At 50.7% G+C, this 134,345-nt stretch overlaps 2 protein-coding genes across 6 annotated transcripts; one reads left to right on the top strand and one right to left on the bottom strand.

Annotated features, from left to right (window-relative positions):
- The first annotated feature begins 69,717 nt into the window (after positions 1–69,717).
- On the top strand, positions 69,718–93,461 carry FAM222A (family with sequence similarity 222 member A). The gene is made up of 2 exons (XM_063084699.1): positions 69,718–69,799; positions 92,185–93,461. The coding sequence occupies exons 1-2, from the start codon at positions 69,718–69,720 to the stop codon at positions 93,459–93,461; spliced, it is 1,359 nt and encodes a 452-aa protein (XP_062940769.1).
- Positions 93,462–109,745: 16,284 nt separating this feature from the next.
- On the bottom strand, positions 109,746–132,329 carry TRPV4 (transient receptor potential cation channel subfamily V member 4). 5 transcript variants are annotated; one of them, XM_063086728.1, is made up of 16 exons: positions 132,256–132,329; positions 131,944–132,153; positions 128,002–128,174; positions 123,082–123,234; positions 122,156–122,296; positions 121,141–121,439; positions 119,547–119,726; positions 117,794–117,952; positions 117,428–117,520; positions 117,027–117,100; positions 116,170–116,335; positions 115,913–115,979; positions 113,750–114,066; positions 112,223–112,350; positions 110,656–110,777; positions 109,746–109,903 (listed from the first exon to the last, which is right to left on the bottom strand). In XM_063086728.1, exons 1-16 carry the CDS (start codon positions 132,327–132,329, stop codon positions 109,746–109,748), a joined length of 2,514 nt encoding a protein of 837 aa, XP_062942798.1. The 5 variants fall into 5 exon arrangements, with proteins under 5 accessions (XP_062942798.1, XP_062942796.1, XP_062942799.1 ...); XM_063086726.1 differs by having other exon boundaries at positions 131,944–132,329; XM_063086729.1 differs by lacking the exon at positions 119,547–119,726 and having other exon boundaries at positions 131,944–132,329.
- Positions 132,330–134,345: the final 2,016 nt, after the last annotated feature.

The raw sequence follows: 134,345 nt of genomic DNA, 5'->3' as shown, positions 1-134,345 counted from the left end.
ATGAACATTTGGTGAACCTCAAGCAAGGGATCTTTCACAACAAAACATATGGATAGAAGGATGGACGGGTGGATGCTGGATGGATGAGCGCTGGCTGGCTGGCTGGGTAGGTAGGTGGGTGGTGGGTGAGTTGATGGAGAGAACGAAAGATAGAAGAAAACGCTTCTGACTGGTGAGGATGCTAAGAGTTGGGAAGGGACAATTCAGTTTCCGTGGATGTTGGACAGGTGGGGTGGGAGGCCTGTCACTCTGACCCTCACTCCGTCCACTCAGCAGCCATGGCTGCAGCTGACTGGCTGCAGGGTCTGGTTCCCGATGGGATGGTGGGATATTCTGGAGATAGACCCCTTCCTTCAAGTGAATTGTCCAAGAGGAGATGGTTAGGAACATAGCGCCTCAGAGAGCTAGCACAGGTTACTCCCAGCCCTGCCTCCATACTAGACACCCGCCTGAGTCTTCCTGGAACTCCACCTCTCAGCCCTCCCTGCCCTTCAGTGGCCCCCTGTTGCCTACTAGGCAGAGTCCAAACTACTATGACTATCACTGTTACTACCACCACTATTAATACTATCACTACCACCACTGTAACTACCACTATTGCTATTACCACCACCACAATTACTATAATTACTACTATCATTTCCACCATTGCTACTATTACTGTCACTATTACTACTATTACTACCACAACTGTTGCTACTATTACCACCACTATTGCTGCTATTACTATTACTGTATTACCCACTGCTACCAATATTACTACTATTACTGCTATTACCAATACTGCTATTACTATTACTACAGTATCAATGACTACTACCTCTCTTCCTTCTTCCTTTTTTTCTGCAGTAATTTTTATTATTATTTTAAAATTCTTACTACAAAGGTAACATATTTATTATAGAAAAATATAAAAATTAGAGATGACTTCAAAGAATAAAATAAAACTCAGCCCCAAATACCACCCTCCAGAGATGCCAGCCCCCATTAGGTCCCCATTCCTCAGCAGGGTCTGCCGACCCTCCGTGGCCAGCCACCAGCCACCCTCCTATCCCATCTCATCTCTGACTGTGCGCTCCAGTCAGACCAACTTCTAATTCCCCCAGACCCACCTGCCCTCTTTTTCCTTGTCACTGGGGCTTTGCATGTGCTATTCCTTCTGTGTGGCGTGTCCTTCCTCCTGGACTCTGTCTGGCTGGCCCCCACGCTTCCTGGGCTCTGAGCATAGACATCAAGCCCTCTAGGGAGCCTCCTCTGAGGGCCCACACCCCTTAGGCTGGGTCAGGGGCTGCCTCTAGGCCCCGACAGTCCCCAAGCATCCCCTGTTGAAGCATACTTCACTCCATATGGTAAGTTCCCGTTTGCCTGTCTTTTCCACTGTAGAAAGCAGGGACCATGGTTGGGCCACCTTTGTGTGCCCAGCATGGGCCTGCCCCACAGTAGGGGCCTCCATATGTGTTTGTTGAGTGAATGAGTGAATACATCAGTCTGGGAGGCTTTTTAGAAGAGGTGGCATTCAAGCCATGCTCTCAGAGATGGTCTGGGGGAAGAAAATACACAGGGTACAGGGTGGGGCAGCTTTTTCTGCACCAAATGATGGGTCTTCTGCATGCACTTCGACCTGGGCTGTCACCTGGGCCCAGGAGCCCCATGTTTGCAGACCCATCAAGCTCCTGGTGGCATGTTTGAAGAGGCCAAGGGGCTCCCACCCCACCCACACCACCAAACAGATAGCATCAGATGTGAGGAGCAGGGTTCCTCTGTGTGCTATTGATTTTTCATTACCACCCACCGACAGACAAGGTGAACAGTTCACTTTTATGAATCCTTGTTAACAGTGCAGCAGGAGATATTTCACTTTAAGTGTCCCTTTTCTGCTGAAAAAGAAAAATAACAGAAAATGTAAATTATCTCATCATGGAGAGATGCTAAGAGCTCTGAGCCAGGCCTTCAGAAGAGACAGAGCAGAGACTGGCTGGATCGTGGTGGAGGGGAGGGCCTTCAATACCCGGCTAGTGGGCAGGGCTGGCTCAGGGGCCTTCCCAAAGCAGAGATTGGTGGGAAAGCCAAACCTGGCAGGGACGGTGTGGCTGAGCAGCAAGGGCAGCATGGCAAGCAGGTGGTTACTGTAAGAAAGTTGACTCTGTACATCCAAATGGGCAAAGGGAAAACTACAAGGATGTTTACAGTAGCCTTTTTTTTAAAAAGTGCATAAATCTGGAAACAAACTAAATGTCCATCGATAGGGAACTCATTAAATACAAATTACAATACATCCATTAAAGTAGAGTACCATGCAGGAAAAAGAAATCAGGTAGGAAAAAGAAATGAGGTAGTTCTGTGTGGACCCATAGAGAGGAATGTATATGAGATACTACAGGGCAACTTAGCACCATGGTGGTGTGCCACCATTTATGTAAAAGAAGCATATACGTGCCTGATGTGCAAAAAGTATGTGGAAACAGTTACACAAAAATCTACTCACAGTGGTATGCTCTCAGAAGGAAAAGAGTAAGTGAGGGATGGGGGACAGCTTTTGATCTTCATTTCACTCTTGTTCTGGCTTTATTTTTTACTGTGTGCAGTATTACTTCTATAATTTTAAAAGCTTACATCTTCTAAAATGTTAACTTGAGTGTTATACTTTAATTTTTTTTCCTTTACATTCTTCTCTATTATTTGAACTTTTTTTTATAACAATCAACTATTATGTCTATAAATACAAAAATATAATACAAATTGTTTAAACAAAAAAAAAAAATTGGTTTCGGAGTCAGGCAGACTTGGTTCTTAATCTCGATCTTTCCTTTGCTAGCTGGGTGACATTAGGCAAGTCACTTAACCTCCCTGAGTATCAATTTCCTCTGCAGCAAAATTGGATATTAATAGTATGTGCAGAGCAAGCATGCAGTGAATAGTAGCTTTATCATGATAGTTATTATTATCCCATCAAGGTAGATGGCAAACCCTCATGTGCCAGCCCAGTTGGTGAGTTATTGCCCATCCTGTGACAGATCTATGAAGCTATCTCAAATGTTGTAGACCGTGTTCCTCAAAAAGCTTTTTGGAATGTAATTCAGTTACACGTGAAATCTTAGGTAGGAACCCAGCATGTGAAAAAAGGATCAGGGACGTTTTATTGGTATTTAAAATGTGATATTTATATTCAGCTGGATGTTTGCTGCTTTCTGGAGGTCCTACATTCTAGCCCCTTCTTTTGGTGACAACACCTGACCTTCCTTAGGAGGAAATTGTCTCTCCTCGTCCTCCACAGCACCAGAGGTAGTCATGGACCCAATGCCTAAGGCATCCTCTGGCCACAGGGAAAGCTTCAGGGACCATATTGTGAGAAGTAGGGGCCAGTCAGCCTTGTGACTCCCATGCAAACTACGGATGGAGAGAAGTTCCTTTCCCCCCTGGATTTGAGCCCAGGATGGGAGTGGGACAAGCCCAAAGCTGCCAGAGGCCACCCTCAAAGCCTAAGAATGAAGCTAATAACTGTGAAATGTGGACCAGAGATTGTGAAAACTTGAGCCCTAGTGACGTCAGGGGAAAGCCCCTTGTAGTGGATTGAACTATGTCCTCCCAAAACTCCCTGAAGCTCGAATTGTGTCCCCCAAGTTTTATGTATTAGAAACTTAACTTGTGTCCTCCAAGTTATATATATTAGAAACTTTTATATATTAGAAACTGTGACTGTTAAGAAGATGGGAGATCCTATTACGGTAATTGAAAGGTGGAGCCTTGAAGAGGTGATTGGATTGTAGGATCGTGCAGTAGTGAATGGATTAAAAATGGTGGTCAGGGGCTTCCAGAGAGGTGCTCTCTCTGCTTCCACCATCTTGCAATGTGAGACCACTGGGTCAGTGTCACTGCCACCACCACATGGACTTTGGACTTCCCAGCATCAGAAACTGTAAGCAATAAATGTCGTTTTCTTTATAAATCACCTAGTTCCATGTATTCTGTTATAAGCAACATAAACAGACTGATACACCCCTGAATCACACTGTTCCTAAAGTCAGCGCCACCCTCTGGAGTTTTTTGCTACATGAGTCATGCTCTAGCTGGTTGGGTTTTCTGTCACCTGCAACCAAAGGAGAGGTAAATGATATAATATATTTATTCATAAAGCCATTTAGGAAGAACAATGAAGGTGCTTTGGTGGACATTAATATTTGAAATCAGGAGTTAGGGATGACAGCCGCTGTCATATCAGCTCTGCATCCAGTATATTTCTGTATTTGGTTATGGTTGCCCCATATCAGTTGCCCACAATATAGCTTGTTTGCAGTTTAATGTAGGGCTTAAGTGCCCAGATGCTGGAGCAAGACAGTCTGAGTTCAAATACTCAGCAGCTGTGGGTCCTGGGGCAAGCCACTTGACCTCTCTGATTTTCAGTTTCCTCATTGGAGAGTTGGGAGATGAGTTGCATGACACAGGTGAAAGCATTTAGATAGTGCCTGACACCTGGTATGGGTGAACTGTTATTATTCTGCCACATTCTAACTCACTGGAGCACCTGTGTGCTGCCTTGGGCTGACATTCACTGGAAAAAATCTTCGCCTGCTGTGCTAGTGTCATTGACAAGCATCCTGAGATGGCAGGGCATGCTTTTATGAAACTTACTTGCAACTGCTTTTCTGTGATTGGGATTTTCTGGATAGGAACCTCAGAGCCATGCTACAGGGACAAGGAAATCTCTGGAGAAGTTTCAGGGAAATGAGTTTTAGCTCAACACACAGAACATGCTCCAATGCATGGGGCTGTCTAAAGATGGACCAGGCTGCCCTCCAGGAAAGGAGTCTCCTGTGTCAGGAAAGGGTTCACAATGAGGCTGGACTCTCATGCGGTCAGCATCGTAATAGGGATGCCAGCACTAGACAGAAGGAAGGCTTTATTCACTCATTCATTCATTCATCAAATATGTACTGAGCTCTTACGAGGATGCAGGCACCTCAGATTAGGTCATTTCAGAAATGATTTCTTGCTAATGTACAAGTGACTCCTGCCAGCCTTCTGGAAGCCGTTTTCATTTTTAAAGAGGATCAAGTGTCAATGCTTCATGCTGAGGAATGGGTTTCTAACGAGGGATTCTCAGGCACCACGGCACCTCATCTGGGAGTAGAGATGGGAGGCAGCCCCACTCACCTCGTTTCACATCTTACTCAACCAGTTTGGACAGGATGAGAGGCAGGGACATGCCCCCACCACCTCCCAGGTGGGGTTTCAGATCAGAAGTCTTAAAATGACCATCTAAGCATGTGATGCGTGTGATCACAAAAGCCCTGGGGGAGTTTGTGGGGACCCAGGCAGACAGTTTGGAGGCAGAAAGTCCTCCCCTTTACACCTCCTACCCCTCAGAAACCCCTCTCCCAGAAATCCTCCATCTCCTTCACACCTGGGTGAACAAACAGGCAAGCCGGAGGGCAGATGGTGGCACCAGCAGCAGGCACAACAGATCAATCCAATCATCTTCACGGAGAGCCCAGGTCACGTGCCCAGTGAGAACACATCAGGTAAGGGATAGAGCCAAGGCCCCAAGGGTGCCCAGTAGACCCTAGAAGGTCCTAACTCCCTGGAACAGAAGAACATCTCTAGTGAGCATTTTCTTTGTGCCTCATAACAGCAGCAACAATAGTAGCTGGCATTTATTAAGTGCCCACTATATGGCACACTCAGTTTAATCCTCATAGATCTTCTGTGTGGTGATACTTTTATCTTTCCAGGTTCAGATGAGAAACCTGAGGCCCAGAGAGGCAAAGTGTCTTGCCCAGGTAGCAGGCCTGTCTGGCTGCAGAGCTCCTGCTACCTTGCACTCTACAACTCCCTCAATCCTCCCCACACCTCCAAGGGTGGCTTGATGCCCCTTTCACAGGTGCAGAAACAGAGAGGCAAAGCCAGTTGCCCAAAGTCCCACATGAGCTGAGTCAGACCTCGGCCCAGTTCCATCTGACCTCCAAACCTGGGGGTTCCCTTTCCTGGTGGCCTCCCTGAGCAAGACCCTGAAGGAGACAGAGTGGGGGACACGGGCTCATGTCTGGCTCAGGGGACAGTGTGTGCAAGGGAGGGGGCAGACTCCAGGCCCGTGGAGGAAAACATAGACTCCCCCCACTTCCTCCCATAGGGGCTGCTGGTGTAGCAAACCAATCTTTATGTTTTTCCCTCTAAATGTAAATAGCTGGTGAGTGGGATGTTATGGGTTTTGGAAAAATAAGAAGCAAGACAAAAGTAATTTGTGTTAGATATGTATGCAGCTCTTGAAGAAATCCCAGAGACAAAGATTCCCCTGTCCTCCATTCAGTTCTGGGCCTCCACTTTGCAGGGTGGTGAGGGCTCTCTGAGGAATGAACGGGCCCTTCACATCCCACTACTGCTTGGCAAGATAGCCTCTCCTCCCTTCCTCTCACCTATGCTCTCCCTCAATAACCTCTCCTCCCTTCCCCAGCTCTCTGCTTCTCTCTCCCCAACCCCCAAGAACCCCGCTGGTGCACTGCACCAAGATGCAATTTATAAAGCAGATGTTTACTGCAAGGTTTTACATGCGCTTGGTGCCTCGCCAAATGTTATAGTAATTGGAGGCTGCGTTTAATTACTGATCAATGGAAAGTTAGAATGAGACAAGCCTGGAAATGCCTTTGGTCTAGACTTTCCTCAATGTTCCAGAGGAAGCAAGGGCTCCTCGCCCTCCATGGCTCAGCATCTCCCAAGCAGAGGCCCAGGTCAGCGGTAAGGATGGAGAATGTGGGCTTGCAAATAGCTCCTGACCCACTGGCTTTCAGGAAATGGCATTGGGAAGAGGAGACCAGATTCTGCTATGACCTTTCTTCTTCTTACCATCCCATTATTGTGGATGCCTATTCTGTGCCAGGCACTGTGCTGGGCACTGGGCTCACATGGATTAATGAATTTCTCCCAGTGCCTGGGCTAGGTGATTTACATATATTATTGTTCAATCCAACACGAGACAGATGTGGTAACCCAGCTCCAAGTGCAGAAGTGACAGCTTGTAACTTTTAAGGCTACATCATTAAAGACACTGCAGCCTCTGTCCTGCTCTCTTAGATCATTTGCTCCAGGGGAAGCTAGCCACCATGTCATGAGGGCACCCAAACAGCCTTATGGGGATATCTATATGAGGAGGAACTAAGGAGCCACCTTGGGGACTGGATCCTCCAGCACCAGTCAAGCCTTCAGCTGGCTGCAGCCCTGGCTGGCATCATCGTTGCAACTTCATGAGGGACACCAAACCAGAGCCATCCACTAAGCCACTAAGCCACTCCCAGGTTCCTGACCCACAGATAGCATGAGATACTAAATGTTTATTGTGATAAGCCATTAATTTTTAGACTAATAGATAATTAATACAACAGCCATAGGAAAAAAGGAAACATATGGAAACCTGATAAATAGGAATCAGACACAAATGTGGCAAGAAAGATCCCAGCCATATAGTCATATAATTCTATAATAAATATATAAAAGATAGATATATATGTATATGGCTATAGATACTTTGGTATATTGATATATATTTTATATATGATGTTATAATTATGTAATCACAATAAATGTGAATGAGTTAAATTCACTAATTAAAAGAAAAAATATTTCATTCTTTCCTCACAATAACCCCATGAGATAGGCATTATTATACCCACTCTACGGATGAAGAACTTGAGACTCAGAACGCAGATGAAACTTGCTCAAGGTCTCCCAACTCAAGATTAGTAAGATTGGGATTCAAACCCAGGCCCTTCTGACTGCAAAGCCCAAAGCTTCCAGCATCGTACTGTACTGTATTATTATTTCCTTTGGATAGACAAGGAAACTGAGATTTAGAAAGGGAGAGTGACTTGCTCATGGTCACATAGCAAGTTATTTCAAAGCTGGAGCCACAACCAAGCATCTGACTCATTGACTGGTGGCCTTTGGAGCTCTGCCATAAAAGCACAAGGATCCCAAGGGTCTTTTGTCTTCACAGCATTTAAGACAGCTGGGGACCTGTGACCATGGCCAGAGAGATTCTTACCTTTCTGCACAGGGTCTCTCTCAGGGGAGGACAACAGCACAAAGCAACATGCAGTGGTGCAGGATGGGGGTGACTCCATTCATCGAGCTGAACTCTGGTAATGACGTCAAGGCTGGCAGTGTTGTATCTGGGTGATGAATATCTGTATTTTGGGGCCTGATTGCCCTATTTACATTTGGAATTTGCTGATCTATTATTAGTGTCTCCTGGAGGGCAGGACAACAAGTATGTGAAGCTGAGGAGTCCCTTTTCCCACCCTCCCCACCCTGATCAAGGGGACATTAACTCTTAGGCTCTGGTTACTCAAAGCCCAATGCCATACCCTCCTTGTGTGACCCTGACCTTCATGGGGCTCTCTTGAACCAACTGGCAGTGGGGCTGACCTGGGATGAGATTTCCCAAACTTTTATAGACCTGTGCACACACACTCAGATGTACAAATGGAATGGCAACTGCATACACACACATACTGGCACATATATATACACCCATAGACATCTTCACACAAGCATGCACATACATGAAATGCATATGCATGGGCATACAAACACTCATGTGTACATTCACACTCATGCATGTGTACATGCACACATATACAGCATGCACACACACCATCATGTGTCCCTACCATACTGGGAGCAGCACAGCAGCTTGCCAAGTTCTCCCAACTTGAGAGTGGTAATGGTTGGGTCCATGAACCATGGGCCCAGATGGCCTAAGTTTTTTTGTTTGTTTGTTTGTTTGTTTTGTCTTTTTCGTGACCGGTAAGGGGATTGCAACCCTTGGCATGGTGTTGCCCGCACCGCATTCAGCCAGTGAGCACACCGGCCAGTCCTATATAGGATCCGAACCCGCGGCGGGAGCAGCGCTGCGCTCCCAGCGCTGCACTCTCCTGAGTGCACCACGGGGCCGGCCCAGATGGCCTGAGTTTTAATCCCTATTCTTTGACTTACATGCTGTGTGACCTGGAGCAGGTTACTTTGCCTCTCTGAGCTCTGTTTCTCCATATGTAAAATAGGGATGATAAACTTTCCCATCTCATGGGATTGTTGTGAAGATTAAATGAGTTAATGGAACACACTTACCTGATGCACTATAAGCACTAGACACACATTTGTTATGTCATTATTATTAGTATTGTTTATATGCCTGAAATGTATTAGACTCTGAGTCATTTTGTTGAAGGAATGATTAAATACACCCTTCCATGCCCATGTACACATAACACACACCCACATGCAGGTGTGCACACACAGAGTCACCCTGCCCCTCCCCTCCTCCAACTCTGCTTTTTTAACCCCTCCTGAGCCTTCAAGGGCAAGCTCCACAGCCTCTTCTCCCTGAACCCCCTCCTGACTGCCCACGCCTCCATGTCCACCTCAAGGCTGCAGGCAGGATGGAACTGTGGAAAGAACACTGGATTTGGAGTCCCCAGACTAAGTATCAGACCTCAGCTCTGCCACTTGCTCGCAGCATGACACTGGCTTGATGATTCTAAGCTTTAGTGTCATGATCTGCATGATGGGGGTCAGGAGAGAAACCACCTCACAGAAACTGAAGCTCCAATGGGTGGCTAATGGTGGAGGTATAGGCAGTGTAGGGATCAGCATGCTTATCCCCTGGCCAGGATGGGCCCTGCTGGGGGATGGTTGTGGAGGGGGAGTGGCTGCACTGTTATGCAAATAAGCATGCAAATTCATTAATCTCTTAAGAGGTGGAAAGCCAGAGACTACCCAAGCTAAAAGGCTCCCTTCTCCAACCAGCTCTTTGCTGAAAGAGGTAGGGGCAAAAGAGCACTGGACGGTGAGTCAAAAGATGCATTCCGTGGATGATACGCACAGGGACAGCATGTTGCACACATGCACACACTTGCACATGCACAGGCACCCACATCTTTACGTCGGCACCTTTGCCCAAACATGCACATACATGGAAAGGAATGCATGGGCATTCCAAACACACATGGTGCAGCCATGTGGGAAGAGCTGGGACTTGGAGGGGGTGGTGCTGTGTGGCCTCGCCCGAGTCTCTGTACCTCTCTGAGCCTCTGTTTTTCTTCCTTTGTAAAAGGCGATCAGCCACACCTGACCCATGTTCGGTTGCAGTGACGACCAAATGAGACATGAATGGCAAATCATGATTGTGGTGCCTGGTATACAGTAAGCACTTAATACATGCCAGCCATGTTATGAGCTTTTTCATCCATGAAGGTCAAGGCTGGAAGAGGTGCTATGTGAGATCCCTGCCAGCTCCAAGGTCCTGTGTTCTGTGATTTCATCCACCACTATCTCAGAGTCTGCCAGCCATCAGACTGGAGGGCCCTTGTGTAGGTTCCAGAAAGTGGCCACCAAAAGGTGATTCTGTCATTCCTTGCCTATGCTGGAAGCTTTGGCCTGTGGCGACTATGAGTGCTGTGCTGGTGGGCCCAGTGTCAGATGAGGAAACTGAGGCCCAGTCTGAGGGAAGAGTCACCAAGGCCAGCCCAGAGTTGAAGGTGGGTCTGACACTGCCACCCAGACTCCTGGTTATTCCGGGCTGGGCTCCTACAGCCAGCAGTTTCTGCAGTCTTGTCTGCTCAGGGCAGAAGCAGGGTATGGTGGCCCAGTCTGGGTGTCCTTCTACTTCAAGATGTGACCTATCTCAGGACCCAAGCAATGGTCCCCGTCCCCCAAAATTAAATAAAATGGTATATGAAACCCTCAAAACAGGAGTAGGCACTACCCTGTACTAAGTATCATAGTAAGCATTTCCCATATGAGATAGTCTGTTTTATCTCATTTCGTCCTCACAGGCAGGAAGCTGAGGCAAAGAACACCCTCAGGCTTAGACAGCTCAGAAGTAGCAGAGTCGAGACTCGATCCTGGGTCTTTCTGGCTCCAGAGCCGCTGCCCTTAGCTTTTACGCTCCAGTGCCTCTCCAGTGAACGACAGCAGAGAAAAACGGGTTTCCGAACTGCAACAGGCTGGGCCAACCTGACAGCAGTGGCCTCCGTTGCTCCTGGGGGCAGTGGCGTGGCCCAGAGGCTGCAGTAGCGAGGGTCGTCCGCTGTGACCTACAGAAAGGGTTCCCCGTTTCCCTGCGATGCAGGAGAAGGTCGGGCAGCAAGCACATTAAATAAGGCCATAAATTTGTCATGAAGCCCTGGAAGTGAACGGGGCTTATCATTTATGGATGGAATAATTAAGCTTCTGCTCTTGGCGGATTGGCCGAGGCCTGCGCCCGGATTCTAGGCGTCACTTGCAGCTGGGCCAGGGACCATTCTGGGGCCTTCGCTGTCACCCCTCGCACCCCAGCATTTCACACCAGACCCTGAGCCCAGCGCTCAGTTGCCTGTGCAAGTCAGTGCAGACTGCCCCGCCCTCGTGATGTCATAAAAGCCCTGGCCAATCCCAGGGAGGCTCCTCTCCGAAGCTCCGCCCATGGGAGTTGCGCCCATCTCCTTAGAAGTGGTGGGCCTGGCTTCTTAGGACAAAAAGAGGCCAGTGATATGACAGCAAGTGTGAAGAATTTGGACGAATCTGGGTTCAAGTGTTGACTCACGCTCCAGCGGTGTGCCTCTGGGCCAGTCACTTCACTTCTCTGAGCCTTGGTTTTTCTCCTCTCGAAAATGGGCAAAATCATGTTTTATAGGTTATGTGGAAGATCAAATTAATAGCTATAAAGTACCTAGTGAAGGTCTGGCATACAGTAAGTGCTTCATGAATCCAGCGTTTCATTCCCTTCTTCCAAAAGAGCGGTCAGGCAGGAATCAAAGGCTCAGAGAGGCAATGGGACTTGATATTGAAGCACAGCTAGTGAGCAAAACGTGGGTGCCTACTTTCCTCCCCTGGAGTTCCCTGTCATCTATCACTCATGGGAGGGGTCAGCCCATTCCCCAACGAAAGGTTGAGGCTCCTGTCCCCTCCCTGTCACCTGCTACCCCAGGTCAGGAGAGGAGAGGTCATTATAAAGGTGACCCTAGCTGTTAACATTTATAGAGCTCTTGCAGTGGACCAGGCACTATGCTAGGTATTGTGCAGTTATGATTTCACTTTATTCTCCAAACAACCCTTGGAAGTAAGAACCATTATTATTCTCCCCATTTTAGAGGTGAGGAAACTGAGACTCATGCTCAGATCCTTGACTTGAGTTACTCAGCCAAGAAGTGGAATTTGTGTGTGATTTCCTGGGTCCCAGCACTGTCAAGCTTGGGGCAAGGATGGCAAATTAAAAACTATTTGGAGGCTGGCCAGTTAGCTCAGATGGTTAGAGCACAGTGTTATAACACCAAAGTCAAGTGTTCGGATCCCAGTACCGGCCAGCCACCAAAAAAAGAAAAGAAAAGACTATTTGGATTCTGCTGGCACGTTCCAGAATTCCAGCTTTGATATTCCATGCTCTTAAATGGATTCAAGCCCTCATTTTACAGCTGGGAAGACTGAGGCCCAGCCATGAAGGCAGAACCTCAAAACTTGGCCAGTTCCCCAGTGCCTGTCCCACTGGTGGTGGACACCAAGGCTGATGCAATCAGAGGCCTCTGCCACCTGTCTTGGGGAAGGGTCTGGACCCTCCTTGCCTCCCCATCCCACCCACCCTCCCTCACTATGGCAACCGTGCAGGTGAGCCTCATCACCACTAATCCTCTAATTACCAGCCACCTCTTCAATCGGCTGTAATTACTTTGGGGACACAGTTAACCTCTCATTAGGAACGCACGGCCGCTTTCTCCAAAAGCACAGCAGTGACATGCCTAGTAATTTACCGCCCCGGCTCGCGGGCCGCTTTGTGTTTAACTGGGGCGCCATCGCATCCCTGTCATTACTCCAACCCGGTTGTCATGACGATTAATCATTCAATCCCTCATCAGCAACTTTTGCCAAATGTCACCCTGCTCTTGATCAAAATCCATCCTACAGCCCGACACTGGGGAACTAATGACTTGGAAAGAGGCTTCCTGGTTCCTGCGAGCTTTTCCCCAAGACTCCTTTCAGCTCCCTCCAGGAAAGGGAGAAGAGGACCTGAGCTCTGTGTGGTGGTGGTGGGGGGGTGAAGTTGGCAGAAAATTTGGCATGGGTTGAGTGCTTACTCTGTGCTAGGCACCTGAGGGACATTGATGCGCTTAACCCTGATGACAACCCACTTCCTGGAAACTGGGGCTAGGGGAAGCCAAGTGGTTTACCAGGAAGGAAGTACGGAAAGATTCTTATTTAGACCTGTCTGACTCCAAAGCTGGGCTCTTTTTACCAGACCTCAAAAATATTGAGTTTCACTAAATAGCAAGGATCCTAGAATGCCAGAATTTGGGCAGCATTGTAGAAATTTGCTGGCCCATTAAATTCAGGGCAAAAAGCATTAAGAGACAAACCTGGTACTTTATGATAAGGAGCCCAATCCAGGGTGAGCAGCTAACTGTTATGAACACCTATGCCCTCCAAAACATGGCAACAACATCTGGCAGACAGCAACCTCAGAACCCAGATGGAGAAATAGGCTAAAACATATTGGTGGTAGGTTCATGAAATTATCTAGACTGAGATTCTTGACCTGGGGTCCTTGGAGCTTCATGATGAACGTCAGTAGCCTGTGAGTGCCCTGAAAATGCATGCTATGTTTTAATTGGATGTGAGTATGTGCATTTTTCTAGGGAGATGCTACAGAAAATGTTAAGAACTACTGCTCTAGTACATTTCTCTCATCTTTCCCCACATCTCTATTTTACAGAAAGGGATACTGAGGCCCAGAGAGGAGCCATGACTTGCCGAAAGTTCTACAACAATTCAGGTTGGTAACCACAGATCCACCATGGATGAATTCTTTCTTAGATGCCCAGGGCAGCCAAGTAGGGTAGGGCAGGCTGTGCAGTGTACAACCCCAGGGGGTTATTCATGAGGACAATAATGTGAGTGGCACACTCCTCTCTGGGTCCTGCTAGATTAAGGGGAGAAGTTTTTTTCTCCCTCGCAATAGCTTCCAGCCCCTCAGTCTTCTGGAGGAAAACAAGCCCCCCCCCAAAGGAATCTTTCCTAGGCCCCTCCCAGGGAATGTTCCTGCTGGCTGGGCCGCCAGCTTGTGTGAGACATAATTACAGCACGTTGTAAATGGCATTAACAGACTGTCACAGCAGCCACATGGTATTAGCAAACGGCTCTGTCTTCATCATGGAGTCCCTGCAGCCCCCAGGCTGGAGCACTTCCCAAGGGGTCTTCTTCCAGGTCCAGTTGCAGAAATCTCTTGGTGGGGGATTGGGGATGGGGGCAGTGATTCAACTCACAGAGGCCTGGAGATTCCCAAGGCTTTCTGAAGTCTCAGCAAAGAACTGTGTAGAAAGTCAGGAAATCTGATTTGTAAACCTGGTTCAGCCTCAAACTTTCTGTGGGGGAAGAAATAACCTTTATCAGGCAGATACTTATGTGCCAGATATTCTGGAATTTAATTTTGTTTAAACCTCAAAGCCACAACTGAATGATTATATTCTTCACTCCGCTTTACTGAGGCTCAGAGGGGAAAGGTGACTTGCCCAAGTCCCCTCAGTGAATGAGTGGCAACTGTAGGATTCAAACCAAGATCTGATGCCTCTAAAACCTGGGCTTTTCCATACATCATGTTGCCTCCTTGGAAAATTCTTTGGTCAGTTTTCTGCCAGTAGATACTATAGCCTTGAAGGCAATTCCCTAACTGCTACCAGCCCACTTGAAATTTACCAGCCTCTGAGCTCTGCTCAGTGGGGCTTCCATGAAAGCAACATAATAACAAATAGTAAGGGAGATTATAACAAGGGTTATGTGTTTCCATACAATTTCTCCTGTGAGCCTTTGTAACAAATCCATGAGGGGAAAAGGAACAATTAGTCCTATTCGAGAAAGTTGAGAACTAAGGCCCAGAAGGGAAAAGGGACTTGCCCAATGCACCACAGCAAGTCTGTAGTGAGGCCAGGATGAACTCCCTTGTTCCCTAATTTCCAGTCCTGGTTCTTTTCCACAAGCTACTGAGAAAGGTGTCCATAGGCCTGCAGCTGGAGACTGAGCATGGGGGCATTCACTCTTCTGGCACTTCCTGCGCTTCCATCTGCCCTGTGGGCACCATTGATTTATGCTTTATCCAGGAGGCCTCCAGGCTGCAGGCAGCAGGATGGGCTGCCTCAGGACTGGTAAGCAAATCCCCTGCTGAGCAGGCCACATTTTATCTGGGAGGCCACCTGCCTGCTCATTTGCTTACAGATACAGGTGCTTCATCAGGGAGGAATTAGTGATTACTTAGCCCTGAGACCCTGGCAGACAGAGAGCAAGCCAAGCTGTCTATGAGGTCTCTGTCTCCCCCCAGGCCCCTCAGCCCTGCTCTGGAACCAAAGGGTAGGAGTCAAGGATAGAAGGAAGGATTGCCCTGCTCTGGGGGAAGGAAGCTGATCCCCCACTCCCAGCCCCATCCGAATTCTACCAGTTCTCCAAGGCTTGGTGCCAATGTCCCTATTTTCTGTAGCCTTCTAAGATTTTCCACTGACCTTGCCGAAAATAATAATATAGTAAATCTAACAGTCCCAGAGTATTTATTGGTGCCAAGTACTTTATATACATTTATACATTGCCTCATTTAATCCAAATCAGCAAATAGGAGGCATTTTTAAATCCCTATTTAACTATTTAACGTATAAAGAAACTAAAGCTCAGAAAGATGAAGCAACTTGCCCAAGGTCACACAATGAGTGAGGTATAAACACAGGTTTCTCTGATTTCACATCTCCCTCCTCAGCAGGACATATTGCCTCCCCGGGGCTGTTCTCCAAAACACACACTTTGCTTTTTCAAAGCTTCGTTTACTTGTTACTTTATTTAAAAATATTTTTAAAATATTTCTTCCATTACAAATTTACAGAAAATGTCTCATTTTTAGATTTACAGAAAAAAATACATAGATAGTACAAAGAGTTTCCATATACTCTGTACCTGTTTCCCCTATTATTAACCTCTTACATTAAAGCGGTGTATTTGTCACAATGAATGAACCAATATCGACACATTATTATTAACTACACTCCAAACTTTATTTCAATTTCCTTTGTTTTTACCTATTGTCCTTTTTCTGTTCCAGGAACCCATCCAGGATACCACATTATACTTAGTAGTCACTTTTTCTTAGGCTCCTCTTCGCTGTGATAGTTTCTCGAACTTTCCTTGTTTTGATGACCCTGATGGTTCTGTAGAGTGCTGGTCAGGTAGTTGGTAGAATGTTCCTCAGCTGGGATTAGTCTGATGTTTTTCTCAAATTAGGCGGGGGTTATCTGTTTTGCAAGGAAGATCAATGATGCAAATGTCATTCTCATTAAGTCACATCAAAGGTACATACTATCAACACGAGCTGTCACTGTTGATCTTGACCTTGTCATGCAGTGAGGTAGTCGTTTGTCAGCCTTCTCCACTGTAAGGTTACTCTTTTTTCCTCCTTTTCATACTGTACTCTTTAAAAGGAAGTCACCATATGCATCCCAAACTTAAAGAGTAGGAAGTTACATTACACCTCCTTGAAGGCAGAGTATCTACATAAATTATTCAGAATTATTCTGCCCGGGAGATTTGTATGTTCTTCTCTTTGTTTATTGAGTCAGTCATTTATTTGTATCAGCACGGACTCATGGACATTTGTTTTATACTTTGAGTTATAATCCAATACTACTCTGCGCTTTTAAATGACACTTGGTTCTTTCTTCCTTGGTTTAAACAGCATTTCCCTAAAATCTGTTCTGACGCAATCTCATTCCATGGGGTTTTAACAGGCCATCCCCTTAAAATGGGTTTTGAAGGCAAATCATTTGGGGTAATAGTGGTCGAAAAGGGTCGAAAAGAGATCTTAACTGCAGGACTTGTCAGATCTTTTAATGTGCAAATAATATGAATAGTGAATCACTCAGAGGAGGATCTAATAGGCAATATTTCCCTCATTTATTTACCTGAGAAAATCATCTGACTACTACATGTCCCATCTTCCCATGGAAGCCAGGAGTTCTTAAGAGCAAAGATTATGTTTTATTCTCTTCTTCATCTCCAGCAATGAGTACTGAGAAGATACTAAGGAAAAGTAGTTGGACAGTGGAAGGATGGATAGATGAATGGATGTGTGAGTGAAAGGATGAATGGATGGATGGATGGGTAAGTGAATGGTTATAGAAATGAATAGATGGATACATGGGTAGATGAACAGACAGGATTTGTGGTGGGCAGATGGATGAATAAATGGTTGGGTTGGTAAGGTGGATGGATGGATGAATGGATAAAGAGGTTGATAGGCAGATAGATGGGATAGACAGATGGATTGATAGGTGGGTGAGTGGATGGATGGATGGACAGATTGGTAGGTAAATGATTGGTAGACGTGGACTTCTGGTTTTGACAGTTCCCTTTGTTAGCACTAAGAATATCCCTCACCTCTCAGTTACCTGCAAGCTCTGAGTTATGGCTTCAGATAACTGACTGTTCACTGCTGACAGAAGGCAGCAAAAGCAGTGATCACTGATTATACCCTGACTGTGTGCGGGGCACTTTACGTCCCCTTTCAGCCTCACAACAACCTGGGAGGTAGGTATTATTATTCTCCCCCATTATTCAAAGACAGAAACTGGGGATCACAGAAGTCAAGAAGCTTGGACAAAGTCCCCTAATAGGAAAAAGTGATGGAGCTGGAACTGGGGCTGAGATCTGTCTACTTCCTGGAATTCCCACAATGGCCCTGGGTCTGCAGGCCCATAATCATTTTCAATTCCCTTTGCTGGGCCCCACTGGTTCTGTGGGAAAATGACAGAGATATTCAAGGACCTGGGGAAGAGGGAGGCAATGTGATAGGACTTGTCATATCTTTTTATCCAGCACTCGGCTCCAGAATGTTCCCAGTTGAGAGAGGGCAGAGCATGGACAAGCCAGAGTCCCACCCAGGAAGTGAAGAGCCAGGGGGTCTTCAGACCACGTGTACGTGTATGCATTGCATTTATGAGTACGTGTGTGTGTGTCTGTGCATTACAGACAGGTAGTGTTTTATATAGGGGCCTGTGTTGCTTCCAAAAACTGATTTGAAATAGGTGACAGGAAAAAAAAAAAAAACTCCCTGCCTAGTTAAAATTATACCATTAATATTAGAAATAAAATACAAGTGTCAAGTATAAAGGGGGTTGGGAGCAAAGAGGTATCCAGATTCTCACATCAGAGGGAGTGAGCCAGGGGAAAGGCGTAAGCTATCAGATGGGGGTTTGGGGGATATGCACAGAAAAGGCTCCATTTTTTGGCTACCCTCTCTGCTCCTCATAGTCTTGCCAGGTCAGCATATTCCCTTAGAAACTGTTTAAAAGGCACCTTTTTTGAAGAATGTGGGTTTTTTTTTTTTTTTTTTTTTCTGGCAGTATGTGAGGAGACAAATTACATCAGAAAATGTAGGTTACGATAAATGATAGCAATTAAAATCTAAATCTGATCCTGAGCTTCCTAGCAGCCATAGCAAAAAGGCAAACAAGTTGGTTTCCCTAGTTCTCATTATCTACCAAAAGCAAAGTTTAGTGGAAATAAAATGACAGGTTTTTCAGCAAAAGAGACTTTTCTCAGGTGCTAAATTCTGAGAGTTATGTGTCCCCTGGGCCATTCTAGACTTCATATGACAGATAACATCATGCTTTCCACATGTGATTCTCACTGAGGGCCATCAAGAGCTCCACCAGTTCGTGGTGCTGGGTGGGATAGTTCTCCCAGGGAAAGAGTAATGTGATCTGACTTGATCCACAGACAAAGCTTGGATAATCTGGAGGATGGAGTTTGGATATCTTCTGGCAGCAGGAGCGGCTACAACAAATAAAACCAGAAGCCCTGAGAGCAACAGGAGGGTGTAGGAGGAGTTGGACACAGAGCAGTTAACATTCTCTAGCATTTAGGATGAGACCAGAGAAACCAGGCCTTTGCCTTCCCCTTTCTCCCTGGAAAGGCATAACCAGGGCATTTGCCCACCAGAAAAAGGCCTTGGCCAAATCCAATAGAATGAGCTTTAAAATCAGACAATCAAGACTCAAGTCCTGGCTCTGTCACTATCTAGCTCTGTGACCTTGAACAAGTCTCTTATCCTTGTTGAGTGTCAGTTTCCTCACCTGTAAGGTGGGGATAGTTACTACCCCCTAGGGCTGCTGAGAGCCCTAGATAAGGTAATACATGTAACGTCAGCTTAGTAGTTACCGACTTCCTTCTTTCCTTCCTTTTCTTCGCTCCTTGTCCTGTGGAAGAATCCAGTGCCCTGTGGCCCCCTGAGGGAGAACAACATGATGCAGCTAGAGTGGGGGTCTTTGGGATCCATTGGTAGGTTTTACTGTGTCCAGGAGGCCCCGAAACAATATGCAAGATTGTGTGTGCATATGCATTTTTCTAGATAGAGAGTCTATAGATTCTATGAAATGCCTAAGTGGTTCATGACCCCCAAAGCCAAGGACCACAGTGGTGAAGGCTGGGTCTGGCTTCCTGACCTGTGCTACCCCAGTCCCAGACTCTAGGCCCAGTCCTTGGGTCATCTGCCAGCCTTGCTAGTCATCAGGCCCCAGCCTGAGTTCTTTCGCCACAGGGAGGGCAGATCTGGTTCTGAGGAAGGCACAGCCCTGGATCTGGGCTGGTGCCTGGAAACAGAGGCCCAAAAGTGTATTGAGAATTCATGGTGGGCCACATATGGTTGCACTTGCAATCCGCAATCGGCCCTGAGCCCTGGGATGGAAGGGCTGTTACCATCCCTGATATAGAGATGAGGAAACTGAGGCCCAGAGAGGGGAGTGGCAGGGTACACAGGGAGCTAGAGGCAGTGCTGGGATTTGGACCCAGTGCTAGCTTATTCCAGAGCCCATGCTCTTTCCATGGTGTCGCAGGGGACCCAGGACATCCTTGGGGGTCTGAAGATGGGAACAGATCCGCAGGGTAGAGTTGTTTGGGTTGTGCACTACCCAGGAGCACCTGCTTGAGGGAGTAGGATTGGAGGTAAATGCATCTAAAATTCACCTTGAGGTCAACTAGCCAAGGTTAGTTCCAAGGGTCTTCAACAGCCTGGTTTTGGTAATTATTGCACACCCAGAGGGGTGCTTTTTCCTAGTTGGTCTGCCCAAATGGGTGCCTGTTTCTAATTCCAACAAAGTCCCCAGAAGGGCTCCCTATAATCCTGGTGGAAACACATTTAAAAAGTCGAGCACACTGGCACGAGCTAAGAAACTCTGTCCAGCTTCTAAGATGATACTTTCAAGGTGGAGTCTTATGGGACCTACCTGTCCAGAAGAGCCAGCCCAGCCTCAGCAGGAGGTAGACATTTCCTGACCTTCACCCAGGCAAGCCAGGGCCAAGGAGGAGCGGCAGGGGTTGGGACACCATTCACTCTGCTTAGCCATCCTCATTCCATCTCCCACCCACTTCTAACCTCTCACATCCAGGCATGGGAGACAGGGACCCATCTGTGAAGACATCAGGCCTGTGGTCATTTTCCCAGCCACAGTGACCTATAAACCAGTGCTGTCTTTCTAGGTAAGGATGGCCAGGCCCTTCAGAACCTCCCTTTCCCCAACCCCCCGCCCCCGCCATGCCACTGGCATCTCCCAGGAGCATCCTCCCTAGGCAGGAAGGGCTGACCACCCGGCTCCTCCACCACTCAGCACCCATAGTCCCCTTTCTCCTTTTTTCATGCTCCCCCTCCCTGCCACCACCTCTGGCCTGATTAATTCCCCCAAATCTGCCATGCCACAATGACTAATCAGGCTCGTGCCCTACTAATTGGCACTCAGAGACCTGACAAATGGCTCAGCTTGTGGGATTCCAGGGTTTGGCTTGGTTAATTTCCTGTACCCAAACAACCCCAGGTTTTCCCCTAGGACAAGTGGGCCCTGGTGGAGAGAGGGAAGCAGAGGACCCAGGCAGAAGGAAGAGACCCCCAGCAACCTTCTAATTAACTCACCTCTGCCACTTCCTGGCTGTGTGTCTTAGAGCAAGTTGTGTCCCTCTCTGAGTCTGGCATAGACTCTGCAGTATCCAAACTGGGCCTCATCTCCAGCTTTAGCTCCTCAGGTATCCTGTCCCTTCTGCTTTATCCAAACTGCCCAATCACAGTGGCCTAGGCGCAGCTCTCTGGGGAAAAAAATAAAGTGTATGTATTATATGTGTGCGTGTGTACATAAGTTTATTATAAAATGTAGTGCTATAAAGGGTGTGTAGCACACAATTTAAAACTAATAGTAAAATATGCAGTAGTCTTTTATTATTAATTTCATAGAGCCCATTGATTCTCAAAAAATGCTTTCATTGATTTTTGCCAAACTCTCATATTAGGTAACCAACCTATGGTCAGAATTGATGAATAAGTATAGCTCAGGCATGAATATTGGTTGATATTTTCATCTGAGTGTTAATGAGGAAGCTGAAAGTGAAACAATACAGATGTGTGTCAAGTTTTACTTGTTCATCCATGATGTGAGCAACTTCTTTGCTGAGTTGCATAACTTTGTGAGTGCAGTACTGGAAGAATATTTCCTCAGTCGTTTATGCTAGTCACATGCAATGGCTATAAACACAGATAGAAGTTTAATATGTGTTATTAACATTTTCCCCTTTACTTTCTAAGTTGACACAGTCAGCGAAACAATAAATCATGCCATTATTTGTAGCACTTGCCAATTCCTGTGGTGTAAATACACTGATTTCTTTTTTTTTTTTTTTTGTCTTTTTCCATGACTGGCACTCAGCCAGGGAGTGCACCGGCCATTCCTATATAGGATCCGAACCCGCGGCGGGAGCGTCGCTGAGCTCCCAGCGCCGCACTCTCCCAAGTGCGCCACGGGCTCGGCCCTAAATACACTGATTTCAAACTACCAACATGTTAGTGAACGCAGAGTTAGGGAGAGATGGGTAGGTACCATACAGTATCTTCATTATATAGATACATAGATGTAGATAATCTTGAATGCACAGATGATAGCAAAATGTAGTAAAACACTAAGAAATGATGAGTTGTAAGTATTGCTGTTATGATATGATTTATTTAGCTATAAGTTTATGTAATTTAAATTTCAATAATCACTGTGTGTGTTGTATAATAAAGAAGATGACTGGTCTTTGCCCCAGGCTCCTGGGAGGGAGACTCTAAAACACCTGGAATTTCTGGTGTCATGGAAGTGTCCTTGTTATTCATGAGGCCCTTGGGCCACACCTGAGTTTGCGCTAAGAGATGAGATGACTCAGAATGGGGGACTGGTCATAAGAAAAAACAACCATGTGATTAGAAGTTTGGGGCTTCAAGCCCCCTGACCTCCAACCAGGAGAGAAGTCTGGAGATTGCATTCAGTTATGTAGCCAATGATTCAATCATGCCTTCATAATGAAACCCCCATAAAAACTCTGGACACCAAAGCTCAGTAGGGCTTCCTGGTTGGTGAGCACACAGAGGGTGACATGCCATGATTCTATGGGGAGAAGTCATGGAAGCTCTGAGTAAAGAACCCTCTCACACCCCACCCTAAGTGTCTCTTCCTCTAGCTGGTCCTGATTTTATCCTTCATAATAAAACTGTAAGCTTATGTACAGCGCTTTCCTAAGCTCTTTGAGCCACTCTAGCAAAATATCCATCATGAGGGAGTTCATGGGAATCCTTGAATTTGTAGCCACTTGGTCACAGATATGAGTGATCCAGGGACCCCTGAACTAGCAGCTGGCATCTGAAGTGAGGGCAGTCTTGTTGGGGACTGTGCTCCTTTGCCTGTGGAATCAGATGCTAACTCTGGATGGTCAGCATCAGAATTGGATTGAACTGCAAGACACCAGTTAGTGTCAGAATACTGTGTTTAACAACTGGTTCACAAAGTTCCTGAAAATGTAACCACTGGCTGTCACTGGATTGGTATAGTCCATCTCTTCACCTTTGCTTGTGCCTTTCCTTCTACCAAAATGCTCTCCCTACACTTAAGTTCATTCCTTCATTCATTCACTTATCCACCAAATCTTTCTTGAGTGCGTGCTCTGTGCCAAGAGCTATGCCAGGTGCTTGGAAGAACACAGACATCATCTGCAGTGGGCACTATCAATGTCCCACTCAGACCGCCTAGGGCCCCTTTGTTCATTTCTACAGGCCCCTGCACAGCTTCTGTGTGCGTTCCTTCCATTTGTCTACACTTGTGATTGTTCTTCAAAAGGACTATCTTCAGGCTTCTGGAGTCACTTTGCTGGCATGTGCAGAGAACCATGGGGTCCCCCTTTCACTTTCATGCTGGGGCAGTTCTTAGTCAATGGCTGACAGTGAGAATGAAAGCCCAGCTCCCCTGCTAACTCTCTGGTGTAATTCACATTCCGGAGCTCCCGTTCGGGATTGGGCTGAGGCCACCTGCATGGGACTGGGCCTGATATTGCACCCTACTTGGCTTTTTTCCTTTCCCTGTCCTGCTTCCCCTGCTCACTTACCTCCTGTGAGATCACTTGCTCAGACAATCATTTGCACATCAGTCCTTGTCTCAGGGTTCAACCCAAGACCCCATCTCTGCCCTGTGGAGCTCTTAGTCTAGTGGGAAGGCAGGCATTGTTTACAGGATACCAAAATAATTTTCTTTATATATGGAGATCAGTGGTCTGAAGGAAAGCAACAGGAACAGGGTCTCTGAATGCTGAAGCACAGACATGCCCACTGAAAGCAACCTGGGGAGGCTCCCTGGAGGGAGAAGTGCTTCCTACAGAATGAATTCTGAACGATGAGAGGGAGTTTATCCAGGTGAAGGGGATAGGAGGAGGGAGGAAGCTTTGCAAGCAGGTGGCATAGCAGGTGCAAAGGCCCTGTGGTAGGAGAAAGTGGTCAGTGTGTCTGGAGCACAGAGTGAGATGGAGCCTGAGAAACTGACAGAGGCAGGACCGTGTAGCTTGTCAGCCCGAGTGGAGATTTGAGTCCATTTTCTGACAGGACTGGAGACACATCTCAAATGTTAAGCAAAGGGCTAACTTGAGAGATCTTAATTTTGAACATTATCAAATTTTGAAATATGAAGACTCTGACTTACAGGAATTTATCATGTGAATCAACCCACCCGATGAATAAAGCTGCGTGAACAAGGATGTTCATTGCAGCTCTGTGTGTGACAGAAAAGGAAACACAGAGCCAACCTATATGTCCTCCAAGAGAGGACAGGTTTAGTAAGTTTGGTTCACCCATTAATGAACTCCCGTATAGCCTTTACAAAGCATGAGGGAGAAGTGAATGTGCTCACACAAGATTCTCTCTAGGCTGGGCTGTCTGGTGTGGAAAAAACGTGCAAAACAGATGGTTATATGTTCACATTCACTAAAAACCAAGGAATGTCCGGAAATGTTTATAGAGAGTTGCACACATACACATGATTGTTAAAAGTAGCTACAGTGGTGTATGGCACATAATAGTCAATAGGTAGTAGTTGAGTGACTGACTAAATGAGTAAATGGATGCCTTGTTGCTTCTGGAGAGTACAAATGATGGTAGAAGAGAGTTTTACTTGCTTACTTTTTTATCTTATGTGCTTCCATAATGGTTAATTGTTTTCTATTTGCACGTTTTTCTTTTTAACTTTTTTATTTTTAGCTTTATGAAGTGTCATTTACATACAACAAATGCATACAGTCACAATCATGATATAGAACATTTCCATGACCCCCCAAATCTCCCTCTCCCTGGGGCTCCAGTTTGCCTCCTTCTGTGCCTTGGTCCTGAGAAATGAAGCTCGACCTGCAGAAGGAGGCACAAGGCACCACTGGCTCCTTAGAGGGCTACTAAGCAACCCACATGCTCTTGAGAACAACCTCGTTTAATTCCTACACCACCTTGCATGGTATGAGGCTCCCCATTTTTGTAAATGGGAAGGGCAGCTCAGAGAGGGAAAGGGCTTGCCCAAGACCACACAGCTCAGAGGGGGGCAAGCTGGGACTTCACTTCTTCACCTGCTATCAGCTACTGGGATGCTTGGGGATCCCATAAGATCCAGAGAGAGCGAGGGAGAAAACATTCTAGAAGTGCTCAGGCTGCTGTGGATGTACGAATTGAGCCAGGCAAGGTCATCCTGTCCACCCCTCTGGCCTCACGCCGCTGGGGCGTTGCAGGCAGCAGGGAACACTGCTGCTTCTCTGGACTGTCTACTTGGGTTCATGTCTCCACTGCTCCTGTGAGCTAGCCTAAACCTCTACAGCTATGACCAGACTGACTACAGGGGAAGAAACAAATGAGGGGTCCCTTCCTACTAGCCAGGTGGAAGGTTAGACCCCAGGGCTGGGAGGACAGGAGTAGACAGTCTCAGGAAATCCAGCCTGCTGCCTTACTAAGAGCTGTTCTTTCTACCTTCCTATTTACATTCCCTGTCCCCCTTCCCCCCAATAAATGAGTAATAGTAATCAATTTTTTTAAAACCCCCACATTCCCTTCTGCTGTGCTCAGGGACACAAGATAGCAGCCTCTGGCCATCCATAAACATGAGAGACAGATGTTGCCAACATCTGGAGACCAGGGAGGCCCAGTTTGTGCCTGGGGCTGGGAAGAATGGCCAGCTGGGAGAAGTATTCAGGGGGAGGAGGCACCTACCTGTCACTCACCTAAACAGGGGCCACTTCCACCCCAAAGGAGGGCCCCTAGGCCCTGGCCAGGGCTCCCAGGCTTGGAGGCCATTTGGAGGGGAAGCTGGGCGGGCACTGCCTGCCAGAAGGGGACTTCAAAGGCTCCCCTAATCCCCATGACATTTTCAGACGCAGGAGTTTGCTTTTTTATGCTGCGGATCAAAGCCCAGAGCTTTATAAATAACCCTCATAAAAGCCAAGGGGCTTGTAAAGTTAAACAATAAGTCACAAAGAGTGTGAGCATTTGGGGGCAGGAGAGAGGCCGGGCGAGTGCAGCCCCTACCCCTGCTCTGCCTCACCAGATGTTCACCCACTCCCACCCCCAGATGAGCCAAGAGATCGAAGGCCTTGTGGGAGGTCAGGTGGCCTGGGGGGCCTGGGGGACCTGGGCTGTGGACCTGGGCAGGCTTCTCTCCCATCCTTGCCACCTACTGTAGGCATCCTAGAACTGGCCATTCATTCATTAAATCATTCCTCCATTCATTTATTCTTTGTCAGTTAGTCAGTCAACAAATGCTTCCTGATGCCATCCCTGTACAAGGCCCCTGGCCAAGGAGCATGAGTTTTGGAGTTACTGGGGTTCAGATCACAGCACTGTCACTTCAGAGCTGGGTGATTTCCAGAAAATTGCCTAACCTCTCTGAGCCTCAGTTTTCTCATCTTAAAAATAAGATACATTTTGAAACTGTTCTAAGAGGATTGTTGGGGGACCTCAATGGGTAAGGGCTCAAAATGCAGATTATTCTTACTATTAATCAGACAGCAATAGTCGTAATCAGTGGTAGTCAGTCTACAGAAAGCTCCTTTGCCTGGCTCCTACTCCTCCCAAAATAATTTCCCCTTCTGCAGCCAGGGCCCAAGTTGGGAGGTAGGTTTTGGTTTATGTTTTCTGTGAATCATAAGGGCCATGAGCCATCACCCAAGAACAGGCTGTTTCAGAACCATGGGAACATGAGTTCAAGTCCCCTGTCCGGCACTTCCCAGCTTCATGTCCTTAGGCCTCTGTCCTCCCTCTCTGAGCCTCGATTTTCTCATCTGTAAAATTGGGGGCAGCCAGGAGGATCAGTGAGGGTAGGAATACCCAGTGCTTGGCACATCGTAGGTGCTCAGCAAATGATTGTGGATACTTCTGGCTCTTCTCCCAATGTAAATTTCCAGGGGGAGAGCTCAGCATCAATGCAGAAGGAGGAGGGATAGGATCAGCAGACAATGAGGGTCCCTTAAGCTCAGCACATTGGGAGCTGGGGCCTGGGCCTTCCCTTGGGTGAGAAGGCCAGGAAGTGAGACAGAGTAGCCTATGTGTGGCTCTCACCTAATCAAAGGGCCTTCGCTAATTGCAGGCAGCAGCTTCAGGATGACAACAAATCCATTTCATACATGAGAAAAACGATGGCCCAAGATCATGAAGGCATTTGGACTGGGATTCAAACCCGAGTCTGGCTGATTCTGCATCAGCCTTTTCTGCTGCTCCTGTAGGCACCAAAGGTGGGCAGCCCAGATCCAGCTTCTCCCCAGCAGCATCTACCCGACCTGGCCATTCCAGAGAAAGAAAAATTAGCACTCAGAGCTGAGAACCTGGCTTTACATCTGGGCAGTTCCTATAACGGGGGATTCAAATTTGACTGCTGCCACCCAAGCTGCCAGCATCTTGGTTCTCTGCAAAGAGGGATGAGGGTTAGGGATCTGGGAGAGGTGGGAATGCCAGTGAAGTCCATTCATTGGTTTGGCCATTCATTCATTCAGTGAGTGAGTCAGTCATTGAACAAATGTTTATTAGCCCTACTGTATGCCAGGACCCATGTTAGATGCCAGGGCTTCGGTGCAAACCAGATAAGCACACACAGTGCCTCATCTGGCCCCCAGAGCTCACAGCAGGTAAGCAGGTGATAATGTCCAGTGTGATGGGCTGGGGCCAGGAGTGCAGAGGCAGAACTCAGCCTACTGTAGGGCAGGGTTAGCAGGAGCTTCCTGGTGACAACTGAGCTGGGACCAATCAATGAGTAGAAGCTAGACAGAAAAAGGGACCAGAAAAGGCATTTCAGGCAGAGGGAACAACCTGGGCAAAGGTGAGAAGGCACACAGTATAGACACAGAAGGGTCCCTCTCCCCAAGCACTTCTTTGTCCTGTTTCAAAAATCCTCTGAGTGACTGGTGTGTCTGGCTTTCTGTAATCCTCACATCCACTCAGTCCCCCATCCCCCAGGTGGATACTATTATTCCCATATGGCATCTGAGGCAAGGGAAGCTCAGAGGGGTTGAGTAACTGGCTCAAGGCCACACAGCAAAGACACTTTTGATCCAGACCAGCCTGATGAATGTGGGTGTTGGGGAACTGTTTATCTGGGACCCTCCCAGAGGCTCCAAGGTTTACGGTCTGCACCCTCAGCAAGTCACCTCACCTTGCTGAACCTTTGTTTTCTCTTCTGCAAAATGAAACCCAGGTGGCTGACTTAGCCCTGGAAAAGCTCCCCCGCCCCCACCACCTGTTACAGCCACATCTCCCACTGACCTCATTAGGGCAGGTGGCCTGGAAGCAGTGGTCCCTGGAGGAGGCACAGCCACAAAACCTGTCCCAACTAGGGCAGGGACAATGGGATCCCCATGTGGGCATCTGGCCTAATTGGTGGCAAACTCCAGGGAGCTGTGCCGGCTTTGTTATGATGATTTCATGACTCAGAAAACACATGTTGGGTTGGGAGCTCCTCCAGGCCAGGTACTAGCTCCTCCTTGGCCAGAGGATGGGCTCCAAACACCTGACCTGCCAGGCCCATGCTGGTGCCTCTCACAGATGCTCTCTATGGATTCCCAAAGCACCCTGTGAGGTGACTACCTACATGCCCACATCCCAGAGGAGTCATCCCAGGGAGGCAGCAGTGCCCACAGAGTCCTCAGCATGTCGGAGCAGCCCTTGAGGGGTTCCCTGATGTCCCGGACCTCAGTTCCCCCATCTGGAAAAAGGATGATGAGGCCCACCTCGTGGGCAAGGCACTGGCCCTGAGCCTCAGTTTCCTCATCTGTAAAATGGCGTGTATAAATCTACCACCAAATAACAACAGTGCACAATTATTGAGGACTTACTATGCCCTGGTTACTTTTAGGGGCTCTGCATGTACTGACTCTTTTAATCCTCACAGCAATCTCAGGAGGTAGCTGCTGCTATTATCACCATTTCACCCTTGAGCAAACAGAAGCTAAGAAACTCACCCAAACACATAGTCATATAAAACGCTTAGCACAGAAGAAGCCTCCATAAAGATTAGCTTTTTGTTCTGCTCCATTCCCTCTGGTATCCAAAGCCAGCCCCTTACCCCATGCTCCCTCCTTTCCAGTATCCTCAGGTCCTTTTGGACAGCAACAGAGGGTGTCATTTGTGGGATCACCTGGAGGACAGAGTTGCAAGTGCTTTTACCTTAACTAAAGTTAGACACAAAAGGAACTTCCCAGCCATGGGGGCTGTGAGCAGAAGAGTGTGTCCCCCATGGTCAAGGTCAGGAGATGCTGAGATAGAAATCTATCCTGAGACAGAAATAGGGACAAGGTTCATTTCCGATTTCTTTTCAGCCTTAGGATTCTAGAAGTAGGACTTCGGTGTGGCCTGCGTGGTACCATTTCTCTTATACATTTCTTCCTGGGGTTGGGAATGCCAGGCTATTGTCTGGCACTGGGGGGAGGGGAGTTCCTCAGTGACAAGATCCTGGGATGGCAAGAACATCCCCCTTCCCCACCCCAAGTACGCCAGCGCCCTAGAGCAGCTGGGTAGCATTTCTGCTGTCTGTGGTCTCATTTATCATTCCGAGGGGGGCATTGCCGCTGTGAGGTCCCCAGGGACAGCTCTGCCGTGGCCCCATCTGATTGAAATCCAGGCCCAGAGCACACTCAGCAAGGGCAGTGGCCACCCGGAACCCGAAATAAATAACACCACGGGCAGGAGGCACAAATCTACTGCTAATTACGGCATGTCCTGATAAATGGGGTACGTAAATAAATATTTCAGTTTGGAAGGTGAATCGGCAGAGAAGGCTGTCACGGCCACCTCTGCTCCAAGCTCCTCTTTCCCTGCTTCTTCCTTGTAGGAACAAAGCACAGGGCCTTGGCTCAGTTTGCTGTGTGGCTCAGCATCAGTCACTCTCCCTCTCTGGGCCTCAGTTTCTTCTTCTATCTAACAGGGTGTTGATGATCACCCCTTAGCCAATCTCACAGGTCTGGGGTGAGAATACGAAAAGGGCATTTGGGGTGATTGGATTGGAGCTGAGGCGGCAGTGATCATGAATGGTAAAAAATAAGGAATTCAGAGTGAGGCAGTCTCTGTGCCTCAGTTTCCCCCTCTGTAAATTGTGGGTATGTGAAGAGCCAATGAACCCTCTGAGCCATGCCTAGCACATGGTATGTTCAGCAGGTGGAAGACACGATTAATGATAACCAACACCATACACTTGAGTCTTGGTGGTTTTGTCATTAAACATGGAGATCCCAAGAAGACCCAGCCCTGGACAAGGCCCACGCTCTCTGCACCCACTTGGAGGTCCTGCCTAGAGACCTCTGTGCTTGCGCTCACAGATGCCACCAGCTCATTTCCACTCAGCAGAGCGATAATAGAATCGGGGGCCCCGGGGAGGGAGGGGGGAGGCAGAATCGTCCTGGAAAAGTTTAAATCAATTAACTCCCTTCCAGAAAACAGGCTGGGAAATGTAATGGAGAAATAATGACTTTTCCCCACAGGATTAAATGACATAGACCAGGGCCCAGTGAAAAAATCTGGGAGGTAGGCACGGGAGCCTCGTCTCTGCCTGTGAGGTCTTGGGCAAGTCTCAGTCCTTCTCAGAGCCTTAGTTTCCCCATCTGTACAACAAGAGGGAGGGCTTGGACCAGCATCAGGAATGGCTAATCAATGGCATACCTCCCATCACTCTCCCCTCCCTTGCCCCGGCAGGCATCACTAATCTTTTACAGTACTGTTCTCAGTGAGCCAAGATGAGATAGCAAAACCAATCCAAACCAAAGCCTTTTCTCCCCGTGGGTCAGAGTTGGCACCCAGGCAACAGACTGGGTTTTAGATGGTCTCCAAGTCCTCTAGCACTAGGCCAAGATTCACCAATGGTGTTATTACTGCTGTTATAGACACAGAGTCCATCCTAGAACTAGTGAGAAAGTTTAGCATTCACTGACTGTTAGCTGTGGGCCAGGCACTGTTCCAAATGCTTTCATATATTAACTCAGTGTAACATCATAAGCACTGGACAAGGCAATTACTATTATTATTATCCTTATATTACAGAGGAGGAAACCAGGGCCCAGAGAGGGGAAGTGATTGGCCCAAGGTCACACAGCTAATAAGTGGTGGGGCAGGATTTGGACCCATGCCCCTGTCTTACCTGAAATGGTCCAGATGGGGTAAAGGGACCCTTCTCTCCTCTTGTACTTGGAAGTCTGGGCAAGAGAACCACCGTTTCTCCATGCTAAGCTCTGTGCCAAATGTGTTACATACATTATCAATTTGGAACTGTAATTGTCCTCATTTTCCAGATGGAAAAACTGAGGCTCAGAGGAATGATGGGATCTACCCACAGTCTCTTGCTTGCTAGGGTGGGTGGCACTGTTCATTTCCCAACCACCCCTCTCCCTGTCTGCAATGTGAGCCCCTGGGGGAAGGAACAGTGCCCATTTATCGCAGAATCTCCAGGGCCCAGTGCGGGACCTGGTGCACTGAAGTTGCAGAATGAATGAATGTTATAGCTAGTATTAGAGGATTTCCGGACTTAGGGTACACACCAACTTTCCATCACCAGCCCTTGGACCCCTGAGCTGACTCTCTGTCCCTATCCTTTGCTGACCCACCTGCCCTGGCTGGGTGACCTCTCACCTCTGCTCATAGCACCACATGACCCTGGAGGCTTCTACTCGGGGTCCAAATCCATCATTCCTGAGCGGTCTGTCCCAGCCCAGCCTCCTCCCATCCATCTTCCCACTGCAGCTACAGAGAAGGGGATGGTGCTGGGATGGAGGGGGAGAGTCCCACTCCAGGAGATTCTTGGCCCACTAAGTCCGCTCCAGTGTCCCCCCATCACCTCACAAACAGCTACTTCTCACTTGCAGGACCCTCTGGTCAAATACCATGGAACCCAACATATAAGACAGCCAAAAGCAGAGGGCTCTGGCTGGAGGATGTGGGATTTGGGGCACTCAACTTTGTGCCCAAACTATCCTCCTTCCCCCAGGGCTCCTCAGCAGCCCCCAGGGAGGCGTCTCCCAGAAAACCTCCAGAAAGCCACGGAGACTTGAGTTTGAACTTCCAAGCAGCCACTGGTTCACTGTGTGACCTGGAGCAAGTCTCTTCCCCTTTCTGGGTCTCAGTTTCCCCACTGGCAACATGAGAGGTTAAACCCAATAGTTTTCAAACCTTCAGTGTTGGAACTGTAGAAATCTTTTTTTTTTTTTTTCAAATAAAATCACATGCTGAACTTCAATATAAAAAAACATGAAATTAAACTTGTTCTGGTTGAATTCAGTGGGGCAAGGGACCTCAGAACTTTATCTTTCCCAGCACCCTGTGCTCACCCCCACCACCAACTAGTGGTCCCCGAGACATCATCCTAAGGCCCTAAGGTTCCCAAAAGATTTTCAAAATACAGGAATAGATTTTTTTTTCAAGCATTTTATTATGAAAAATTTCAAACATAAAGCAAAGTTGAAAGACATTTACAATGAACACTTAAATACCCACTGCTTGGAGTCTATCATTAATATTTTACTGTATTTGCTTTATCAAATAAGGGCCTACCAACACTGTGATATTCCATGACTCAGAGAAGGCCATGCTGGGAGGGTCTGAGTCCTTTTTGGGAAGCTCTATGAATTGGTGCTAGCAAGACCAGCTGCTGTAACAAACACATCCCAGCATTAGTGCCTTAACGACAGCAGCTCATTTCTCATGCAACAGTTTCAAAGCCTGTCATTGGTCAACAGATGGGTAGCTTTCTTCCACAAGTGATTCAGGGATCCAGGCTCTGTCCATCTTTGGCCCTGCTTTTCCTAGAAGGGTCGATCCTCTGACTTGGGGCAGAAGGGAAAACCAGTGAAGAGGCACAACACTTCTCCTATCACATGTGCTCACATTTCATTGGCAAGAGCTACTCACACAGCTGTGCCTGGGAATGTAGTCCCCAGCTGGGCACTCTTCCCAGCATCCATTCCATCCCATGGAAGTGGGAATGGATTTCAGTAGCAAGTTGGCTCTTCTGCCATACCCACTATGGCTGGAAGCTCCCAACCATCCCTCATCACCCCAGCCGTCTCTCTGTCTTCATGCTACCCCATGCCAGATCAGAGGGGGCCTAGCCAACTCTCTCGAGGAGTTTAACATCATTCAACAAACATGTATTGAGCTCTTACTGTATACCTGGACTCTGTGCCAAGCCTTGAACATACAGAGATGTACAAGACCAGGCCCCGTCCTTAAGAATTTTCCAGTAAATAGAACAGAAAATTCTTTCCCCTTAGCCCTCCTTTCCTTAGAGAAAGCCCATGAGATTTTCCATTTTGTAAGGGTGGGTGGACCTGATGTTGGAACACTGGAGGAAGGATCTGATTTAATAAATCTCTATTGGGCAGCTCTGTGTGCCCAGCACATTTGTGTGCTTGAGCTCATTGAATTTTTCCTTCACTCTTGAGGGAGCATTTCTCCCATTTTATGAGGGATTGGATGCCCTGGCTCACAGCCATGAAGTGACTGGCCTAAGGTCACACAGCTAGTGGTAAAACTGAGATTTGAACCCAAATATCATTTCTAGCTCCCTGCTTTTTTCTGCTCCATGGGGGTGTGTGCTGGAACCCGGGGTAAGGAGACATAGAGAGGTAGGTAGCTTCCTGGCACAAGCCATTCTTTGTCAGCCCCTGAGCTAGGGGCTCCACATGTGTCCCCTCATTTCCTCCTTCCTTACAGCCCCATGACACAGTTATTCTTACCATTTTAGAGAACAGGAAGCTGAGGCTCAGAGAGGTGAAGCAACTAATCCAAGGTCACCCAGCCAGTTTGGTTTCATACGCAGGTCTGTTTGACCCCAACGGGGCACATCTTGATGTGTCAGTGGTTTTTATGGCTAGACATAAAGGCAGTAGGATTGTTCCTTGTCACAAGGATGGTTTAAAAAGCAATGGGATGCTTTCTCCATTAACAATGACGTGAACATATTTTAAGGCAATGGAATGGCGTCTCTGAGCGGTAATGGTTTACAAAACGACTGCAGACAGTTTAGCAGATCCCCTCACTGCTGGATCCCAGCCAGAAAGGGGCTCTGGGACAAGAGTGGGGGCACCTTCCTGGAGCTCTCTGGGTCTGAGCCCAGGACAGGGGCTGCGGTAGGGAGCCCAGGGCAGCTGGGCAGGAAGCAGGGACTTGGCCTATCGACGAAGGGCCCAATCAATGCTATCTCCCCAGGCCATGCCTGGCCAGACATTGATTTCTACTGCGGTTGTTAACTCCCTGTTTATGTAACGCCTGAACTTTGCACAACCGAACCGTTTAATGTGCAGAAGAGGGCCTGTTGCCATGAAAACCAGGCTGCACATGACAGCCGGGATGCGGCGGTATCCCTGTTTTATTGGCCTGCGCTGAATGTATTTTAACCTTGATAAGTCAATAACTTTTTGTACAAAAGGAGATCTGCCAAAAGGGCTTAAGAGGACTGGGAGGGCCTGCTGGCCTTTCCAGGTCAGAGAGGAGGTGGGGCTGGCTGGGTTTAATCCCCTGGAAATCTCTCTGCCACTCAGAGCCTGGGAGGAGAACCAGGCCCAGCTGGCCAGAGGACAGAGACAACCTGGGGGGAGGGGGAACCACCTCTGCCTCCATCTCCATTGCCACCTCCAGTCACTGCTTCCTGTGTGTTGAGGCCTCCAGCTAAGTCAGAAACCCTCTATGGCAAAGATACCCAGTAAGGTTCAAATCCTGGCTCCACCCACCCATGAGGTCTGTGTGACCTTGAGCAAGGCCACTGACCCCAGCCTCATCTGTAACACAGGCTAGCGATTCTTCTTCATGTGTTTGTTGCAAGGTTTGCAGATCATGTGTGCAAAGTGCCTGGGGTAGCGCCTGCTCCATAGTGAGACCTCGATACACGGGTATTATTATTATTAGTGTTGATATATTTTATACTTAAGAATCATTGGTTATATTTGTAGAGCCCATCAGGCTTGAGAAAATGTTATAATGATTTTCTCATTATAGTCCCTGAGATAGGCAAGGCTGGAGTAGATAGCCCCAATTTACAGATGAGGAAACTGAGCCCCTGGGAAGTTGGTTGTCTTGTCCAGAGTCACACGATAAGATGGTGATGTTGACTGAAGGAACCAAATCTCCTGATTCCCAGCCCAGTGCTTTTTCAAACTTAAAAACACAGACACAGGAATACTATTGTGCTAGTCCCCATGCTGCTGGTTCCCCAACATCCAGCCCAGACACATGACAGACATCAGTCATCCACGTCAGCACAGCACTTTTGCCCTCCTGAGCCCAAGTGAGTCCTCAGAATCCTCCTCAAGGCAGAGCCGGTATTTGAGATGGGATTCATATAGAACTGTATGTCCTGAAAGGGCTCTGGGTTCAAGTCCCACCTCTGGCCCAAACTTACTGCATGACTTTAGGCGAGTGCCTTCCCCTCTCTAAGCCTCCTGATCCCCAGTGGTGAAAAAGCAGGATATTTAATAGGTTCTGGATTCTCTGAGGGGTCTCCCAGGTTGAAAAGATCCTCACCACCTCCTGGTTCTTGTCCCAACTCCTCCCCACCAACCCCCCTGAACTTTCCCCAACTCCATCAACAGGTATAGACCTAGATTCTACTACGTGTCAGTGACTGTGCAAGGTGCTGGGGACAGAGCAGTGAAGAAATGACAGAGTCCATCTCCTCCCAGAGCTAATTATCTAGATAAGGAGACAGGAAAGAAATAAGTCAACCTACAAGTGCTCAGAGAATTGCCAATAGTAATAAGTGCTATGAGTGAAAGCAAAATGCAAGTACTCTGGGGAAAATAGCTGCAGATGAGGTAGTGAGGGGAGGCTTCTCCGAGGAGGTGGCATTTGAGCTGAGACCTGAAGGATAAGAATGAGTCCAGCCATGCAAAGAGCAAAAGGAAGAATGTTTGGGCACAGGGAAGAGCTCGTGCCGAGGCCTTGAAGTGGGAAACAGTTTGGCACCTTCAAGCAACCAAGAGGAGGCTGAAGTGTCTAGAGGGGAGTGAGGGTGGGGTGTGGTCGGGGAGCTTGGCAGGGGTTGGTCCCTGAGGCCACCTGGGCCCCCTCCTGGCCTCCTGAGCCCATCCCCCTAGGCCTCCCCCAGAGACACTCCAGGTACTGGGGGGCAGGGCTGGGTGAATAACAAGGTTACACGTGTTTCTGCTTTTCCCCTTTTCTCCAGGAGAAGCATAAAGAGCTCTTTCTTTTCTGCTTATTAATAGCTATGATTAAATTATCTCTGAAAAACCTACGTGGTGTGCACCAATGGGGGCTCGGCTCCCTCCAGGCTCTGGCCTAGATTACAGCAAGGAGGGCAGGTAAGGCGATGGGGAGCGGGGCGGGAGGCTGGGGCAGGCCTGCCTCTGCCTCCTCCCCTCTTCCCAACTTCTCTCCAGCCCCAGCCCAGCCTCTGACCCACCTCTGCTCTGGGGCATTCACAGCTCCCTCACTTGGAAGGCTAGGCCTTAGCACGGGCCAGTCACTCTGCCAGGAGCACTCGTCCCTCACTCCTCCTCTTGACTGCCTCCTCCCCATTTTTCACAGGGCAGCTGAGCAGTCTTTCTGCCATCACTGACCCTCTGCTGGGTCAGGCGCCTGCTCTGAGCTTTCTGTTCTCCTGGTACCCTGGATGATGCCCGTTAGTTGCCTTGTCATTGCCCCCCCATGAAACTTGAGTTTCAGGAGGCCTATATCTCAGTCTGGGTCACTCCTAAATCCCCAGTGTCAGGCACAGGGCCCATACTCAGGAAATGTTGAATGAAGGAAGGAATTAGCAGAGTGAAAGGGGGAAGGGTCAGGCCTCAGTGAGTGAGAGCAGAGGAGTGCATGACTAATTTTACATGAGTAGAAGCAAAAGATCCAGCCTCCAGGCCCACATTTCACAGGTGTGGGAAACTGAGGCGCAGACAGATGACACATATGGCTAGTACCCCAGTCAGTCTGACTCCACTCCCTCCTCCTCTTCATGTTCCCCCTCTATAAGAAAACAAAACAAAACAAAAACCTGTGCCATATTCATTCATTGATTCGGAGATTAATTCAACAAATGTTTTTTGAGTGCTGACTATATGCCAGTCCTGTTCTAGGGATAAAACGGTCCAAATGCAGCCCGTCCTGGGAAAGCTGTCAGGCTGGTGGGAAAACATAAGTGGGCCATTATAACACAGACTGGGTACGTCTGTGGAGGGGAAGCACTCCAGTTTGTCAGCACCACGCTCACCCAGTGAGCCAACCGGCCATCCCTACATGGGATCCGAACCCATGGCCTTGGTGTTCTCAGCACCGCGCTCTCCCGAGTGAGCCACAGGCCGGCCCCAGAAGCACTCCAGTTTGGATGGGGGTAGTCAAGGAAGGCTTCCCAGAGGAGGTGGCACCCTAGCTGGAACTGAAGGTGGAGCAAGAGTCAGCTACCCACAGGCAGGGTATTCTAGGTGGAGGCGACAGCCTGAGGAAGGGTCTGGAGGTGAGAGAGGCACATGGCAGGATGTGCATGTATTTCAGCTAGGTTGGTGTGTATAGGGACATACAGGATCAGGGAGGAATGAGGTGCCTCTGTCCCCTTGACCCCTTCAGGCCTCTTGGACCACCGGCTGGAGCCAGTGTTCAGGGGCTGGGCTGCCTGGTGGTTCTGTAGACCATGGCAAATCCATCTTGACACTGTCTCCAATCACATAATGCAGAGTTATTGGACAGGACCAAGAGCAAAGACACCAGGGCCTGACCTGGGAGGCGGGCAGGAGGAGGGGGCACTGTGAATGTGTAGGGGCATATGTGAAGGCCCAAGGCTGAGCATTTTTTGGGGCATTCACCTGCCTGGAGGGGAGTGAGAAGCACCTAGAATACTCTGAGTTCTCCACCTATGCAGCTGCTTTTGAGCCTGCTGCTGCCTGAAATCCCACTATTAGCACATCATGGACTCACAGACCTTCAGAGATGGAGGGGCCTTTCACAATCTTCTAAAGCTCTGGTTGTCAGCTTTGGCTGCACCTTTGCAAACTACTGACCCACTCAGGAGAGGGCTGGAGAAAAGGGGAAAGCTGAAGCACCTGTAGCCTTGTTATTCACCCAGCTCCACTTCCCAGTACCTGGAGTGTCTCTGGGGCAGGCCCAGGGGGACATGGCAAGGAGGCTGGGAGGGGGCCCAGGGGGCCTCAGGGACTGACCCTTTGGGACCTACCCTCCATTTTACAGCAGAGGAAACAGGTCCAGAGAGAAGAAACTTGCCCTCAAGGTCACACAGTCAATTAGTGGTCGGCTGAGTGTTCATAAATCAAGGTCAGTGGCTCTGGCCTTTGGGACCAGGTTCTGTCAATGTGTGACCTTGGGCAAGTTACATGGCCTTCCTCCACTGTAAGATGTGAATAGTAATCTAAAAGGAGATAGAATATGTGATAAAAGTAGCACTGAGCACCTGCCAGGCACACAGTAGGTGTCAAGTCATGGTTATGTACAATGGAAAAAAATCCCAAACTTTGGAAAGGCTGTGGTGGGGCGCACTGCCTTCTCCCCTGCCTATTCTCTCTCTCTTCTCAGGGTCTGGATCACTGTCCCTCATCCTGTCCTTGGCTTGAGTTCGGTCTCCCCACCTGTCCACGTCCCGGGTCCACCCAGCAAGTTGCCTGGCAACCTGCCCTGACATCACCGCTCTGGTGGCTGGCCTGGAGAGGAAGCAGCTGGCAGCTGGATCAGGTTTCCAGGTAAATCCCCACCCCCACCTCCAACTTGGGGAGGGAGGAGGGCTGCTGTGGAGAAGTAGAACAGGGCAAGGAGGCCTGGAGCCACTGGGAACCGTGCGTGTGTCAGCTGCCCAGAGGCCTGAAAGAGGGCCAGCTCCTGCCCTAGATAAGCGGGTGGGTGGCCTACTTGGGCCCTGGAGGTCCCCCATGGGCACCTCTCCCAGGCCCTGGATAGGGATGCATTGGCTCCTGAAAGTAGGCTAAGGGCCTACTATAATCAGCCCATCCCACTGCATACACTCATGAGGGTCTCCAGAGCCCTCCCAGCCTGGATGACCATAGCTGGCATTTATTGAGCAGTTACTGTATTCTAAGCCCTTTACACACAATGATTGATTTTGTCCTCACAACAACCCTGTAAGGTAGGAATTATCATACCCCCCATTTCACAGACAAGAAACTGAGGCACAGAGCCGTGAAGGTGGCCTAGACCAACAGCCAGCAAGGGCAAGGGTGGACTCCCACCCAGGTCCTGTGGGACTCCAGGTGTTACACGGGCATAGCCTGAGTGAGGTTCTGGCTGCTGCTTTGCATTGCAATGGGATCTTGAGGTTTATCCTGGAAAGTTGGCTCCCCAGCTTGCTGTGTGATGGACACATGGCAACAGAGGGAACTGCCCCTCCCAGGACTTAATTTCCCCATCTGTAATTGGAACTGCTAAATGAGCCACCCATGGGCTATGACAACCTATGAAGCTTCTTAGAAAGTAAAAGCCAAGGTGCAGTATAGTTTGATGGATTCCACCTTTGGAACCCAGGTTGATGTGATACTGTGCCTTGGTTTCCCCATCTGTTAAGTGGGGGAGAATACCGGTGCCTGCCTCCCATGGGCATGGTGAACACCCATCAGGCTAAACTTGTAAAGAGCTCGGTACCATGCCAGGTATATAGTTAGTGCTCCACAGATATCAGCTATGATGCCAAAAACCCATCACTACCAAAAATAGGCCTTGAGAAAAAACATTCAGGACAGAATGTCACTTCACATCTCTTAACCTCAGTTTCTTCTGTAAGTTGGAAGTATAATAATAGTATCTATCATGTCAGTTTTCTCATTCGTAAATAAGAGTGATAATAATGCTATGTGATTGTGATGATTAGGTAAAGTACTTTGCTATGTGTTGGCTACTGTTATTATTTTTGTGATTTTTTTTAACAAATTCCTCATAGGGTTGTTTCCAAGATTAAATGAAACAATGCAGGTAATGCATTTAGCACAATGCTTTGCCCCAAATATGTGCTCAATAAATGATATCCCTGGTTCCTCGACAAAGAGACTACAACTACCAGCATGCCTTGAGCCCCCCAGTCGGGGCCTCTCCTCCCGGCGCCGGCGCACAGCATGCCGGGAGTTGCAGTCCTCGCGAAGCAGGTCCCGCCTTGTCCCAGCTTGGGGGAGGAGGTTGGAGAGCCGCCCTGCCGGCCTTTGAATTTTGCCGCGAAAAGCGCGCGTGGCAGCCCCCGGCCCCGCCCCCCACAGGACGCTGCGCCGCGTCACCCTGGTAACCGCCTCTTGGCCGCCGCTGATTGGGCCGGGCCGTGGGGGGCGGACGGGGGGCGAGACTCGCGGCGGCTGAGGGCGCTAGCGCCTGTCAGTCGGACCGGAGCGGAGCAGCGGGCAGGATTGCCGGGCCGGTGGCTCGGCTGAGAGACTGCGCGCTCCGGCCGGGGGAGGCAGAGAGCCGGGCCCGTCGCCTGTGGGGCGCGGCGCGCGGCACCCGGGCCTGAGACGAGGTGAGGAGCCGGCGCGCGCCAGGAGGCGCGAGGCTGCGGCCCCGGGAGTCCCAGCGCGCCGCCCGGGGCCATGAGCGCGTGAGAGCCTGGCGCGCGCCGCCCCTGCTGCAGTTCGCGAGCTCGCACGCCCGGTGCACGGTCCCCTGACCGTCCCCGCGCCCGCCCTGCGCCACCCGGACCGGCTAATTCTCGGCGCCAAGGCCCTCGAGGCTGCATCCGAGCCTCCGCCGCCCGTTCCGCCGCCGCCGCCGCCGCTCGCCGGCTTCCCCTCCCCCCACTCCCCGGGCTCGGAGCAAGAGGAGGAGGGGCCGGTGCATTCTCGCCGCTGCTCTTTGCAACCTGCGGGGGCCGGTGCATGCCCGGAGAGGAGCCGGGGCCGCTGCAGGTGCGTGCAACCCCGGGAGGAGACAGCCCCCCCAACCCCGGGCGAACCGAGGGGCCGCAAGCTGCGGGCGGGCGGGCGAGCGGGAGGAAGCAACAAAGACAGGCTGCAGCTGGGACTGGCGAGAGGGGCTGCGGCCGCCGGGCTCCCAGCGCGGGAGGAGAGGGCGCCCTGGGAGCGGCGCGGGCCGAGCTGCAGCCGTGAGCGGGGCCCCTAGGGGAGGCGCAGCGCCGCCCGCCGGACGCAGCGAGCACAGGCCCCGGAGAGGATGAGCCGTCTGAGCGCCCACGCAGCACGGGTCCGGGGAGGGCGCGACCTCCGCTGAGCGGAGAAACCCCCCCAGACTTCGGACGGCGCGGGCCGGAGCCCGGATCGCCTTCACCTATAGCGACCCTTCCCACTCGGAGAGAAGCATCGGCCCCCGAGGGGGTCTTCCTCAGGCAGTCTCTGCCACCCCTGCATGGCTGCGACCCACCGAGCGGAACGTTGTGGCCGCTGAGACCTGGTGCCCTTCGACGGCCTGGCTGATCCGGTGAGTTGCGCGGGGCGGCGTTCCGGGCTGGAGCTGGGGGCACCCCTGGCGTCCGGGCAGGCCGGATTGGACCTAAAGGGGCTCTAGCCTGTTAGGCATCCTGAAGCAGCGGTGCCCCTTGTCCGCCTTTTTCCTCCCACAACTTGTTCGGACTGGCCAGCCGGCCAGAGTGGAGGTTGGGGGCCTGTTGTGAGGATGCCGTGGAGCCTTGGGCGGGGCGGATGCCGGAGAGGAAAGGTCACCCCACCTGTAAAGCTAACAGACAAAGGTAGCAGCTCCGTCATCCGAAAATTCCCCGAGAACTCCCGCGTCTTGGAGGGGCTGGGGGGCACCCAGGATGGGACGTCGTTGAAGGTCTCCCTAGCAGCCTGTGAGATCTTCAAGGGACATCGGCTCAGAGGGGGATGTGGTGGTCCCAGTCACACAGGTGGCCGCGTTTGAGGATTGTGCCCTCTGGGGCTAGACCCTAGCAGGGTCGCCCTTCCAGCCTGCGTTCTCACAAATAATTCACAAGGACGGAGGGTTCCCCAGCCGTGGCCGTGGCGTGACGTCACTGCCTGGCATCTGACGTCACCGGGGTTGCCGTGGCGACGGAACTTGCCTTGACCCAAGGCCGGAGGGGGCGGAGTCGTGGTAACCAGGGGCGGGGCTGAATGCCTTTGGGTAATGGAGGGGTGAAGGCAGACTCCCTCCAACCCCCACTGCAGTCCTCTGACCTGAATCCCCAGCGCCCTGTGAGTTGAGGGAGAGAGGCAGTGTCAGCTGTCCCTGTGATGCTCCTCCCCGCAAGGACAGGTGTTCAGAGCTTTGCCCATGTAGCCTGGCAGTGCCTGAGGGCGCAAGACTCCCAGACAGAGCAACTTTCTGCTTTCAGAAGGGGTGCTCAAGAGAATACCTCCCTGAATCCCACCATATATCCAGCCAGTAGGCTGAAGTTCCCAAGGTCCCCAGAGAGACCTGGGCCCCCAGCCTTCACACAGGCTACTTCTGCTCAGGAGAACGTGGGTGTCCCACCTCCAGCCAGGGAAGGTGCATAGGAGCTGCTGCCTGCTGCTCCTCCAAGTCCAGGGGATCCCGTTGTTCAACCCCAAGGTGAGGGGCCTTGGCCAAGCCCAGACTCCTGCCTGGCCCCATTCTCCTTTCAGGTGTTTAAGATGATTTTGACAAGCACAGTGTGGTGCTTGTCAAGTGAATGGAGGGCAAGTCAGGCCCATCAGTGCCAAGGTCTGAATCAAGTGTGTCTTTGCCTGGGGCCAGTTTTGATGCGCATCAGGCACCAGCTCTCTTTTCCCCACCACACCCCAGCATTGGCCCTGTTCACTGCAAAGGCCCAGAGGATCCCCCAGCAGGCATCCTGCTGCCGGTGCTGTGATTCTCCCCAGTCCCTTCCAGCAATTACTGCCAATGTTGGATGTGGATGAAACTGCTGTGATCACATTTCTAGGAAAAGGTTTGAAAACTGTGTCATTGCTTCAGTGGCACGGGGCAGGTGAGACAGAGAAGAGTGTGTATGGGGGTCATTATGAGAAGCCAGACCCCAGTCTATGCAGCAGGTGTTTTTCCTGTTCTTCTACCAGGCTCTCTAGCTAGATTAACAGGTCAATAAATATCGGTGAAACTGCTTTTGGGGGCTTGGCAGGAAGGTGGTATTTCCAGCTGAAATGGTGTTGTTAAACATACAAGTCTCCAGGGACAGAGGAGCAACAGCAGATTGGGGGAGATCTGGGGGAGGTGGGCAGAAGGGCTGTTTGCACTGCCTCTCAAAGCATCCCAGTTTAGAAACAAACTTGGAGTGCGTGCCAGAGATCCACAAACATAGGCAGTTGGAGGCTCTCCGTCGAGTATTTACACTTCCACAGCCAAGGCGGAGGGAAAGGCTGTCAGAATTGGGCAATTCCTTCTGTTCCCTTCCCTTGGCTCCCTGGGCTTGGCAGTCAGCGCCAGACGACGAGCAGGAGGGAGTGCCAGCTTATCCGACATCTCCCTATGTGCCAGGCATTTTACAGGATCTCAGTTATTTCATGTAGGGGCTCATGTGCTGTGGCCCATTTTACAGATGAGAAACTGAGGCTCAAATAGAGGAAGTGGTGGACTATAAGAGCTCAGCCAGGCAGCTGCAGAGGTTTGGCCTTGAATTGCCCTGTCTCCAGAATCCCCAGGTCTTCCCACTCCGTTCCATAGGTAGAGGGGTGGCACCTCTACCTGTTGGACAGGTGTCCCTGCAAAAGTCAGGGGCTATCAGCTATGGAAGGAGTTTGATCCCACCAAGATGCCTTGTCCACACCGAGACCCAGGGTTGAATCTTGGTTCCCCATTACCTACAAGACAGTGTTGAGCAAAGTAGTAGCTTCTACTCTGGCCTTGTGGTCAGCCTGCTCCTCTCACCCACTCTAGGGACCCCTTTCTCCACCGCTGGGGGAAGGAAGGTGTGGTGTGAAATCCGCCTGCCAGGAAGGGTTGAGAGAGCTGGCCCTAGGCTCCTTGTCATCTGCCTCTCTGGGCTTGTTTGGTGGGTGGTGAGACTGTACAGCCTCAATCATGCCAGGGACCCTCTTGAGAGGCACTGAGCTGGTGGGGAAGGCAGGGGTGCAGACAAGGCAAGGGCAACTTTGGTAGATGTGGATTGGGAAGGGATCTACAGGAGGGGTGCCATGTGAATCTTGCAAAGGACAAATAGCGATGCACCATGCAGAAGAGTGAGAAGAATGTTCCAGGCAGTGGGAGTGGCCCTTAATGTATGGGCCAGCTCTGTCATGGGGAGGAGGTGGCCCTGAGGTGGCTTTGTCCTGGAGCCTTAGGTGGATGGGGGAGGTTTAAGCAAGGCAGAGGATCTAGCAAGTGCTCCCTTGACAGGGATGTTAACCCTGGACATCCGTTCCAGTCAGGGTTGGGGAGGCCTTCACAGTTCTCTGGGCAGTCTCCTCTCTCAAGGTTTGCTCCCCCACCCCCCAGTAATCCTGCTCACTTGTTTAATTCCATGTAAGCTTCTCCATCCCCTGTCCCTACTGAGCAGCCTCACAGTTGCTCTGGACTGGACCTGGGCTGGGCTGGGTGGGGTTGTTTAACCCCGTCATGAGAAACTTGAGGCTCCCCAGTGATGGTCAGTGGCTCATAGTTAAGAGCCAGGCTCTGAAGTGGGTTGGGCCCGGGTCAGACTCCCCAGCCCACTACTTGTCAGCTGTGTGGCCTTGCATGAGTAGCTTTTCCTCTCTGAGCCTCAGTTTCTCCTTCTGTGAGAAGGGACTGATAACAGCACCCACGACCCAGGGTCTTGGTGAGGATTCAGTTAAGGCTTAGCACAGGCTGTGGCATTCAGTAAGCACTCAATAAATGCACATTCTCATAGCCGCTGTTAGCCTTATCTTCAGAACAAGGCCTTGAATGGCTCTCCCCAATACCTTGGGGCCAAAGGTCCAAGACCCCAGGTGCAGGGCAGCAGCCCCCACCCTTCCAGCTGCCCCCACCTACCCGCACGGTGAGCACGCGTGGCTCCCATCTAAGCTCCTGTGGGGCTGGAGCCTGGCCAGGGCCCCCACCCCCCTCAACCTCCCTCCTGTCCCCTCTGCCTTCCCATCCCTCACAAACCAGAGGAAGCCGGCGAAGCAGCTCACATTCATGAACCGTAATTCAATCAGGCGGCGATTCCTCTGGGCTCGGGGCGGGGGTGAGAACGAGGAGGCTCTCACAAAAGGGCCGCTTTATTACCTCCCGCGGGCCGGGAATCGCTGCGCTCCCCTAGCAGCGGCCGGAGCCGCCTTTATTGTGTTAACCCATTTGCGTGTCAAGAGCTATTGTGCGCTCTGCCCGCCTGTGCGGTGCGGGCCGCGGGAGGAGGGCTGCGCGGCAGGCCGGTCACCTCCGCGGGTGCCGCCCGCCGCCCTGATTGGTTGCTAAGTGATTTGCATCCAAGGTAATCACTTTTATCTCAGAAGGATGTCGACTATAATTATAAGCTACTGACATCTTTTGAAATCTGCCTAATGACTATTTTAGTCTGCATGGGCTGGGGGTGGGGAGGGGGATTCTGGAGGGGGTTGGAGGCTGGGAAGGGGGATGGATTCCTTCCACCTGGACCACTGATTCGTTAGTTGAGAAATATCTGAGTGCCTACTGCGTGCCTCAAACAAAAGACTGGGTCCTGGGATGGGAGCTTGCATTCCTGTGGGCGGAGTTAGTACCATTTCAGAGATGGGGAAGTGGAGGCCCTGGGGTGGGGAAGGGGCCACCTGCCCAGAACCACACAGCCAGTAAATGGTCAGCATCTGGGTCTCTCCGACCCCCAAACTCATGCACTGGCCACGTGAATGGTGCACAGACAAATAATAATGGTAATCATGCCTGGGTAGAGGTCACCCGTCTGATAATTTCCAGGGTTTATGTCATACCCCTAAGAAATGCAGGTGCTGTTATTGCCTCCATTAGAGCAAATGGGGGCACAGGGAAGGTATGTCACTGCTCAAGGTCACACAGCCAGGGAGTGGCAGAAGTATGAGGTCTGTTGGTGGCCAGAGTTTGGGGGGTGCTGTGTGGGCAGTGAGAAGAGGGTGAAAGAGCAGGCCTGGGTTCCAGCTGCTCCCTCCCCTCTTTCACCCCTGATTGTTCTATTCAGTAAGCACTGAGTATCAGCCTGGCCAAGGGAACTTTGCTGCCCACTGTCTGGGTGGCAAAGCTCTAAGGTATCAGATGGCCCACAGCCTCTACAGGGGACGAGATGAGCCTGCAGCTAACTCAAGTTCTGGACAGAGCCAGAGCAGGGCTAGAAGAGAGACACTGAGCGGGGCAAGACTGCAGCTGGTCATGGAGGGCTTCCTGACAGAGGGGGCTTTTGCTCTGGACCCTGAGGACTGAGTGGATTTGTCCAGTATAGAGTGAATAGGGTGTCACTGGCAGAGGGAGTTTGAGAACCCAGGAACATGACCAGGAAGGGCAGGGGGAGCTTATAAGAGGGCAGAAGGAAAAGGGAGATAAGTTAGGAGGGTGTGGGCCTTGAGTGCCAAGCTAAGGACCTGACATGATTCACAGGAAGAGCGAAGCCCGTGAATGGGGTCCAAGGTAGGCTGGGGGAGATGTGATCTAGGTGCCATAGAGGTGAGTCTGGCAACAGCCATAGAGGTCAGCCAGGGCTTGGGAGTCACAGTCCTGGGATTGAACCCCAGCTCCTGCACTCTTACTGGCTGTGTGTCCTCAGACACGTCACTTTGCCCCTCTGAGCCTCAGTTTCCTCCTTTGTTCAAAAGAGTAATAGCAGTTTTCTTGTGGGTTTGTGGGTAGGATGAGCTTGAGTGTGCAGAGTGCTCGGGGGAGCTCTGAGGACAGCAAGGAGGGAGAGGATTGGCTGAGCCCCTCAGAGCTGGGTGGGCCAGGCTCAGGCCCTGGCCAGTCACCTCGGCCCCACAGCAAGCCAGCATCCCATCCACAGCAGCTGTTTGGGGCCCTTGGAGCCCCTGCTTTTGTGCACAGGGCACAGGGGACAAAGACCTGTGAGGTCGGGGTGAGGCCGAGGTTGGCTGTGAACAGACTCCTGAGGATGGGGACTTAATGACGCAGAACTTAATGACCCAGAGTCTGTGAGGAGTGGCGCCTCCCTTGGAGTAGGAGGAGGGAGGTCCAGCCACCAGCTGTCCTCCAGGATTTCCTACCAGGGCAAGGGCAGCTGCTTTGCAGAGTGCAGGCCTCAGCTTGACACTGGGGGCGGCAGAGGTGGTAGGGCCTCACAGCTTACAGTCCCCGGGCCTGAATTTGGGACCTGGCCCTGCCCTTCAGCGTCTGTATGACCTGTCTCCTCATCTGTGATAGGCCAAGTGTCCACCTTAGAGGGCAACTGTGAGGCTTGGCAGTGACCCATAGCAAGTGGGCAGTACACAGGGACTGCTATTTTTGTTCTTTATTCATCTGTTCATTCAGAGAGATTCACTGCTCCATGCCAGGCCCTCTGCCAGGAGCTGGCGACACAAAGACGAAAAGGCCCCAGTTGCCTTAAAAGGTGGTGTGTGCCAAGAGGCCTCAGACACCCCATTACAGTGCAGTGGGTTAATCGCCACAATAGAGGAATTCACAGTGTACCGGCACTGTGCCAGGAGCAGGGGGACACAGTACTGAACAAGCCAGACGTGGTCCCTGCCCTCTGCAGCCTCTGGTCTCTCAAAGGAAGTCAGAGGTAGAAACAATTACTTCCGGCTGGAGTAGCCAGGGAGGGCTCCCTGGAGGAGGAGGCACTTGTAATTGCTGGCTTTTTGGACTTCCCTTTTAAACACTTTTGCCTACTACAAAGAATCACAGGACACTGTTGGCATCTGCTGTGAGCTAGACTGAGTTTCCTGCTGTGGCATTTTGTTCTCTCATTTAATCATCATATCACTCCAAAGGGTGTTTACCCCTTTTGTGTGAATGAAGAAACTGAGGCTCAGCAAGGTGAAGTGACAGCTTGGGGCCACATGGCAGGTCAACAGAATCCCCTTCATTATCCATACAAGCTTTCGCCTCTCCTCTGCCTGCGAGGGTACTGGCTGTGGGAGGATCCTTGGGCAGAGGCTGAGGGGACCCTGTTCTGGGTCATCTGTCTTCTTTATGAGCTGCACAACCTTGAGCAAGTCACCCCCCCGCCACACACACACCCCACCCCAACCCGGACTCAGCCATGTCCTTCGTCCGATGTCAAGGATGGCAAATCCAAGGCAGGCCTGGCATGCCCTGCACCGCTGTGCCCTTGGCAGGCATTGCCAATCAATTGCTGTCCTCTTCCCCTGCTGAGTTCTTCCCCTGACCTTGGGTTCTGTCCAGGGCTCTGGGCAGGCAGCGCCAATCAATCAGCAGGGACTATGAGCTGAAACCAGTTGCCTGCCTGGCCTCAATGAGCTCAGGGGTCTCCCTGGCCCATCTCCAGAGGACCAGGGTGCCAGAGCAACGGATTCTGCGGGTACGGGTTGCTCTTTAGCTGCAAGAGCCGTTTAGGTGTGAGAGTCAGTTACCTTCCTGCGACTCCAGAGAGACTCGTGTACATCTGTGCAGATTTCAAGTGCTTATAGTCTGGATGATACTAGCAGTTAGCACATTTACTGGGCTCTTCCTGGGAGTGAGGTCTTTCCTTGGGTACCCTCTTTTTCATCATTCTGCAGAGCATCTGCAGCATGCCTCTCAGCACCTCTAGGAAGAGTTCTAAGCCCATTTGAGAGATGAGGAAACAGAGGCTCAGCTCAGTTAAGCAGAGTAGGTTCATGCACTTTCTGAATGGCTGAGCTGGCATTCAAACCCAGGTCTCAAAGTCTGGGGGTGGCAGGCAGACAGGACAGCCTTCCTGGAGAAGGTGTCATTTGTTCTCAGGCCTTCAAGGCTGGCGGGCTTCTGACAGACAGAGCTGGGCAAGGTGACTTTCTGGGTGGAGGGAACAGCAGGCAGACGAGAGTGTTTAGGTTGAGGGACCAGTGTGTGGCCAGAATGTAGAAAGAGAGGGACTGTGGAAGGAGCTGCGGCTGGCCTCGGCACCGGGATTTTGCTTTCCCATAGTAGGTTGCTGAGGCAGCTCTTTGAGCAGGGGAACGATGAGGTCCCGTCTAAGTTTATTTATTAAACATTTCTACAAACCCAGGATGAGAGTGCTTGGGGCTACCTCTGGTCTACTGGCAGCTTTAGCCTAGAACAGTACTTGGCACACAGTAGGTAGGCATCTAAGAAGTGTTTGTGGAATGAATAATTGAATGAATGCTCAGCAGACTGAAATGCCCCTGACTTCCCCAGATGCAAGGAGGAGAGAGGCCAGAGTCCTTTTCTCCAGGAAAAGTTGACTACCAGTCTTGTTTGGGAAGAGGAGGGGAGGGAGCCAGACAGGCACCGGGGGCAGGAGCTTCCCTCCCAGCACTCCCTGGCCCTGCTGCCTGTTTCCAAGGCCCTTCCTAGACCTTCCTGCTGGGCTGTCCATGCCATGCCTCGCTGGCCATGCCTGGCAGGCAGTGTGGGCGCAGTGCTTGGGGGGATGAAAGATGAAGGTTCGTGACCATTTTTTAACTCAATAAAGGGAGAGACAAGCTGCAGGCTGCAGGCCGGAGATATAATTAGTTCGCAGCAGTGGCGCTTTCTTGATTTAGCTTCTGAGAGAACAAGACAAGGATGTTATACCCAATTAGCAGTAACATCCAGTCAGAGCCTCAATAGGTGAGATAACAAGCTATTTTTATGACTTTTCTTTCCCAGCTTGGAGGGGGTGGGGGGAAGGGGGTATCAGGGCCTTATTTCTTTTCATCAGGGAACAATTATTAGCGATCTCAGGATTTCCCAAAGCCAAATGATGCATTTCTTAACCCAAACAAGCAAGCATTCCAGGGAGGCAGCTGGGGTGGCAGGCTGGCATTTTGAGCCCAGGGTTGGTAACAGGGGTGCGGGCCTCCCATCCCCATCCTGGAAGCCCTCTTTAAAGGCTCCCAAATGCAGAGAGCCCATTGGGTTGGTGGGGGAAGCTCAGGCCTTTGAGACAGTTTTAGTGCCTGCCTTGATTTACCTACCTGCTTTCAAAGGGATATAAGAAGGCTGGGCAAATTTTTCTGAGGATAAGGAAGGAGCCAGTTCTGGCCCTTGGCAGCCCTTCCTGACACCACCCTAGATCCCTTCTGCCAACTGGGCCAGAGGTTCTGGCTCCTCAGCCTTGAGCCTGCCACCACACTCTGCCAACAGGACCCCTATAGTGGCTCGCACTACCCAACCACATCCTGCCCATCCTGGGTAGCAGACCCAGTCTCTGGGAGGGGCTGAGTAGTGATTAGCTCCACTCTCTTCACCTTCATTACCCCCCAGCCAGGGTACCCAGCACTGGCCAAATCCCTGCCAGGCAGGGAAATCCTGCCAAGCCCCACCCCAGCTGCCTGACTATAGTCTGACTCTTGGCAATGGCCAGGGAATGCCCAGAGAGGAAGCTGGCATGGCTCTGTGGCACCCCATCGGCCCAGGCCCCAAGCCCAGAGCAGGTTCCTGGGCCTCCACCCATCCTGCCCAATCTTGCCCCACCATGTCCCGTGTCCCGTCTCCCATCTCCCTGCCTGTATGGAGCCCTACACTCGTAGTTCAGACAACTGACAAATCCAGCCATGCAAAGTGGGAGTTTAATTGCAAACAGTTTTTATGGATCATGGGCCCATCTGTGCCACCATATGCAAAAGGGAAAAAAAAAATCCCCATTTTTTTTCTCCTTGCCCCACCCCCAAACTAACTCCAAAAGAAACAATTGCCAAGGTTTTTCTGGCTGGAGCCAAGCATGGAGCTGGGATCCATCCTGGGGGCTTCCTGCAGGGAAGGCCTGGCAAGGCCAGAGGGCCAAGTGGGGCAGGGGTGAGAGGGCCCCTGGGGGCCCACCTGGAAGTTAGGACGTGACTGCTGAGAAGATGTTACAGCCTCAGCAAACTGCTAGGAGTTCCTGAACACATCGGGTTTTCTCACAGCTCCTGGTCTTTGTACATGCCGTGCCTTGGTTCAAGTACCATGCCCCTGCCTTTCCCAGCCACCTGGCTGATGCTGTTCCCATACCCTCTGGAGCAGGACTTAGTGTGGAGCAGGCACCGCCCAGGATGATGGGAATGTGTGAACAAGTGGTGTGGTGGGGCCCCAGGACAAGGCACTCCCTCTCCTGTTTCTAGCCTAGGAAATGGCACCACAAGAGGACAGACCGCCTTCTTCCCAGTGGTGCCTTTGCCCCCAGCCTGGCTCTGCAGATAAGCTCTGCCCATGATGGAAAGGCCATCAGGGGCCAGTGGCCAGCCCTCCCAGGCCCTCCAGTGGGGCTCCCCACCAGGGCCTGAGGGGGGTGGTCTTGTTGCGGGGTTCTGAGAGGAATCACCTCTGAGGCAGCCGGCCAGGGTTTGATTCCCATGCCACCTCATCCCAACTGGGCATTTCTCCCTCCCTGTGCCTCAGTTTCCCCCTCTGTGAAATGGGGCGAGAAGTTCGTTGGATACTGCATGTGAAGTGCTTCCATACCTGCTTGTCACCTCTCTTCTGCTATGAGGCTGTGAGCCTCGTAAGGGAAAGTCTTGGCTTTGGTCACTGATGCCTTCCCAGGTTCCTATCAGGACAGTTGATATTTACTGAATGAATGAATGAGTGAATGAACGCATGAGTGGGGTATTTGGAGAACTCTCTGGGGAGAGAACGGGACACAGGCTCTTAGCTTGCCAAGAATTCAGGGCTTTTACTCCCTTTCTCATTGGAGTCTAGAAACCACCCTGTGACCCATGGGGATTATGAACTCCATTCTACAGCTGAAGAAAGCCGAGGCTCAAAGAGATTAAGGAATTCTCCCAAGCTCATGCAGCTGAAAAGAGGCCAGAGCTAGGACTTGAACCCTGGTCTGGGTGACTCCAGCTGACCAAGTCCCTGGCCTTCACATTACAGGTGAGAAAAGTCAGGCCCAGAGCTGGGAAGGGACTTGGCCGAGGTCACACAATGAGAAAACAGCAGCCAGCATCTGTGGGGTCCTTCCTACTCTTATAGCACAGTTGAGGAAACTGACGCCCTCCAGCCTCAGAGCTAGCCAAGTCCAGCTGCTTTTCCCTCCCTCTTTGACCCCTGGTTGTGTGCCTGTAGGTTTCCCCATCAGTATTATAAACTGGCAGTTTGATATGTGCCAGCAGCCAGGCACTGAGTGAGGGTTCCAGTGCCCAAGGCCCTGAGGCCTGGCATCTGACGCAGCTCTCCTGCAGCAGGTAGCAAGAGCAAGTAGGACCTGGGTACCATCCCCTGGGACCCGGATGAGCCCAGGCCAGGCACCAGGAAGCCTATTCCCCGCCCAGTGGTGATCACCAGCTCCCATTGTAATCATTAAAAGTATTAGAAGAGAACGTTGGCTTGAAGCAAATGTCAGGCGCCGAGTTGTGCTTTGTAAACGCTCACAATTAATGCCAATCAGGCTCGGAAAAAAGCCGGCCCGGAATCCTGTCTGTTTCATCTCATTTGTCAGCTGGTGCCTCTCCATGTTGCACATTTTCATACAATTGCTATAAACATAAAAGGGAAACTCCACAGTGTTCTCGGGCGCCCGGATGGTGCGTGCTGGCTTAATTACTTGGTATTCTGCTGTTCTCTTGGCCGCCCCGAGCCAGTGGGAGGGAGAAAAAGGGACTTTGTATGGCAGGGTGAGGGTTCCTGGGGGTCAGCCAGGGAGATGGGTCAGGCTGCACGGGCCTGGGCCTGCTGCCCCACCCTCTGTAGGCTACAGGGCCCACAGAGCTGAGAATATCTGAGAAACGAGAAAAAACTGCTAAAGAACGTTTGCCGAAACTTCAGGTAGAAAAGAGAGGTTCAGAGTCCACCAAACTTGGTTTCAAATCCTGATTCCATCTTCTAGAATGATTTGTTGAATTTATTGCCTGCCTCCTGCATGCCAGGCACAGTGCACTTACCAACTGGACCGCAGTTTCAACTATGAGTTGGGGGTAATAGCCTAGTGGTTAGGATTTCAAGATTGCTGGGCCCTGGGGTCATCATGTGGGCTTTTCCCCACTTGGATGCCACAAGACCCTTTGAGGGCGAGCTGCCCCTCTTATCAGCGGGGAATGTGAGGCCCAGAGTACTGAGCCAGAAGTGATGGAGATGGGATTTGGACCCGGTCCCTGGACTTTACAGCATGTAACCATTGTGTCATCCTGCTGCGCCTTCTCAGGGTTGCTGCAGGGCTAAAGGGAGATGATATAGTTACAAGTCCCAGCACACAGTAGGTGTTTAATAAACAGTAGCTGCTGTCCTCCCACTGCCTGGAGATGTGCTGGGGCAGCAGGGGGCTCAGAGCCTGGCGGAGGGTCGGTGCTAACAGACATGGACCTTGATGGTTGGTGGGTGGGAGTGGAGTCGTCTAGAAGGGGGTGCTGCCCCCTCCCCTCAAGGGGCTGGGCCCACCAGGCCTCCAGGGCAGAACTGAGAGGGGAGATGCTGAGAACATGCCTGGCCAAGACCCAGGACACCCCTACATGCCACCCCTCCCCCAGTCACCTCTAATCTGGCTCAAAGGTACTGGGTGCTGACTGCCCGCATCACCTCACTGAGCCCTTTGACAGCCCTGGAGGTTGGGCAGTTTATCATCATGGTCCCATTGTACAGATGAGGAAACTGAGGTCCAAACTGGCCTAAGGTCATACAGCCGGAAGGTGGGGAAGCTGGAGCCAGATTCATTCCTAGGTTCATCAGACCATTCGTGGGGCTTCCTAGCCCCCTCCTCTAGTGACCTGGACCTTGCCGCACACTATACCCCCTTCCCAGGACCCTTGTGAGCTCTCTAGTTCCCTGTGGACAGGGTCTTCGGATGCCAGGCTGGCTCTGCAGGGACACACTACCCTTTGTGTAGGCTCGGGCCAGGCAGCCAGCAGAGTGGGGAGAGGGCGGTGTGGCCTGGCCAGCCAGGGACAAATGTTCAGAGCTTGAATAGAGGCCCGTTTGTGTGGCTCTTGGTGGGGGAGGGGGTGCTGCCAGCTGCTACCCCATGTGACTGAGGAGGCCTGAGCCCTCTGCAGAGGTTTGCCTGCCATCCCCAGAGGACTAACCAGGGAGCCTGTCATCTCCCCTGTCTCCTCCTCCCACTATTATGTGTCTTCTTCTCATTTCCTGGGGCCTCTGGCTGCTAGAGAAGCTCTGGGCAGCCATTAACCTGGTTTGCTGTGGGCCTACTATGTGCTGGCACTGGGTCAGACACTCCACTGACCCTGCAGGTGAGGGGCAGTAGCCTCATGTTACAGATGAAGACACCAAGGGTCAGAGAGTACAGGCAACTCGCCATGCTTGTGCAGCTGGTCATGGGGCAGGGTTTTGGCCTACCTCAAAGCCTTTTCTCTCCAGGAAGTTATCCTTTGTGCCCTGCTGGTCTTGGGCCCAAGGCCCAGGGTTGCAACTCAAGGTGCCTGTCCCATAAGACAGGCAGGGGAAGAGGAGAGATAAGTACTCTGCCACCAAAGCCCTGGGTGGCCTCAGGAAAGCTGCTGGCTGTCTCTGTCCCCTGGATAGGCATTAGGCATCCATCCCATCACTCCATCCTGGACCAGAGACTGCAGCTTTGGTGGAGACCAAGCACAGGATCCTGTTGAGCGCTGCGCTACCCATTAAACCTTCTCTGAGCCTCAGTCTCCTTAGCTGAAAAATTGGAATGAAGCAGAACCCACCCCGGGGCCATGGGGGATGTAGCGCTGGGATGTGGGTAAAGCACTGAGCTCGGTGCCTCTGCCTCCTCAGGGTACACGTTTGTGGGCTGGGGTTACCCAGCTTTCCTACTACCTCGTGGGGGAGGTGAAAGGACAAGCTGAGGCATAGGATGAATGATGGGAATGTTGGGGTAACTCAGGAGCATAAGCACGTGCCAGGCATTGTCTCATTGGGTCCCGACTGCAGCCCCAGCAGCCTGAGGATCAGATGGCTAAAGTCATTTGTCAAGTGTCCCAGAGTCCTGAGAGGAACAGAAACACAGGGAAGGTGGCTTCTGGGGAGGCCCAGTCCTTGGTCTCTTCCTGACCCCCACCTGAACTATGGGACAACTGTCCACTGCCGATACTTACCGGGTCCCCTTTGTGAGCCCAGACCCATGGAAGGCTCAGAACCACACACTGGAAGCCCCCAAAGGCCACTTGGCTTCCCATGGAATATTCCAGCAGACTGGGAAGAGCTCGTACCTGCCAGGCCATTCCCTCTGTGCCTGTGCTCAGGCTGGGGCTTCCACCAGGTGTACGTCCACCATCCCTTTCTCTAGCACACACACACTCGGGCATGCACACCCGTGCCTGCTCTGCAGGGCCGAGGGTCTTGTGCCCTGCTCATCTCCTCCAGAGCCCTGCCCCACCCTTTCACCTCTCTCCCTCATCTGCATGCACAGTGTGTTGCATAGTAGATGTTCAGCGGAGTCTGAACCCAAAACGTAGAGACCCAGCCCCACCTAGTAGGAGAAACAGACATGTCCACCGATGGGGTCAAGTATGGGACTCCTGCAGAGCAGAGGAGCCCCTACTATGCTCCTGAAAACTCATCCATCTCCTTTGAATCCTCCCAAGGCAAGGCAGTGGGGTCACAGATGAGACAAGAGGTTCAGAAAGCCAGATACAGGATGAGGTCACTCGGCTGCGGAGGGCAGAGCCCGAGTCTGACCCCAAAGCCCATGCGCTTCTCCAGGGTGGAAAACTCAGGTGCCTGTGGGGCACAAGCAGGTAACAGTGAACAAAGGTGCTGCCATTTGGCCTCAGGGAAATGCGGGCTCAGTGGTCCCAGAGCTGCCAGGTTTTTCTGTTTGTTTTTTCCAAGAGAAACCAGGCAAGGAGAATTTTAGGTGGAATTCTAGTTTTTTTTTTTTTTTCTTTTTAACATTGGCAACCATATCACAATTTTTTTTTAAGCAGCAAACAGGAAAGAAACAACATTTGTGGACAGGATTTTACACCCTTCAGTGGTGTAGTATTGTCTGGGGGAGGGATATGAGGGGGGGGGTCCCAGGACTGTCTCCTGCCCCATCCCATCCCCTGCCAGCAACAGCCCTTAGAACCCAGTGACATCTCCTCGAGCCCCTCAAGACGCCCCCCAGCCTCCGCCTTCACTGCCAGAGGCAGGAGGCAGGGCCCGAGCCCTGCGAGGGCACCACCCAAATAGCTATAATCAGCAGCTTCGCCAAGACTTCAAACTCACCCAATTATCCTGCAAGGGAAAAAAACACAAAATGAAAACAAATTAACATGTTTGCATAGAAGCTGCTGCAGCAACACACACAGACGCACACATGCACGAGCATGCTGGCGCATGCCCCGGCAAGGCTGGAAGATACCACCGCCACCCCCTTCCCCAGGCCTGGCACTGGTCTGGACCAAGATGTGGGAGCAGGACCAGTGACCAGCTTGTCCCCAAACCTAACTGGGCACTGCCTCAGTCCACCAGCTTTCATTCAGTTTTTCTTTTTTCAATTTGATAAACACGTTCATTGTGTGCCCAAATTCCACTTCATGGATCTGTGAGGTGGTTATTTTATGAACCCCTTTGTACAGATGGGGAATCCAAAGCACAGAGAAGTTAGTTGGCCTGCCCGAGGATGCACAGCTGGTGAGCAGAAGAGCTGGCTGGGGCTTGATCCCAGACAGGCCAGCTGCAAAGTCTATGCTATAACCACTGCACCTTCCCTGTGGCTCCCTCTTGTCTGTGGACAATGTGCCTAGGCCTCAGCCTGGCCTTCCAGACCCGCCCCCTGACCCCTCCAGGCTACATCTGTTCTTCTCTCGCACACACCACCCAAATGGCCCATTCCTGCCCTACAGGCTGGCTCTTCTCATGCCTCAGGGCTGTGGGTGTGGGGGTTGTGATCCTGGAGCCAGATGAATGTGGGTTCAAATCCCTGCTCCACCAGTACCTTACCTGAGGGCTTTGGTCAAGTGACTTCCCCTCTCTGTGCCTCAGTTTTCCCTCCTAGAAGATTGTGATAATACTACCTCAGAGGGTTTAGTTAGGAGGATTCAGCAGGTGAGTGATTAACTACAAAGTACTACCTCTGGCATCTGCCTGTGGGGTGGGGTCCCTCCACCCCCACACCGTTCAGTTAGCTCCACAAGGCCTGGCTCATCAGACTCACTGAGCCTGTTGGGTGCCTCTGGGCTCAGTGCCAGTTGCTGCCCTTGCCCTTGGGCCACTCAGACAGGGAGCCTCTTCTGGGCAGCTGCCTATCCTGGGAAGGGCCCCTCTTCTCTGGGTCCCTGAAGCGTGGTCTGACCCGGGGTTGGGGTTGCTGGGCATGTGTCTAGTCATCTCTGCTGCATCTGGTTCTTCTCTGGGTCCCCGCAGCCTGGCACACTGCAGGGCTCCAGCCAGGTTTGGTGGATGCACTTGTTGGTACCGTCCCCTCCTCACCCTCACCTAGGCATATTCAGGGCCTTGTCCCTGGCAGTTAAGGGTACAGTGGTAGAAGGAGTTGGGATTTAGGTCCTGGAGCTCAAGGGTCCCCAGCCTCCTTCCCTGCTGCTGTGTGACTGTGGACAAATCCCTTCACCTCTCTAAGCCCATCCCCGTCACCTCTGTCCTGTGACCATGAAAGCCGAGGAGGGTGGTGTGCAAGTACTCAGCTTGATGTATGCATTGTCCAGCTCAGTCCTTGCTATGGCCCTGAGGGAGGTGTGGTTTCTTTCTTTCCTTTTTTTTTTTGGTGGCTGACTGGTGCAGGGAACCGAACCCTTGACCTTGGCGTTACAAGGCTGCACTCTAACCAAATGAGCCAACTGGCCAGCCAGGTGTGACTTCTAACTCCACTTTTCAGATGGAGAAACAGGCCCCAAGGAACTCTGTGATTTACTCAAGACAGCCCTGCTAGTGAGTGACAAGCTGGGGTTCAAACTCAGTTCTGGGTTTGTGTTTTAGCCTCAGGGCTGTTTTGCCCTTCCTAGATGCCACTTGTCAGGGGCCAGCCAGAGGGGGCAGTGCCTTGGGCTCTGGAGAGTGAAGAGGTAGGACACCACTGTGGTGGTGGGAGAGGTAACTTCACTGGCCTCAGGATGTCCCTTTGGTGTCAGTCTTTTTGCCCGCAGTCATACCAACCACTCAAGGCCAGGGGGGTGGCCTGGGGAGGTGACCCACTGCATGCCAGGAGCAGTCAGTCCTGTGGGACATTGGGTGCCCACTTGGAAGCCCAGCCCTCCCTCAGCACAGCCGTGCCATGGGATTCAGTCCAGCAGACACAGGTTTATATCCAAACCCCACCAGGACAGATCCTTTTCCTCTCTGAGCCTTTGCGTGCCCCCTGCCTCCACTCCCAGAAAAGGGGAGGCGTGGCTATACCCATACTTTGAGGGTGGGCTTAAGACTCCACATGAGCTGAGGTGTGGCACACAGCACACAGTTGCTGCTGGGTGAAGCAGCCCCCTGCCCAGACCTCTGATGGAGGTCTTTTCCTTCCTCTAAAAGCTTCCCAGCCTTTGAGCCTCTACAACACAGGCTAGAGGTGGGGCTTACATTGCCTCCCACCCCATGCCCCTGACAGGTGACAGTGGGCCCAAGAGGAGGCTCCTGTACACTCACTGCCCAACTGCACTGATGAACACGTGCTCGGGTCTCCGAGGCCCAGTGCCCCTGTGTGTGGTTGATGTGGTAAATGTAGTGAAACAAGGGGGAAGAACCCAAGGGCCAGGTCAGATGACAAGAGAGGACAACTGTGAGCCCTGGGCCCCGTAGGAAGCAGTGGGAAGTAAACCCCAACCCATCCCTCTGTTCAGCTGAGATTTATTGAGCATCTACTGTGTGCTCAGCCTCAGAGTAGAAAGACACTAGAGACGGGTCTGTGAGGCCCAATGCCCACCTTCTCAGTGCTGTGTGCCTTCCAGCAAACCTTGCAGTCTCTCTGGACCCAGCCTCCTCATGCAGGCCTGAGGAGAGGGTCACAGTAAGATGACATTCATTACTGGGTGGTTGAGAGCCTAGGTCTGGGAGTCACCCCTTGGGGGTAAAGTAGTGGCATGTTTCAGTGGCCATCGTGAAGCTGTGTATGGCTCCTCCTACCCCCCTTCCGAGGTTTTGAGTGCAGGGCTTGGGGCCAGGCTGAGGGCAAGAAGTAGGGAGAAGGTTCTTTTTCCTCTTCCATTGTGAAAGTAACTTTTAGTATTTGGAAATGACAAGTCTGATAAGGAAAATAAAATTTAGCCATCAACTGACTGCCCAGAGCTAGGCACTGGTGTCATGTTGGGCATTCAGGATGTGTCTGATTTCGCCTTGCATAGATGACCCTGCTAGTCTCCATGCTGAGCCCATCCTGCCCTTGGAGCTGGTTGGCATGTTCTGGCCTGGACTCCTGGGAACCACCTGCCCACTGCCCGCTCAGCAGCCCGTTGTCCGGCGTGTGGGGGCATGGAGCGGCCGTTGTTCTGCACACATCTGATCCCGTCTTTTCCACATCAGATCATTTGTAACCGTCACCGGGCAATCGGGCCTGTCGCTGATTCAATCTCGGCTTTGTGCTGTCACAGCCGTTTTTCTGCGCCGGGCTGATTTTGAAAGGAGGACCATCTTCTGGGCCCGCTTTTCAGAAGTGGGGGCAGGGGGCGGGGGGAGCTGTGTGTGCACACATCCCCCACATGCATGTGCGCAGACGCACACACACACACACATTCCACCTCTGCCTCTCGTCACTGACAGGAGAATTTGGAATGAGGTAGGTAGACAAGGGCCCTGGGCCTGCCACCCTCACCCCTTACCCTTTACCACCTGCCCACCCTGAGCATCTACTGTGTGCCCCAGTGTGCAAACACAACAGAGTCTGCGCCCTGGTGGAGGAGACAGACACTAAACCATTCATCAGTAGGATAACTTAAGTGTGGTAATGGCACTGATGGAACTGCAGTGGTGATGGGATGATGGCCCGGGCAGGGGTGAACCAAGTTGACGGGGCCTAGAGGAGGTGATGTTTGAGCTGAGGTGTGAATGAGAAGATGGAGCTGGCACGAAGCATGCCACCCACGGTGGGGAGCATGCTAGGGACAGGGTAGTGATGCACTGTCCACTGGTGGCTGTTGATCACCTGCAGTGAGACAAATCTGAACTCAGATGTCTCAGTGTAAAATCCACTCCAGATTTAGTATCAAAGGAATGTAAGATACCTCATCTGTAATTCTTGAATATTGATTACATATTGAAGTGTTACTTTCTGAATCTATTGGATTAATAAAATATTATTATTAAACTTAATTTCCTCTGTGGCTACTAGAAAATTTACAATTACATATGGGGCTCACATTATTGCATATTTCTATTGGACAGCACTGGTGTAGAATATTTAGGCAGAGACAAAACCATAAATGCAAAGACCCTGGGGTGAAACTGAGGTTGGCCTGTTAGAGGACCAAAAAGAAAGCCAGTGTGGCTGAGCAGGCCTAGCAAAAGGACAGGGACAGTGCAGGTGGGGAGTGGGGCAGGGGTTCATGCAGGGCATCACAAAGGGCCTCTGATGATACAGTTAGAAATGCCATGGAAGCCAGCCGGGGAGTTTTGAGTGGGGAGGGAGTGAGTTACACATGGAAAAGCTCAGCTCCCATGAGGTGGAGAATGGGGCAGAGGTGGCAGGCAATGGGGCAGGTGGACAGAGCAGGGGTCTGTTGTAGAAGAGTCGCCGCCGCTAGGACCTGCTGGTGGGTTGGCTAGAGCAGATCTGGCTCCCCAGAAAGCTCACTGCTTCCTGTCACTCCTGGATTTCAAAGCCTCTAGGGCTTCCCGTCTCTGTCCCCACCCATCTCCTCCCCAGCAGCTGTTCCCTGTCATGTCAGTGAATTTACAATGAGCACTAGCCTCCTGTCTCCAGGTGGTCAGAGGTTGAAATCCCTTTTGAAAAGTTCTTTGGGGAAAAAAAAAAATGCGTGTTCATTGTAGAAAAATTAGAAATACAGAAAAGCACAAAGAAGAAAAATAAAACTCCTCAGGGATAAACATAGTCACACAGCTAGGCTGGGGCAAGGCTGTGTGGGGAGGGGAGGTCTGAACCCAGGCAGGCTGGCTCCTGTGCCTCGGCACTTTCTAAGTCACGGTGCCCTGGGGCTGGATGACATGGAGAGAGCTCCTCAACCCTAAGAGGGGCTAGAGATGCCACACCCCCACCTCAGCTCACAGCACAGGTTGAAAGCTAGAGACTGGCCCACACATGAGTGATGGGTACTGTTTGGTTGTCAGAGGCTTAAAAAAAAAAATTGGGAGAGCTCACAAACTCCAGGATGCAGAATTTCTGGGCTGAGTGTTGGCGCTGTCATTGGGTCAGAACATCCTTTCCTGTTTCCTAGTCCCTGCCTGGAAGCCTCCACTCATTTCTGCCCAGCCTGACCCCCAGAAGCATCTGTTGATCATAGCTTAGGGCTACAAGTCAAGACCGGCCCTCACCAGCGCATTTATCCACTCTCCTCCCCCTCGGCCTCTCCATCTTCCACACACTCCTGGGCCATTCCTGCCCAGGGGCCCAAACTTCTTCCTTTTCTCCCCTTGGAGTCTGAATCCTCAAGCCCCTGACCCAAGCTCAACTCTTCCGCAGGGTTTTTCTGTCTCCTCCACCAACAAACCAGTACCCGGGCCCTGGACAGCCCCTTCCCCATTTCCTTATGGGTACAACAGCAATCATGTCTCTCCCGGTTGTGGGGTGGGTTAAATGAGGTGAAGTCGGTAAAGTGCTGAACCCTTGGGGAACACTAAAAATAACTAGCTCTTATTATTGCTCTTACTATTAGATTTTCTCCTTCCTGGTTGCCTGGTTTAACGCTGAACTGTGGGTGCAGGGACTGTGGGAATAGGTGGGAGGATGGCTGGGAGCCCTCCCAGCTCCACCGTGGGTCTCACATTTACCCTTTGTACACAGTGTTCCCTCTTCCAGGGACCCCTTACCCCTGGTATCATCTGGTAACACCACACTTTTGGTCTGCATTTGCATGTTGCTCCTCCAGAAAGGTTTCATGACCACCTGTCAAAAAACTGGGTTGGGAGCCTTCCTGCTGAGCTCCCCAGCCCCCATTATAGCATCATAGTACTGATGATTCCCCGATATTTATTCCCAGTTTCCCCCATCTTTGCTGGAAGGTGACCATGGAGACTTGATGGCCACTTTTCATTGTAGAGCCAAGGCTGGAACTACAAGAGGGGAAGTCTCTGGATTATGTGCACAATAGGACCCTTCCCCAGCTTTCTACCTTGGGATCTGGCTCTCTTGGGATCAGTGCTTCAGAAGGTGGGAGCTGGGTAGGGGGTCTGAGATTTGGGGTCTTGCCCCCTGCTTTCCCAGCTAGGGTCTCCCAAAGGCCCATTTCCATGACAATGAGCCCCACCCACCCACTCCCTAGGAGCTGCCCCTCAGGAGGCCCTGTCTCTTAGAGAGGACCAGCTGGGTCTGTCTCTAGTGGCAAAGACTCTCCCCCCACCATCACTAGATGGGGGAGCTTTTGAGCCTTCATCTGAGCCCCACTCCATGCCCTGAGCCAGCACTTGCTCATGGGAAGTGGATCTTGAGGTTCAGAGTCCCTACCTAGATGGGGTGCTCCCATTACCAAGAGGGTTTGTTCTCCAGCAACCTGGAGCTGCTTCAAGTTTTCCACACATGCCACTTTGTTTCAAGTCTCCATGTGCTTGTCTTTGCAGCCCCTTACTGGGGACCCCCTGCCCCAGCCTTCTTCACTTGGCTATGTCCTACTTACCTGTTGATAACGATCACAAACTATTAAAGGCTACCACTTAGGAAGCTACCATGATGACCCTGGCACTATATTTGTACAAATTTGTGGTAAGGAATCAACCCCTTTTTCAGATGAAGAAACTGAGGCTCAGGGAGGTGGAGGGTTTTTCCCAAGGCCACAGATTTAAGGGATAAAGCTGGGATTTAGTTAAGGTATAAAGCTCAGGCATCTGGCTCTAAAGCCAGGACATGATACTGTCACTCTGTTTAGGAGGCATCTGGGGTATCCTTCTGTCTTGGCATCCCTAGGCCAGGTACGGTGGCCCCATCATGGCTACCACTTGTCTTCCTGACTTGTAATTACCCCCCTGACACCTCCTACCCACTCAGGGTCTGTTGCTGCCCCAGCATCTAGCACAGGACCTGGTACACAGTAGATGCTTAATTTATCATGCTGTTCCCAAGAGGTCTGAGTGCCAATGAAGGTTGTCAACATCACAGTTCCCATGGTGACTGACGTCACTACACTGTAGGCTTGGTCCCCGCTCTTTCTCCAGGCACATGTGCCAGCAGCTGGCCATGGTGCTGAAAGGCCCTGGGATAGCCTCCCGCTTCTAGACCCCAGCCCTATGTCCATGTAGGATGCTTCCTGAGCCCCGCCTTGCCCCGACTCACCTAGGCCAGCCTCTTGTCCATCCTTCCCTTCAGGAAACGTTTTCCTGAGGGCCTTCTATGCACAGGCGCTGGTAACAGCACCATGAACCAATGGAGGAAGGATCAGGGAGAGCCACACGGGGCATCCATTCACTGGATTATTCATCAGACATTTATCATGCACCTTGTACATCTTGGAGAAGTCTTGAAGAACCTCAAGTTGAATTTTAAGGGCTAGAGACCTAGGCAAAGGCCTGTGAGCATGCAGGTGAGAGGTTTGTGTTGAGGGATGCCCACCTCAGGACTCTGGCTGCCATTCAGAATTCGTGATTGTCATTTTACTGTTTGGTTTCCCCTTTGGCCCAGAACTACCAGCATCTCTGGCTCCAGGGCCCAGAACCAGGCCCAGAGGAGGTGCTAGAGACAGCAAGTGAGGAGAACGGAGGGATGCTGGGGCCAGGCAAGGGGCTTGGCACTTCTGTCCTGGGAACAGAGGGAGCCAGCTATGCTCTGTGACCACATTTGCACTTTAGAGAGCCCCCCGGCCTGTGGGGCTGGAGGTGGATGCAGCAGTAATCCTGGTGGGAGATGAGGCCTCCTGTGGAAGGGGGCAGTGACTCCCCCCACCTCCAACTTTAAAAAAAGAAAGTGAAAATCCCCTTCTGGTGCTGCAGCCCAAATGGCAGTGGAAAATAATCACTTTTCACAGGCCCCTTATCCACAGCCAAGCTCTGTGCCAGTTTAATCAGCAGTGCCGGTGTGACTCAAAGATTCCCTGGCTTGAGAGATCAGGAAAGGGGTTAAAGAAAATTACCCTCGCCTCCTCCATGCTAATGTAATCTCTAACCAGATCTGCCTAGCCGCAGCTCAAATTGCTTTTTAGATTAACATTTAATTATTAACAGGGTCCCCTGGAAGGCCTCGGGCTCAGAATGGATGGGGGAGGAAGTGGCAGGAGGGAGCTGGGGGTGGGCTTCTTAGTCTGGCTGCCTCGCAGAGACCGAGTTGGGGGGGCAGGGAGAGAGAGGGAAGGGATGGAGAGAGAGGTCAGGAAGGGTGAGAGAGAGAGAAACAGCAGGAAAGGAGGAGAAGGGAGACACCAGGACAGGGAGGCAGATGGAGTTAGGGACAGGGATGGAGACAGAACAGGAAGGAGACAGATAGTGGATTCTCCACAAGGGGTGGGGGAGAGACTATGCATCCAGATTCTCTACGACACTCCGACACTCCCACACTCCGACACTCCTGGGCAAGGGTTTCTCCACCCTCCCATCCTGGCCAAGGGCAGGTTGGTTACCTGCCCCTTGCTGTTAGGACTGAGCTTTCTGAAGCTTTGTGGTGCTGGGACTGACACAGAGAAGTGACTCACTCAGAGCCACACAGACAGTGTCTGACCCCAGCGTTCCCAATCCAGTGTGGCTCATTCTCCTCCCCGGGGCCTGGGCCTCCCACCACTGCCTCAGGCTCTTCCCTGCATTTGGGGGCAGGCTGTGTGGCCAGGACAGCGTGAAGAGAATAAGACTTCATTTACAGCCAGGGGGATCAAGGTGAGAACCACGGGAGGGCTCCTGCCCCTCCTTGGGAAGGGTGTGAGGCCCTGAGGAATGGTTGGGAACTCAGAGTCCTCCTGTCCACTCGGCTGTATTCATGAAATGCTGGGTTTCCCCAGCTTCCTGTCTTGTCCCCACTGAAGATTCTAAATCTCTCAAAGACAGAGACTGCATCTAGAGCCTCCTGTGTGTGCCGTGCACACAGCTAGTGCCCTGGATTACCTTTGAAAACCAAATTGTAACATCCTCTTATGTCCAAGCTGAATGGCTGTCATACAATTGACTGGCCCACTCCCCATCCAGGTTCGGTTAGGGAAACTCAGACTCAGAGAGGTGTTGACTTCCTCAAGGTCACTCAGCTGATCAGAACCCCAGTGCCTGGCCCCTGCCTGGCCAGTGCCACCCTGAGGCCTTCAGGGCCGCTCTCCTCTCTGAACTCCTAGTCCTATTGGACGCCAGGAAGGGCCTGGTATGACCTTCTCCTGCCTGCCACAGCCTTGAGTCTTTGGCCTTGAGTGGAGCCACAGAAGCCAGAGTAGGCAGCTCCAGAGACAGGGCTTGGGGGAGGATGAGGACTGAAAGTGGCACAGCCCGTGGCCTTCATGGGGTCACAGCCTTGCCCTGTTGTGGGGCCCAAGTATGTCCTTGCTTTCCGCCCTACTCCAGGGCAGCCCAGCCTGCTGGCCTGCAGGTGCATGAGGGAATATTCCACCCACCTGCCACTCCAGGGAAATGTTGGAAGCAGGAGGGAGAGAATAGGAAGGCCCATTTTTAACTTGGGCTGGATTTGCGAGTAGGAAGGCAGTTCTGGCTGGCTGTTCCCTTTTGGCAGGACATTCTTACCGATTTTTGTACTCCCCATATATGGCACAGGGCTGGCCCCTAGAAGATGCTGGGGAAGTGTTTGCTGCCCCAGTGAATGAGTGAGTGAGTGAATGAATGGGTGGGTGTGTAAGAGGCAGGGCCTAGGCTTTATTCTTCTCAGTATTGTTCTGCAGGCTCACATGTCCTTCCTGAACGTTTCTGGGATGAACTAGTGGCCTCCTGAGAACAACCCCCCCCCCCCCCCGTCTCTTCCTTCTCTGTGATCCCAGCCCCTCCTGGGGTAGAATCAAAGTGGATTTGGGCGCTGAGGAGGAGCAGACCCTGGCTTCTCTTCCTCCCTGCCTGACTGACTGGGAACTGGGGGATAACAGGACACCCCACCATGATGGAGCTGCTGTACTGTGTGGGGCTTAGGAGGGTTTGGGGTCTGACTAGGTCGACACCCTGGGGCTCTATCACCTGAAAGCTGTGTGACCTTGTATAGATTGCTTCCCCTCTCTGTGCCCATTTCCTAACATGTGAAATGGGGCTAAAAACAGAGCCCACCGTAGAAGCCACTAGGAGGATGTAGTGAGGTATCAAGGCCAGGATGCATGTGGGGCTTGGCACAGAGGTACATCCAATCAGTGCTCCTCGCAATAATGTCCTTAGTACTAATGTGCCTACTGCTGTTTCTGGAGCTCACCTCTCCCACTAGCCTGGGGGCTCCCCCTGCAGCCAGACAGGCAAGGGAGAGATGATAAAAGCAGGTAGGGCCAAAGGCCCCAATATCCCCTTCTTCTAATAAAAATAAAGACAGCCTTTAGATATCCTTCTCCTATTTATTGTTCTGCCAAGGCGGGCAGCACAGACTCAATTTCTCCTTGGACTTGGAGAGTTCCTTCCTTTCTTTCCCCTCCCCTGTCACATTTCCTTTATCTAAATCCTCAGCTATGAAAGGGCATATCGACAGCTGGGGGCGTTATCTGGTGGAGGGGACCTTTTCCTTGGGTGTCTCCAAGATAAGGCATCTTATCAGCCCCCATGTCAGGGACGGTGCCAAAGCATTCTAATCATTGAGGCTTGTGACATTTTTCCCCCTCCCCCCCTTTTTTATTATTAAAGTCACAAAAGACCTTGAGCTTATAAACAGTCTGATTTGCAGATAGGGTCCCTGCCCGGGGGAGTAATGAGTCTAGGTGGGGGCTCTGAGGGGCTGGCTTTCTGCAGATGGGACAATGCCAGGCAGGGAGGCAGCAGGGTAGGTTCACGGGAAGATCATGAGTGTTTTGGGTGCCCACCCCAGTCTTCTCCCTGGCTTGCTGTGTGACCTTGTGCAGGATGCTTGGCTGCTCTGGGTCTCAGTCACTTCATCTGACAATAACCAATTCATTGATTCAGCCATTCATTCAATACCTATTTATTAAATGATTACTTTTTGCCAGTCACTGGGGCAGATACGGTCCTCACTCCTAAGAAACTAACAGTCCAGTGGAGAGAGACAGACATAAAAATTGGCAATTACAACTTGGTGTGATTAGGGCTGTGTGGGACACCCAGAAGACAGGACAGGCAGAGTCTGAAAAGAGATCTGAAGTGAAATGGATGAGGTGGCGGTGTTGTAGGCAGAAGGGCCAGCACAGGCAAAGGTTTGGAGGCGTAAGGCCAGGCAAAGAGGTTGGGCTCATTCTGAGGCTAGAGAGAAGTTTAAGGCCAAGGAGAGGGATCTGACTTTGTATGTTTGTAGATGGTGGGGATGATAGGGGACTGGAGCTGGTCCCTTCCACTTGGGAGGGACCGTGGGGTCATGGAGCCACTTTTACAGGCCAGGGAGGGTCAGGAGCCTACCTGGGGTCACACAGTAAGTTCTGGGAATAGGGGAGGTTCTGGGCTTCCATCTCAGGCTTCCTTGGCACACCAGGTCTCCGACCTCCCTGTCTATGGGCAGCAGCAGGGCTCAGTGGTGAGGGGACAGGCACACCCAGCCACTGCCTGCTGTGTGGCCCTGGGCAGGGTGGCTCTGGACAAGGTGTTGCCTCCCTCTGGCTTGTGTTCCCCACCTGTGGAGGGAGGGGGTTTGGGGTGGCTTTCTCGGGCTCTCCCCTCTGTCTCCCTACTCCTGTGTCACAGTGGCAAGAGGTATAGACAGTATACCTCCCCTGGAGCAGGGGTGGGGTCTGGGCTGGGGGAGGGGGTTGCCACAGGCTTCTTCCAGGTGTGCACATGATTGTGTGTCCCCATGGACTGCCTGCGTGTGCATGAGAGGGTGCCAGAGAGTTCCAGTAGTTGTGGAGGAGCGTATCCCACGACGTGTGTGGTATGTGTGTATGTGAGCATGTACCGGGTGTGTGTGTGTGTGTGTATGGACACCCAGCACGGTGTGTCCCAGCAGGGCAGAGCGTGCCCATATATATGTACACTGTGTCCTCAAGGGCTGGTCCAAGGATGTGGTGGTGGCAGGCCTGAGCCAGGCCTGCTCCTGCCACCTGCTCACGTCCCAAGTCCCCAAGGAGTGGCGCTGCTTTCCTGCAGTCAAGGACTTTCATCCCCGCAATAAGCCCCATTTCATTCCCTTTTTAAACTGTATAATTTCTGCCTGATTGTAATGGCCTATTTTAAAATTACCAGAAATCAAAGCCGGGAAGTGGATACCGCAGCTTCCATTGCATCGCTGAGTTAAGGCTGGCGATTGGGGGGGCGGGGAGGAGGAGAATCACCTCCCCTCCCCCACGTCCATCCCCCCACTTTCTCTCTTTCTCTCTCTCTTTTTTTTTTTTTTGAGACAGTAATAGGAGAAAATTGGTTTTGAAACTGAATAAAAGTCCCTTTCAGAGGAAATCATTTCTTTCAGGGCACCTCTGCTGAAAGTAAAATAGAGCATAATGAAAGGTGGTTACGTGATTGTCTTTCATTTACCGCGAGGCCAGGACAGACGGGAGGCTGCAGCCGGCTCGGGAAATACAAGATTGGAATAATTGCGCCATAACAAGGAGCTTGTTGTGAAATTAGTATCTTAAGAAAGTAGTGAAAAAAGGCTTTTCCTCATGAATACTTCATTATTAGAAGAAAGCGGCAGAATTTAGGGCTCCAGACACCTGTTTAGTATTAAATAACTTCCCTTTCTTCCCCTTAAGCACACACCCCCTCTTCCGTCTTTTTTCAAACCAACACGGGGACTGAGGTGCCTCAGCTCGGCTGCAAAGGATGTGGGGGGGTCAGAAGGGGGTCGACATCGGTGGTGTTCAGGGTTGGGCCCACACCTAGGCCCGCCTTGTCCTTAGCAGGAGGAGAGGGAGCAACAGACCAGACAAGGACACCCCCACCCCCCGACAGTGGCCTCCATGGCAGGCCTGTCCTGACCTCACTGCTCAGGGGCTCTGGGCTCTCAGGAATGTGCCTCAGCCTCCCGAAGTGTTCTTGGCAGGAAATTATGAAGATAATTTCAAGTTTCCATGGGAATGCCAGGTATCTGAACCTGGGTGAGTGAGTACAATGTGGACCTGTGTAGAGCCACATCGGAGCTGCCACCTAAGGGGGACAGACCCCTGCCCAGTAGGGCAGAACTGCGGTGAGTGGCCCTGCCATTCCCATTTGGGGGGAGGAGCTTGGTCGGGCAGCAACAGAGATGCCAGGTCAGGGCAGCCTTGATGGCCCATGTGGACTGGGCTCAGGCTCAGCATGGGTCAGGACTGGAGCACCCCTCATTCTCCTGGGGATGCCATCCTGATTCTCTCTCCTCCAGTGGTACTGTGAGAACATGCCAAGCAGGGAGCAGACCAATATTTCAGTAAATAAGGACACCCATGTGCCCGCTGGCATTTCCTGGGCACCCCTCTATGTAGACCCCAAAGATGACCAGCTGGGGTCTTCCCCTCTTGATGAGCTCAAAGCTGATCTGTTCCCAGGGGTGACAGGAGAGCTGGGGGTCCAGCTGGAAGGACAGCCTGCTGTGGGATATGGAGGGGGTGAGGATCTGACCTGGCCTGGGCACATCAGGGCAGCCCCCTGGAGGAGGGGACCCTCATGCTGAGCAGGGCCAGGGCAGATCTGACTGTCATGGTGGAGGCACACCACTTCACAGACCTGGATTCTTTCCCTTCCTGTGAGGCCACGGATGAGCCTCTTGATGCTGCCTCTTGATGCTGCCGATGAGCCTCTTGATGCCTCGGGGCCACAGTCTCATCTGTCCAATAAGGGAAAGGGGCATCTGCTTTGACAGTGTCCCATGATCTGTGGGGCTGTGAGGGACCCATTGGCAGGGACTCCCAGCAGGGGGTGGTAGGAACTGGGCATGGAGCAGCCCCCAAGTGACAAGCACCTTATTTCCTCCTCACAGGGATCCTGCCGCAGAGCACACCCCACTGGGGGCCCCCAGTCCAGCCATGCTGGCCTGTCTGCAGAGGACCCAGAACCCACCAGGCCAACATCTGACCTGCCCGAGCAAGAGCCTGGAGCTGCGCAAGTGTGAGTGGGATGCCCCCCAGCCTCCTGCCCCCTCTCCTCTTCCTCCACCCACTCTGAGGCCACTGGGGCTTGCTTTCTGTTCCTGGACACACCAAGCGTACTCCCACCTCAGGCCTCTACAGGGCAGGTCCCGGGCAAGGAATGCCAGTCACCCCCCATGACCCTGTCTAAAGTCTGTGTTCTCTTAGGCCTCTAGGCCTTTGCCCATGCCATGCTGCCTCCCTGGACTCCCTCCCCCACCCACCCACCTTTGTCTGGCTGACTTGCACTGGGCATGACTCCCCACTCAGGCATGACCTCCTCCCCAGCAGCCTTCTCTGACCACCCCCAGCACACGGCCCCAACCCCTCCTCTGTGACCCGACTACAGGCCTAGCTCACCATCATCTTCCCGCATTAGCAGAAAGTAGGATGACGCAGAAGCAAAAACAGCCCTGAACAGGGTCCCAGCCCAAGGCCTTGTTCCCTGTGTGATCTTGAGCATATCCTTCCCTCTCTGGCGTTGCTTTTTAAATGCGTCAAATTAGAGAGCTGGACTTGGTGACCTCCAAGGGTCTGTCCTCCTTGACCATCTGGGACCAGAATCCCAAACCCTCTGATCTATTTTTAGCCACCACAAAATGTTTCTAACAAATCGAAATACTTGGAAACACTTAAAAATGGGGAGATCTGCATAAAAATCTGGATTTCTAGTATCTCAAAAAATATCAGAGCATCGCCAGTGTTCCTGTACTATAACGACTGCCTCGAGCTGAACTGCTGCCTCTTTACAGGGAACATCCATCTCCAGTTCACCACAGTCCCCAGCCCTCCCTATTGCTTCTGTCCTGCAGCCCAGGATCAGTTGCCATTTTTCTTTTCTTTTAAATTTTTGTCTACAGACAAGGTAACACATTCATGTGGTTCCATATTCAAAAGGAACGAAGGAGTATACAAAGAAAAGCCACTCACACCCCCTCCAGAGGCAGCCAGTGTTGTCAGCTTCCTGTGTGTCCTTCCAAATGTTTTATGTACAACCCAGCAAATAAGTGTGAACACGCATATTTTACACAGTCCTGCACCTCACTTTTTCACTTTGCAATATATCCTGGATGTCAGCTTCTCAAGAACTCCCTCATCCTTCCTCCACATAGCTCTCCATAACAAGGATGAAACATAATTTATTTGTCCAGTACCCTGTTTAGACTGTGCCCAACCCGTTGCTGTTGCAAGCACTGCAGCAGTAAAAACCCTGAATGTGTCACAATACTGTGGATAAAACTACAGGGAAAGTTTCTGGGAGTGGGAATACTGGGTCAAAGGGATGTGGATTTGTAATTTTGATACATGTGGTCTTGACATTGTTAGACATTGTCCCTGTGGACACCCCACCACACCCTATTTCCCCACCCTCTCACCACCACAGCATGGTATCAGATTTTTAGGCTTTACTTACTTGATCAGTGAAAACAGGACTACAATGTAGTTTTAATTTAGTTTAATATGAAGGAGGTTGGATATCTTTTCGTGTCTGAGCCATTTGTTTTTACTTTGAATAATCTGCTCATCTCCTTGGTCACCCATTTTTGCGACTGGATTGTTGTTTTTGTCCTTTCTGATTTGTACGAACTACTTGTATATGATGGAATTGGATATTTGTCAGTCACACAAGTAACAGGTGTTTCCCCCAGTTTGTCATTTGTCTTTGATACTGTCATGGAGGAATTTTCTTTGGGAAGTGAAATTTGTCAGTATTTCCTTTTATGGCTTTTGGATTTTATGTCATACTTAGAAAGTCCTTCCTCAGGATGAGATTTTAAAAAGAAAAAAGGTCCCCCAGGTTTCTTCTAGTTCTTTTATAGTATTTTTTAAAATATATGATGTCTGATTGTTTTGTAATTTATCTAGTGTAAAGTATGAGGTATGGATCCAAGTGTATTCAAATATCAGTGCAATACTGTTTTAATTATTGAAGTGTTACATAACATAAATTTTAACAGCTTTACTGAGATACAATTCATATACCATTCACCCATTCGAAGTGTACAATTCAGTGGTTTTTAGTATATTCACAGAATTGTGCTGCCATCACATCAATTTTAGAACATTTTTATCACCTCAAGAAGAAACCCAATACTCATTGACAGTCACCTCCTTCTCCCCCACCCGTGCCTCCTTTCTCTACAGATTTCTCTACTGTGGACTTACATGAGAACGGACTCATAGTGTGTGGCCTTTTGTGACTGGCTTCTTTCACTTAGCATGTTTTAAGTTCATCCACATTGTAGCATGTGTATAATGCATGTTAATATCTGGTGGAACCTGTGGCTCCTCCTTATCCCCCCACTCCAACATCCTTGGCCATTTTATTTGATTTCCTGTTGTTGAACTATAGAATCCACTTATCTAGGTAAAAACAAAAATCCTGTTCGTGTTGTTCCTGGGGTTGCATCACATTTATAGATGAATTTAGGAAGAAAGGACATTTTTATGATACTGCCTTTCCCTCCAGAAACATGATATGCCTTTCTTTTTGCTCAGACTTTCTTCTGTGTCCCTCAGGAATGTTTTAACATTTGCTTCATTTAGATTTTGTACATTTTTGGTTTTTTTCTGCATAGGTTAGCTTTTTTGGCTAGGCTCTTCTTCCATAAATGGAGGTTGTTTATATGAAGGCTATTAACTTCTGCCACCATACTGATTTCTTTTATTGATTGTAATGGTTTTTCAATTTAGTCTTTTGGGTTTTCCAGTTATATTGTCATATCATTTGCAAATGATAATTTTACTTCCTACTTTGTTTTATACCTTAATTTCTTTATCTTATTTAATGGTATTGGCTACTATCCCTGGAACAATGAAAAATAATAGTGGTGATAACAGACATTCTTGCTTTGTAGCTTCTAAATTTCCCCATTAAGCAAATGCTGGCTTTGGGGCAGATATATTATCAGGTTAAATAAGTCTCCATCTATTCCTGTTTTATTAAGGATTTTTAAAATCTAGAATGGAAGATGAACTTTGCCAAATGACTTTTCAGTGTTTATGAAGATGATCATATGGTTTTTTTTCCCCTTCAATCAAGATGAATAATGATACTAACATAGTTCTTAATATTGAACTACCCTTGCATTCCAGATTGAACCCCATATGGTCACAGTGAATATTTTTGTATAATATACTGCTGGATTGGATTTGTTATTTTATTTAGGATTTTGCCTCAATTTCATCAGAGATTGTTCTTTAGCTTTCTTTTTGGGGGAATGATTTTTGTTGGGTTTTGCTATCAGTGTTACATTCACTTCATAAAGGAAATGGAGACCTTCCTGCTTTCTTTGTGCTTTGAAACAGTTTAGATAGAAATGGAATTATCTATTCTTTAAAGGTTGGTTGATTACCCCATGAAACCGTCTAGGCTAGTGCATTTATTTGGGGTGGGTGGTAGCTCTTTGATATTGTTTTCTATTTCTTCTGTTTTAATTGTTCCACTTCTTGAATGAGTTTGGTAAAATATGTTTCTCTAGAAAACTATCCATTTTATCCCGGTTTTCAAATTTATTTGCAAGAGGTTGAACAAAATTTTTACGGTTCTTTTAAGTGGTGACTTTGCCCTTATTTCTTAATTGTATGATTTCTTTTTGTGTTCTTTTTCCCATTTTTCTTCATTAGGTTAGTTAACTAATGATATTATCTATCCCCTTCCCCAAAGACCGTCTTTAGGATTTATTAGGATTATCATATTATGATTTCTAATTAATTTATGCTTTTATCTTTTTTAAAAACTTTTGGTTTTTGTTTTGATTTCTTGAGTTGGAGATTTAACTCTTTATACTTATTTTTAAAAAAGAAAAATTAAATTAAGACTATGAAGTCTCTGAGCACTGCTTTAACTGTATCATCCTATATGTTCTAACATGTAGTATTTTCATTGTCATTACTTCCTAGATATTTTATAATTTTGGTTTTGGTTTCTTCTTTAATAAGAGTCATTTGAGCCCCATCCATCCACTCAAGTAGTGGGTGCTTTTGTGTTTCATTATTTCTAGGTTGTTTTGCATTATGATCAGAGAATTTTGTCTACTTTTGGAACTTACTGAAGTTTCGTGATATAGAATCTATGGTAATTTTTGTGAGTTTTGTGTATTTTTTTATGGGGACTTGAAAAGGTGTGACTGTTCTCAGGATTCAGAGTTTGGTGTAAAGCAGTTACATCTACTCCGTTAAAGACGTTGTTGGGTCTTCTGTATCCTCACTTATCCGTCATGGACAGAGAAGGAAATTAGACACCTATTGCTAGCATGTTCCGGTCTGTTTCTTCTTATAGCACCTATAGCTTTGGCCTTATGAATGGTGAAGCAATGTTATTTAATGCATAGATATTGATACCTTCAGTCTTCATATTGAATTGTATCCAAAAAGGCTTGGATTCAATTTTATCTATTAAGATGGTAACCTCTGCTTTTTAATTCTCCTTTTTCTTGAAACCTTTGCCAATCTTTTTATTTTAACCTTTCTGAATTACTTTGTTTAGATGTGACACGTATAATATAGAGTTGGATTAAGCTTTGTGATCTATTCTGTATACCTTTTTTCTTCTTTTAGTTGGAGGGTTTAGTCTACTTACATTTATTGATATGACAGATGTCTGGCCTTAGTTCAGTCATTTTGTGCTTTGTTTTCATTGCTTTTAAAAGTCTTGCACTATGTGATCTGTGTTCTCTGCTTCATTTTGTATACCCACCAATCATAAGGTTGGTGTTTTTGTTCTAGTGGTGTAACTTTAAATAATTCATTAAGTCTCTATTTCTTTAAAATAGTATTACTTTTCCTGAGATGAACAAAATGATGGAACTAGGGTATTTCCTTTTTTTCTCCACATTTTGAGTTCGCTTCATATTTTTAAACATCTATTATCTGACATCAGCTTTAAATATCTTTTGAGTCTACAGCAAAAATTCATCTCTTTTGATCCCAGCTACTAAAGACCCAGGATGAGGGTTTCTATACTACTGTCCCCTTCATCCCCGCTTTTCTTCTGTTATTAGCAATACCTTTACTGTATTCTCAGGGCTGTAATGTTAGCATCTGGCTATGTCACCACAATCCCCACATTTGTTTCAAAGTCTCTGAGATAAATAAGATCAGTGCTCACCTCCAATTCATTTGCCTTCGTTTCCCATCATCCGAAGCTGGCTCTCTAGTACATTGCTTAAGCAGGCTTCGTGTGAACAATATTCCTGGAGTTTCCACACATTCAGAATGGTCTGCCTGTTGCCTTTCTACTTGAATGGGTAAAAAAAAAAAAAAAAAATCCCTGGGTCACTTTGTTTCCTTAAGGATTTTGTAAGCCTTGTTCTACTCTCATATAATGTTCCATGTTGCTGTGGAGAAGCTGAAGCCTGTTTTTTCCTCCCTTATACTTGATTTTGATCTTCCGTATCTTTCATGTCTAGTTACTTTCCTAGGATGTGTCTTGGGGTTGACTGTTCAGTCTGTTTTCCCAAAAACACAGTACTGCCCTTTTGGCATGCAGATCCAAGGCTTGTACTATTTCAGTTTCCTTCCTTGGGGACTCCAGTTAAGCATCTATTGGCTGTCTTTTGCCTGTCTTCCCCAGGTGCCCTTTTCTGATCAATCCTTTCCAATGCATTTGCTTTTCTTCCTGTGTTTTCAAGCATCTGTGTGCTCACTCTATTTCCCCTTAACTTTGACAATACATTTTTTCCTTCTATTCTTGAATATCTATCTGCTTTGTGTTTTTTGCTTTATTAATAGAAACACTTGCTTACTATATTTTTTCCTTCATGATGAAATACTTGGTGTAATCTTCATCTCTTCTGTGGCTATATTTTTATGGTGGGAAGCGTTTTTTGGCCAACTGTGACTTTACTTATGCTTTACCTTGCCTTCATTTTTTAGTATTTTTGATTAAGTTCTATGCTGGTTCAATTTGGATTACTCACCTTTCGACAAAGTGAGTTTTTCCCAGCCCAGCTATTTGTAGGAGGTTCAGGTTAGGGAAAAGCCAGGGCCATGTCCTGGGCTAACTAGAATTTTCCTTACGACCCAGAGTTTTGTTGTGCAGTCATTTACCTTGTATTTCTCTCCAGCTGCCTCAGAGACAAATAGGTTCTGTCAAACATAGCTTGTCTGTGTGATTTCTTATGTAGTCCCACCTTTTAAATTTTTTTATTTTTAATTTTACTTATTCATTTTTATTTAATTGTGCAGCCCCATCTTGCTCTTCTTAACCATCTGGGTCTATGGAAAGCTCCTGTCTCCAGTTGATGCAACCTTACTTTCACTGCTGCAAATAAGGGGTTTAGATTTTGTGCCCCGGCGTGTGCCCCTCAGTTTTGGGAAGTGTACGCTGCTGCTGACTCTTTCTGAACTCTGCAGCTATGGCACATTTTTTCTGCTTCTTCTGTCAGCCTCACCTGATCTCTGCTACTCTTGGCAGCCTACCCACCTTTTCTGTTTGTTTAGAAGTTTAGCAGCTACATTGTATTCCATTGCAAGGATAAAAAAAAGATAACATATTTAACCATCCCTTTGCTGATGGACATTTAAGTTGTTTCCAGTCTCTCGATAAACAGTGCTGTAATGAACATCTTGGTATGTTTATTTCTTTGCAAAAAAAACTTTTCAGGATGAACTAGCTGGCTCAAAGGGTCTGTGCATTTTAACCTTTGATGGCTACTGTCCAGCTGTCAGGGCTCCCTACCTTGTCCTTTGCTGCCAGCTGGCTGGAGGCAGGGGCTGGGCCCATTTACCTGGGCTGGTCCTTCCTTCCTGTTCCAAGGCTGGAACTAGAGACTATAGAGGGCCACCAAGGACATTCTGCTTCCCCTGCCCACTCAGATCCTTTGACATCTCTGCACTTATTGGAAAAGACACTGACTCTGCCTGTAATTGAAGAGCACAGGAAAGAGGGAGGCAGGAAGGGAGATAAGGAAATTGAATTGGGCGCCCTGCTGCTGGTCAGTGCCTCGACACTTGGCTGAGTAGGCTCCTGCCCTTTCCTCTTGGTATCAGGGTCTAGGCCTCTCCTCTTGTCCCTGTTAGCCCCAGGCAGAACCAAGACAGGAAGGGCTGTCCCTGAGCTTTGTGACCAGACCTTGGGCTGCACTGCATTTCCCACCAAGGGAGAAAGGTCTCAGCAAGGCCACAAGCAATGTGACCTTGGACAAGTCCATCAGCCTCTTGGGCCCTATGTTCTGCCATCTGTAAAGCAAGAGGTCAGATGACATGGAAGTAAGAAGCCATCCAGCTCTGACATCTGTGATGATAATGTCAGAAGCTCAGGGGGTAAGAGGTAGCCCAGTCTGAGACTCCCATCCTCCTTTTCCTATAAAATAGAGATCAGAGTAGCATGACCACATAGGACTGTAACGAGGACTGGCTGCCACACATGCCCAGAACGTGGACAGCAAGCCAGAAATGGCTACAGTTCACCTCTCTGGGATCTGAGGTCAGGCCAGCAGAGGAGCCAAGGGTACAGCCAGCTGCATGTCCAGGAGGCCAGGCAAGGGGCTGCTATGGCCTATTCCAGGTGATTAGAGAAAGTGACCTGGAAAAAAGAAAGTAAAAAAGATCTGGGGGAGAAGGAATGACCATTTCCCCTCACCTACCTCAGGCCTAAGGTCTTAAACCACTCGTAGCTGGCCAGAGTCCCAAGGTTCCAGACAGGACATGCCCACCCCTGGGACAGAAGCCTGTATATTTCAGCTGCTCAGGACCACTAATAATTATTTGACTTTCTCATCATGGTGTTGACATACAAACTTTGAGTCACACAATGCTAAAAATACAGGCTGTGCAGAAACCCCAGAGAGGCCCCGGGGGGCCAGTGGGTGGGTACTCAGGGCCTGGGCTTTGTCCCTGTCCAAGGGGGCCAAGGAAGGTGGAGTGAGGCAGCTACCCCAGAAGGCAGACCTGAGCTACCATCCTCCTCTGCTGGACCTTGGGTAAGTGATGTGGCCTCCTTGTGCCTCAGGCCACCCTCTGGAGGTGAGGGTGGCTTGTCCACTCTGCCCTCCTGCCCAAGAATCCCTAGGGCACAGGCTCTGGGACTGAGATGGGTCTAGGGTCAAATCCTGGCTGTGCCCTGAATGAGGGGTGTGTGTGGTCCTAGGCAAGTGAGTGACTTTGCCTCAGTGTCCTCAGCTGTGACATGGGGATAAGAACCCCCCAGGGTCTGGTGGCTGACTCACTTATCTGCCCCCATCCCCCATACTCATAAGGGGACAAGACCCACATATCTCATCTGATGAGCCCATGGAACCCAAAAAGGTCATCCCCAGCTCTCACGCTCGCCCCACCCCTGCCCTGCAGGTGCACACTGTCCAAGTGAACCACAGCCCTGCGAGCATTCCTGCACATGCTGCTGCTTCCGCCGACACTAATAAAATACGGAAGAAACAAAGCAATTTAAAATTCCAATAAAATTAAAAACAAATCTTGGGCCGTGCAGCAGATTCAATTATGTAGCTGAATGCAGCCTGAGGGATGGACGGATGGTGTGGTGCCGCCCCTGCCATGGGAACCAAGCCCAGGAGCAGACAGAGGCTCAGAGATGAAGGGCCAGGAGGGCCAGACAGATTGAACCCATTTATGATTAATCAAATAAAAATAAGTTCTGAGCCAACTAGGAAGGAAGGCAGGCAACTTTATCGCAGAGTATCTAACTACAATCCACTACAAACAAACCTGATGGTTGATAACGTCAGAGGAAGACAAAGATCCAAATCACTGCTTGTGCACACTGCACGGAGGTCCTGGCCAGCCCAGTAAGGCAGGAAAAGTAAAAGGTATAAAGATTAGAAAGGGGGCCGGCCCCATGGCTCACTCGGGAGAGTGCGGCCCTGGTAGCGCCGAGGCTGCAGGTTCAGATCCTATATAGGGATGGCCAGTGCGCTCACTGGCTGAGTGTGGTGCAGACCACACCATGCTGAGGGTTGCGATCCCCTTACCGGTCAGAAAAAAAAAAAAGATTAGAAAGGAGTAAAACTATCTGCATAGAAAACCCAAGAGAATAAGACTTCAGCAAATTGTGGATATATGATCAACATATGAGGGTACTTCAAAAAGTTTGGGGAAAAATAGAATTAAAAGATAGTATGAATCTTTCCATGAACTTTTTGAAGTACCCACATACAAATGCAATTGTATTCCTCTACAATAGAGGTTGGCACACTTTTTCTGTAAAAAGCAGATATTTTCAGCCTTGCAGGCCGTACAGTCTCCATTATAACTTATGAATGCTCTTGTTCTAGCACAAAAACAGCCATTGACATACATAAATAAGTGGACATGGCTGTGTTCAAATAAAACTTTATTTACAAAAGCAGGCAGCAGGATGGATTTGGCCCACATGCAGTAGTTTGCTGGCTCCTACTCTATACCAACAAAGAGTTGGAAAATGCATTTTACAAAGATACTATAATTTTTTCTCACAATTTTATTGAGATATAATTCACATACAATTCACTGATTTGAAGTTAATTCAGTAGTTTTTAGCTTCACAGACTCATGCAACCATCACTACTATCAAATTCAAGAACATTTTCATCACTACAGAAGGAAACCCCAAACCCAGTCCCAAGCAACCACTAAACTACTTTGTGTCTGTATACAGTTGTCTCTTTTGGACACCTCATACAAATGGACTCATGAAATACATGACCTTTTATGACTAACTTCTTTCACTTAATATTTTCAAAGTTCATCCATGTTGCAGCATGTATCAGTACTTCATTCCTTATTGCCGAATAATATTCCACCATATGAATGTATCTTATTTATCCATTTATCAGTTGATGGACATTTGGGTTTTAACAATTTTTTTGGCTCTTATGAATAGTGCTGCTGTGAACATTCATGTGCAAATTTTTGCACAGACATGTTTTCATTTCTCTTGCCCAAGAGTGGAATTGCTGGGTCACATGGTAACTCTATGTTTAACTTTTCAAGCAAGTGCCAAACTGTTTTCTAAAGTGGCTGCACCATTTTACATTCCCCCTAGGAGTGTTTGAGGGTTCCAATTTCTCCAGATCTTCACTAACACTTGTTATGTCTTTTTAATCATAGCTGTCCTGGTGGGTGTGAAGTGGTATCTCATTGCAGTTTTGATTTGCATTTCCCTGATGACTAAGGATGTTGAACATTTTTTATGTGCTTATTGGCCTTTATATATCTTCTTTAAAAGAAATGTCTATTCAGCTCTTTTGCCCACTTTTTAATTCAGTTATTTGTCTTTTTTATTAAGTTGTTAAAATTATTTATGTATTCTAGATACAAGTCCCATATCAGATACATGATTTGCAAATATTTTCTCTCATTCAGGGTTGTCTTCTTCATTTTCTTCATGGTATCCTTTGAAATACAAAGGTTTTTAATTTTGATAATGTCAGAATGTCTTTTGTCGCTTGTGGTTTTGGTGTTTTATCTATGAAGACTTTGCTTAACCCAAGATCACAAAGATGTACTCCTATGTTTTCTTCTACGAGTTTTCTACTTTTAGCTCTTCCATTTAGGTCTGTAATACATTTTGAGTTAACTTTTGTGTATGGTATGAGGAAGGAATCCAACTTCATTCTTTTGCATGTGGACATTTAGTTGTCCCACACAATTTGTTGAAGAGACCCATCTTTCCCCCGTTGAGTTGTTTTGGTATCCTTGAGGAAAATCAATGGACCATAAATATGAGGGTTTATTTCTGGTTCTCTGTTCCATTGATCTATATGTCTATTCTTATGCCAGTACCACATTGTCCTGATTATTGTACCTTTATAGTGTTTTGAAATAAGAAAGTGAGTCCTCCACTCTGTCCTTTTTCTAGACTGTTTTGTCTATTCTGAGTCTCATGAATTTTAGGATCAGCTTGTCGGTTTTTGCAAAGAAGCCAGCTGAGTTTTTGATAAGGATTTGCATTGGATCTGTAGATCAACCTAGGGAGTATTGCCATCTTAATATTAAGTCTTCCAATCCATGAACATGGGGTATCTTTCCATTTATTTAAATAATTTCTTTCGACAAGGTTTTACTTGTCAGATGATGTTTTGCTCCTCCTTTGTTAAATTTATTCGTATTTTATTATTTTAATGCTGTTGTAAATAGAATTGTTTTCATAATTTCACTTTTGGGTTGTTTATTGTGACTGTATAGAAATACAGTTGAGGGCCAGCCCGTGGCTCACTTGGGAGAGCGTGGTGCTGACAACACCAAGTCAAGGGTCAAAATCCCCTTACCAGTCATCCAGTCATCTTTAAAAAGAAAAAAAGAAAGAAATACAATTGATTTTTGTATATTGATCTTGTATCCTGCAACCTTGCTGAACTTGTTTATTCTAATAGTTTTTTTAGTGAATTTCTTAGAACTTTTTGGGTACAAGATCATGTCATCTGTGAATAGAGATGATTTTACTTTTTCCTTTCTAATATGAATGTCTTATTTCTTTTTCTTATCTAATTTCCCTGGCTAGAACCTTCAGTACAATGTTAAATAGGAGTGGCAAGAGCAGACATCTTTGTCTTATTCCTGATTTTAGAAGGAAAGCATTCAGTCTTTTACCATTAAGCTGTGTGTTTTTCATAGTTTATTGAGTGTTTTTATTATGAAGGGAAGTTGATTTGGCAAGTACTTTTTCTGCATCTATTGGGATGATTATGTGGTAGTTGTCCTTAACCCTATTAATATGGTATATTACATTAATTGATTTTGGGGTATTGAACCAACCTTGCAATCCTGGGATAAGTCCCATTTGGTCATGTTTATAATCCTCTTTATATGTTGCTGGATTTTATTCAGGAGTATTTTGTTGATTTCTACATCTATAGTCATGGGGATACGGGTCTGTAATTTTTTGTGTGGTATCTTTGTCTGGTTTTGGTATAAGGGTAATACTGTCTTACAGAATTAGTTTGGAAATGTTCCCTTCTCTTCTCTCGTTTTGGAAGAGTTTGTGGGAAATTGGTATTAATTCTTCTTTAAATGCTTGGTAGAATTCACCAGTGGAGCCATCTAGGCCCGGGCTTTTCCTTGTGGGTCGTGTTTTGGTTGTTAATTCAGTCTCTTTACTTATTATAAGTCTATTCACATTTTCTATTTCTTAAGTCAGTTTTGGTAGTTTGTGTCTTTCTAGGAATTTTTCCACCTCATCTAAGTTTTGGTCCTATTACAGTGTATTAAGGAACCTAAAATAAACTGACAAAAGAGGTAAGTGACTTCTATGGAGAAAAATACAAGTTTATTCATTGATATTTTTTAAAAGACCTAAAAAAATAACTTAGACATATATTATGTGCATGGACAGAGATTCACATAGAAAAAATTCGATCCAATCCCTATATCTTGACCATTTGTATCTGTCTAACTTGAAAGGCTGACTTTGAGTTGATAAGAACCAAGGGGACAAGAATGGCCAAAGCACTTCTGACAAAGAAATATAAGAGTGGGGGAAGGGGCTTATACTGCATGGCTTAAGGCTGAGACAGTGAGATAAGTACAGGGACAGAGGGGACCCAGAGGATGGAGCAGAGCACCTAGAAACGGATCCACACACATGAGCTCAATCTAGGAAAAAGCAAGGCTTGCAGAACACTGGGATCCTTATGCAGCACTGGGACAACTGGTTATCCATAGGGAATAAGTGACTTTGGATCCCTACTTCACACCACACACAAAAAGGAATGCCAGGCAGACGAAAAGTCTATCAAGTGGAAAGCAAAGCCATTCTTTGAAAAAAGAAAAAGACGGTATCATCCCCTGAGGTAGAAAGGATTTCCAAAATGAGAGGAAAAAGCACAAATAAAGGAAAAGACAAGCTGGACCACATTAAAATGAAAAACTGTGGCTCAGCAAAAGACACCATAAAAAAAATTTCAAGACAAGCCACAATTTGAGAGAGGGTGTCTGCAACACTTACAATAGACCATATCCAGAATAGACAGCCATGGATGTGGCTGCAGAAAGACGGTGATGGGGACGGGCAGGGAGCCAGCAGTAGGCGGGAGGGATAGCTGGATGAGCCAGACCCACACATATGTGGATGCAGACAGACAGCAGGAGTACGTGGCTGGGAGGAGGGAGCAATGGGGCTGGACGGAGACAGGGGTGGGCAGCAACACTGGGGCAAGATGAGGAACACAGACAAAGCCCAGGGGCCTGGGTGCAGGCAGAGTGAAGTGTGGCCTCACAAAGGCAAAGCCCAGTTAGGGAGCAGGCAAGGGAAACTGAGGTATAGGTGAAAGGAAAATAAGGCTGGATAGGGATTAAAGTACCCCCAGCCCCAGCTACAGGGACACTTTGGCCATTCCGGGGCCCCAGCTAGGGCCCTGGGGATGAGGAAGGCATGTGTGTGAGCTTGCACATGTGTGCGCACACACAGGTAGAGAATGACAGACATGATATTTTGTGCAGTGTCCAGCGATAACCACTACCCTCTGCTGCCTATTCCAGGCCAGAATGAGCTAGAAGGCAGCCAGCCAGTTTTTCTGAGTAGCTACTGTGTACCAAGCCATCATGCATTCTCTCATCTAATCTTCACACCACCACCACTACCGCCCAGGGAAACAGAGGCCAGAGAGCTGTGGTCACTTCCCCAAGGTTCCCCAGCTGGTAATTGAGGCACCAGGATTCATACCCCAGTCTTACCTCAAAGGCCCTCAGGCCACCATCCTGTCAGTGGGCTGAGGGCAGGTCGGGGTCCCAGACACAGCCAGGAAGGTGCTGAGCAGCCACCCCTGCCCCTCTCCACGTCCTTCCTGGCAGAGGCCAGAGGACAGCTGTGTCGGCCCTGGCCCAGCCGCCTTCCCCACCCCCCTCCTGGGCAACCTCATTAAGGATTCTGCTGGTGCCACCATCTAATTAGTGTCACGTTAATTGAGCATTCAGGAGGCTGCCACCTCCAAGGGCAGAGTGTCGTGTAAAGGGGAATGCAGATATGGAGCTGCTCCTCCCTGTGGGATGCGGCTGGGCCTGATTCCCAGGGACCCCTCTGTCCTGGAGAAGCCCTGGACACCCTCGCTCCTCAGCGATAATGCCAATGTTGACTTTCCGGGCCTGAATAGAGGTGGCAGTAGACAGAGCCTGTGACAGCATGAGAAAAAAAGGACACTGGTGAACACCTACTGTGTGCCTGGCACACTTCTTGTTCTCCCTCTCCTGTGGGAAAGTGACAGCTCCATTCTATTTCCCAAAACACTGAGGTCCATGGAGGGAACCACTTCTCCAGGGACATGCCCAGTGAGTCAGTAGGAACCTAGGGCCACAGGGTGATCCAGGAGGGCGCTTTGGAGATGGCAAACCCCAGTTCCAAACCTGAGTTCCCCACTCCTAGCTCCCAGACCTTGGGCAGGTGACTTGCCCTCTCCAAGCCTCAGTTTGCTTATCTGTCAAGTGGGGCCAGCCCCAGAAGACACCTTGCAGGGCAGTGAGGGCTGGAAAAGGAGCCTCTGGCTGGATGCAGCCTGCCCCAGGCCTACCTCCTGCGTTCAGCGGGGCAGTACCTGCAGGGACTGCTCATATCCATGGAAGATGCCTGCGGTCCCACAGAGAATCCCGAGTGTGGGGCCAGTAATTCTAGGCTGGTGCCACCCCCCACCACCCCCTTGATGAGCAAGCACGACGTTACATGCACCATGGTGTACAGTATTGCAATGACTCCAGCAGCCCCATGATGTGTCCACCCCTTCATCCCTCGTACAGATGAGAAATGAGGCTCACGTTAAGTGCTCTGCCCAAGGTCACCACAGCAAGTGGCAAAGCCAGGTGTCAAACCCCTGTGGCCTGATTCCAGCTGGAGTCCAAGCTTCTCACTGCTCTGTGCTCCCTACAGTAGAGCCCCCAGCCCCTCCATGCACCCTGCCCCCACCCCTTCCCTTCTGGAAGGCAGTGGTGCAGCTGGGCTGCTCTCGTGTTTCCCTGTAGCAACATTAAATCCCACTCCAAGGGCTGGTTTTAATTGGCTTAATACACTCGTTAATAACTGCATCTATTTAACATACCTGTAAAAGGCCTGTAACATCAAGTTAATGGCAGCGACAGCTCGCCTGGCACTTCTAGCCAGCCATTTAAATTTCCCAACAAGCCTTTAATGGGGGCCACGGTGGGTGGAGATGCAGAGCAGGGAAAGGGGCGGCCCAGTTCACATGGCGGGTGCCTTGGTTTCTGCACACCTGAGTCCTGATTCTTTCTGGAGGCTTCCCCTACAGCCTCGTGAAGGCCTCAGGGAAGGAGCTTCCATGGCCTTGGAACCATTGCTCATGCGATACTTCCCGAGCACCTACTGTGGTGGTTCCATGTGTGTATTTAGATGTCAGAGTGGTGAGAAAGAGCAGCGTCTGCCCTCGAGGGCTTCCAAATGTAGCCTAGGAGACAAGTCAACAGACAGCTACACCCTAGGGGTCCTGGGGGGCACATCAGGGAATTGCCTGGCTGGGGAGACATCTCAGCTGAGACCTGGAGGGCCAGGAGAGCCAGCAAGGGGTAGGAGTAAGCAACACCACTTATTGCATTCAGCTGGCACATAATGCAAGCTCCCACTGTGTGCCAGATACAGCAGTGGGCGCCGGAGCAGGTGGGGAGCAAAAACACACAGTCCCTGCCTGGTGGACAACTCCTCCCAATCCCAGATTCACTACTTGGGATCAGGTACTGGGACCCGGAGACGGTGCACTTTCCACTGGGGCGTGGGGTGGGAGAGACAGATGGACAGACACAGAGCACATGAGCAGTACATTGAGGTGGTCAGTGCACGGAGGAGACACTTAAGTTGGACTCTAAAAGACAGGTGAGGCTTTGGTTAGCGAGGGAAGGTGCATCAGCATGAGAACTGGCCTGAGTAACAGTGTCCACAATGCCCAGTGACTGACAGCAGGAACCTGGGGAATAGATGACCGGGGTTCAAATCCTGCCTCACAAATCCTCTCTGCCACCAGGGGTCTTAAACTGGTGGCCCATGGGCCACGTCCTGTCCACCAGGCACATGGCCCTGCTCAGTGTTTTTCTTTCTTTTTTTTTTTTTGGCATCTAGCCTGTCTGGGGCTTCAAACCCTTGACCTTGATGTTACAACACCATGCTCTAACCAACTGAGCCAACGGGCCAGCCCTGCTCAGTGTTTGAACATTGTTTTAAATGTGAACACTTTCTGGGCAGGACATTCCCTCCACCCCACCTCAGTCCCTACCTGTCTGTCCTTTGAAGGGATTTGCGTTTGCAACCTCTGCCTGACACTTTGTTCCTTGAGTGTCTCAGCCCCTCTTCTGAAAGCTGGGGCCCTCCCAGAAGGGCAAAGCAATAGGGTTTGGCATAATGCCTGGCCTGGATGGAATACTCAGCAGAGGTGCTGTTGGTATATGAGAGGGGCCCCGGGACACCAGGTGTGCGTCCAGGGGCCTGAGGAAAGGAGGGTGGCAGAGGGGGGTCCCAACCAGGTGGCCAGGGCCTTGAATTCCACCCTAAGCTGATCAGACTTCACACAAACCAGGGCTCAGTGGAGGGTTTTACAGAGAGGCAGCTAATACCGTAGAAGTGGTGGGTGGGGCTTCTGTGAAATCATCCTCACCAGCAACCTGGCATTGCAGGTAGGTGCTGAGCTAGGCTGGCCCTGTACATGCCTCACAAAAACCCTCCAAGGCCAGCAGCAGCATGGTCCCATTTTACATGAGAGAAAACTGAGGCTCAGAGAGGGGAGTGGTGCATCTGAGGCCACACAGTGAGTGAGTGGCAGAGCTGGGATTTGAACCAGTCTGTGAGTCAGAGCCCACACTCCACCTTTCCACCTCCATCCCCACTCTCACCCTCCAGGTGCTATGAGGCTGCCCCCCAGCTTCTGTGCTCTACCCGGCAACAGAAGCTTCCTGATGAAGGCGGGCGGGGATCGAGGGAGGGCCAGCCGGCTGCTCAAGGTCAAGGGAAGAGGAGGAGGCTTTGATGCAGACATCAAGGGCAGGACCCAGGCTGGGGGCAGGACCCTGAAGGGCAGGGAGCTTCCTAAGTCAGTACTCTGTCATGGGCGGCCACTGGCAATCACAGAAAAGCACAGAGAAAGAACAAAACTTCCCTGCCACCCATAACCTCCCGCCCCCTTCCTGGAATGGGCCACTGTTGGCATTCGGGGCTTGTTTCTTCAAGTCATGGCTCTACCTCCTTCTGTAGGGAAGGGGAGCACCTGAGAGGGCTGGAGCTGGGCGGCTGGAGAGAGCAAAGCCGGGCTGAGCTTGGGAACCTCCTCTTTGTACATGGTGGCACAGAACACATTCCCCACATCGCCAGTCTTCCCAACCCCTCGGGTCAGTGCCCAACAAGTCCTACTGCTGCTGAGGGCCTGCTGGGTGCTCTGCCTCTCTGTACAGCCAGGCTGCTCCCAGGGTCTCCTTCATCCTGATGTCCCTCTGCCACCCACTAGCCTGAGGGGTCAGACTCCTAAGTCACCTACGTCAGACCCTGTCTCTCCTCAGCTCTGAACCCCCAAAGTGGAGCAAATGCCCAGGTCCTCACAGTGGCCCCAGGGCCCGATGGTTGGCACTCGGAGTCCCCCACCTCTCCAATCTGTCATCTACCACCCCCCACCACTGACTCTGCATCCCCAGACACACCAGATCCTTTGCACTTGATGTCCCCTCTGCTGAGACCACTCTGTCATCAGATGTCCTCGTGGCTCACCCCCTTGCCTCCTTCCAATCTGTACTCAAAAGCTACGTTATCAGAGATGCCTTCTTCATGGACTCCCCTCTGTCCTGTCACACTCACAGTCCTCCAGACCCTGCTGTTCCAGTTACTATGGCTGTGTAACAAATTACCCCAAAACTCAGTGGCGCCAAGCAGCCATTTATCATGCTCCAGAATACGGACAGGGCACAGGGGGATGGTGTCTCTCTGCTCCATGATGTCCCTGGTGCAGTCTCCTGAAGACTTGCTCGCTGACACGTCAGGTGGTAGATGCTGGCTGCCAGCTGAAGCACCCACATGTGGCCTCTCCGTGTGGCCAGGTTCTAAGGATGGATGTCCCAAGAGAGCCAGAGGGAGAGTGCTCCAGGTGGGAGCCACATTGCCTTTTACAACCCAGCCATGAAAGTCATGCAGTGCCACTCCCGCTGCATTTTATTCAACAGAATAGCATCACTGAGCCAGTTCAAATGCAGCAAAATTAGACTCCACTATTTGTGGACATGTTTTAAAACGACCACACCTGCTTCCTTCTGGTGTGTGGGGCTTGCTGCTGCCTGTCTCCCTTCCTAGGATGCCAGCTCCATGAGGGCAAGGGCTGTTTGCTTTGATGGCTGCCATATCTCCCAGGCCCAGTACGGTGCCTGCGCACAGGGGGAGCTCAGGAAACGTGGTGGACACAGACCTGGAGGGAGGCTCTGGAAGACAGCTGTGCATGGGGCATGGCTCCAAGCGTCATGACTAGCAGTGACGGGCTCCCAGGATGGACGGGCCCACCTGGTCACAGCCTCGTCATCCATTCAATAGAATGTTCCCAAGTACCTGCTTTGTGTCCTATAGGTGGTAGGGACACAGCTGTGAACAAGCCAGCTCAGGGCACCCAGGTCTGCTGGGCGAGGAGGGCAAGCCCACAGCTGTCAGAGTCTGCTGCAGTGTGTGCGGTGCTGGAGCCCGGGTGCTGACAGAAGCCCCCACAGGACCCCAGCCCAGCTGGGGGAATCAGGGCAGGTGGGGATGGAAAGGTGTCTAAGCTGGGCCCTGGGGTTCCCCAATGGGGCCGTGGGGCCACAGGCCACCTCCCTTGCCCCACATTAATCCCCCATCCTCTCCACCACCACCATAGCCTGCCCCAGACAGCTGGCTCACCTGGTTCCTTCATATGAGGCCTTTTCCTATTGTTACATTTACTAAAATGGGGCTGCAATTGCATTGAACATTCATGCTGGGTCCACTTCCAGGGGAAGGTCTGGAGCCTTCACTAAGCTGGGGTCACGGGCCCAGGTGACCTGGGACCCCAGCTACCTCCACTGTACTCTGGCGGAAAAGGCTGGGCCTGAGGTACCCAGGGGTGATCTCAGGAGAAAGTCCTGCAAGGAACAAGGTGTAAAGCAGGGGCTGCCAACTCAAAGGCTTACAGGGGCATTGCAGTCAGGCCAGGTTTGAGACAGGGGACTCTGGTGCCCTGGAAGCCCATGTCCCCGCTGAAGGCACCCATATTCAAAACATTGAAGAGCACTGAGCAGCCCACCCAAGCTTGTCTCCAGGAGAGACCCGGCTCAGGACTGCCAGCGGCAATGTCTAGCAGGAGTGAGAGCCTCTGATGGGCACCTCCCTGCCTGCCCCTTGAGCTTCCAGGCTGACTCTGGTCCTCCTCAGGATTGTCGTCCTCGTAGTGCTCGATGAGCACTGTTGACCAGACGGGCAAGATGCCTCTTCTTCCAATGAATGGGGACTGGGAACGGGCATCTCTTTCTTCTTCTTCTTAAGGTTTTAAACACCTAATTTATTCCATCCATTAGATAGATTTTGTAGATTTAATCATTTTCACAGTTGGTGGCTCATTGGATACTCAAGATAAACTCCAAATGAAAGTATAATGGTGAGGACAAATGAGTTTTCACACCACAATGGCAGAAACTTGCTTGGAAAGAGAGTTTAAGAGGAACAAAAATACATACAGATATAATTTTTTCCCGGCAGCCGCTTTTGCTGACTCTAGTAGGTTACCACAGTTAATTTCACCAGTTTTGTTCATCTGTAAAATTGCATAAAAGTGACATTTTTGTGCTCATTATAGCAACTGCTGATTTATGGCTGGTAAATGAAGAGCTGGTGCCTTTTTTGCGGGACTCTCCGAGTGGCGCTAAGTGCCCATGAAATTGCTTGTATAATGTAGTTTAAATCCAATCTCAGAGAAAGATTCCCCCGTTGGCCAAAGTGACATTTCCATTCTCCACACCAAGTTTATTTGAGGCCACTTAGAACAGGGCAGCCCCAGGCAGGGTCAGGATAGGGACCCGCAGCCAACCAGGGGTCGGCTCCACCTGCCCGGCCCAGGTTAGGCCAGAGAGAGAGAGCGAGCGGCACTGCCCCAGCCTCCGAGGGGTGCTCAGAGCCTCTGACTCCTGCCCTCCTGGCTGCCTCAGGACAGAAGGGAATGAACTTTCTAAAACACTGGGCTGTCCCTGCCCCACCCCTGCATAAAACCTTCCACAGCTTCCCAATACCCTGGGGCAGGTCTTTTCCATCTGCCTCTGCTGTTGTTTGGGGATGGACAGTTCTTTTTAGTGGGGGCTGTTCTGTGCATTGTAGGATGTTTAGTGGCATCCCAGGCCCCTACCTACAAGACACCAGTAGCACCTCCACCCCCAGCTGTGACAACCAAACTTGTCTCCAGATATGGCTAGCATGCCCCATTCAATGAAAACCGCTGCCTACAGTAAAGAGACCCACCTTGCTCTGGACTCCTGCTCTTACCCTGATTTATTTACAGTTCCCACCGGGACATACTTCCTCCTCTCTGGACCTTTGCCCAAGCTGTTTCCTCTGCCGGAAATCTGTTTCTCTCCTTCCTCCTTAACCCTTCCACCATCACCTCAGTACTTAACCAGGATGCTAGTCCTTCCAGAAAGCTGTCACTGAAGCCCTGGCTGGGTAGGCTACCTGCTGTCTCCACACTGCCTGTACCTCTTCGTCACATGTGTTTTATCCAGCCTGGCCCTGAGGCCACGAGGATGGCGAGGATGGGCTCTGGGAGGCATGTGGTTTTCCAATCAGTGGGGAGGCCTAGGGAAGGTGGCAGGGTCTGCACTCTGCTCCAGCTGCAATACCAGTCCCACCTGGTCAGAAGGGCAGCATGAGTCCCTTGCCCCTTCCTCTCCCAGGAGGCACTTGCCCTGGGCAGATGGGGAGGGTATTCATACTCACTCCGAAAGCACCACTTTCTGCTAATACTGTCCACCACACATGACTTATGAAACCCTCACAGCCATCCTGGGAAGTAGCATTAACAGCCGCATCACCCCCATTTTACAGATGAGGAAATTGAGGCTCAGAGTGGTGAAGCCTCTCTCCCAAGTCTCCTGGCACGAACGTTACCTCCATTCCACAAGTGGGAAAACTGAGGCTCAGCTGGGCAAACAACTTGCCCAGGGCCACACAGCCCTATAACCAGGACTCCACCCAAGCCTGGCCAGCTACCAAAGCTGAGGGTCTTTCCATCTGTTTCATGTAGCCCCCACCCCACCCCTGCCACCACTCTCCCTGCCCCCTTGGCCCCAGGGGAAGTTCCAGACTGCACTTGGGAATGTCTCAGGAGCAGGAGGGGCTTTGGATGGTAGCAGGGAATCTGCCCACCAGTGACCCACCTCGTCCATGGCAGGGCCAGCTGTGCCCATCATCAGTGGGGACAGTCAGCGTTGCACAAAGGATACCCTTCAGTCCCATGCTGACAGCTTACAAATAAGGTAGTGGCCACCATGCTAGCCTTGCAGGTGACAGGCAGCCAGGGTTGGGTTGGGGGGGAGGCAAAACCCCTCCTTCTCACCTGCCTCTTGACTGAGCAGGGTGAAAGCCAACAGCAGCAGCTCCCACTGGCACTGTCTCCCTGGCACCAGGCTGCATGTTAACCAGCCCATGAGGTCAGCAGGTTCATCATCCCATTTTACAGATAAAGAAGGGAGAGAAGAAATGAATGCCCACAGGAGCAGTGATAAAGCAAAAGGCAGACGACACCAAGGGGTGGCACCACCACAACTTTTGTGCCCTGCAGGTGGCAGCACGGCCTGGCATGTCTCTTGGGCAAACCATTGGGCATTTTCTACTAAAACTGAGCAGACGCCTTTCCTGCACCCCAGCATTTCTACTCCTGGGCATATTCCCAACAGAACTCAACATACACATGCACTGGAGGCCTTAGCACTATTTGTATCAGCTGCGAACAACCCAAATGCCATCAACAGTAGAAGGATGAATACCACGCAGCAATGAGAACAAACTACTGCCACACACAGCCACCTGGATGAGTCTCACACACAGTATTAAGGGACAGAGGCCAGACACAAATGAGTTCACACTGTAGGATTCCATCCCACCACCCACAACTGGTCCATGTTGTTAGAAGTCAGGATAGCAGTTCACTTTGTTGGGGTTGGGCTGGTAGAGGGCACAGAGGACCCTCTGAGGACTGGCATGTCCTACCTCTTGACCTGGGTGTTATTATACAGGAGTGTTCCTTTCATGAAAGTCCATCAAGGTTATGATGGGTGCAGTCTCTTTTTTGCCCATTACACTCTGATCAAAAGCTTAAACATTTAGAAGGAATAAAGGAAGGAAAAATGAATGGAGAAATGAATAAGGGAAGGGGCACTCGGCAGCTCCAGGAGCCCTGGCAGGGAGCAGCAGGGTGTGGCCTCAGGGCCCGGCCAGGTCACCCCTCACTTGTGCTTTCATCCTTGCAGGCGAGACAGTGGCCAGCTCCATGCATTCCTCCCGCTACCCAAGCCCGGCTGAGCTGGATGCCTACGCTGAGAAGGTAGCCAACAGCCCGCTGTCCATTAAGATCTTCCCCACCAACATCCGTGTGCCCCAGCACAAGCACCTCAGCCGCACCGTCAATGGCTATGACACCAGCGGCCAGCGCTACAGTCCCTACCCACAGCACACCACCGGCTACCAGGGCCTTTTGGCCATCGTCAAAGCTGCAGTCTCCTCCTCCAGCATGGTCGCACCCACCGGTCCTGCCAAAAGTGTGCTCAAGAATGCTGAGGGCAAGAGGACCAAGCTGTCACCGGCCACTGTGCAGGTGGGCATCGCACCCTACCCAGCGCCCAGCATTCTGGGACCCTTGGCTTACCCCAAGCCACCCGAGGCGCCTGCCCCACCACCTGGTCTGCCTGCAGCTGCTACTGCCACCTCTGTCATCCCCCTGCAGGGCCGGGGCCTGCCCCTGCCACCTTCCAACCTACCCTCCATCCACAGCATCCTCTACCAGCTCAACCAGCAGTGTCAGGCCCCAGGCGCTGCACCCACTGCCTGCCAGGGCGTGGCCGTTCCCCACCCCAGCCCAGCTAAACACGGCCCCATGCCCAGCTTCCCCAGCATGGCCTATTCGGCCGCTGCTGGTCTGCCCGACTGCCGAAAAGGCACAGAGTTGGGCCAGGGAGCCACACCAGCCTTGACATTGGCTGGGGCCACCAAGCCTGCAGGGTATGCAGACGGCGGCCTGGATTACCTGCTGTGGCCACAGAAGCCTCCCCCACCGCCGCCCCAGCCACTGCGTGCCTACAGCAGTAGCACGGTGGCCAGCAAGTCCCCTGAGGCTTGTGGGGGGCGGGCGTATGAACGGGCCAGTGGATCGCCCCTCAACTGTGGTGTGGGGCTGCCTGCCAACTTCACCATGGGCCAGTACTTCGCTGCCCCCTGGAACAGTGTGCTGGTGACCCCCACCAGCGACTGCTACAACTCGGCGGCGGCAGTGGCGGTCACCGAGCTGGGGCCGGGGGCAGCCCGGGAGCTGGCTGGGCCTCCCACAGATGCCCTCTCAGGTCTGCCCAGCAAGAGCGTGTGCAACACATCAGTGCTGAGCAGCAGCCTGCAGTCGCTGGAGTATCTCATCAATGACATCCGGCCACCCTGCATCAAGGAGCAGATGCTGGGCAAGGGCTACGAGACGGTGGCTGTGCCCCGGCTACTTGACCACCAGCATGCCCACATCCGCCTGCCCGTCTACAGATAAGGCCTGCCCAGCAGACAGACGGACAGGGCGCTGAGGGGGAAGGCAGGCCGCAGAACAGGGTGGGCGGCTCACAGGGGCATTTAGCCCCACCCTATGCCCACTGATGCCCACAGGGAAGCCAGGCTGGCTGCTGCCTCACTACTGCCAGATGGGAGGTGGCAGGGCAACCTTGCACACCAAGGCTCCTACCCCCATCAGCTGCTCCAGGACATGGGGAGGGCCCGGGGGCAGCTGCTGATGTCCATGCCTTCCTCCATCTAAGCTGGCAGAGGCAGGGAGAGAAACCACTTAAAAACAAGAATGGTTCTTTGGGTCTCTGGGGAGAGGGGCTCAGGCCAGGGTGGGATGCAGGAGGAAATGGGATGCTCCAGAGTCAGGGTAGGGGTCAAAGCAGCCCCCAGGGGTCAGACAACTGGGTCTTCCCCAACAAGCTCCCCAGTCTCCTGTAAAAGGAGCAAAGGGCGCCTATAGGAAGTCACTGGGCCAAAGTGTCTTTCCACCAACCAATCCAGTGAAGACCACTCTGACAGAAGCCCCAGGGACTCCTAGTCCCCATTCCTCCTCTCAGATTCTCCTCCCCGCTCACAACCCCACCCAGCCATTCCTTCCTAACACATAATTGCACCCCCATTCCCATTCTCCAAACCCTGGACTACCCCTTCCCCCTTCCCTCCAATACATCTCACAGGGCTGCTGGGCACAGTTGTGCAGGCTGTGCACTGCACAAGGGCACCTTGTCCAAGGAGACACCACTTGCATCCTAGACTTGTATATTTATTACAATTTTCCGCATCTTGAGGAAGGGGCGCTATTTTCCTATTCGCACAAAGGCGCCATAGGGGCTGACAATGAGCCTGCAATCTTAGACCCTATTCAGAGGGACCCTACCTTGCCTTCTTCTTGGGCTGGGGGGGCGGGAGGAGCAGTCTCCTGGGAGCCAGTGAGACAGCAATCCACTGGTTTTAATTGGGAGACCAGATCCAACTTCTTTCCTGCAAACCACTGTCCCAAGGCCTGTCTGACACCATTGAGTGGGGGAGGCAGGCAGGGGTTCCCCTATTAAGTCCCCAAGGCCCGAAGTCCCCCAGGTCCTGGCCCCTCTGGCGCTCCGGAAGCGGTACTGTATCTCTCTCCAAGGCCTGTTCAAGCACTAAGTGCATTTACAAATCTCTGAGAATGTTTTTTTATATACTAAAATTGACCATTATATTCTACTGTGAGAAGTGCAGTCTGCACTATATTGTTTTAAAAATGAAGAGAAAGAAAAAAAAAGGAAAACACAGATGGCGTCTCAGCTGTTGGATTGTTCTGTAGCTCTTGTTTGCGTTCGTTCCTTCTGCCTCCCCTTAGGAGTAGAACAGGCTGTCTCCTCCCCAGCTGACCCAGCTTGGAGCCCAGAGGGACACAGGCCAGGAACCACCCAGCAGCTCCCGTGCATGGGGCACTTTGCTTTCGGTGCTTCATTACTCCAGATCTTTCGAGGTGAACACTGTCATTTACCTTGTTTACTGTCAGCGCTCAGGCTGACGGCCACTTGGTCATGGCCTGCAGTCAGTCCACAGAGCGGCAGAGACAGAACCAAACCCGGTCCCCTCTGGTTCATTCCCTCTAGGGTGCTGTGGTTGTCTGGGAGTGGCATCCCCTCCTCCATAACTAAATTCCTTCCCAGTTGTTCTGTGTGCCTGGCAGCCTCCAAGCTTCCATGGTGGCAGTGTGGCTGAGGACAGGACAAAGTAGCTGGGCAGTGGCCATCTTCCTGGCTGGCTCCATCACAGCTGGGCCAGACACCCCAGCACACACTCACCCCCTACCCCTGGGGACTTGCAGGAGGTATCCTCTGCCCCAGGGAGCTCAGCATTTATCAGGCACTAGGTGTGCCAGGCATTTTCATATATAATGTATCTTGTCGGAGCCTCTCAACACCCTTGCAAGGTAGGAAGTGTTCGAGAGGAAGATACTAAGGCTCAGAGACAGTGACCTGTGTGAGGTCACACAGCAAATCCATGGAAAGCTGGGATTCAAACCCCACGGCACAAAGATTCTTCCTCACATCCTGTTGCTTCCTTCCTGCTCTTTTCCCCTAGCCTACCAGCCCAACATCTGAGCCAGGGAGAACTGGGGAGCCCCCAGCCTGAGGCAGGCTCCCCTCCCATGTACAGAGCCCTGCCCATGTGGCTGGCATGGTGAGGTCCAGGGCAGAGGTGATGCAGAGGGGACACCCTGGATTCGACCTTGTGGTGGGAGCATCCACCTCCCTTAGACCAGGCCCCTGAGCCTGGCAGTGCATGGGTTCTGGTCTCCAGGAGTGTGCTGGGCTCTGGGCACCGGGTTTCCCATAGCCTCCCAGCAACCCACCGTTCACAGAGTAGGAAATAGAGGCTACAGGAAGAAGGGGCTGTGTCCAGGGGGGGTACCCAGGCCTTTCTGAGTGGGGTCAATGAGCCAAGCGCATAACCCCAGCCCATAGCAAGCAGCAGCCCAGGTGCTGCTAAGTGACAAGCTGGGAAAGACAGATCCATGGCAAGGCCATGGGAATAACCATAAATAGTATATAATTAGCATAAATGGCAGCTGACAGTGCATTTATGGCCTCACTTGAGTCTCAAAACAACCCTATCAGGTAGGTATTAAAATCATGCCCACTTTACAGATGAGGACAGAGAACCTAGGAAATGGCCACAGGGATGGTGAGAGGGAGCCATGTGTTCTGGCATCAAGCCCCACCACCTGCCCCCCACAACCACATGTAACCAAAGCTCACCTGGGGCCATCTAGAGCCCAGGGTGGCTCCAGAGGCAGGCAAGTCCAGCAGGCCCAGCCTCTGGAGTGAGCTAGACTTGGGTTCCAATCCCAACATTGCTACCTTGAGTGACCCTGAACCAGTCCATCCTACAGATGGAATTCAAGGAGACAAGAGCACAGTGTGAGCATGGGGTGGGGTGGGCACAGAGCAGCAGGGCCTAGGGCCAGGATTAGGACTGGGCGGTGGCCAGTGGCTCACCCATTCCCAGGGCCCACCTCTGGGGCCACCCAAGCACCAACTTGGTCTCTGGGTCACCCAGGTCCCCACCTCCTGGGCCAACCCACAGGAGGAAATCAGGAGGGGGAAGGAGGCGAGACTGGGGCCACTCTCTGGGCAAGGTCCCTCACATTTGGAGATCTGAGTCAACATACTACACTGGAAAAGCCTTCTCATCCTCTGTGGGTGAGGTCTGTGTGCATGGTACACAGGGGCATGTGGCACCGACAGTCTGGGCTTGGCCCCAGGAGCCCAGCTGGGGGTCTAGCCCAGTCCTAGCACTGACTCCCTGTGCGCCTTTGCCGGGTTTCTTCTCCCCGAGCCTCAGTTTCCCCATCTGGGGGCTGAGCTGGCCAATCTCAAAGGGCCCTCTAGTGTAGCCACTGTGGCATGCCATACCCCTGCCTTTTCTTTACACAATCACCTTTGATTACCACATTGATAGGAGCAGGACAGGGACAAAAACAATGTTACTATCACAGCCCACAGTTACCGTAAGACAGAACACCATGCTGAGTGCTAACTAAACGATATTTAGTCCTCACAACCACTCAGCACCATAAAGGTACACAAAGCGGTGTTACAGACGAGGCTAGCAAGGCCCAGAGAAGGGCAATCACTCTGTCCAAAGTCACACAGCTGGGGATGGAGAACAGAGAAGCAGCTGGGATAGAATACAGGCCTGTCTGATTCAGAGTCTGGCTCTTAACTGTGGCGCTATGCAGAGAATACAAAACCACCACCAACCCCCACAAGTGGCCTGTTTGGCTGCAGACCCGGTCTTGGGTCCCACAGCCCTGGCTGCCCAACTTCATGCTGCGTGAAGGAAGCAGCGGGGAGAGGCGGCCCACTCCGGCCGCTCCTGCCAGAGCTGCAATCCTTTCTCTAGGTCTCTCTGTTCTGACACTAGGATCCTCCTCCTCCCCATTTCACTATCTTGGGCTGACACTCCTAGATATGAGCTGTCCAATATGGTAGCCAGGTGTGCTGCACATCACCTGTGATTACCACCTACCTAGCTGTCAGAAGATCACTCCACCTTACAGAGAGATCAGAGCTGTCCCAAGAAGGGTGTGGGGGCTCGGAGCAGATGTAGGTAGACAGACGATGTTAGGTGGAAACCCACCTTTCCAGGGTGCCTCCGTGTTTTCTTGACTCGAATCTCCCCCATTTCCGGAGAGGAGAAGCTGAGACGAGTTCCAACTCCTGAAACTTCATTTCAAACCCCTGTGCTGCTCGGCTCGCGCAGAGGCAACCGGGACCCCAAGCCAGGCGCCACGTGAGCTGCACTGCGCCTGCGCGTCAAGGGTGTTCTTAAAGGGCCCGCGCCCCCTCCCCTCCCCTCCCCTCCTCTCTGGCCATCCGAAGGCAGGGTCAGGCCAGCGGAGTAGGCGAGCTCCATGGTTAAGAAGTTTTCTGTTTAAATTACCGCCATCACCAGCTCTCCAGAGAGTGGCACGGGAAAGGGGGAAGGCAGGAAAACTGGCCTCAGTTTCCCACTGACTCCATGTGTGGCCCTGGGTGACTTATGTGGTCTCTCTGAGCCTCAATTTCCAGATCTGTCAAAGGGGGTGGTAGCACTTGAAGGGCTGGAATGGCAGCAGGTGATGTGTGGTGAGGATGACAGGGTAGATTAGTCCTGTAAGAGGGACCTCCCCAAGCACAGAGGGACCTAGTGGTTTGAGGATCAGATGGAGCTAGATGCATGCTGATGCCGCATGCATGAGCATGTGGCCTTGGCAAGTGAGGGCCCCTCTCTGAGCATCTACTTCTCAACTGTAAAGTGAGGCTAGTATTTCAAAATATGTACCATGTGGCATTAACTCAGGAGATGAGTGGTCAAAACTCCCACAGAGCCATCAGGTAAAAGATGCGCAATAAGGTTAGGTGTGTTATTCCTACTTTAACCTAGTCCAGCTGATCTCCAAGCCGCCTTGGAAAGTGGTTTCCCATCAAAAGTTTGAGAAACAAGGCTGGCCCGTGGCTCACTCGGTAGAGTGCGGTGCTGATAACACCAAGGCCACGGGTTCGGATCCTATATAGGGATGGCCCGGTTTGCTCACTGGCTGAGCGTGGTGCTGACAACACCAAGCCAAGGGTTGAGATCCCCTTACTGGTCATCTTTAAAAAAAAAAAAAAAAAAAAAAAGTTTGAGAAACAGATGTATACCCCACTCTTGGAGATGCACCAGTCACATTAGCATATTCAAGACTCTGAAAAGTCCTGCAGGCAAGATGTCCCTTTAGTTTTAGCCCAGCATTTTCCTAACTTTTGACCATGTACGTTTTTGTTTCTATTAACATCCCAAGGAACAAAGAGGACTTTAGGAAATACGGAGTCCTACCTCTGTGTTGCAACTGGGGAAACGGAGTGAATCCCTTCTCCTCTGTGGGCCTTAGTTTTCCCAATTGCAACACAAGGACTCATAGTGAGTTTGTGGCAGAGCAAGGACTGGAACCTAACCCTGGGCTGGAGTCATTTGGCTTCATTTCTGGACCACTACATCCTGATTGGTCTTTGTCCACCTTGTTGAACAAGGCAGAAAAAAGGGAAGCCCAGATTTGAGAAGTGGGGATAAGCACCTCTATTTTGAAAAAGAGAAAACAGGTTCAGAGAGGGGAAGCAACTTGCCTGAGGGCACACAGCAACTTGGTCTTAAACCCTCCAGAAGACTCCTCTGCTTCTTGGAGGTGGGAGGGTTTCCTGTGTCTCACAGCCTCAGGGCACACCTAATTCGAGGGGCTCTTCCTCACCCCAGGTTCCAAGTTTCCTGCAGGCCTCTGAGGAGGCCCTGATATGATCATAGCGGCCCCTGGTGGCCCATCTTCAGGATCTCAGCAGCCCCACCCTGCCTTGGTCAAGGACAGATTTGTGGGACCCAGGGGATGCATCCCAAACTGAAGGGTGCTGAAAGCAAGGGAGACACTCTGATGTCACTGAGGACCTGGAGATGCTGAGAAGATCCTGAGCTGGGATCTGGGCACCTGGTTTGAGGCCCAGCTCCACCCAATCTCTTCAGTCCTCACCTATTAGAAGCCATTATAGCCTGCTGACTTGGGTGTGCTTTAGAAAGGCCAAACACACCGAGTTAAAAAAAAAAAAAAAATCCTGCCACCCCCTAGAAAGATTCTCCTCCGAAGATGGAAGGTTCAAATCCTGGCTCCACTGCATCCAGGCCATGTGTCCTTACACATGGGTGTCTACTTCATTGGATCTCACTTTCTTCATCTTTAAAATGGGGATAAAAATTTGTACTTGTTTCAGTATAATTTTGGCCGACTAACAAAAAAACCCTGACTTAACTGGTTTAAATAAGAAAGAAAATTCATTATCTCAAATAATCATAAGAGGCCTTAAACTGGGGTGGCCCCAAGGCTGGTTAGTTCAGCAGTTTGGTGTTGTCATCAAAGACACAAGTCCTTTTCATCTTTGTTTTGTCAAGCCCCCTCATGGTCACAAAATGGCTACAGCAGCTCCAGGAATCACATGCAGACCTGACAGTGCCCAGCAAAGGAGAGGACAGTCTCTTCCTATATTTCTCTTATTTCCCAGAAACCTTTCCCAGAACTCCCCTCCCCACCCCCAGCAGACTTCCTCCTTTGTCTCATGAGTCAGAACTAGGTCACATGGCTATTCCTATACCAATACCTAGTAAGGGAAATGGAGTCATGGTTGGCTCAGGGAAGCCCATGGCTGTGTGAAACTGAACAAAATCCGGTGCTATGAATATGGAAGAGGGGCCCTGACTTCTAGGGCAGCACTAACACTGGTCCATGAGCTCCAGCACATGATTCCAGATATGAATGCCAATACTGAGCACAGTGCCTTATCACATGGTAGGTGCCTTATCCATGTCTGCTTGCTTTTTGCTTTTTGTGATTCCCTCCAAGAACACAAGACTCCTAGCTTGGCCTTTTCTGACCCAACCTTCCACCTCTCAACCCCTGGGGCTTGGGTCTCCACTGCCTAATGCGTCTCCTATCCCACCCTCTGGCTCCATCACTACCCTTTCTTTTGTTTCCGTCTCAAAAGCTTGGGATAAACAAATATCTCCTCATTGTCCCCAGTGACTTTGGATTCCTAAAAAATAAAAGGTAGGAGGTGCTCGATTCTTATATAAATGCTTTCCCCAGGAGCCAAAAATTAACACAGTATGAACAGAGCCCTGGCGTATTTAACCGCCCCATCCAAACAACAGAATGACCCAAATACACTGTTATCTGGGCGAGGTGAGGAGACTGACTGCCTACTATGACATTATCGCACTCAGAAATGTCAGAAGCATGTGTTCAGGGGAAATGAACATTCAGTGTGGTTGAATATGGCTTTTGATTTTACAAAAAATCCCCAGCATTCATCTAAAACAATAATAAAAGCTAATAATAACAGGGCATGTAATAATGAACTATTCATAAGCATAAGAGGTAATTGTTCAATTAAGGTCCCAGAGTTTCTGAGACTGTCTCTTCTGATGGGGTCCCTTTGTTTTTGCCTCCAGTAGCACTAATTATTTCCCAGTAGTGCTTTAAACTTGGGCGGAAAAAAGCCCACCTGTCAAATATGACATACAAGTGCTTTATCATTATTAAATACACATGCACACACATAATAAGAAATCCTTGTTGGAATAAAGTTACGGGTATGTTCAAAGAGATAGTGCTCTAAATGAGAGCCGACAGGCTTAGCGGCTCAGTAAAAGTGGCAGGTGACAGCCAAGGTCTTCACTGCAGAAGTGGCCTGGCCTTGTCACCTCTCACCCCAGAGAGGCCAGAGTGTTTCCTCTCTATCATGGGTTCTTTTTCTCTGGGCAGCTGGCCAGTACAGGGATCCAGACCCTTGACCCTGGTGTTATCGACGGCAACTCTAACCAACTGAGCTAAGTGGCCAGCCTTAGCATGGGTTCTGAGGGCAGAATTCCTAGGTTCAAATCCCACCACCACCCCTTACCGGCAAGGCACAGCGAGCAAGAGTTTTCACCTCTCTGAGCCTCAGTTTCCTCATCTCTATTATGGAATGCAATAACATTCCTTTTTTTTTTTTTTTTTTTGGCTTGACCAGATTCTATTTACTCTTTCTCTAGTGTCTGTATCCATGAGCTATGGCTGCCTGCACTTAAAAAAAATCAGAAAAACTCAGCAGTATCCAAAAACATTCATTTCTCATGCATCGGCAGGGCTCCTCTGATCTCTGCTAGGTTTGCCTGGGACAACTTGGCTCTGCTCCACATGTCTTTCCTCTTCCTCCTGGGGGCTGGCCCAGGCATGTCTGCTAATATTCCATTGGTCAAAACAAGTCACATGGTCAAGCCCAGGTCTGGGAAAGTATTCTTTTCCCACAGTGGGAGGGCATCAGAAAGTTATACCGCAAAGGGCATGGATGAAGGGAATTGGGGCCATTGATGCAATCTTTCACAGGTGTCAACATTCTGACTTTTCTCAGGGGAGCTGTCCTTCCCCATTCTCAGTCCCCGTGATCTGGGAGAAGCTAACTCCATCCCTAGCTCTAGAGGTGGCCAAATAACTCAGGTCTGACCAATCAGAGAGCATTCTGCTTCTCTGGCCACAGTGATTAGTTCGGGAGTGAATAGATGATCCAAGGTGGGCCAGTAAGAGTCAGTCCTGAGACTTTTACTGGGACAGTTGGGAAAAGAAGCTTTTCTCTCTAAGATTGCTGAGTTGGTAGGATGTCAGCCGGCAGCTTCCAGGAGCCAACACCTTGGAGAGCCTGCCTGAGAACAAAGCCACCGTAAAGGAAGGCAGAACTGAGAGATAGGAACATAAGAGAAAGACTGAGTCCTGATGACCTCATCCAAGCCCGTGGATCCAGCCGTGCCTGAAGCTAGGCATGCCTGGTCATTTTCAGTAATGTAAACTGTTTTAGTCCATTTTGTGTTGCTATAACAGAAATACCTGAGACTGGGTAATTTATAAAGAAGAGAGGTTTATTTGGCTTACAATTCTGGGACAGCTGCATCTGGCACGGGCCTCGGGCTGCTTCTACTCATGGTGGAAAGTGGCAGTGAGCCAGTGGGTACAAGCAGATCACAGGGCGAGAGGAAGCAAGAGAGAGAGAGGAGGTGCCAGGGCCTTTTTAAGCAACGAGCTCTCACGGGAACTAATAGAGGGGGATCTCACTCATTAATCCCCCCTTCCCCAGGGAGAGCATTAATCCATTCATGAGGGATCAGCCCCCATGACTCAATCAGTTTCCAACACTGTCACATTGGACATCAAATTTCCACATGAGTTTTGGAGGGGACAACACATCCAAACTCCATCGTTCTGCCCCTGGCCCCCCAAAACTCATGTCATTCTCACATACAAAATACAATCATTCTATCCCAACAGTCCCAAAAGTCTTAGCTTGTTCCAGCACCAACTTAAAAGTCCCAAAGTCCAAAGTCTCCTCTGAGACCAAAAGCAAAAGTCCTTCCAGCTGTGAACCTGCAAAAACCAAAACCAGATTTATCTACTGCCAAGATACACTGGTGGAACAGACATTGGGTACACGTTCCCATTCCAAAAGGGAGGAACAGGCCAGGAGAAAGGAAAAACAGGCCCCAAACAAGTCCAAAACCCAGCAGGGCAGACATTATGTCTTGAAGCTCCAAAATAATCTTCTTTGACTCCGAGTCCTACATCCTGGGCACAATTGGGCATCTGGGCCCCCAAAGCATCAGGCAGCCTTGTTCCCACAGCTCTGCCAGGCACAGTCCGGTGGGCCATCCTGGTGCCTGTGGTTTTTCCAGGCTTGCATTGCACGTTACCAGTGGCCCCGAAGTTCTGGGGCCCTGGTGGCAGCCCCACTACCTTGGCTCTACTAGACATTTCCCTAGTGGGGCCTCTCTGTGGGGGCTCTGACCCCAAATTCCTGCTCAGCATTCCTCTAGTAGATGGCCTTTGTGGTGGCTCCACCCGAGCAGCAGGTCTCTGCCTGGGCCCCCAGGCTTTTCCATACATCCTCTGGAATCTGGGTGGAGGATGCCACGCCTCCACTGCTCTCACATCCTGCCTGCCTGCAGACTTAACACGACGTGGACGCCACCGAGGTTTCAGGCCTCTACTGTCCAGGGCTGCTGCACGAACCACACTTGGGGCTGCTCTAGCCAGAGCAGCTGGGATGCAGGGAGCAGGATCCCAAGGGCAGCTGTGCCCCAGGTCTGTCTTCCAGGATAACTCAGTCCTTCTAGGCTTCAGGGTCTGTGATGGGTGGGGCACCCTTCCAGACTTCTGAAGTGCCTGCAGGGCTTTCCTTTCATTTTCTCTGCTATTAGCATGTGGCTGCCTCACCGCCAAGATAACGTCTTTAGCAATCAGTTTATCTGCTTCACCCTTGCATTGTTCTTTGGCTCTCCGCATGGCCAGGCTGCAAAGTTTCCAAATCTTTATGCTCTGCTTCCATTTTAAATTCTGGCTTTACATCATGCCTTTGCCGCCATAACTCAGAATAGACTGTTAGAAGTAGCCATGCAGCGTCCTTAATCTTTTGCTGCTTAGAAATTTCTTCCCCCAGATACTCTGGTTCACAACTCCTAAGTTCCAACTTCCACAAAGTCCAAGGGCATGGACACAATGCAGCCAGGTTCCTTGCTCTGTTGTAGCAAGGGTTATCTTTTGTCCAGTTCCCAATAAGTTCCTCATTTCTGTCTGAGACCTCATCATCCGCATGGCCTTTACTGTCCACATTTCTATCAGCATTCTGCTCGCCACCACAGAAGTCTCTAAGACATTCCAAACTTTCCCTTGTCTTTTTCTCTTCTTCTAAGTCCTCCAAACTCCTCCAACCTTTGCCCATTACCCAGTTCCAAAGCTTCATCCACATTTTCAGGTATCTGTATAGCAACACCCCACTCCTTGGTACCAATTTTCTGTTTTAGTCCGTTTTGTGTTGCTATAACAGAAATACCTGAGACTGGGTAATTTATAAAGAAGAGAGGTTTATTTGGCTTAACGATTCTGGGACAGCTGCATCTGGCATGGGCCTCAGACTGCTTCTACTCATGGCGGAAAGTGGCAGGCAGCTGGCGGGTACAAGCAGATCACGGTGAGAGGAAGCAAGAGAGAGAGAGAGGAGGTGCCAGGGTCCTATAAACAACAAGCTCTCGCAGGAACTAATAGAGCGAGAACTCACTCATTACTCCCCCCTCCCCCAGGGAGAGCATTAATCCATTCATAAGGGATCCGCCCCCACAACTCAATCAGTTTCCAACACTGCCACATCGGGGATCAAATTTCCACATGAGTTTTGGAGGGGACAACACATCCAAACTCCATCATAAACCAATATGAACTCAGATTTCCTGTCACATGTCACCAAAAAACCACGACTAATGCCGGGGGGGATATTAACAGTACCAACTTTGTGGGATCACCATGAGGCTTTAGTGAGGTGAGACCTGTAGGAATAAAGATAAAGCCTGGGACATCTGAAAGGCTCAATTAATGAAGGTGGATTTTTGTCATTTATTAGAAGTAGTTCCCTTCAAAGAGATAAGAGAGACCTCCTGCAGAGCCAAGCAATTGGGATGGGGAAGATGGCAGAAGTCTTGGGAGAGGGGAAGTAGTTCATCACTGGAGTCAGTGGAGTCACACCTGGATTCAAGTCTGCACTCACCAGGTAGCTGTATGACCCTGAACAGGCCACTTCATCTCTGTGGCTTATTCAAAAAGGGAATGAAACCTCTCATTCTCTACCTCCCAGGATTACACAGAAGATTAAAAGCAATCATGTGGGCAAAGGGCCTGGGGTTTTACAACTACTGCCTCAGGTTCAAATCCTACCTCCTCTACTTACAAAGTGTATGCCTTCGTGTGCTGTGTGCACCTCCTCAGTCTTAGAGATACTTCAACCAGGCAACCATTGAATGGCAGTGTCAGGGACACAGCTGCACTCCATAAATAGTAGCTGCAACGATTACCTGAGGAGTGGCTAAAGGAACCAAGGTGCTTTCGCCAGGAGAAGGGCAGACAGGGCTGGGGAGTGGAGAAGGGTGTGGGATCTTAAACTAAGGATGCTGCTTTTTTACAGAATTCAGAGGTGATGAGCCCCCTGTCACAGGAGGTATGCAAGTAGAGAAGGGTAGGCTTGGTGGTGAAGGGGGAATCAGGCATAGATGTAGGGTTGGGATAGGTCTATAATTCCCACATATCAGTCCTTTCCATAACATTGTCATCATTTTCCCATGAACTTGTATTCATTTAATACAGTTCCTTAAATCATCTAAGTTTTTGTTCTTAAATGAATTTATTATAAACTACACTGAGAGCACTACTTTATCTAGAAAATCAGTATCACTTGCCATAAAGAGAAGGTCCTGTAACACTAAAGATAAAATGAAATAAAAATGTATAAAAGTACTTTCTAGAGACCATGTCCTTCTAGAGGTTCTGAGCCTAAGGCTTATCTCTATTGAAAACAGAGATTAGGGAGTGTTGGGAGGGCTTTAAAGGAATAGAAGCACCAAACTGAGACCCTGACAAAATCAGGAGGTACAGAGAACTGAAGAGAGAATATGCTTTTTAAAATGTGATTCTATGTCCAATGTGTCACTTGAAAATATTTTGGCATACCACCAGTACACGTCCTTCACTTTGAAGAATGTTGGGAAAGGTCTTCTCTAAGATCTTACTGGAACAAATAAAACCTCAGTGACTTGAAACTTTTTAAATTCCTCCAGTTATTAAGTCACAGATAGTCAATACCCAAATCATCAAATATTTAGAAAATTCACAATTGAAAAAGTTACTACTGTGTGGCTAAAAGTGTACTCATAGGAAAATTCATAGCCAAAATTATCTCATTTTTAAAAAAAATAAAAATAAATGAACTAAGTACTTACCTCAAGAAGTCATTGAGTCCCTTTGAGTTGGGAGGGTGTTTTGATTTTGTGGACAGGCCCATCGCATAGGCCCCTAGAAAAGTGATCTCTTCACAGCCCCAGAATGAGCCACAGCCATTCTTGGTGACAATGTTGGGGTGCAGGGTGGCCATCTGGGGAAAGGTCCATAGCTGATGCTACTGGTTGCCTAGGCAACATTGATTATCCCCCCATCCTCCTATCTCACAGGACCTGGCTGGGGTCACTTCCTTCATATTGCCATCTTCTTCTTTAGGCCAGTTGCTGCTTCCTGCCTGCTGATTGGCTGAAGCATGGGACCCATGACACAATTCTGGGCAAGAGTACAAGTGGAGAGGCTTACTGGGGGGCTTCAGGGAAAGGTTTCCTCCCTCATAAAGAGAGATACAGGAAGAGCTGTCTGCCCTTCTCCCTCTGGATGCAGCCAAATCTGGATGTGATGCCTGATCCGGGGCACCATCTTTTGTCCTTGAGGGAAGCCAGTGTGAGGGAAATTCCAGCACACCCAAGTGGGTGTTGCCCAGCACAGTGCCTGACACATGGCTGGAATCCAGTACTTAAAAACTGAAGGAATAAATGAGTGGCAGAACCAGCCCCTTAATAAATCAGAGACCCTGAACTAACAAACTAACTGGCCTTAATGCCCTCCTTGGGAAGACCTGCTATCTGAGACAATAAATATTCCTTTTCTCTCAGCCAGCATAAGTTCTCTGTTGTTTGCTGCCCAAATTGCATAACTGTGTACCAACACCACAACCACAATCATCTCTTCTTTGAAAAGCCCAGGGAATCACTTGATCTTCACAAAGGCTGTGTCCATTTTACAGATGAGGAAACTGAGGCTCAAAGAGTTTATGACCTATCCACAAATGCCTCAAGCAAGACTAGCATCTAGTTTTCTTGATTCTAAATCCACAGCTTTCTAGGAACTTTTCCCACATACCCATCTCCCCCTGTACTATCCCCATCTCAAGGGCACTGAGGCAAAAGGGGCCCTCCCCTCAGCCTCAGCTCCCACCTTCCAGGAAAGATCCAGGTGGCCATCTTATCTTCTAAGCAACCCAGGAAAAGAGCCCAACACCAACAACTTCAGTAAAAGAGTGTTTTGACCTTAACCAGAGTAGGGGATAAAGGAAAACCGTGCTTCCCTCTCTGCCCCAGACCTTCCGCCCTTCTCAGACTCAGAGCCCCAGGGGGTCAGTCACAATCACTGGTCCTTCTCAAAGCTTGACCTGAGGGAAGGACACTTATCTGCAGCCTCCAGAGAGTTGACCTGCCACTCTGGCCATTGCAGTTGGGGTTCCCGGTGGTTCTGGGGAAGGTTCAGCCAGGGAAATCCCACCCCCTGGCCATAGGGATTGGCCCAGGCGTGGCATGTGACCCCGGTCTGTCCAATCAGAATGGCTCCTGGGCCCCCTGTTGAGGATGCTGATGAGGACCCTCTCTCTGGGTGTTGGATTGGAAGGTGGGAGCATGGAGCCCTGGGGAAATCTGGGCTCTGAGGACAGCCCATCAGCTCCAGGACGGCAACGTAGAGGGAGATGGAGGGTCAGGTCCTTGGGAAGGTTGGAGCCCCCTGGACAGCCTCAGGGGTAGTATCATGAGTCCTCCCTTCCTTCTTGTGGAGTTTAGAAGACTCACGCCCCTTCTGTCCTTGATTCTCACCCTTTTGACAGATGAGGACAGAGAGGTAGTGATTCCACTCAAGTTCTCTAAACAGAACAACCCATTGCCGAGGTTTGGGCAGAAGGTGCCAACCTGGGTCTGCAGACCCCAAGCTCCATGCTCTTTCCCACTGCAGCTGCTCTTGGCCAGGTCTCCAGAGACCCATGCTTGTCTCGACTGAAGCTTCAGAAAGACTAAAGACCCCAGCCTGAGCAGGACCCAGGAGCAGGGGAGGTCAGACGGAAACAGCAAATCACAGATTCCTCAGCTCCAGGGAGGAGGCAGCAGGATGGGTGTTTGTGGGGATCCCTTCTCATGCTGGGAGGCCTGGAGCTGCCCAGGGGCTTGACCGGCAGTAGGGTGTGACCCCAGGAGGAATGGCTGCCCTGGGAAGGGGGGTGGGTCTGCCTTCAGATCCCTCACCATTCACAGCCTCATAGGGCAGAGGGGCCCGCAGACAGAAGCAGCAGACAGGTACCCAAGGAGGTGCCATCCCCACCTCTCAGCCCACCATCACCACCACAAGTCCCATCACACTGCTCCCAGCTCCACAAGCACAATCAACACTCCAGCTGCCACCGCTGTCCTTACCACGGCTACCCTCCTGCTCACCCCGCCCCCACTGCTGACACTCGGGGCTCGCCCATCTCCATCCCAGCTCTGCCCCCACCCGGCAGCATCACTCTCCCCTGCCAGCATCAGTACCCCTCCCAGTGTTCCTCTCACCTGACCAAACCTACTGTCTCCCCACTAGCACCATCGCCCCCAACTAGCATTACTGTCACCCACCAGCATTACAAGGGTACTTCAAAAAGTTCATGAAAAGATTCATGTTACCTTTTAATTCTATTTTTCCATGAACTTTTTGAAGTACCCTCATACTCTCCCCTGATCAGCATTATTACTCCCACCAGCATGACTCCCTGCCCCATTCCCTTCATCTCTACCTTCTCCACGGCCACTCCAATCTTACCCCCATCTCTCACGCCACCACCACCACCATTAAAACCGCCACCAGTCCAGCACCCTGGACCATCAGCACTCTAAATGCCACCTGGTCATCACCATGGCCCTCATTCTCATCCCCATCCCCCCACCACAGGCATTTTCTAGCTCTCCCACCTCCCTTGGAGTATCCCCACGCCGTCACCATCACCCCCCACCACCATCATCCCGCCATCACCACCAGCAATGAATGAACATTTATTGAGCACCGACAAATCCCATACACTCTACAGAACACACAGAAGGTGCAACCCCAGCCAGAGGCCCCAGCCTCTTGGCAAAGCCATTATGCTGCCACACATGGTGGTGCGTGCAGCCCAGGGTGCAGGTTGGGGCTGGGGACTTAGCCAGTTGGTGCACCTGGAATGGGTCCTGAGGCCTCTGCCAGGTTTCAGCTGGGGGCGGGGTCATGCCACTTTCCTGAGAGCAGAGCAAATAAATAATAGAGAGGCAGGGGCAGGGGTCTGAGCCCCTAGGGGCAGAGAAGCCTGGCGTTGGCTTATGTGACTCCATGGGAGTGAGACAGGCAGCCAGGAGCCCCAACCCCAGGGTGGGGAGGCAGAGCTGGGGTCAGGAGCCCGGCCACCAGAGGTCCCTACCATCCCTCACCTCTGGAGGTCAAAGGAGGATGTAGGGGTCACCCAGGAGGCACTGCTGAAATGCAGGTGGACTAGAAATAGGCGGGTGAGGGGGAAGGGGACAGGCTGCAGGCCGGAGACCCTACCCCTGCTCACAGGCCCTAGAGGGGGGCATCATCAGTCCTCCACTTGGGGGGGTAACTCTGCTGGTGGCCATCGCAGCTGGGGTTCCCCATACTGTCGAGAGGCACCACCACCTCTTCCGGATTTGAGTTCTTGTTCAGTTCCACCACACGGGGCACCACCGAGGACCAGCGATCTGCAGAGTGAGCATGTGGGTGGGGGGGGAGGAGGAGTGAGGGTTGGTGGAGAGAACATGCATGTATTAAGCACCTACTGTGTATGGGGCGCTCTACAATGATCTAAAGAGGGGAGTATTATTATGCCCATTTTTTTTTTTTTTTTTTTTAAAAGATGACCGGTAAGGGGATCTTAACCCTTGACTTGGTGTTGTGAGCACCACGCTCAGCCAGTGAGCGAACCGGCCATCCGTATATGGGATCCGAACCCGTGGCCTTGGTGTTATCAGCACCACACTCTCCCGAGTGAGCCACGGGCCGGCCCTTATTATGCCCATTTTACAGAGGTGGAAACTGGGGCTCAGAGGGGCCAAGGTGCCTGCCAGGAGCACACAGGAGTGAATGGAGGAACCGGGATTCAAGTCGGGATCAGAATGCCCTGAGCGCCCCTGTCCTCTCCCACTGCATCTCGCATACTCTCAGTTTAGCGGGAAAACGGAAGGGTTTTCTCCACCCTGGGGATGGCCGAGGATCTCATCCTCCCTCCCCATGCCAGCTCACGTCACAGCATAGGGAGGCCGAGGGCAAAGTGACAAAGGTGAGGTGTCCCAGGCATTCCCAGGCGGCAGAGGAAACAGCGGCCAGCCCACCTCCCCCTCCCATTCTGCAGACGAGGACATTGAGTCCTGGAAAGCGGATGGGACTGCGCAAGGCAAATGAGCGAGAAGGGTGGACCAGGGCTCCCACTCTGCACCCCAGTCCTGCCACTCACCCCTCCGGAGGCGGCCCACAGTGTGTGAGAAGCCATAATAGTGGTAGGTCTCATTCTTGCCCGGGTCCTCATTGATGATGCCCAAGTTCTGGTTCCAGTGAGACCAGTTCACCTCGTCCACCCTGGCAGTGTCAGAGCAGAGGGTCGGGGGGAGCCCCACTGGGATGGCTCCCCGTCCCCCCGTCCTGACTCAGGAAGCCCCCCTCCTCCAGCCTCGCCAGCCCACCCTCCTATTTTTTAAATTATTGTAAAATACATATAACATAAAATTTGCCATTTTAACCATTTTTAAGTATGCAATTCAGTAGCATTAAGTCCATTCACAACGTTGCGCAACCATCACACTATTTCCAAAACTTTTCATCATTCCAAACAGAAATTCTGTATCCATTAAGCAATAAGTCCCTATTCCCCTCCCACTAGCCCCAGTAACTTCTAATCTACTTTCTGTTTCTGTATAGATTTGCCTATTCTAACCATTTCATATAAGTGGACTCATACAATGTGTGTCCTTTTGTGAGGGCTCCTTTTACTTAGCGTAATGTTTTCAGGGCTCATCTATGCTGAAGCACGTGTTTCTACTTCGTTCCTTTTTATGGTCAGATAATATCCCACTGTATGGCTATTGCCACATTTTGTTTAGCCGTCCATCTGCTGATCGTCACCCCCCTTCTTGATACTATTACCTCTTATTATTGGGACATCCTGGTAAAGTCAGGTTACAGCCTCTTTACTTTAAAAAAATTTTTTTTTGTTATTTTCATACAACCTCTATCTTTTCTGAGTTATTGCTACATGTCAGGATGCAGCAAAGAAGGTAGGTTTGCCGTTCCCATTTTACAGACGAGGAACCCTAGGCTCGTTAAACTGTTTGAAGTCATCAAGCTGGTAAGTCACAGAGTCAGAGTTTGAACTTTGGATTCAAACTGAACAGAACTGACCGGCTGGCCTAGGAGGTGGGTTCTATGACTGTCCCCATTTCACAGATGAGGAAACTGACCTTGTCTAACTCCAGACATTACGCTTATACTCTGTGCTGGCAATCAATTTACAGAGAATGGGTCTCCTTAAAAGATTCACCAAGGGGTTCCCCTAAGAAGCTGGCATTCCTCGTGCACCTGGAACATGAGGTCACCCTGCAGATGAGCTGGGTAAGGTCCCAAGCCCTGGAAGCTGTTGATTCCTCAGTTTCCCCATCTCAGCCCATGGCACCAAAGCCCACCCCATTGTTTGGACAATACAGGGTGATGCTTTGAGATGAGCACTGCCTCCAAGTCTTTGCTTCCCCCCAAGCAAGAGACAGAGGAGCCTCTGGGTGTCCCAATGTGTGGGACACTGGCCAAGCACATCTCATGTGCTGACTGGTCTAGTCCACACTGCTGGTCTAGCAGCTGGGGCTGTCATGGTCACCATTTCACAGATGAAGCAACTGGGGCTGAGAGAAGTAAACGGACTTGCCCAAGATCACTCAGTGGAACTAAACTCTGGTGGGGCCCATGGTGGCCTCTGTGGCTGGAAATGGCAATGCGGCAGAAGCCCCAATCTGCCCTGCCAGTGCCAGCCTCACCTGAAGCACCATCTGCGGTCTGGGGTGCCATCCGAGCTCTTGCCCACGGTCACCATCTCCCCAGAGCGGAAGGCCTTTCTCAGGAACACGGGGAAGGAGCGCTCAATATCCAGGATGGTGGTGGCCCACTGCAGGGAGGGAGGGTCAGGGTGGAGATGTCACTGAGCCTCTCCAGCATGCACCTACTGTCCTAATGCAGAAACGAGGTGACAGGCTGGCGTGGGCAGAGAACAAGACTTTCTGGCTCCTACCGCCCTGAGAAACAGGACTTATAAACTCACAGGAAAACAAATGAGTGAAGCAGGATGAGACGCAGGAAGGCCGCAGCCCAGGCCCCATGACACATACACAGTAGTCACCACTTGCTGTTGGGAATCAATAGGGAGGGGTGGGGACTGGGGCAAAGCAGGGAGCAAACACCCCATGTAAAGGGGGCAGCCACTTCTCATCCCATCCAAGGGCTGTCTGGCAGGAATGTGGGCCCTGCATTGCTGGGGCTTCTAACTTTTCAAGGAAGGCCAAAAATGTGGATTTTTATATAGAATCTCCTAATTTTTTAATTTTGCATTAAATTTTTAAAAAATATGGTAGTCTGAAAAAAATAAATATTTGCTGGCCAAATCCAGTCCACAGGCTGTCAGTGTGCATCTTGTGAGTTATGCCCAGTGGGGAAACTGAGGCCCAGGGAAGTAAGCAGTATAGATAAAGGTTAAGAGCAGGCCTGATCCATTTCCATCAGACCCAGACATGGGAGGATGACTTTGGGTTTTTTCCTCTCTGCATCATTTTCTTGAAATGCACTAAGTTAAGGTAAATGTGGTGCTGTGTTCCTGGGCCTTATGGTGGCATTGCTTATTGTGAACACCCAGATTTGTGAATTGCACCTGGCCTGGGAGGGCTGTGAACCCCAGGGCCTCTGCTTTCCAGGATTTCATAGAAACCTTTGGGAAGCAAAAGCAGCAGGTGTCCCGGGCCAGCGGGGGCCACATCTGCATCGGCTTCTCCTCTGTGACAGCATGCTCAGGGGCCGTGGAGCCTGGAAACTACTCCTGAGCTGGTGATAGCCCCCTGAGGAGAATGCTGGCACCTCTCTGCACTGGGTTGGCCCATGCCCAGGCAGCCTCACATCTTGAGCCACAGTGGGGTACAGAAGTTGTCCCCGGGCTCAGCGTGGGACCCCTGTCAAAATATCAATGCTCTCTGAGCATTTCTTGTGCAGACAGAGGCAACTTCGTCATGCTGGATGGAGCCGACCGTATCCTGTGAGCTGGACCACAAGGTGAATCTGAGACCACTGCTGGTGGTCGGGCATGAAGCCACATTGAACTTCACTAGGCGGCTCTGGGAAGTAGGCAGCAGCCTTCAATGCCCATTTCACAGACAGGGAAGTGGAGGCAGAATGAGATAATGCTGCTCTCCCGGAGTGGAAGGCTGAGGAATCCAGTCTGGTGAGATGTCTCTGCAGCCGCCCCACCTTGGAAGGCCAAGTGTGGCTGGCAGGGTGGGGACAGGATTGTGGGGCCTCACCTGCAGCTTCCAGATGTGCTTGCTCTCCTTGGAGACCTGGCCCACCGTCTCCCCCATGAGGGCGATGAGCATGTTGAGGAGCAGCACGAAGGTGAGGATGATGTAGGTGACGAGCAGGATGATGAAGACCACGGGGTACTTGGTGCTGCTCAGCATCTCCAGGTCGCCCATGCCGATGGTCAGCTTGAAGAGGTCCAGGAGGAAGGTGCTAAAGGTCTCGCTGTCGCGGCATGAGGGGTACGTGGGCACCGTGCAGTTGGTCTTGTCCTCGTTGCACACCTTCATGTTGGCGCATGGGTTCAGGAGGGAGACCAGGGCTGTGGGAGGGACAGGGGTGGCGTTTGCTGAGTTTGATGAGCACGTGGGGGGCGCCATTCCCGCTTGATGGAGGAGAAAGCTGAGGCTTGGCAAGGCGAGGATGCTGGCCCAAGGTTACCAGCATATGAGCCAAGCCAAGAGTCCAGCCCGGAGCCTCCTGAATCCAAAGCTTTTGTCTTTCCACAAACTCTCGCTGATAAGAAAGAAGTGTTCAGGATCTAATTCAGTGGTTCTCAACCAAAAGCGATTTCCCCCCCAAGGGATGTTTGGCAATGTCTGGAAACATTTTTGGCTGTTACAACTGGGGGTGAAGGTGCTCCTGGTATCTAGTGGATAGAGACCAAGGATGCTGTTCAACTTTCTAGAATACACATGACGGTCCCCACAACAAAGAATTATCTGGTCCCAAATGTCAATAGTGTCAAGGCTGAGAAACCGTGATGTAGCCTATCATTCTTAGAGGTCTTGGGAGCACTGCAATGCCAGCATTCCCACGGGCAGACTCTCTCTTGGGCTCCTGTTTCCTACTCCACACCAACCCAGAGAGGGAGGGTGGAGCTGAAAGCAGGTACCAGTCCTGACTGTCCCAGAGCTGTGTTCTCTAAGGACCCTCTTGCCCATCAGACATCTCGAACTGCTCATGGCACTCATCTCTTCCCTACAAGCCCAGGTGAAGCTTCAGAGTCCTTCTCAACACAGTTTAGCAGCAACATCCTGTCACTAAACCAGCCAAGGCAGGGAGCATGAGGACCTGTTCCTATATCCCCAGCCAAGGCTACAGTTCTGTTACCCCAATATAGTCCATGCAGAGCCTCAATACAATCTGAGGTAAAATATCAGACTCCCGCTGCTAGAACCAGTCCCCAAATAAGCCTGCTCTGATGTGAATGGGGCCTGGTCAAGCCTGAGATGGCCACTCCCCTTTGGATGCTGGGCATCGATGGCAGATCACCTACCCCTTGGAGACCAGTGCAATGGCTTGGTCAGCTTCTCCATCCTTGGTCCTTCCCCCATGGCCTATGCCACTGAGGTGCCAGCATGCCTCAGCTTGGCACTGTGACATCACAGAGAAGGCATTTCAGAGGGAGCCGATATTGGGCTTTAAGAAAAGACCTGGGCTGGAAGATTAATCACTAAATTTCATCCTTCCTTGTATCCATGACCCTTCAATGTGGCTTTATAGCTTCTTCCATCAAGAAGCGGAGTCTATTTTTCCACCCTCTGAGTCAGAACTGGCCTGTGACTTGCTTTGGCCAATACAGTGAGGTGGCAGTGATGCTATGCCAGGTCTTCTGCACATGTTCTTGGAACCATAAGACCACCATGCAAACAAGCCCAAGCTAGCTGGCTGGAGGATGATAGCCAAGTCCCCCCACCTGAGGCAATCCTAACCAGGCCAGTCAGCTGGCAGCCAGCTGACCACAGACATAGGAGCCCAGCAAGATCAGCCAAAACTGACCAGGTCAGCACAACCACCCAGTTGACCCATAGACTCATGAGCAATAATAAATAGTGGCTGTTTGAAGTCACTGAGTTTTGGGTGGCTTCCTTTGCAGCAATAGCTAATATGCCAGTTTTATCATTTACTAGCTTTTGAACTTGGGCAAGTTATTAAATCTTTCTAAGCCTCAGTTTCCTTCTCTGTAAAAGAGGATAATAAAGGAACTTAGTTCGCAAGGCTTGTTGGGAGGATTAAATGAGGAAGGGATGGTAGAGTACTTAGCCCAGTGCCTGGCACACAGGAAGAACTCAATACATGCTACTTATTGTCCTCGATACATCCTAGTTACTCTTGCAGTCCTGGCACCACCCCTACCAGGCCCCCCGTGGGCACCCAGAGCTCACCTGAAGCATAGCCGATCATGAAGAGCAGGTAGACGAGCAGGAAGCGGAAAAGGTCTTTGAAGAGGATCTGAAGACCCCGGCGGGATTATACAGGCAAAGAGGAGACGTGATTTTTTCCTTTCCCTGCTCCCCCATCCCAAACCTTCTTCCAACTCCACCCTTGTCCCTCCCCACGTGCTCAGGTCTGCAGACACGTAAGATGTGCATGTGGCTCCCTTCAGGGACACATAAGTCCAGAGGGTCCCCTCACCCCATACCTTCTGGATCATGATGCTATAGGTCCCCGTCAGCTTCAGCCCACGGGTGAAATAAAGGGCATTCATCCAACCCAGGACAAGGGCAAAGACCATCACAGCCAGGTAAGCCTCAATCCCTGCCAGGTAGAGGGCCGCGGTGACAATCACCAGCACAGAGTAGATGAAGCTACAGGGCAGCAGAGACCATGAGAGAGGCCACAGGGGAGGGGACAATGAGGCCCTGAAGGGGGAGACATACCCCCAAGCCCTCCAAGATACCAGGATATCCCAATGTCTCTAGATCCGGAGAAGAAAAACAAAGTGGATTAGCTGGGTTCCTTGATATTCTGTTAACCAGAATGCTCAATTAACTGGCAATTAATATGTGTGTAATGGCCCTACAAGATCCTAAAGTGATGCCCTTTGGAATTGCTAGAGAAAGATTCAGCGATGTTCAGTGGAGATTTTGTGCTCAAGTGAAATTCATTGTTCCCTAACTCTAAGGGCAATGAAAAATATGTAGCACACATCCAGTCACTCCCTAACCTGTACCTGAGGCAGACATCATTAATCAATCACCACACTCTTTCCCACTAAACACAAACTTAGCCTTGACATGGCACTCTGGGCAGACATTAGCAATCAATCGCCAGCAAAGAGGTTAAAATTATTTCTATGTGTGATGTAGCAATCAGAATGCTTCTTTAGCCAGAAGGCCCTATTGCTCGACCTTGGCTTTGTCCTGACTTTGAGTTAGAGTTACCCAGTTTGGATGAACTCGCTCCTAATAGAGTCACTTGTCTCCCCAATCTAGATGACCTCCCAGCCCAACCCCAGTTTTCTCATCCAGAAGCTCCCACCCTGGGACCTCTACTCACTAGAGCAGCTGAAAGGAGCCATCGATGAAGAGAGAATTCACTCCGGGGCATTTCTTCATGAACAAGTCTTTGATCTGGAAGAGGGAAGGAGGCCGTGAAAGGGGCACAGCTAGTAGGAGGAGGGAGGGGAAGAGAGAGGAGATAGTGGAAGGGATAGAAGAGAGGGAGGCAGGGTATGGAGCAGAGAAAAGAGGATGGAGTCTTTTCTGTTGGGAAAATAAGAGGAAGCAGAGAAGGAGAATACGGGGTTGAAGGAAGAGGTAGAAGAAGAGAAAGGAGAAAAATAAAGGGAGAAAGGAGAGGAGAAGGAAGAGTTGGAGAAGAGGGAAGAGGAAGAGGGGAGAGAAAAGAGAAAGAAAGGGGACATGCAGGGTGGGGGACATCGGGGGCCAAGCACTCACGTTGGTGAAAAAGAACAGGACCCCAGTGAAGAGCGTGATGGCCTCGCCTGCCAGCCTCAGGTAGTCCACCGTGGTGCGATAAGGGTATGGTGGCTGGGGAGCAGGGGGCACACGAGGTCCTCACCCAGCCCCCCAACATCTGGCCCCCAACATCTGGATCCTGTGGAGCCTCCTCCTTCACTCTTTTCCTCCTGAGTCTCCTCCCAGCTCCGAGCTACCCCTGGGGTTGGGGGCACCTCCCCAACCTGTTCCCGAGCCTTCTCCAGTCCTTCCCACAGGGGACTCAGGAGGACCCAGTTATGCCCCAGTCCTGGGTGGCCCAGCCCAGTGCCCGCCCCAGCTCCTGCTCCACTTCTGAGCACTCACGGTGCCCTCCAGTGGCTGGTAGTAGGCAGTGAGGGTAAAGATGACCATGGCGCACAGATAGGAGACCACGTTGATGTAGAAGGAGACAGCCCCGAACTTGCGCCACTTGTCCCGCAGCAGTTCATTGATGGGTTCCACAGCCAGCATCTCGTGGCGGTTCTGTGAGAGGTAGGGTGGTCGGGGTCACCTCCCTCATGTGGGGGATCTGGACAGGGTGACCCCAGTATGTATTCCCCCACCCCACCCTGACAGCTCTTTCCTAATCCATTCTTCATCTACACCCAAGGATTCAGAGAAATGGAGGGATATTTAGAATCAACCCCAAATTCCTGGGCTCAACATTAAAGGCTCTGCCCAATTCTGCCTCAATTTACCTTTCCACACTATTTTAGCATCATAGAATCCAGAGCTGGAAAGCTCCTTAAAGAACATCTATTCTTGGGGCCAGCCCGTGGCTCACTCGGGAGAGTGTGGTGCTGATAACACCAAGGCCACGGGTTTGGATCCTATATAGGGATGGCTGGTTCGCTCACTGGCTGAGCATGGTGCTGACAACACCAGGCCAGGGGTTGAGATCCCCTTACTGGTCATCTTTAAAAAAAAAAAAAAAGAACATCTATTCTCATAGTTCCCAAATTCCAATCTGTGGATGGTGCTGAGCTGTTGGCAGCAAAATCACCTATACAGGTGGCTAAAAATGTAAACCCCTGGGCTCCATCCTCAGAAATTCTGATTCATTGAGAAGGATTGAAAAATATTTAGCTCAAAGATAACAAACAATTGACTCACCACAGTTCTCCAATTCTGAACCCAGGGCAGACATCAATAATCAAGCCCTGTACAACAGTGCTCATACAGTTCCCTGGGTAGACGTTATCAATCAATCAGAGTTTGCACCAAAGATGCTAAGGCTCCTGCCACCCCTGATATAAATCAAGTTGGTCATTAATTTCACAAATGAGGGAAGTGAGGTCCTGCAAGGGAAGCCAAGCTCATAGAGCCAGTGAGCTCAGAGCAGGCCTAGAAAGAGACAGCCTGTACCCAGCCCCCAGCATTTTCTGCTCCATTTATTCAGCATCCTGTCCCTCTGATGACTCGAGTTTCTTCATAGCCGTGATTTGTGCAATGATGTAGCCACAAAGATTCTACTGTAGTGTTATTCCTGATAGTTAAAGGCAGAGACAAACCCAAACAACCAACATCAGAGGAATGGTTCATTAGAAAGTGGTGCATTTACACACAGCAGTGATACTGCAGAAGAATATTTAATGGTGCAGAACGATGTTCATGAAATTCTAAGTGGAAAAAAAGGGCTTTCAAAACTTCATATAACAACCATTAATGATAATAGCTGACCCATAATGTTTACTCTGTGCCATGCTGTTCTAAAATTAACTCATCTGGTCCTCCCAACAACCCTATGGGATATGCACTATCCTTATCCCCAGGTTACAAATGACGAAGCTGATACCCAGAGAGGCTGAGTCACTTGTCCTGAGTCACACAGCATGTAAGTTACAGAGCCAGGATCACAACCCAGCCCTACCTGCCCCCAAAGTCCATCCTCTCACAAGCCTTGCTTTTCTCCCCCAAGTACCAGAAGCTGTTCTGGGCACTTATTTGGCACCTTCTTTTGCACTCCACCAATGAACCCACCACTTTGGGCCACAGAGGCCTGGGCTCCCCAAGGTTCTGGCCCTGCTCCCAGCTGTACCCCTCCTTCCCACGCCCAATTCCCCATCCTGTCCCCCACCTCAATCTTGCTGTTGTACACCAGGATCTCCAGCACGGAGGCCTCTTCTCCACATGTGTCCAAGGAGGAGAGGTCATAGAGTGAGGAATACACTGGCCCATAGGCCCAGTCCTTGAACTTGCGGGACAGGTGCCGTGTGTCCTCGTCTGTCACCTCCCGCCGGATGATATGCTGAAAGATCTGCATGGGTGAAGGGAGGGTCAGGGGGCTAGAGGGGGAAGGCACTGCTGCCCAGCCCCTGACATTGGAGGGACCCCAGAGACCAGGCGCAGCCCATCAAATGACACCTCTCCAGAGAACAGGATGGATGGGAGGGGAAATAATTACTGAGCGCCCACTGCTTGCCGGACCCTTTCCTCACGTCATTTATTTAATTCCTACTCTTACCATCTTGGTTTACAGGTGAGCAAACCGAGGCTGGGCAAATGAGGGGCACTCCCTGAGGCCGCACAACTATCCTGCTAGAGCCAGATGGAACCTGCTCAAGCCTTAAACCTCTTAATTGTAATGCATACTTTCTTCATGTAGTTAAAATAGCAATGAATCAAACTTATTAGTATATATTATAATGATAACGATCATATTCAGTCCTTCCTATTACCACTCCTACAAACTTTGGTTTACACGCAGGGAAACTGAGGCACAGAGAGGGGGTGCAATTTGCCCAAGGCCATGCAGTTTAGTAGGACAAAAACCTAGGCCTTTTTTTACTGCCTCAGGACCCTAGTATAATTGTGATTTTAGTAATTTTTGTTATATTTTTAATAGAGTAATAATCCCTGCCATTCACAGAGCACTTACTACCCATCCCGTGCTTTTTATTAAGAGCTTTACATGGATCACGTCATTTAATTGTCACAACAACACTATGCCAGAGTGCACTACTATAATCCTCATTTTACAGAAAAGGAAACTAAGCCACAGGAAGGGGAGGTGAGATGCTTGAGGTCACATGCTGGGAAGAGGCAAAGCCAGGGTTTGGATCAGGTGCTCCTGACTCCAGGGTACTCCAGGCTTGGTTCCCAGTCAGGGAGATGGTGCCCCCCAGGGGACAAGTTGGCAATGTCTGGAGACATTTTTGGTTGTCACAAGTGTGTGGGGAGGGTGCTGATGGCATCTAGTGGGTCAAGGCCAGGGATGCTGCTAAACAACCTACAATGCACAGGACAGCCCCCACCTCACAGAACCATCCAGCCCAAAATGCCAGTAGTGCCAAGGTTGAGAAACTCTGCTCTAGGCCCGTGCCGCAAGGTCCGAAGAGGAAAAGTAACTGCGGCAGGGCCGCTCAGCAGGTGAGGGGCTGGAAGCACTGCAGGGCTGGGGCCCTGGGACTCGGTGTTATGTCCATGGCTTGTCCTGGCTGGTGCGGGTGAGTGGTGAATATCCAGTACAGTGGGATGAGGCAAGAGGCACTGGGATAAATTTGAGTAGCTTAGCTGGACACTAGGGAGCCACAGCAAGTTCTTGAGCCCAAAAGTCTGCACACTGGGGTTGGCATGATGGGAGGTGGGTGCACATATTAATAAATGCCAGCAGCAGTCCCTGGTCCCCCGTGTGTGTAGAGGGTAAGAGTGGGTCGGCCGGCCCCACTTACCCCAATCTTGCCTGTCTTGGCAGCCATCATGAGGGGTGAGAGGCCATCATTGTTGAGCACAGCCTCCAGGTTGCTGTCGGGGAAGAGGCGAGCACACTTGAGCAGCAGCAGGTCGTACATCTTGGTGACGAACTTGGTGTTCTCGCGGGTGTTGTCGGCGATGGCCACCAGGGCATGCAGCACCGTGTTGCCCCGCGAGTCCTGCCGCCTCATGTCTGCCTTCTTGTGGGGGTTCTCTGTCAGGTAGTTGACAATGTGGGGCTGGTTGGTGCAGGCAGCCAGCGACAGGGGCAGCTCACCTGTGGGTCGGAGTCGATGGTGGGGAGGTCAGTGAAGGGGGCACAGGAGAGGGGGGCTCTGTCTATAGATACTTAAGGGACAGACTCTGTGACAGTCTGAGTGTGACGGTGGACACAGCACCAATGTAAACCCATCATGTGGCAACTGCATGTTTCCTTGGGTGATGCTAGGGAGGTGTGGTGTGATCATTTGGGGGTGCAGTCATTTGGGGGCATGGTCATGCAATTTGGAGGCTGTGAAGGGCTGGACACATGTGATGATAGAATTCTTTGTGTGACTTTTTCCCTGAGCCCCACATAATGTATGCCTATATGCGGGGGTAAAATTCAAAATATTTCATTGTTCCAACTGTGACAACATGGCAGTGAGGGGGTTTGGGCCCAGCTATCCGACCACTGGTCCCACGGTAAGCAGACTGAAGGATGCACATGATAAGGTGCTGGGCATTGACATCCCTTAGTAGCCCTCAGGGCTCTTATGATTCCTGTTGTGCAGATGGGGAAGGTGAGACTCAGGGAAGTGAGGTCACATGGCTGGGAAGTAGCGGAGTGAGGATTTGACCCCGCATCCTCAACTTCAAGCTCTCCCCAGTGCACTTACACCTCAAAGGTAAGACCAATACGCAGCATGACTCTGCGTGTCTGCGTCGTTGTTGGGGCTACAGATGCTGACCTGTACCCTGTGTGCCTCCAACCCCCACCAGGACTCTCCTCACCAAAGTAAAAGTAGCCTCCCTCATCCTTGGGCTGGAAAAAGCGCCCACGGGCCTGGGCGTGGACATCGGCTCCTTGGGCCACAAGAAGCTCCACATAGTGTTTGCAGCGGCGCTCTATGGCGATGTGCAGGGCGGTCTGACCTGGGGGGCGAGTAACAGTCATCCAGGGTGCTGGCAGGGCAGAGACCCAACCAGGCTTGCTGGGGGTGGGGGTGGGGCACAGAATGTAGAAATTGGAGTGGGGGCTGCAGGCCAGAGCCCTGGCCAGCAACACCCGAATGCAGCTGGTGGGGCGTCACACATTCCCCAGGATGCAGGATTTTGGGTGCGTGAAGTCCTAGATCTGATGCATCATAGAAGCAGAATTTTAATCTCAAAGGATATGCAACTTGTGGAATCCCAAATGTGGGAACTTTTCAGACTCACAAGATGCTTTAACTCTTGAGGAAACAACGGTATATTGGTCTCACAGAATTTTGGACTCAGGATATAAAATTCACAGACTTTGAATCTTAATATCCAGGAATCTGAAAGGTCAATTCCAATTTATAGAATCTCAGAATTTAGAACAGGGAGCTTGGATTCCTGCTGCCTTTGCCCCTTAGAGCTTCTGGTTCATAAACTCATTGTGAAAGAGCCCTGGAGTATCCGGCACCATAGTATTTTAAGTCCAGAATTCCAAGCTCATGGATCACTAGGCTCACTGCATCTCAGAATCTTGGAATCTCTGATTCTGAAACTCAGATCAGAGTCGGAAAGGGCAGTTACTGTTCCTTCATCCATTCATTTATTCATTCATTCAACAATCAGTCCTGGGTACATGCTGGCACTTGAAGCCCAGACCAAAGCTCTCAGGTGTCAGACTGGAAGGATGGTGCCTCCACCACTACCCCCTTGCATCACCCCTGCCCATCCCAGGGCTCCACCTCGGTAGTAGATGTCACGGAAGGGCGAGTTGATGAACTCGCGCATGTTGCCGGTGCGCTCGGCGATGTCCAGGAGCACGGGGATGGTGTCGTTGCGGCCGTTGCTCAGGTTCAGCAGGGCCTTGGGCAGGCAGGTCTTCCCTGTGGACGGCTCTTGGGGGATAAATGTACAGGATGAGGCGATGCTCTGGCCCGTGACCCTGAACCGCTGGGCAGAGGGGCACAGAGCACTGGACAGGAAGTCAGAGGCCCTGGCTCCAGTTCTGGCTGTCACAACTCCTCTCTGAGCCTGTTTCCCAGCACCCGTCTAGTGGGGACATACCACCACTCTATCTGGTTCCCCTGGTGCTGAGAGGGTCAAATAAACTCGAGGGGGTAGAAGTACCATGAAATGTGGGAGGCCACAGCCTAGAGATTGGTATTTATTTAATTCATCATACTTAGGGGCAATTTTAATCAAATAAATAGTGGGAATGCTAGGTTAAACAAAGCCCCCCACATTTCTTTACTGCAGGACTTCTCAGAGCCTTTAATATGCTAATGGAGGACACACCAGGTGGCGTCTGAACACCTATTGGTCTCTTGTGCCAGCCCGTGGCTCGCTTGGGAGAGTGTGGTGCTGATAACACCAAGGCCACGGGTTCGGATCCCTATGTAGGGATGGCTGGTTAGCCCACTTGGGAGAGCGTGGTGCTGACAACACCAAGTCAAGGATCAGGATCCCCATACCGGTCATCTTTAAAAAAAAAAAACAACACCTATTGGAACACAGGATCCTTTTCCCATGAAGCATTTACAGGAGTGCTCCTAGAGGGGTGTGGAGTTCCCCAAAGAGTAGACCGCATGCCATAATGGACGTGAAATTACCTTAGGGGGGCGGGAGAGGATCTTGGGGTCCCCACAGATGCAGCAGTAACAACATTGAAAGTTTCATCCCACTGTCAAATCTCTCTTATGAAGTCAAGTCTCCGTTTGGTACTAGTGGGTCCTTAACACATCTAAAGCTTGCTAATGTCTCCTTGCAACTTCCTTTCCCTTGTCATTATTTTTAAAAATTTACTTATTTTATTGTAACATAGTTGATGGTACATTTCTGTGGAGCACAGAGTTGAATATCAATACCTGTGTGCAATACGTGATGCTCAAATCAGGATGATAAGTATATTCAACATTATGCGATGTAATAGTTTTCTGTGGCCCTCTACCAATTCCTCCCTTACCCTTCCTCTCCCTCCCTTTTTCCCATCTCTGGTAACCTCAGTTCTGTTCTCTCCTTTTGAAAATTCAACTATTATTGTGATTATTGTATCTTTTTTCTTTTTTTTAATTGGTTTATTTTTTAGCTCCCACTCATGCATGAGGACACGTGGTACTCGAGGGAGGCAGGTAATCCCTTGTAATTATTTTTATGGTTACGTGAGTTGATTTATATCTCAAAAGAGCAAGTCAATGAAATAAAAACTCCCCTGTGAGCCAGGCAGGGGGCAAAATCATGTTGGGGGCTTGGGAATGGCCCAAGGGTGGGAGACGCAGGTGTGGGTTGAGGTGCCCACTCTGGAGCCAGGCACCATGGGGTTCAGCGCTGGTTCTGCTCCTGACAGCTGTGCAGCCTTTCTCTGCTTAGCTTCCCTTCTACCCAAATTGAGACTATGAAGTGAAATCAATGAGCTAATCAATATTTGCTGATTAGCCCAGTACCAGGCAGAGAGGAGTCCTCAATAAATATTACTGTTGTAGTTATTACTCCACAGGAGGGGCTTTAGGAACCATCTCCCTAGATGCTGGGAAATCAGCAGAGAACTGGAAAGGCTGGAGGAGACCTGAATTCCAGTCCCAGCCTCCCTGCAGTGAGGTCGCTTGGACAAGCCTCACACCCCGGTTGCTTCCTGCTGCACGCCTGGCACCCAGCCCAGAGGTGACACCAGGTAACTATTTCTTGAATGAGTAACTGACTCCAGTATCCCATTTGTGTCAGGTGGGGGGCTGCCCCCAATGCTGGCCAAAGCCCCTGGGGATTCCACCCAGACATACCCACTCAGCTCAAGCCTGGAGGCGGCGTTACTCGGTTTTTTCATTGTTTTCTTTTGTCAGGCAACTCTTGATTCTCCATGCTGACCTCATTGTCTTTCTCTCCCACCCACCCCTAACCTGCATATGTCCCCTTCTCAGAGGATGGTGTCCCCCTTGCCCCTGCCCTCCCTTCTCCCCCACATCCATCCCCCAGCTTGTCCTACTCATTTTACCTCCTATTTCTCCAATCCCTCCACAGCCCTCCACCTCCACTGCCACCATCCCGACCCAGCCACTCTCTCTCCCGCATGCCCAAGACACCTCCCTGGTTTCTCCAGACTCTCTGGCCTTCCTTTATCCACTTTCCACATAGCAGCTGGGATGGCCACCTTCGAGTGCCATTCTGATCACAGTGAGCCACAGGGTCTTTGCACATGCTGTCCCTTCACCCCCTCCATGATCTGAAACACTCCTCCCTTTCTTTTCACTTGGTTTTTTTGTTTGTTTGTTTGGTTGGTTTTTTTGTGACCGGTAAGGGGATCGTAACCCTTGGCTTGGCGTTGTCCGCACGGCGCTCAGCCAGTGAGCGCACCGGCCATCCCTATATAGGATCCGAACCCGCGGCCTCAGCGCTCCCAGCGCCCCTGTGCTCCCAGCAGCGCACTCTCCCGAGTGAGCCACGGAATTGCAACTCGTTCAGACTCAGCTCAATGGTCATTGCCTCCAAGAAGCTCTCTGGGGATTTCCCTGGCTAGGTCAAATCCTCCAGTACTGCCTCTTATTGACACCCAATTACAGTGCTTAATTCTGTGCTTATTTCTGTGGTTGCTTGATCAATGCCAGTCTCACCCAAAAGCCTGTGAGCAACTTGAGGGCAGGGTCACATCTGCTTCACTCACCATTGTCCACCCCCCACCGAGCACAGTGCCTGACACTTGGTAAGTGCCTAATAACTATTTGCTGAGTTAATATACATGCAATGAAGGGGCGAGTTGGGCACCCCAGGTACTTCCAAATGTCAGGTGACCCAACATGGGACTAGGCACTGGATTTGATCTTCCACACTCTCAGACACAGGCTATATAGCAGGATGGGGGCTGCCAACCTGAGGCCTGGGAAGAGATGCTGCGCCATCCCAGAGATGGGGCAGGATACGCAGTTCTAGGGCCTGACCACCAGGTGGCGAAATGGCTCTGCCCACCGGGAATGCTGGGAGATGGGGGTAGGGTGGGCTGTGGATTCTAAGTCCGCAGTTACCAAATCCACCTGTCAAATTGGACACTGTGAAACTCTGTGGAGCTGAGATGGGGAAGAGGGGTCCCAGACTCCCCTGAGAATTAAATGAGCTCATCAGCCAGAAAAACATGCAGGGTCCAATCCAGGTTTTGTGGGGCCTGAGGCTTAAATAATTTGGGGGCCCTGTTTATGAAAATAAACACACAATTATGAGTATGAAATTAGGTCCAGAGCCATAGAAGAACCTTAGCAAGCGAGGGTCCCTGAAGCTTCATTAACATCATGAGCCCCCAACCCATGCTCATGAACAGACACAGTCTGTTGGGGAGTCCCCGGACTAGGCTGAGAGGCCCCCACTCAGTCCTGAAGTCAGGAGGAGCCGGAAGCTCGGCCAGCCCAGCCCATCCTTCATTTCCAGGACACACTCTGCCCCAAGGTTCTCCACCTTTGCCTGATGAACTTGGCAGACCAGGAGGGGCCATGTGGCCAGAGCTTAAATGTGAGTTATCTTCAAATGAGATTATTCACCGCAGCACTGAGATACTCTGGAGGCAGAGAGGAGCCCTCGTCCTCCCACAGCTCTAAGCTTGTGCCCCCAGATGAGCCCATATCGTCTGGCCGGCCATCACAAATGAATATTTTTTATACAAATCCAGTAATTCCCTTTTGATGCAGACAATGATACTGCCTTGTGTTGTTCTGGTGTTAAGAACAGGTTGATAAAGGTCCATGTGGAAAATGGAGCACAGACTTGGTCACCCTGTTTTGGCACTTCAGGTACTTAAATCTAAAAGATGGCCTCTCCTGACCTCCCTGACAACTTCCTCAGAGCTGAGCTGTAGACCAACCATGGCTGACGTTCCTGAGATGGGCCCTTTTATAGCAGGTGCCATAGTTTTTGACACTTTATACTGATCCCTGGGGTCATCTGGCCAGTTAACGATGGCTCACCTGGTACACAGCACGTACCTGGGCAGCTGACCTGGGTTGAGGGGCTCACAGGCTAACTTGCCACACTCACAGGTGGCCTTGGACAGGGGAGGGCACTGGTGCCCTGAGGTGGGTGTTCTGAGCTGGATAAGGAGTGCGAGCTCTCTGGGCTGGGGGAAGAGCCAGGGTAGCGCGGGCTCGGGCTTCAGCCTAAGGAGGGGAGCCCTAAGGCTGGGACGCCCTAAAGCTGGGCAGGGGTGGGGCAGACCCTGAGAAGTGGAAGCAGGAATCCCAGTTGGGATGCCCTGCCCACCCCTCCAGAGCTTCCCTCAGAGAGAGCGGGGACTCCAGGAACCCGGCTGCTTTGTGCTCGGCACTTTATGGATGATCTCTCCTTGAAGGCCAGGACTATGTTATTATTCCCCAGTTTACAGATGAGAAATTGAGGCTCAGAGAAGCCACATATTCTTTAAGTGGCAGGGGTGGGATTTGAAGCCAAGTGGGGGGGACTCTGCTTACCTAAATAAAGGCTGAATGAATGAATGAATAAGTGGTGGTAGCCAAGGCCCAAAAAGGTTAAGTAACGTGGTGAAGGACACACAGGACCAGACTCCCCGTCCAGTGCTCTCCCTGGCTAATGCAGTCCACTGACCCAAGAGAAGATGCTGAGGGAAAAGGGGGGTCCCCAATGCCAGGCCTCCCCCATTTGCGGACCCACTGGCTATGCCCGTCTGGGTGGCTCACCCCGGAACTCCTCGTCAGTCAGGCGCTTCTTATGGGTCAGCAAGAAGGGGAGCAGCCCATCCAGGTCAGCGGTGGAGCCCCGGGACACGATGTCAAAGAGGATGGGCCGGTTGAAGACTTTGAGGATGGGAGGCGGCTGGGGAGCGGGAGCTTTGGGGCTCTGTGGCTGCTTCCTGGAGGGGATAGGGAGGCAGAGTGATGGGAGGGCTCATCCCCTGCCTGTCCCACTGTCCCTGGCTTTAGGGGCCCAGGGATTTGGGGGGACAGCTGAAGCCCTAGGGAGGGACCAGACCGAGGAGGGAGAGACAGCAAGGAATGTTTTATCCGACAAACTAGCTAGTACCTGCTGTGTGTTGGGTGGAGACAAACAGAAGGAAAGAAACACAAGCTGCCTATCCATCCATCCATCCATCCACTCATCCATCTACCCACTCATCTGTCTACCCACACATCCATCCATTCCACACACCCATTCATTTATTGAGTACTCACGAAGGCAGACAAAGAAAGAGACAAAGAGAGAAAATAAAGGAACAACAGCAACTCATTCATTCTATAACTCACTTATTAATTTATTCATTCAACAAACATTTAAGACAAATGAAGCCACGCACATAGGTGCTTAGCACAGGACCCACCACACAGTAAACACTTGATAAATGTTAGTGGATATTACTGCTATTATTGAGCACCTACTGTGTGTCCTGAGCTTGTGTGTGCATGAGAGAGATGCGGAGCTACAGAGGCAGGTGGAAGTAGGACATAACAAAGAGGGCTGGGGGAGGAAAAAAGACAGAGAAAAGAAGGAAAAAAAAAACAGACATTAAGAGGAGGGCTTGAATACACTCATTCAGTCATTCAGCAAACACTAACTGGGCACCTATTGTGTGCTAGGTTCTGAGGGAGAAAAAGCCAGCCTGGAGCATCATGAGGGCAGGAATCCTCTCTCTCTGTCATGTTCTCACTTGGCCCAGTGCCTTGCACATTTTGGGACACAATGAGAGTCTGTGAAATGAAAAAGAGGATAGAGAAAAGGAGCAAGACGAAGGCAGAGTCTGGGAGGGAGAAGAGGAGAGAGGAGGGGAACAGAGAGGAAACCTGACAGAGGGGAGATGGGGCCAGAGGAGAAGGAGAGTTTAGTTGGGAAACTGAGGCAAGGGCAGCTCTGGGGGTGGGTGAGATGGGGCTTCAAGGGTGGGCAAAGCTGGCACGTGGCTGCACCCAGCACATCTCTCCAGGAGAAGGGGACAGCCACTCTCCCTCCTTCCTCTGCCCAGAGACCAGACTTTCCATCTCAGGGAAGGTGCCAGAGGAGGAGCCAGGAAAAGGGGATCTTTGGCATCAAGAGGTCCTGTTGATAGAGGCAGAGACTGTTACAGCCTCTAACAAGGGTACCTGGGCAGCCCCCATTTTATCCACTCCTAAACTTTGATCTTTGAGCCGAAAAATAAAAAGGATACTGCCCCCACCAGACCTCAAGGAGGAAGCCTTTGGGGTCTCTGAAGACCTCAGCTGCTCAGCCCCACTCTAGCTCTTCATGACCCCTCTGAAGCCTCCAGCTCTGACTGCCTGGGGTGGGGGTGGGGATGAGGGCATGAAGGAGGAGTCTGAGGGTGGAGAAGGGGAGACGCTGAGCCTACCAGTGACCTCAGAGGGCCTGGGGACAGAGGGATGGGGACCCTGGGGCACTTTGCTGCCCTGGGCCTCTGAGTCCACCTCTGAGCAGAGGCTATATAGACTGCCCAGCAGTGCGAAGATGACTGCAAAACCCTGTTCCTTGGACACACTGAGTCTCTCCAGCCTCGGGCCCTTACATACACGTTTCTCTCCACCTGGAGCACGTTTCTCCCCTCTGTGTGGCTGCCCCTTCTCATCCCTTAGCTTTGGACTTCAACAACAACTCCTCCAAAAGCCCTCCTGGACTACCTTTCCTATATCTGCCCCCTCTCCAACCTCAGCACCTCCCCCAACTCGAATTGCATATTCATGTGCTCATTAATTCGTTTACTGCTTGTCTCAGCCTCTAAACTGAAGGTGCTGCCTGAGCAGGGGCAGAACCTTGTCTGGTTCACCGTAGGAGCTCCAGGGCCAACCCCACTGCCTGGAACGTAGTGGTGCTCAAGAAATATCCATGAACAAATCAGTGACTCTGTGAATAAAAGGGATAACTGCTGACCAAGCAAGGACTGAGAAGGAGAATGGGCTCCATCCACGGGCATACGTGAGCTTGTGATCAGCAAGAGAGAGAGGACCGGGCAACTGCATTACATCTCCAGGCTTTAGGACCGTTCTCCATGGCACACACTGAGAGGTCACCAAGAGGGATTTTCAGGGAGCAGTCAAGGAAAGGGGTTGGTTTCCAAGTCTGGGTCAATTCAGAGCACATTAGGGACAGCAGGGTTGGGACCTGAAAAGGATCACAAGCTCCACTCGTTCAGCAGGAGCAGAGGCTAGAAGAGGTGACTATGAGACAGTAAGCCCCACTCCCTCTCCCAAATTTCCAAATCCCTGTACTCCCCTAAAGGACCAGGAGGAAGGGCTCAACCTCACAAGGCAGAGGGTCCACAGGTGACAGACACCTGGGTTTGCAGAATGCCACACAAACCACATGCAGACACCAGGTAAATGCCCATGAGTCTAAAGTCTGGGCTGCAGACTCAGCTCAGCAGAATCCACTGGAGGAGGAAGAGGTCCAGACAAGGGGATCTGGGGGGCTGGAGGCGTCCTGTCCCCATCTAGGCCTGGCATGGAATGCATCATAGGGAGCTAGGTGCCATTACCCCATCTGGGGCTTCTCTCCACTCCCTTTCTCTTCTTTCAGCCAGGTCTCCTTTATGGAAGAGAAAGCGTTAATGCCTTGGGGCTTCCAACTCTCTCCAAGCCCCCAGGCAAGCCACTGGATGCTCGGGAATGAAGTTGATGTTTGGAGAAGACCCAGGAGGGGCAGCCGGGTGTCTGCCAGGAGGAGAAGGTAGATAGATGAATAGACGGACAAATGGATGAAAAGATGAGTGAGTGAATGAACGAACGAGTCAGAGACCAAGCAAACAAATGAATGAATGAAAAAGTGGATAGATAGCTGGATGAATGAATTGGTGGTTAGAAGAGAGGAAGGAAAGAGGAAGGAAGGAAGAAAGGAAGAAAGGGGCAAAGGGAGGGAAGGAAGGCAATCAAGCATTAGAAATACAATGAATGAATGAATGAATGATGAACAGTTTGACAGCTGAATGGCTGGATGAGTAGAAACAGTGGGTAGACTAGAGGATGGATGGACATCTGGATGAGCAGGTGGTAGATGAATGGAAGGTTGGTTGTATAGGAGTATGGCTGGACAGATAGATGACGATGGATAGATGGGTAGATAGGTATTTGAATGAATGAATGTATGATGCATGGATGGCTTGGACAAGTGGATCCACAAGTAGAAAGATGGGTATCTGGATGAATGTTATGAGTAGATGACGAATGGATGGATGGATAGGTAAATAGATGTATAAATAAGTGGATTAACATGAACAAGTCAAAGGTTGGTTGTGTGGGTGGATGGATGGACAGACAGACGATGGATAAATGGACAGACTTGTAGACGGGTGGGGGATAGATGGGTAGGCAGACGAATAGGTGCATTAAAAAGCAGATGAATGAATGAAGAGATAGATGAGCAAACAGTTGTACAAATGAGTGAGTGAATGAATGAATGGGTGTGTAGATGGATGGATAAACAGAAAGGTGACCTATGGAAGTATGCATAGGTGGGTGGGTGCGTGGATGGATGGATGGAGGGACGGGTGGGTGAATGGATGGATAAACAGAGAAGTGTCCTTTGGGAGGGCAGACAGATAGGTAGGTGGGAGGGGGATGGATGGATGAGAGGATGGAGGATGGGTGGATGGATTCAGTAGAGAGGAGGTGACCACTGACCAGGCAGCCAGCAATACTCACTCTATGACCTTCTTCCTCCACCGCTTGTTGTCACTGGGGTGGTGACGGTAGGTGCCGTAGTCAAAGAGCGAGTCCATAGGTGCTTTCTTGGGCCCAGGCACCACCGAGGACTCATACAGAGTGGACTCCAGCAGGTCGATGGGGTTGGGCACCCCCTTGCGGAAGGCACCCTGGAACTTCATGCGCAGGTTCGGTCGCCCATCGCCCGGGCCGGTGGGGCGACCAGCATCAGCAAGTGAGGGTGAAGGCGAGCCATCCTCCCCCTCAAACAGATTGGCCAGGGAGGAGAGGGGGAAGGCCTCCCCGCCGGGGGTGCCGCTCTCATCCGCAGAGGGCTCAGCCACCTCCACAGGTCCTGCGTGAGGGCTGTCACTGGGATCCGCCATGCTGGCCCCAGACCTGTCTGTGCTACTTGGCCTGCAAGGGAATGAGAAGGGAGTCAGGCAGAGCCCGGCCAGTGGTGGGGGCTCCAGGAAGCCCCCTCCCACGTGGGCAAACAGCACAGCTGCCAGCTGCTTCAAAGCCACCGTTGTAATGACAGGGGCGAGGGGTGGCCACTCCCAGATGTGGTCAGCCGCCAGCCCAGGCAGGAGCAGCAACAGGAGCCTCTTTCAGGAACCTGGAAACATAAGTCTGCCTCAGGGCCAGCTACTCTGGGTGTTAGCTGAAAGAAGATGGGCCTCAGAGTCACACTGGAACCCCAAACCTGGAGCCCAGGCCCCACCGCTGACTAACTGAGCCAGCTTTCGAGCCCTACAGAACAGTGTTCAAATCCAGGCTTCACGCTTAGCCACAGCATGATGTTGGGCAAGTCAATATTTCAAGGCCTCAATTTCCTCATCTGCAAAATGTGGATGTCTAAGCCTCATGGGGAGAACCAGTAGGAGACAGCATGCATCCCAGTGGCCAGTGCAGTGCCTGACACATAGTAAAGCATAACCATTAACCGCAGGCTTCAGGCACAGCAGACACTCAGAAAATACACGCGAACCTACCATGAGGTCCAGTAGTCTTCAGCTTCCCCATCTAGCACCATTGTTATAATCCCCACTTTACAGATGAGGAAACCAAGGCTCCAAGACTAGTTGACTTCCCCCAGTGCACAAACGGCTCCCCAGCGCCAAGTGCTGACCCCTTCCCTCCCCTCTTCGCCTGGCTAACTCCTACCCACCCGTGTTCCCAGCTTAAGTGTCCCTTCCTCTGAGAAGCCCTCCTTGACCCTCCAACCCTCACTGTCAGGCTGCATGCCTCTCTTCTCAGAGGCTCATCCCAGTTGTTCGCGAGATAGTTCATTCCCACACTATGAGCGCCAGGAGGCAGGGAAGGCATCTGTCTTGTTCACCCCTGAGACCCCAGCACCTAGAAGGGTGCCACATGAACACACAACCTGATGACAAACATGTCATTTGTTCCCATTTCTCAGAGGAGGAAATTGGGGCTTCAAGAAAGGCGTCACACAGCTTGTAGGGAAATGAGCTGGACTTGAACCAGGTCTCTCTGGCTCCCAGGCCCAATGCTCAGCCAGGAGCAAGCGCAGGAGAGAGGCAAGGCCCTGCTGGCTGGCTGTCCCCCTGCCCTCTGCAGCACACTGCTGGCTGGGCAGGGCTGGGCACCAATGGCGGGTTTCCTGGAATTCTTACCCTTTCACCCAGGACACAGGGCATGTCTGAAAAGTCCTCTCTTGTATGTCTCCCCCTCCCCGCCCAACACATATGTACGGGAACAAATAAACTGGTTCCCCCCTTGTTTGTTCTGTGGCCGCCAGGAGGGAAAGCTTGGACCAGAGGTGGGGACACTGCAGGAGGCCTCCCTTAGCAGGTACAGCAAGGAACACAGAGGGTCAGAGCTCCTGCCGGAGGCTGGCTCCCCTCTGGACACCAACAGGGAGGGATAACCTGGACTTTGAAGTTATTCAGGCCTGGGTTCTTATCCTAGCTCTGCTAGTCATATGTAGTGTGACCTTGGGCAATTCACCTGAGCTCCTTGAGCCTCAGTTTCCTCCTCTGTAAAATGGGTATAATTGTAATAGCTTCTTCATAGGGTTGCAGGCAGTAGTCAATGAGATCAGGCATATCCAGTGATGACCCTGGGATTAAATTGGGGGCTGTCAGTTATAACCAAAGGAGGAGGGAGGGTTGGGAGCACAGGTTCTGAAATCAGACAGACCTGGCTCCTATCCTGGCCTTGGTAATTGGCAGCTGTGTGACCTTGAGCAAATCACTTCTTTTCTCTGGGCCTTGGTTTTCCCACCTGGGAAACACCGGAGTGACCATGCCTCCTCCTAGGGTATATAGGCATGTGAGGCACCCACTCAGTGCTGGCACCTAGCTGGACCTCCAGAGACATTAGGTCCCATCTACCCCCCAGGTAGAAGAGGGATACCTGGATCCTCAGCCCCTTGT

Source organism: Cynocephalus volans, chromosome 2, assembly GCF_027409185.1.
Source record: "Cynocephalus volans isolate mCynVol1 chromosome 2, mCynVol1.pri, whole genome shotgun sequence".
NCBI classification, from domain to species: Eukaryota; Metazoa; Chordata; class Mammalia; order Dermoptera; family Cynocephalidae; genus Cynocephalus; species Cynocephalus volans.
Note: the sequence above shows the minus strand (reverse complement) of the source record. Positions and strands in the feature narration are given on the sequence as shown.

What these genes read in the sequence shown, in the direction of transcription:
- FAM222A (XM_063084699.1), top strand. Translation starts at nt 69,718, where the DNA reads ATGCTGGCCTGTCTGCAGAGGACCCAGAACCCACCAGGCCAACATCTG. An exon ending in GAGCCTGGAGCTGCGCAAGT is followed by an intron (nt 69,800 to 92,184) that starts GTGAGTGGGATG and finishes TCATCCTTGCAG; the next exon opens with GCGAGACAGTGGCCAGCTCC.
- TRPV4 (XM_063086726.1), bottom strand. Translation starts at nt 132,329, where the DNA reads ATGGCGGATCCCAGTGACAGCCCTCACGCAGGACCTGTGGAGGTGGCT. An exon ending in CCGTGACATCTACTACCGAG is followed by an intron (nt 122,297 to 123,081) that starts GTGGAGCCCTGG and finishes CTCGCCCCCCAG; the next exon opens with GTCAGACCGCCCTGCACATC. An exon ending in TGTACAACAGCAAGATTGAG is followed by an intron (nt 117,953 to 119,546) that starts GTGGGGGACAGG and finishes TACCTCTCACAG; the next exon opens with AACCGCCACGAGATGCTGGC.